The 121,896-nt window shown below is 38.3% G+C and overlaps 9 protein-coding genes and 1 pseudogene across 11 annotated transcripts; 6 read left to right on the top strand and 4 right to left on the bottom strand.

Moving 5' to 3' along the window:
• Positions 1-492: 492 nt before the first annotated feature.
• LOC134748059 (tubulin-specific chaperone cofactor E-like protein) lies at positions 493-37,774 on the top strand. Of its 2 annotated transcripts, none has more exons than XM_063682792.1 (8): positions 493-883; positions 15,308-15,561; positions 15,920-16,425; positions 17,168-17,267; positions 30,369-30,553; positions 33,126-33,257; positions 33,807-33,906; positions 34,630-37,774. In XM_063682792.1, the coding sequence occupies exons 2-8, from the start codon at positions 15,316-15,318 to the stop codon at positions 34,756-34,758; spliced, it is 1,398 nt and encodes a 465-aa protein (XP_063538862.1). In that variant the 5' UTR covers positions 493-883; positions 15,308-15,315; the 3' UTR covers positions 34,759-37,774. The 2 variants fall into 2 exon arrangements, with proteins under 2 accessions (XP_063538862.1, XP_063538863.1); XM_063682793.1 differs by having other exon boundaries at positions 495-883; positions 34,639-37,774.
• Positions 37,775-41,036, bottom strand: LOC134748058 (DNA repair protein Rev1). Its single transcript, XM_063682791.1, has one exon. The coding sequence runs from the start codon at positions 40,951-40,953 to the stop codon at positions 38,209-38,211; it is 2,745 nt and encodes a 914-aa protein (XP_063538861.1). The 5' UTR covers positions 40,954-41,036; the 3' UTR covers positions 37,775-38,208.
• Positions 41,037-41,674: 638 nt separating this feature from the next.
• LOC134747742 (uncharacterized) lies at positions 41,675-42,427 on the top strand. Its single transcript, XM_063682366.1, has one exon. The coding sequence runs from the start codon at positions 41,770-41,772 to the stop codon at positions 42,310-42,312; it is 543 nt and encodes a 180-aa protein (XP_063538436.1). The 5' UTR covers positions 41,675-41,769; the 3' UTR covers positions 42,313-42,427.
• Positions 42,428-47,187: 4,760 nt separating this feature from the next.
• LOC134747593 (transcriptional regulator ATRX homolog) lies at positions 47,188-80,044 on the bottom strand. Its single transcript, XM_063682188.1, has 29 exons — positions 77,139-80,044; positions 76,604-76,677; positions 71,019-71,185; positions 70,722-70,843; positions 70,367-70,401; positions 70,047-70,229; positions 69,146-69,248; positions 68,666-68,758; positions 67,336-67,476; positions 66,689-66,805; positions 65,654-65,820; positions 64,610-64,773; positions 63,972-64,109; positions 63,307-63,482; positions 62,707-62,828; positions 62,100-62,223; positions 61,280-61,348; positions 60,880-61,024; positions 60,390-60,564; positions 59,310-59,422; positions 59,005-59,113; positions 58,221-58,392; positions 54,990-55,202; positions 54,253-54,412; positions 53,278-53,414; positions 50,046-50,130; positions 48,316-48,422; positions 47,370-47,463; positions 47,188-47,270 (listed from the first exon to the last, which is right to left on the bottom strand). Exons 1-29 carry the CDS (start codon positions 79,869-79,871, stop codon positions 47,188-47,190), a joined length of 6,321 nt encoding a protein of 2,106 aa, XP_063538258.1. The 5' UTR covers positions 79,872-80,044.
• Positions 80,045-81,051: 1,007 nt separating this feature from the next.
• Positions 81,052-81,503, top strand: LOC134747741 (uncharacterized). The gene has a single exon (XM_063682365.1). It carries the CDS (start codon positions 81,129-81,131, stop codon positions 81,438-81,440), a length of 312 nt encoding a protein of 103 aa, XP_063538435.1. The 5' UTR covers positions 81,052-81,128; the 3' UTR covers positions 81,441-81,503.
• Positions 81,504-82,748: 1,245 nt separating this feature from the next.
• Positions 82,749-84,010, bottom strand: LOC134748057 (prohibitin-2). The gene has a single exon (XM_063682790.1). It carries the CDS (start codon positions 83,893-83,895, stop codon positions 82,996-82,998), a length of 900 nt encoding a protein of 299 aa, XP_063538860.1. The 5' UTR covers positions 83,896-84,010; the 3' UTR covers positions 82,749-82,995.
• An 8,837-nt stretch (positions 84,011-92,847) lies between these two features.
• On the top strand, positions 92,848-96,189 carry LOC134748055 (pheromone-binding protein Gp-9-like). Its single transcript, XM_063682788.1, has 4 exons — positions 92,848-93,011; positions 94,009-94,179; positions 94,391-94,502; positions 94,897-96,189. Exons 1-4 carry the CDS (start codon positions 92,949-92,951, stop codon positions 94,983-94,985), a joined length of 435 nt encoding a protein of 144 aa, XP_063538858.1. The 5' UTR covers positions 92,848-92,948; the 3' UTR covers positions 94,986-96,189.
• A 1,257-nt stretch (positions 96,190-97,446) lies between these two features.
• Positions 97,447-103,426, top strand: LOC134748054 (general odorant-binding protein 28a-like). 2 transcript variants are annotated; one of them, XM_063682786.1, is made up of 5 exons: positions 97,447-97,588; positions 98,177-98,353; positions 98,887-99,004; positions 102,345-102,427; positions 103,323-103,426. In XM_063682786.1, exons 1-5 carry the CDS (start codon positions 97,514-97,516, stop codon positions 103,344-103,346), a joined length of 477 nt encoding a protein of 158 aa, XP_063538856.1. In that variant the 5' UTR covers positions 97,447-97,513; the 3' UTR covers positions 103,347-103,426. The 2 variants fall into 2 exon arrangements, with proteins under 2 accessions (XP_063538856.1, XP_063538857.1); XM_063682787.1 differs by lacking the exon at positions 97,447-97,588 and adding an exon at positions 97,618-97,745.
• Positions 103,427-105,337: 1,911 nt separating this feature from the next.
• LOC134748056 (general odorant-binding protein 28a-like) lies at positions 105,338-109,077 on the bottom strand. Its single transcript, XM_063682789.1, has 5 exons — positions 108,862-109,077; positions 107,194-107,370; positions 106,633-106,747; positions 106,205-106,290; positions 105,338-105,506 (listed from the first exon to the last, which is right to left on the bottom strand). The coding sequence occupies exons 1-5, from the start codon at positions 108,922-108,924 to the stop codon at positions 105,489-105,491; spliced, it is 459 nt and encodes a 152-aa protein (XP_063538859.1). The 5' UTR covers positions 108,925-109,077; the 3' UTR covers positions 105,338-105,488.
• A 2,232-nt stretch (positions 109,078-111,309) lies between these two features.
• LOC134747943 (uncharacterized) overlaps positions 111,310-121,896 on the top strand; it is a 17,856-nt pseudogene continuing 7,269 nt past the window's right edge.

Genomic DNA, 121,896 nt, shown 5'->3' with positions numbered 1-121,896 from the left:
TCCTACCCCTGGAGGATATAACCAAATGGGGACGCCTGGTCTGTAATTTTCTGTACAAAACAGTACCGATTTTTGCAGGGGAGGGGCACGTCAAAGAAAATACCTTTATACAATACAACCTAACTTTTGTACTTACTTAAACCTACTTATGTAGGTAATCAATACTTCTTTGTTCAATTTTTATTTTTTTTATTTATTTTGACTGGAAGCAGACGTCAGAAAATTAATGCACTGAAAACAAGAAATGTGAAAACGAGAAAAAACTTCAAATGCAGAGTATAATAAATTTTAGGCAAACACTGAGAAAATCTGGGGTTGGAAATCTACACGTACGTAAACCTCTTAAAATTTTTCATTGTGTGCTTCATTTTGTTGTAGTCCTGTTTCATAACACACGTGTTTTTACATCGTGCCTGCTCGCTCTTGCTGCAGTGCTCAGCTGGTAGCGTCATTGACCCCCTTCATCCCCACTATAGCCAGTCGATACCTCGGCGTCGTACACACGACATGAGCTCGATTAGTGTGCGTGCGGGCTGCGCCGCGCTCGCTTGCTATTGATGTAAACATTGACTGTTGTCATTTTGTTTCAGTGCGTTTCCAAGATCGTATGGGATTCTTATTGGATGCATAAAAAAATGTGAACAGCTGTCACCCTACAATCATATAAGAATTACAGTGCTCATGTAACCCACACCCGCACAATTTTGACGAAGTGTTCATCTTTGTTTACATAACAGTGTTTTTTTGTTGTTCCTACACCAAAGGATTTCATAGGAACCAAGCTCAAACTATGTAGATTTTTGTTTTATTCAACAAATTGATGAGAACGTGATTGACAAATTTGATTCTGAATTTTATCTAAATTGCTGCTGCACTTCATAAGGTGAGTACTCATAAATTAGTTACAGTACTTCTCTAGTAACCTATAAAAGACCCATTTTAAAATCCTTGACGTGAGGTTTTTTTATTTTTTCTTTATCGTTACTGCATCGTAATGGCCAGTTAAAACCAGTTTTACGGCTATGGCTGGCAGTCAAGTGACGCTACAGTACCTATAAACTATAAGGCAACTTCCTTGTTCTAGGTAACTAGGTACGCCGTAACGCGCGATTAAAAATAAACAATGTGTGAAGGGCGAAACGTTGGTATTACCTAGTTCATTTGTTTGCTTTGCATGAACTAGGTTTTCCCATCACTAAAGATAATTTTCAAAATGTCGCAACTTTTAGTGGTGAAAAAAAAACTGTTCTTTGGTGCATGGGTTTCGTTTCGCGACTTAAGTAAATCACAATATAACATTACTAATACATTGTAGGCTGTGGCGTGGCTAAAATTGTATAGTTAGTCTAGTACCAGACCTACTAGGTAGGTATGTACAGTCACCCTGCAATAATAGGTATCACAGCTCTATCACACATAAAGGTAGGTAGGTAGGTAGGCAAAACTTATAGATAATGGGTATACTTATATTAAAAAAATATATTGAAATTATTTTATTGACCTTGTCTCGACGCATTTGTACTTAATTATTTCGCCAATGCTTTTTAATTAGGTAGTGTGTCTACCTATTAAACAGAATTACACAGGTTAATTTAATTGAATTGTTAACGATAGCCATAACGGATATACTTAGGTACATTATTATATCTATAATTACATCATAAATTGATAATTAAGCTAGGTACCTATTAGAATGAACACGACATGCCTAACGCATCTTATCAACAGTTCGCTTTGTTTTAACCGTGACCTAGTTTTGAAACCTTCGTCTGCTATTTCGGCGCTGGACGTAAATAAACAAAAAAAATAGACGAGAAGGAGGCGAAAACATTTGAACGTTTGTAGAGTTCCCGCGCAATTCGAAACTGCGTTCAGAAATAGTGTGCCCTTGCCGACGCAACCACGTGCGAAACTAACAACTATAGTGTGGCAAACACAACTTGTCAGTAAGTAAGAACAAAGAAAACTATACTCATCCGTTTCTTTTGGGTGCTAGACTGCTAGAGCTGCCTAAGACAAAGACAGTATGATTCTCTCTGTCGATGTTTGAAATGAGACAGTCCTTTGCCAAACTACGCTAACTAAATCTACTTACTAATTTATAAAAAAATTACTCAACCGGATTCCCTAGATCTGACTCCTGGCCTTTTGAAACCTTCATCTAAAAATAACTAGGAAGATGAGTTTTTTATATTAAAGTATTTATCCAGCCACATAATTTATTTAAAGTTCCCCTCTGTCCAGGATACCTATGTAATGTAAAGCTGCATTTCCATGTAGCCTTAAGCCGGGTGAGCTATATGCATGGAAATTACCCTCCAGAAATATTAGTAGATATTTCCATGACCCGCCGGTCATTAATACCCGCCTAATATTAGGATTTGGATGAGTCGGATGTGAAGTGGGCACTTTGTTATCTGAATTATAACATGCTTTAAAATAGGGACGAATAGCTAGGGGGCTCTCGGAAAGGGTTTCTCTGCTTAAGCGGCGTCCACCACATAACTGCCTAGAGTTTAGAAGAGGGGACTTCCAACTACGGCCCGCCAACAGCGTCCTATATGCGAGCCGAGCACCTTTAATCCGATCCGCAGAAAGGAAGCGGGAGAGTTAAAAACCTGGCCTACCCCAGCCAAAAAAAAACAGTTTTGGCTAATGGCTTGCTCAAATTTGACCAAGTTGCAGAGTGGCGCTCAGATCAAAAAGTTTGGAAACTCCTGAACCATACTCAACAGACTAAAGGATCCACCCTCCCAAACATGCAATTGTGAGGGATGCGAAGTGCAACCATCGATCCTAGGAGTTTGACAGTACTTCAGGATCTAGGAACCGTTTAAAAAAGAGACGGATACAAACTCTCATTTCATTCCCCTCTGTATAAAATGTTCATATCACAATAGGTACGCCGTCATCTAAATGCGTGTATTAAAAACATGTAAGCGCAATCCAAAGTAATGATCGTAAAAATTCCACTAAACACGACCTTGTGTGTTAAATAAGTTTTCGTAAACTAGACAAGTCAAAACTATACTTAACTACTGCGCACCAAAAACTACGCTGTAATCTTTACGATTTCGCGATAGGTATTGCGAACACGAACAGTTTTTTGCGAGTGTCGTGGATGTCCACCAAGGACACAGACACGGTCACACCTCAATAATCGCTGGCATTGCCTATCTTGCTAATGAATTTTTAGTTGTGAAATGTGTGAATTGTTCAGGACGTGATCGTGGGTAAAATCACAAAGCGCCACTTGCACCATCCCACTAACCCGGGGTTAACCGGTTTAACCTGGAGTTAAAATGGTTACTAGTACAATTTGACACAGGGTTAACGGTTTAACCGGTTAACCCCGGGATAGTGGGTTGGTGCAAGTGGCGCTAAGTATATGCAATTGTGGGTCCGCACATAGTAATTATACTGACTTTGCGATTCTGAAATAAGAAGGGTTCTTACGTCTGGCTTATTTGCGGATTCCCTTTAATTTTTTGTCCTTCAACAAAGCCTAGGATAGTGCAAATAGATATTGTAATAGGTATACAAGCTATCAGTAGACCACCAATGCAGGTGTTGGCAGATTGTAAAATGAATGTTTTCTTTAACGTCAAAATCAGGATTTAAGATTCAGAAGAACTATTCCAATTCGAACGTCAGTGTTTGAAGTCAGTGTTTTAGTCCTGAACTGTTCAGTCAACATTTGCTAACTAAGCAATTTTCCATTAAACTGTCATCATAAACCGCTCAAAGTCTCAAAACTACTTAATCTATTCATAAATTCTAATTCATTGTGATATTTGTGATGTCCACTCTGCATTTGATAGTTAATTCGAGTACCTATTCTCCACTGTTTAATGCTTATGAGGCTAGACTTTCAGTTCAGTACCCTCTAACAATTCCTCACCGTCGAGACGGGGTGTGTCTCCACCCTATAATAAATCATTTACCACTGCACGATGCATTTATCTTCGAAGCACTGTTGCTGTTAATGTTTCATGTTTTCCTGGTACCTATGTCTTCTACTGTTTATAAACAAGATTTTTGGATATTTAACGCTTCGTAAGTAATGAATTTATTTTAAAAGCATTGATACTTTTTATCCTTCATATTTTTCTAATACCTACCATACCATGTTTGGTAGTTTTAGTTGTGTTAGGATCTTTGCACCCGCGACCTTGAGACGACGAGGTGCTATCAAACGAGAAAATTTAGCGCAGTTCGCCGCCGGTCACAGCCAGAGTGACATTGAAAAAATGTGTTATTGGTTGATACACATGTTCTGCGAGTAGGTATGATATAACTTTACTAACCGATGGTTTTGACAGGAAAAACGAACTTATTTGGCCAGCTAGTTCGATCCCATATTGGTAACAAAAAAAATGCTCTCGCTGCAGCTTACGCTCAACTAAACTATAAGCCAGACGCACAACTTAGATTTCGTGTGAATTAAATAAATTGTGGCAGCATTGAAGCTCAGGCTCAGAATTGTTGTGGTAATGAGGTATTTACCATCTTACCCTCAGGCTCTAGCAATCTAATCTCCAGGCAGATCGATTTTGCAGACTGAAACGTTTGTTTTTGGTCCTAAAATAGATGTAATTTAGCGCAGCACGTGCGGTACAAGCAGTCTTGCCAGTCTAATCTAATCCTTCCAATACGAATTTGAAACCAGTACTTTTGGCACGAAAATATAGTTCCATTTGTAATATAAGTCCGTAACAAATATATGTAGGTATTTCTTTTTTTTTTTGCCACTTCTGTTTATCCCAGATTGCGGCATAGAGTCTAACCACGCGAAGTTTCATGCCCAGTGCTATTACGTCAAGTCAAGTATGAAGCTATTGAAGCTTATGGAGATATGTATGCGTTCTTACTGCCAAGTTTGTGCAAAGTTAGCGTGGTCAGTGTCTAGTGCTTTGTGACGACTCGATATGCTTGCGTCCGGCACCTCAAAGGCGTGAGTAGAGATATTACGTGCATCCCAGTTTTAAACTAGTTTTTCGAATACTTGAGACTTAGCTGAATTGGTTTTCCTTGACCGTGACTTTCATTCCAAATGCAGTATAAAAGTTCACTCTTACGTGAAAAATAAAATTAATTTTCTGAAGGACCTTACTTAACTGGCTCAATTAAATTAAAATATTGCTCGTATAAAGTAGGTATGAAATACTTTCCTTTATGTGAAACGGGACCGTGTCAATGATACAGCAACTTTATTAGCTCTACATAGAGATTTAAAGTGCTTTAGTAACAATGGTTTCTCGTGCAGCAGTTAATTTTATTAATTCCATTGTCTCGCAGATTTATCGCTTGAAGCATAAAAGCATACACAGTTAGAGGTTTATTAATTACTGTATCAGACAATACATGGACTCATGGAGTCACCACTAGCCGCATGGGTCATCCGTTTGTTCATTGTCTCAAAACTGAATTTAGGCTATTTAGCCAAAACAACCATACCTTTGGTTGCTTTCCTACGGTTTAAAGAAATTCAAGAACTCTTTACCTGAATAGTTTATATTTCGCTCAGACCACTCAAAGCTTAGTGCTTATATCAGGACAAGGACTTTAGAAGAAAATTGCGACCTCGTCCCTGGAATAAAAGCTTTTTCTATGAAAGTTTATGAGTATAACCTTCTTACTCGTATCATATTGTGTTTAGGACGACGTATTACTAAAAATAGAATAGCATACGTTTATTTGTGTAACACAGTTGATACACAAGGGTTAATGTACAATGAGAACTCTGCTTTGCCTGTCGGCGAAATATATTTGCTTTTAAAAAATTTCATCCCATCTCAGCCAAGTGTTTTTGGCCATCCAAATTATTTTTCTGGCAACCATTATTACGCTGTTCTAATCGTTCCCTCGTGTCTAAAGATCGTGACCCTTTGCAATTGCTCTTCATGCAGGGTTCCGTACCATTACGCAAAAAACAGCAAAAAAATCACGTTTGTTGTATGGGAGCCCCACTTAAATATTTATTTTATTCTGTTTTTAGTATTTGTTATTATAGCGGCTACAGAAATACATCTTCTGTGAAAATTTCAGTTGAAACCGTGTACGTATACAACCTGGTGACAGACGGACAGACAGACAGCGGAGTCTGTGTAATAGGGTCCCGTTTTTACCCTGTGTGTACGGAACCCTAAAAAGTGCTCATATCATGTTATCTAGCTTTTAGTTTTCATGCTCTATTAGTTTCATCCTTCACATTAAGGATGGCAAAAATTTCCGTAACTATGCTCCTTTAGCAACAAAATGGTAGCGCTTCAATACAGTTTGTGTTCGACCTTGCGAGCTCTCGCTTTCAACAGCCTCCTCACGGTTGTTAATCTTTAGTTCGTTTATTAGAACTTGCGGCGTTATTCAAGTACTAGTTAGCTATTATTAATGTATGCTTAGGGTTCCGTAGCCAAATGGCAAAAAACGGAACCCTTATAGATTCGTCATGTCTGTCTGTCTGTCTGTCCGTCCGTATGTCACAGCCACTTTTCTCTGAAACTATAAGAACTATACTGTTGAAACTTGGTAACTAGATGTATTCTGTGAACCGCATTAAGATTTTCACACAAAAATAGAAAAAAACAATATATTTTGGGGGTTCCCCATACTTGGAACTGAAACGCAAAAAAATTTTTTTCATCAAACCCATACGTGTGGGGTATCTATGGATAGGTCTTCAAAAATGATATTGAGGTTTCTAATATCATTTTTTTCTAAACTGAATAGTTTGCGCGACATACTTCCAAAGTGGTAAAATGTGTGTCGCCCCCCCCCCCTCCCTGTAACTTCTAAAATAAGAGAAAGATAAAACGAAAAAAAATATATGATGTTCATTACCATGCAAACTTCTACCGAAAATTGGTTTGAACGAGATCTAGTAAGTAGTTTTTTTTAATACGTCATAAATCGTAAACCGCAATTTACCTTAAAAGCACATAAAAAGTACATTGTTAAAATTATGTATTGTACGGAACCCTCGGTGCGCGAGTCCGACTCGCACTTGGCCGGTTTTTTTCCTTTAGCAATTATATCTAAATATTAATTAACAGTGTAAAACGGTCCCTGTTTAAAAAAAAAACAAGTAAATTCAAGAAATATTTTTCTAAACTTATAAAATGATTTTGTTTTGAGAAACAACGGGGGTTTAAACGGGGCCACTGACTATCAGTTCGCCGGACGATACAGGCCTGACAGTTCCGAACAACTGACAGGCCGAAGGCCGATATCGTCCGGCGGACTGATAGTCAGTGGGCCCCTTAATATACACTATTCCTGTTTGTTGTGATTGGAAGTGGACTGTCCACTCGATTTTTTTCTTTGTTTTAATAAGAGATTTTCGTTCGATGACAGCGGCTCCAATATGACGCACGAGTGGGACGTTCTTCAACCATCCACAGCATTTTTATTGAAGCCTTTGTTCTTATTTTTTTTATTCATTTTTATTGAAGGTTTTTATGAATGTTTTTCGCAGTTGATGAAGATTTGCACAACAGATGTAGGTACAGGCGTTGGTCAATAGCCGCAAATCGTGCAATGAAATTATACGCGCTATTTCAAATCTGGAACGGTCTTCGAATGTTGTATGACACATACAGATATGATGAATGTAAACCGTAACTTACAAAATGACGGGGCTCTGTAATTGAATAATCTGTGAAATAAGTACTACGTAACTGTAATTGCTGAGGAAAACCACACATAATCCTAAGAAGACATAAAATAAAGAAGACATAGAGGCGACAGATAATATTTGTGCCATTTTCAAATTTTCAAAAGGGTACTTATTGTCGCTTGTCAGTAAGGCGCTAATTCCATATAGCTTCAATTACAAATCAACCTAATCGACAACCGACCATGGGGTACCTTTTGGTTGAAAACGTCACATTTTAAGCTATTGCACCCCGCATGCCCATTTAGCAATTCGGTTTTTTAAGATGGTCAAATTTGTGCGTCATACGCGTCTCTTAGGTACTTATCAGCCCCAGAGCTGGTGCACTGCAAGGCACCGTAATAAACATCGTACCCAGAGTGTATTCGACTTGTGGGTCGCAACCCCCCGAAACTTCTATAAAGGGGTAACGAGAGTTCGCAAATCCACGAAGTAACAAACATCAGATAGTCAGATTGAACACACACTTCCATAGCGAGGCCACAGATTATATAATACTGGCGAGGCTAAAGCGTTCGGCCATTATCAAACGTTGCATTGGTTTTCGTTAACGACAACCTTCCTTTTTCCATCATTATCTATCTCATTATTTGTCAGAGCTCATCATAATTTCCACTCATAGACAATCCGTTCGATAAGTGCGCCAAAAAATCCACTTTGACAAAGACTTGTAATTGGATCCTATTGTGCGATGACCTTGGCCTTTATCGAAACCGAGGCGTAATAATCAATTTCCTTATTTAGTCGCTTAGCGACTTAGCGGAGAACGCGGGAGATGTGTTTCCACTGTGTTTCAATGAAGAATTTGGCTCTAGTTTTTTTTTAATGATAATTTCCTTTCTGTGTTCATTAGCAAACAGTTAAGTGCAACTACTTCTTTAGTATTCTGCTGTATAAAATGCCAGACTTCAGATCATTTTAGAATGCTAGACTTTAATCTTCCCGATAGGATAGGAACGCAATTTCTGGCCAGAGGGCCTAGCCAAGATGCCAATCTCTCTCTATCACTCTTACATATTAGTGCTACAGAGCGAACAATTGGTATCTTGGCTAGGCTACCAGTGGTTGTTAATGCGTCTAGGTCGTCCTGCCATTTCCTCTTAAGTGGACCATTCTTCCATTTCCGCTGTGGTTTTCGAACGTTTCCGAACTACCTATTCAAATAATTAGGTACTATATGTATTCTTATAAATGTTTACAAAAAACAACATAACTACACTAGACACGAATTTACAGGAAACGAAAAAAACTAAATGTCATCTTATATATTAGTTATTGGACATAAACATTGTATACGTGATTTTAGTAAGTGGCCAATAGTTCCGAAATATACGATTACACATTTCAAAGACCAGTATTTTTGGAAAAAAATTGAAAAATAAATTCGTCACTTATGCTGTTTTTGTAAAATTTTGTTAGCTATGTTCTTTTTGTAAGAAAATAAAACAATTTTCTATAGAAATTATGTTTTGTATTCTGTCAGAGAGGTACAGATCTATCTTACTTAACTAGTATAGGTATATTTTTGGGGACTGATTTTGGACAATTGGGGTCATTTTTGAACACTATCTTTTGCTCTACGAGTAGATCCTGCTTAGACGAATGCTATGATACCAAAAACTCAAATCCGCAAAAAAATGTTAGTTATGTTGTTTTTGTAAACATGCCTTCAAATGTTTAGCAAGTCAGGTTGTTTGAGTTATTCCCTTTCCATTTTACCTTTCTCAGCTACTGTTTGTAAAGTCGTCGCTCATAATTCATAAATCATCTAAATCATCTTCTAATGGCGCCGGTACAGTCATATAATTATGAATACGATATGCTTAACGGTATGACTTGGAAACTTCTTAATTTAAATATTGAACGTCAACCCTGACCTATTGATAGGACATAATAAAGGTCAGCCCAAGTCACGTGTAGATAATAGATAAATGTTATATTTTCACGACACCAAGGTTTGCAATGCGTGCACTTAATAACACTGATTACAATCAACAATCAAACAGTGGTTACTTATTGCACTTGCCGATGCCGATATAAGCATTAATTAGTGCCCAAATTACTAATTATTTGTTAGTCATTATTGTTGTCTAGGGTACAGAAAAAATAAATGCAAGCGGGTATAGAGCTTTTGAGTTTAACTTTAATTTAAGCTTCGTATAAAAAAAATGGTAGCTCTTAGATGACATCATTCGGAATTCGGGTACGTTAGATATTAAGACGATCTTTCCGGCAGTTTGAGCGTCCAGGTAGTATCTGGTGGTTTTGGGAAACCTGAAGTAATAAATATTAATTACGTCATCAGCTGAAAGCACACTAAATTGAACAGCATTAAAATCTTAACATTCATAAGCCACCGTCATGGATGCCCATCACGATATGACCTTCTCCCGATAGTTGAGAAACACCCCTTCTAAAGCCCCCTTTATTATTGAGCTCTGCCTGTTACTCTGTCAAATCAAATCCAATGTCGACTGTCAGGCGAGTAATAGCAGTCGATTCGATCGAAATGATTGTCTGTTTGAGATTCCTTAGTTAGACAGTCATTTAGTTCAATCTCATGATAGAAATGATTTGTCAATGCACTTACTTCAAGCGAGGACATGCGATGCAATTTTTTTTTGAGCTCTCATTGCAGCTACGGATTTCCATCAGATTTTTCTAGCATTTTATGGGCTGAACAGCAGACAGATCTCCGGCAGTCACACCTCTATGCCTACCTAATACTCGCCATACATACATTTTTGTCTGCGCACACCCATCTGCCACATTTGTGGGACACATAATATGTACGTATATCTCTAGCAATCCTGCTGTAAATCTAGATCCTCTGATGTAAATGGTGTTGCTGTTGATACATCGTCATAATCAGGATTTAAGCTGGTAGCCAGATTAATTTCATATTATTTTATTTCCATTTATCCGAGTGATGTATCTTAGACTTTCTAATTTTGAAAATGGTATTTTATATTATATTACTAAACAATATGTAAATATTATAGGCCTTTAGGTTCTTGTTTCTTATTTCTATGTATATACTTAGGCTATAAGTATAGAAACAAGAACCTAGAGGCCTACGAAAAGATTAGCTTTACTTTTTTTAATGCAGAGTTACCGTCATTGCAACTTTCTGACTGGCAACGAAAAGAAACTGTATAAAAAATGTGTTTCGAAATATTCTTGCAATAGTAATTATTGCAAATGATATGTACGACTGGAACTCAGTTTACTATCCATAGTTACCTTTATCGTATTGACATAAGGTCGACAAATAATTACAGTTGTCTATGCAGTTGGTAATACAGTTGACAGCAAATAAATGTGTGCACTTTTGCAAAAGGGTAAAAAGTGTGTACATATCTTTGACGTACACGAGTATGTTACATTGCTACTTCTGACACTTGGTGTCGTTTCGACACGCATCCGCTTGGCTGGGCAATAGTTTTCGATCGATTAATAAGTAGCTGGTTTTATCGATACATATCGATTTGGCTATGATAACCTGACGAAAGCTTGCAACTACAAAGGACGTTGGAAGGTTGTTGTACGTATGTTTGAACTACTAAAGCCCGGTTCACATTTGTCTGACGTGTCGTGACGCATATCGGGTTCATACATTTAATATGGTTGCGTGCACATTTGTCTGACGCAGCGTGCATCGGACAAATGTGAACGCAACCATATTAAATGTATGAACCCGATAAGCGTCACGAGACAACACAACAAGACACGATAGACAAATGTGAACCGGGCTTCTCGTAAGTACTTTTTGGAATTTATTTTTTACTTAATTTTTACTAAATGAAAAGTAAATTTTTGTTCTGTGTATTTTCGATGGTCCATCATTTTAGTGGGTGTTTCTTTTAGTGTGGAATTATTTATTTTGATCAGTGTCCGAGTATTTGTTGTCACCTGTATAGGTCACCTGTATTCGTCATACGTTCCTGAATCAATAAGTGGCCTACCTCTACCATTCCATTTGTGGACCTACTTATGTAAAATAGCTTAGTTCCTTCTTTCTTTTCTTAATATGTACAGCGCTACACCGTGGTTTATTAGTAGGTAGAAAATAGGTGTATGAATCATAATATAATTGGTCCCAAGGTAAGAATGAGGTAACGCACATTTTTGGAGACGCTCCAATAAACTGCATAAAGTGATCATTAGATTGCTCTTTTTGTCTGTCCGTTTGAAATTGTAAGTTTAAATCCGATTATATAAGACTTATATTAAGAGTAAAAAATGACGGCCAATGGCGCCATTTTTGATGTTAATGATACGTTTATACTAAACCTTTTGACATGTCTCAGTTATTTTTTAAATCAATATTGGTATCTGATCAGCGCTGACCTTCGGGTCAGCATTATGCTGAGGCGAGACTATTTCGTGGTAAACTTCAACTCCTACCTATTTTATAAATTCCTATAGCTTTAGTTATACTTTTGCATGTAATTTTAGTTTTAAGTTTATCACGAATAAAACATTAATCTGATTGATTAGCGATAGGCAAGTATGTAAAATTCTGAATTTTGTTTATTTCTTTTGCAAAATACAATTAACAATGGCAGTTTTTAATCCTATTCACAATAGTATAAATTCTACAGAAGTACAGAACCCATGGAAATCTCTCCCGGTTGAGACTTTGACTTAACCTATTGAATTTACAACGTCGAAATATAGGTCGTCGCCGGTCGATGCAAATATTCCATTATATACATATTTTGTGACAGCAGTTATCTTGGTTTATTTTCCTAGTGAAACGTGATGTTTGTTTACAAGATATAGTCTCCTATATTAATAAAGATATTTAAAATAGAGATGTTTATTCGTGTTAGAATCAGTTTGGCTACCATGTTCTATGAACTATGAACGACTCTTGGATTTATTTCAAATATTCCATATAAGCTGTTTTAAGTTAAGCGAACACTACATAACTTGACAGCCAAAACTATTACTTTTTGGATTTCCTTCTCCTTGGCTTAAAATTAAACTAATACAACGTATTAAACGAACAACTAGATTTAAGTGCGATCTACCAATATATAAAAAAAAACAGGAAGCCCCGGGATTAATACCTTTTTAAACTATCAACTCGTACCTAAAGGGTCGATGGCGCGTTGCGCGAGTACGCCGATCTGCCGCTAGATGTCAGGCCAAGTCCCGTAATACGAAGCCTTCTATAAATATTCGATATGAACAAAAAAATGAAATTTTGTTGTTACAGGTTTGATCTAAACATAAAGATGAGTAGATTCTAATACATAAGAAAAAGCTTAAACACTTACTGGCCAAAAGCCAAACCACTGGCTAGGCTCACTAAACTGGGTATCTAGTGTATCTACAAGTCTTCCTTGTTTAACTTTATATCATTAAGATATATCTGTTGTAATCTCCCTTTTGTGCGTAATACAGAACAGCTGTAGATCAAGCACGCAATCTGCAATACGACCCCTTTGATCCCCGACATGCGTCGTTTGACATCTTTGCCCTTTTGAAAGCAATTCCGGTTTATTGCGCTCTTTGAATCAATATAACATAAGATAAGTACCTCAGTAACAACGTTGAGATGCTGGTGTCTTCATATAAGATATAGCGAACATTATGTCTGATTGCCGATATTTATCTGATCCAAATATATTCGCTAGAAAGCCTATTAGCGTACCTTTCGTTTGACGAAATTGAGAATATCGGATGATGGAGTTGAACGTCTCAAACCTTATACGATTAGGGCCATGTACTTTAAGCATCATGCTAAGGCTCTTTTGTTTATCACGATATTTGTTTGTCACGAGTGTCACGACTCACTACTATAACAGAAAATTCAAATTCACGCAAGAACAGGGCAAGGATTTACGAGAAGCGCACAATAGTTATTTGTTTTACAAGGGGGCAAAGTTGTTGTTTAACCGCTCGAGCTAGTATTGATATGACACCCGAGCAAGCGAAAAATCCCAAAATTGAACCACGAGCACAGCGAGTGGTTCGATAACTGGCTCTTGAGCGTTGCGAGGGTTTCAAATCTCGAGGGTTAAACAAAATTTGCCCCCGAGTGAAACACAAAATTTTTCACCACACCAACCCAAAGAAGATATTAATTTTAAGATATCAAACAAAATCAAATCAAATCCATTAAAAATTTTTATTCAAAATCATCATTTAAAAGCCAATTCTACCAGCTAACATAAGGAAACAACTCAAAAATTCCATCTGATTACTTTGCCCCACATGTGGATAAAATGTAACTTTCTTATCAGTTCTTGAACAATCAAGAGAGCCTTTACCATTGGTGTGATGAAAAATTATTTTCATTCGACTCTTGTCAAGAGAATAAGGATTGTGAAGAAAATTTATAAACCTGTTTTGTATGGCTTCTAAGTTCTACCCATTACTGCAGGTCATATTTACTTGCACCTTACCTTATCATTATCATGTATATGTGAGTTTATCTTACACTACATGCACTGTACTGAAAACCCGCGACACGAATTATTTTGCTCTGTTGCCAAATGACTCAGTGCACTTCAGAAAATACGATGTGATCTTATTTTATTTCGTAACACCTACGTGTGTACTGTTACGAGTACAGTACACACGTAGGTATTACGAAATGAATGAATGGGATGAATTTATGTTTTAGTCCCGTGCAGACTATACATAATTAATAATAAATATACATAATTAGAATATCTACTTAATATACACTTTCGCTATTTAAATAATATTTTAGCTAGAAAAAGATGAATGATGTCTGAAGAGTTTCATATAAATGAAGGCTAATTCAATAAGGGCCTGTTTCACAATGTCCAAGTAAAGTCCTGAATAAGCTACATGCCACTTATCTGACGAATAAAGTCATCTTTGGCGTTTCACAATCTTCAAATAAGCTTATTTAATACCTTTACAACTGAATGTAATTTTATCTGGCAGTTAATTTATTTGTTAATTAACTATACTTGGACATTGTGAAACAGGCCCTAAGAAAGTTAAATTAAATAGATTTCAGGTTTTTCCTTCTATTAGCAACCCTAAAACTATCCAACCCTCTCCAGAATTTCGCGTAATGGTTGTATTTCTTTGTTACGTGCTGAAGTTTTGCCGTATTTTTCCCTATGCAAAGTTTGTATGTCCCCTAATTTTACCCCTTTTATTTTAGTACATCAATTTTTTTACCCTTTAAACGCTATAAACCTTTGAAGGCTTCACGAGTCGGTGTGTCCTTTCCATTAGCGTCAAGAACGCTTGTTAGTGTTATAACCTATACACTGTCAATGAGCTTCATGTCCCCAAATATTTATTTTATTATTTTATTTCAAATACCTACTTAGTCTTTAAAAGTTTTGGTTCGCGTGCCCTCATGATCTTGGGGTATGGTATATCACGATATTTTTGGATGCAGGGTGTTTATTTAGTCGAGACTTCGGGGTTGATCGCATAGTAAAAGTTGCTCAGTATGACCAATATGATCAACCCGTAAATTATTGCAGGTGATTAATAACCAGAATAACGGGAAGGGAATAACCGGGTATCTACCGTCCCAGTTGTCACGTCTCGTTGGTTGTCTTCCCGGAATCAGAAAAATCCATAATGCGACGTTTAAATTCGACGTACCTATTAATCTTCCCGTATCTGCCACAGGTACCAAAATGCCCTCGTTACTAGAAGCTCTTGAGCGCAAATACGGCGCCAAAGGCGAAGTGAACCCGTGCATAGACAACCTGCCGGTCGCCATCTTCGTTCCGAAGCGGTCACCGCGGCTCAGCGTGCCGACGCTGCTGGTGCTGAATGACTGCGACATCGACTGCGCGGGCGACGCCTGCGTGCTGGCTGACAAGTTCGCTGATGTCGTTGAGCTGGATATAGCTAATAATAAGCTTACGGAATGGTCGGAGGTATGTCAGAATTAATTCCAAGTGGGATTGAGCGTATATATGACGCGAAAGGCGATGTTAACGCAGAAAATAAAGAGGCGTATACCTTCGGTTAGGGTGTATTTGCAAAACATTTTGTAGAATTTTTAAATCTTATTCGCCCTGTCAAGTCCCGACTGACATTTATTTTAAATCGTTCATTTGCAAAAACCTCCCAGTCCATTTAATTAATTATATGTAGAAAACCTAGTCACAAGTGTCACAACATTACGTATCTAGTTATTCTTGTGTTTTGCAGTAAACATGTAGATAAGAGAAGCGGTATAAAGGTGAATATCCGATAAATGCACTTTAGCTTAGCTTATCGCATTGTCCCCAGGTCTTCGCAATATTAGAGCAGACACCGCGCGTGCGCTTCCTAAACCTGAGCTTCAACCGTCTCTCGGCACAAATCCAGGCCGCGCAAGCTCTCAACCCTCGCTGGGACAGCCTCAGCAACCTCGTCCTGAACTCCACATACGTCGGCTGGTCCAACGTGTACGCACTCCTCAAGGCTCTGCCAGCTCTCGAAGAACTGCACTTGAGCCTCAACGAGTACTCTTACGTGGATCTAAGCGGCAAGGACGTTGACGAGAAGGACAGATGCGATGCCTGCTCACGCCTCAAAGCGCCAGACTCCTTCGAACCCGTGCACGAGGGCTTGAAGAAACTCCACTTTTCCGGAAACCCTATTAACAGCTGGCGGGAAATTTCGAAATTGGGATACGCTTTCCCGAATTTGGAAACGCTGTTGGTCAATGACTGTCCTGTTAATACGTTGGAGCCGGATCCTTGTGCGAAATGCGGCGACGGCAATGGAAATAGAAAGAGTCATGATGCCTTCCCGTAAGTATAGTATTTTGTCTTCTTATAATAGCGCTTTCTCTATTGAATTCTAAAGCAATCAGGCCAGGGTATGTTAGGATTCATAATATTCATATACCAAATTACGCTGCACGAACTGAAACCCATAAAACATATTGAAAAATTCATAATATTATATATATCTGGTTTCTGGTATATAATATTATATGTATCTGGTCCTTTTACGTAAATAGATTAAACTTGCTTACTTTCGGGCTAAGCAAATCTATTATATAATCTTGTCCCCTAATATTTACTTATATTGTTATCAGCTTAACCCTGACTGTCTTAACATTGACCTAATGAACCTAGCGCCATAATTAGCGGGCTCGTAAAAGATGACCTTTAAAACAGTTTAATGTGGCGTGTCCATACGCCTGCGGTTTTTAATCTGAACAACGGGGAACAATCCTTTGGGGATGTGTAGGTATAGCATTATGTGATTTGCAAGTCTTAATAAGTAGGTATTTTAAATATGTAAATATTTGTATGCAAGTTCCCCCATAAGAATAGTTAATTAATCAACGGAGGTCCGAAAGGTATTTTGTAATATCTTACCTTAGATTTAAGTTCAATCAAACATTAGATTATTACGTTCGTAAAGATTTGGTTCGCTAATAAAAATAGCCAGGACTTACAGTCATATTTTGTCAAACTGTTAATCAATCGCTGTGCGCCAACTGTTAGCTCATAAAAAAATTATTAAACAGTAATTTGTTTACAGACGGCTCCGGTTCTTGAACCTGAACAACACGGGCCTCAGGACGTGGGATGAAGTGGACAGGCTCGCGCAGTTTCCCTCGTTGAAAAGTTTGCGAGTACAGGTAAGTGCGTTTGACATACTAAATTAGAAAATTTTGACAAGCGGGAGTGGCAATTTTATTATCTTTAATCGATTCGTCTTGTCATCAGAATTAATGTATTGTATGTTTTGACTATAAGAAACGTTAATACAAATAAGTTTTAAAGGAATAACGCCGATCTAGGTTATTTTAATTGGGGGTACCTACAGCATGGATGCAAAAACATCGATAATACGAACTTTGTAAAAATAATGTAATGTGATGGATGGATAGTGAATAGACTTCTTATACATAATTTTGCACATATATTTTTTCTTTATGCAAGTTCCCTATTTGAGAAGTTAATCAATCCCAGTTTAAAAGTTTACTCTAATTTGCATTACCTACATCAGAGTGTACCTAACCCATCAAAATCCGCGATAGCCCGCATCAGCATATTTTATTAGCGCCTCGAGGTGTCGTAATTTACGCGTGCGTCCCTCGGGAGTTATCGACAGTTCGGTACAATGCAGGTGAAGGTCTTCCGGATTTAGTCGTGGCCCACTTGAGTTGCGCAATTCTCGACTCCCGGGTTGTGGTGTAGCTCCAATAGCTATAGTGGCAGCAATACCTAGATCCTAATGCCATCTTTTTCGCTCTTGCCTGATCTTAGCAAGTGTAAAGGAGATAGCTTTAAAACCTCAGTCGCCAGTTGGTATTACGGCTACTATAACACGAGCCCAGTCGGACCAATAGTTTTTACAAATCAATATGTCATGTTATATTGGTTCTTAAGAATTAGACGTATGTGCGTTTACGCATCTAGTGGGAATATTACGGCCCCGGCACGCGTAATTTCGACACATTAGCTTTATCTGACGCATACGCTATAGATGATCAATTTAATACTCCTTCAATTTGTGATCAAAACTCAATCAATCATTTCTTCAATCGATCGGGGTATAATATTTACAGTCTGTGTTTTATAGATCGATTTGCATTGCTACGTGACGATTTAAATGTTATATATATCCATTGAATTTGAAAACAGTGTACTAACAACAAACACAATGACAACTATAGGTTTTTATCGATGAAATAAGAGCTTTACGATTACGAGCCTAGCCAGTCTAGGTAAATATTATTGAACCCGCAGTAAATAAATACGTCTAGCATATTCCGTTTCACTACAATTCCAATAACAGCCATTACGAAATAGGTAATAAATATAATCGAATAATTACCGAGAAAACCACATGTAAACACGTTGCGACGCATAAGTTGACCAATAAGTACGTGCACATGTATAAATGCAACACTCTTTACTGACCATTGGTTTGCCTTATTTATTGTTACATACACAGTTTGTACAACGTTACAAAAACTAATTAATGATAAAAGAAAAAGTATATACAAGAAATGACAAACAACAGTCACAGACATGTCCGACATATGTTTGCCCAGGAAGTTGCAAAAATATCACTTTCTGGTGCCCGTGACAGAAGCGGGAGAGTTTCTGTGCGCTACAGTGCATGTGGTTGGGACTGCCAAGAGATTATGATGTAAATCGCGGCCTCAGGAGAATTTTGGGCACAAATGGGATACACGGAGCTATCCCATTTGTGCCTTGTCTTTGTATTAAGGTTTATGGATTGTATGTTAACTGTGTGGCTGTGGATATGTGGATGATATAAAAGTCGATGTGCGCATCTACAAAGTTGTATTGTAGTCATACTTGTTATGGCCATTTTTTTATAATACTTGTTATTTATTTAGTAATATATACATGCATTAAACTATTCATGTTCCATACATTTTTTTTGAGAAATCAAGTAAAAACTATCCATCGAGAAAAAAAAAACTTAAGATGCCGTTTTTTGTCAAAAGTATTCAGTATATATTTTTTATATATTTTTTTAAATGTAATGTATATAATGAGCTTTCATTTGAGATATTAAATATTTAAATCGGTTCATTGGTTTAGTTTGTAGAATTTTTTGAAATATTTTTTAAATAAGTGGCGCCATCTCTGTTCCTAAGGGGTGAAACTGCCGCTGCTGCGGGTCAAATCGCTTAGTTTGGTCCCTACTATCACTGTGCAAAGCGGCTTGCTTTTATCATGAAGTGCAGCATTTTGTTCATAACAAGTATGACTATTGCGTCTGTTTGACTTATAGAAATAAATAAAAAATATTTTTAATGTAGAGTCAACTGCGCAACTGAAAACGAGTGTATGTAGCTGTCATTGTTATTATTATATTAGTCTATACCTATTTTTAAATCAACTCTATTGCTTTGCATTGTATCTACCTATTGCTTATGTTTAACTAACAGAAATAAATTAAAAATATTTTACTGCATAAATTATTATTAACGCAACGCAACTTAAGTCACAATAATTTAATCGAATCTATACAAATATCAGTGGAAGAAAGTCAGTTGTCAACGGACAGTAATTTTATGATATTGATTATAGTATTGACAATATTTTTTAATAAAGAAGTTGCTTATAGTAGTTTGTTTCCATTTGTACAGCAGCACATTATTATGTTCTTGTCATTATCCATAACAAATCCATAATCTAGCTAACAATCTAATAAAACCCAGTTAACTCATCCAGAATTTACTGTTTTTGTTTAATTGTCTACGCTCAATTTCCGCGCTTGTCTGTGTCAAGGCCAATCAATCAAACCACGGAATATAACCGGTAGTATATAAACATAAATTCAATTCATTACTACACTTATATCCAACGGATTGCTAAGCTAATTAGAACCTTGTTTGAACATGGGTAAAGACACTTTTTCTAGCATTTAGCGGTCGCTTTGTGACCGTCACGCGACGAAGAATGTGAAAGTATAGGCTTAACAAAGTGTTCCGCTGTAAAGGGTTGCCACTCGTATATTTTGTAAAGTTCTAATCAAATTCTTAATTACTGAACAATACCTGAGCAAACGACGCTAGTGTCGCGCGGTATTCAGATTCCAATCTAATTTTAGTGTGTCCCTCTCGCGATATTATACGAGTGTATTATTGAGATTAAAAATGTACTTAAGTATAGTTGGTCAAGCAAATCTTGTCAGTAGAAAAAGGCGGCAAATTAAAAAAAAAGTACGAGCGAAGGGTCATCCTCCCATAGAAAATTGGAATTTCGCGCCTTTTTCTACTGACAAGATTTGCTTGACCAACTATAGTATCATTATCATCTGATTTGGTAAGTTACCTATTAATATTGTCTTCGGTTACCGCGATAGTTACTCATGAAATAAAACTATGAAAACGGATTATATCGCGTATATTGAATTTATAATACATCCCGACCCCGGATGTATGTATTATAAATTCAATATACGCGATATAATCCGTTTTCATAGTTTTATTTCATAAGTTACCTATTACTCAAGTTTAATATTAGTGGTCCAATTACTAAAGCTACGTCTATTTTTTTAAACAAGGTTTTAAAGTCATTATTGTATCCCATCCCAGTAGCATTTTCCAAATACATCCAACCATATTCCATACTTGCTGATGTGTTGGACAATCGTAACGTCTGGTAACCCTAGCTTTGTATGGTTTTACGTTGAATTGCATCGTAGTATAAATGATGTCACAGCTATTGACGTAAAGTTATGAAACGAGCTCTTTGTTTCATGTGTAACGCGCAATTTGCTGCTACCTATTATTTATTGGTAAGTACCTATGTGTACTTTAAAATTGTCATCGTAGAAAAATAATTAGTAGTTTCTTTACCTTTAAAAAGGTAAAATATAATCCATAACAAAACAAGCAGAATAAATGTGCAATGTGTTGTGTCTTTGTCGACCGGCCTGGCCTGGTGGATTGTGACCCTGCCTGTGAAGCCGATGGCCCTGGGTTCGAATCCCGGTAAGAGCATTGATTTGTGTGATGAGCACAGATATTTGTTCCTGAGTCATGGGTGTTTTCTATGTATATACGTATGTATATACGTATGTATTTATCTATATAAGTATGTATATCGTCGCTTAACACCCATAGTACAAGCTTTGCTTAGTTTGAGGCTAGGTTGATCTGTGTAAGATGTCCCCTAATATTTATTTGTTAAATTATCTTTTATGTATTTTTTTAATAAACGCGCGTGTTATGTTATAGATACAGGTAAAGTCGACTCCACATTGGTAGACACTGATTTGTCCTGTCCCCTGTCCTGAGTCCTGTTTTAGTGAGTAGGTAATTACGGAAATTGTAAGTTTGAATATTAAATATTTTGTTTAACAATGACTGGGCGATTGTTTTATACTGTGCCTTAGCAACTTCCCGCAATTTCAGCCCCGTTGTAAACTGTCATCGCTATTTCACTTATCAAGGGGACGATTTCCCGGATGGAAAGCCGGTTAATGAGGCTATATCGCTCGAATATGCGACAGAGGCAAATGTAATTGACAAAACTTCGATTTTCGAAGTTCTAAACTTAGTCTAAATATATGCCCCATAAAAAATCGTCGTTTTTTTCACGATTGAATATAATGTTTTTATACAAAGGTATGGTTCCTACGTACAAGAAACAGCAAAGAAACCGCCAGGAAAAAGAACCATTGCTCATGCACACGCCAAATAGTTATTTGTTATACAAGGGTGCAAAGTTGTATTTTAACCGCGAGTGTGGAATTGAAACACGAGCAAGCGAAAGGATTCTATAGTTGAACCACGAGCGAAGCGAGTGGTTCTAAAATAGAATCCTGAGCGTAACGAGTGTTTCAACACACGAGAAGTAAAATATATTTGCACCCGTGTGTAACACAAAACTTTTCCCCTCACTATAGCGAGAAAAGTGCAACATCCACAGGCGTTAGATCATCTTCATCACTGGAATCACTAATTTTTTTACGAAAATACGATATTATAACAGAAAACTCTGGAAGTTGTGTATTGTATGTTCGACTCAACTTGTGCGTTCAGAATTACATTCAACATCATTAAAAAAACAAGTTTCTTATGTAATTCAAGGTTTATGACTTAAAATCATTAAATAAATCTAAATTTGGTATTTTTTATTAAATTCTCAAACCATTTATTCATGATAATTAAAATCGAACGAACCATTATTATGAGCGTTTTACGTTTTGTTATCTGTCAAAAGCTACTTAAACACGCTCTATCCAAGGTAAAATTACTTTCTCCACTAGTGGATAAAATGCGTTTTTCCCCGCTTGTATTAAAGGATAAAAGACAGCTTTCCGAGCTAGTGAGGGGAAAAATAATAATCGAGGTTAGTCTATCCAAGTATCCACGACCGCTCCATCAGTCAGCTTTAGCGCCATTTTTATCGCTGACCTTCCATTCCTCTCAAACTCTTCCGACCATAGACAAACTACGATTTCTTTCTTTCACAATTATATTGCTAGAGACAATCTTGTGATTAAAGCGACCGCAATGGTCATTTGTAAATTCAACAGATCTGCGTTAGGTAATGGCGGATTTGTTAACAGTTTAAACAGTTTAGTATAATGAGAGACTATAGTTTGTCAAGGGACTGTCTCATTTCGGGCGTAGACGGAGATAGTCATACTGTCTTTGTCTTGCACTGGTGCTGGCGCCCAGAAGAAGGGGGATGAGTGTAGTTTTTTTTGTTTCCATTTACTGATAAGATTTGCTTGACCAACTATATATAAGTATGTATGCAGTTACGTTTTGTAGATTTCATAGAGCAAAGAAAAATTAAATCGTGAGCTAGTTTAGCAACTATAATGCCGGGGCCACACTAACGGGACAAACGGCGGGAAACGCCGTTGATTATCGCGATAATCCCAGTGTGGCCGTATGAAAAACGTTAAATTAACGCGATAATTAACGCGTTTCCCGGCGTTTGCCGTTAGTGTGGCCCCAGCATAAATAACAGGCAAGAAACTGCTGGAATGATGATTAAAATTAACGAAAACTATATCTCATGTTTTATGTTTGTGATTATTTTCATTTACGTTAGTAAATATGGTTGACTATATGGTTATTCCCCAAGTAAGAACCTAAATAAAGACTTAAATAACCTAAAAAAATGTAGTGAATGCTACAAAATCCACGAGCTAGTTTCAGAATCAAATAAGCTACTCAGCGTTAGTCTTGATCTTTCCAATTAGAGTTTAAAAAGATAGTAGGCGTTAAAAAGAAATTGCAAGATACAAGGTTTCATGGAATGGGTCCCTAAAATCGGATCCGCTCTGAAGTCACTTTAGAGTAATAGATTCATAAAATGGTTGTCTATATTACTTATATAAATATTGAACGTTGACTCAGAAAAACATGTCAAAGAACGACCACTCTAATGTCACATTCACATTACTCACATTAAAACGCAAACTGCACACAAATACCTTACGGAAATATACACCTGAATAATATTTGGTCATTGTAGAATGAAATAATAACAGGAAAGATTTTTGTTTATATTGTGATGATTTTTTTTTTGGCCAGAAACAAGTTTCCTTATTTTGTTGTCATTTGACTTTTAAAAATTACCTACGTATCAGGTTCAACGTTCCTCTGAAGGGCAAATTGTAATTGTTTATTAGGGTTCCGTACCTGAAAAGGAAAAAACTGAACCCTTATAGGATCACTCGTGCGTCTGTCTGTCTATCTGTCCGTCTGTCACATCCCATTTGCTCCAAAACTATTGAACCAATTAAGTTGAAATTTGGTACACATATGTAAATTAGTGACCCAAAGACGGACATGTAATGTAACGTAACGTAAACAAATGAATTTTAAATATGGGGGCCACTTTTGGGGGGTAAATGAGAAATTAAAAAAAGTTTTTCAAACTATATCGTGTTACATATCAAATGAAAGACCTTATATTAAGAAACTCAAATATATATTTTTTGTAATTTTAAAATAAATAGTTAAGAAGTTCTTAAACCAAATAGACAAACAATGACCATTAACCCCCCCCCCCCCCCCCCCCTTTATCTCCAAAACTACTAGATAACAGGAAAACCTATTAGAAATGTGCAGCCAAGCGTGAGTCAGACTTAATTACTGAGTTTTTGATCCGACCCCTACGGGTTTTTAAAGACATTTCACTCACATTTCGTTAAATAAAACTATGAAAACGGATTATATCGCGTATATTGAATTTATAATACATCCCGACGTTTCGAACTCTTTACAGCGTTCGTGGTCAACGGGTGACTGAGGAAAAATTACAAAATGCAAAAATATATATTTTTTTATTTAATATATATATATTTTATTTATTTATAAGAGTTCGAAACGTCGGGATGTATTATAAATTCAATATACGCGATATAATCCGTTTTCATAGTTTTATTTCATGAGTAACTATCGCGGTAACCGAAGACAATATCACATTTCGTTGTTAAAAACTGTGTAATGTACGGAACCCTTGGAACGCGAGTCCGACTCGCACTTGGCCGGTTTTTTATCGGTCACAAAACGATCTGTTATTATAGCAATGATTCACTAAGGACGACGAGGTCGAGGAATAATGAATGTAATGATATTTATTTTAAAATTGAATGATGTTCGGTGACTGATACCTCTCACTAGACTTATTTTGACCAGGGTATGGACCGTCCATCGGCCACGGGCGCCACGGCCCATATTTCCCGGTCGATATAAGTCTAGTGAAACTAACCGTGAATCAATGAAAACTCTATATACCTCTCATCCCTAAAAAGGGTAAATAAACAAATTAGGCTAGTTGCTTTATCGTTTGATTTCCAAACCCCCTGATGGATGGATGGAAATGGCAACCGACTGAATCCCATGCGGATAGACCCACAGGCGCACCTAGTGTATTTTTAAAATTGGGAAAACACCGGTACCTAATACCTACCAGTCTTCATCGGCCAGTGAATCATAAAATCATGTCATACATAAGACGAACACAACGGTCGCTACACCTACGCCTTCTGCGCGGCTCTTTGTTTGATTGAAGTTTGTGTTGAGGTGTTGTTTGAGTTCATCTTGGTTCATCTAATGACTTGAGAAAATAAGTATAATACATTATACCTTACACTTTTTGGAGATATAGATTTTTTAAACAGTTACGTGTAGGATACCGTTGTTTTAAAAATACTAAGTTTTTCTAAACCATTATGAACTGCAAAACATTTTATTGGCAAATTAGTTTAAATTCACATGTCTTGAATACTGATGCGCCTATTGAGATTCAGTAAGGATTTTATTCTGATAAATTGAGGCGTAAAACTTTCAATTATATAAACATGCACATATTTATATTAATAAATTCGATGAAGTAAAATCGCATGCATACAAAATTAATGGTAGACATTGTGTAATTTATAGTAAAGTTGAGGTCATGATTTCTCTCATCCATTCTAACATTTTGACCGATTTATAGAACCAACTAATGAAGGTTGTACGTTCATTTGTAATTGCGTGATCGTAAAGAGGTAAATATGACAAAATGTTATCTAAAGCTCTTAGTTATCTTTCATTGCAAACAAACAAAAACTTAATTGCAACTTTTACTCGTATTTCTTGCAAAATAGACACATGGTTACAAAAGCTGCATCAGCATCATATAGAAAAACAACATATATTGTCGTGCTAACATGTTTGTATAATATTAGCATCAAATTCAAAGGGGAAAGGGGCACCGGGAACGTAAACCGACTAAGTAGGGTAATGCATTCTATTCTTACTTGCAATATTGCACTCCTTCTAGCCTCAGGTCGACATGGCTGCAATTTCTATTGTCGCGGAGAAAGGGCAATAATGTAGTCTCGTCCGTGACCCGTCAGGGAACGTCATAAAGTATGGAAACTTTTACGAACGTGTGCATATTCTATTGGGGAATCGTATAACTTAGAAGAGAAGGGAAAACAGGTCACGTTCGGTTTATATAACAAATAACAAAGAGAACAACACAATAAATAAATAAATAAACGATCCATACTGATTTTAGAATTTGTTAACATTTTGATGTTGTTATGATGCGACCTTAGCACAACTCGCAGTGCCTTTCGCGTGTGCCGAAAAGTGCAGGCGATCGTATCATATCAATCAATACAATATCAAAACTTTAATACATTTTTAAATGATCAGAATATCGCTCATGGGGTACGAAATAAAAGAAATTATGCCTCTTAGGTACTAAGGTGCCTATACTAATTTAGTTTATATTTTTATTTAATTTTAAGCATAAATCTGCATACTTACTTAGTTGTTTTTCTCTATGATAGCTGGTTTTTATCATTATTTTTTGACAAGTGAAGTAGGTACAAGAGTGACGCTTTCTTTTTTTTCGTTGCACAATGTATATCAAATGTTGATAATAAGTAGATTAGGTACAGGTACAACCAAGTATTGAAGGGCACCAGTCTTACTTCACTCGCACCTCGCACAACATGACGGTTTCCTTTGGCAAAAGTAGTTTTTGCTATCATTACGACAAGCCGCTTGCTCAACTAGTCATTTACTTTGCTGGTAAATTAACTTTGCCTTCATTCTACGTGTATTACCTACGTTTTGTAAAGTTATTATTTTATTCGCATATCGTAATTCATAATACCTATATATTCACTGTGACGTTATTATATATTTGAAGTCATTGCCTCTTACTCGGCTCTTACTTGAATAAAGAGTCTACGTACGTAGGTTTATCCTCGGCACTGTTCTCAACATATTTGTAGTCTAGAATTAGCACTTTGATACTCTTTCATATACAAGGTTTTGGTAGTTTCCATGAGAGTCTATATATCTAATTTCGCGTCGGAATACGATACGATCCCGAAAGAATTCCAGAAAGTAATACATAAGTAATATATTTTTACTGTTAAAACCAAATCGATTCCAACATATCATTGTTTCACATTTAGTATTGTCTTTAAAATGTCTGCCCGATTAAATCAAACGTACCTCGCCACGTGCATGACTATAGCTTCTACCTGTTTTCCTAGAACCTAGAACATAGGTTTCATCTTATCCTAAGATCTATCAAGGAAGTGGCGATGATCTAAGATGTTGTTGGTTACAATTATAATTAAATAATTGCATCAAGTATGTAGTAATTTCCATGGAGATACGATTATTACATTACGTTACTACACACAGTCCCCATCACATGTATATACGAGTATTATACGAGCACACAAGGCGCCGGTAGTTTTAATGCTGAATGTAAGTACCTACATGTGCCATCCGCTATTGCAGTTTTTCACTCATTAGGTAAGTATCTATAGAATTTCCGCTTTCGACATGGCAGCTTTATACATATACCATAATATATTTCATACCTTCTCTTCCTCAGTATGGTCTATAATTATTTAACCGATTATTATGGTACCAATGTTCATGGATTTTGCTGATACTCGATACAATACAATTAAATGTTATCAATGTAATCGATAGTAACTACGTTCAGATATTTCCACGTGTTATAATTTACAGTATCGCCTATTCCGTATCTGAAATGCATAATATTATAAAAAGCAAACTACATAACCATCGTCTACAGTGTAGACTACACAATTCACTGACCATTGGTATACTTTATTACAACTACATAAGGCCTACAAATGTGTTGTTGTTAGTATATCGCACCCTCCATCCGTTTAGTGCATTTCAATGGATTACGACATTGCGATTGCACCGGACCTCGGGACGAAATCAATATCCGCAATTAACGAGTTGGAACGGAACCGTTACCGGCTAGAACGGACGCCATTTTGTTTATTCCTATTTGAATTTTCCTATAATATAATGTATGCCCGATATCATTGGTTCCACAGAGCCTATATGTATAGTCCGAAAATAAATTGTAGAAAATTATTGAGGGCGCCACTTCCTACGTAACTGTCACATTTTTGACGTAAAATGCTTAAACATGGCAACAATTTTGTATGGAAATTTGTTAGTTCAATTTTATTTTATTTCTACTATTTTATGTCGCACTATACAGTATCAGTATGTATTACCTACAGTATCAAATATAGCTGGTCAAGCAAATGTTGTCAGTAGAAAAAGGCGCGAAATTCAAATTTTCTATGGGACGATAAGAATGCCTTCGCGCCTACATTTTTTTAAATTTGCCGCCTTTTTCTACTGACAAGATTTGCTTGACCAACTAATAAAGCGAATATCTTCCTACAGATTGTCATAAAAGTTTAATAGCGATAACTCGGCCTGTACTGTTGTGTTCCCTTTTACAGTTCATATTTTTATTGTTGTTTACTTTCTGGCTACCAATTAAGAACGTTTGATTTCGTTACCCGCCTTTTCATGCTTTAATTAAGCAACAAGCAATCAGTTGAACTTAGGTAAAATTTGGTACCATAAAGTTAAACTGTTCTCCAAAAATACTGATGTGGCGTGGTCGGGAAGTTTCCAAAATTTTAAAATTTCCACTTGGAAACTTCTCATAATTTTATAGAAATCAAAATTTCCAATATGAAAGTTTCCTTTATTTTCGGTGAAATTTCGCTAAAATTTCCGAGAACTTTTCCATGTTTTTGGGAAACTTTCCGCAACTCACACATTTGAACACAAAAATGAATGGAACCTGAAGCCTATAGGTACTCGAAGATAATACTTTTTTGACAATTGTGAATTGATAGAACTTGAAACTACTTTCACAATTCGAAGCGGAGACTAAAACACTGGCCTGCTTATCGCATGTGCAGTACTTGCATGAAAAATAACGTTTAAAACTTATTCAAAGAGAACAAGATAAACAATTGCATGTCTTTTCAACTGCGATTACTGCATATGTTGTTAGCACGGCAGAACACTGAACTCCAACAAGGGGTCATTTGGCCCGTCAATATGTATTGAGGGCATTACTTTATTTAAGGGACTAAGCATACTCAGGGCCTGTGTGTGACGCACGCAGGTTCCGTCTTCCGTTTTTAGTCAATACCGGCCGGCAAGGCTGATCACATTTAATCGTGCAAACAAAGAATCTGTACTGCGGATATTATTACCGGAATAGACTATTTCATTATACGCATATATTGCCTGGACTTAATTATGCGCGCGTAATTCCTAACAATTTGTTATATTGAGTGGAATTGAGACTTATTTCATTGATTTAAGTCATAAGATATGTAATGTGTAGTCTAAAATACTTAAATTCATGCTTCGAATTTGTCAGCTGATGTAGATGGCGCTGTACGGCTCTGTCCATCATGTGATAGCTCTGGTTGTCAAAAGCCGATTTTTGAAAATCCAGTTGACGACGTTCATAGCCTATTAATAAATACTACTTACCATCGATTTCATAGCAAAACGGTCTACGCTTGCGAAGTTCGAACGCCGAATAAGGAAGGTTGTCCTATCCTTGAGAGACCTTTTAAATATTCCACACTTTTTGTTTCTCCGAGGATCGCTTTGTTCGTCTGCTGAACTCGTGACTGTATAATAATGGGAACCCGGATATATTTATACTGGAGAGCATGCGTTCGTTTATAAATGTACCAATGTACTTACCTACCTATTGTAGTTTTATTTTCCCTCTATAGGCTAGGCTAAGATATATCTGATCTGGAGCTCTATTTCACTCGTGAAAGATGAGGTAGCTAGGGGTTCCCCTCATCTGGCAGAATATTATTTGTCATAAATACACTTCGCATAACACGTATCGCAGAAAACTTTTAGTCGAATGATACTTTCGCATATACTTGCCATAATAGTCATTTGGCAGAATTTTCTAAGTTGGTTAGGTTAGGATTTTCTGCCAAATAATATTATGCAAAAAGAAATTCTGCGAAGTAATAGTATGCGACAAGCAGTATGCGAAAGGTAATTCTGCCAAACGACATTTGTGCCAAGTAACATTATGCAATACAAAAATGTCAAAAAAAAATCTGCAACACTAGAGGGAACCATTACTTAGTGCGTCTAATGTCTGGTGAGCATCAGTGAAGTTAATAGATCTGCAGCTGTTGCTCTTACTTATTCGGCGCGTTTCGAGCACGCTGTTTCTATAACTAAGTATGACTGTCATTTCTGGATTTTATATTGCTTTGATGCAATTGATTATTGGTCACTCACTCCATATCCTCCCCAGAAATAAATACACTATAAAAATGTCTAATCATCATACGAATTGGCTTAGTCGACTTACCCAAAACACAAACAGACTACATCGATCCAGTCCATCTTATTATTATTTTATTTTTTCAGGGTTGGCCACTATGGGAGCGCCTGGAATCCACGGAGCACGAGCGGCGGCTGCTGCTGGTGGCGCGACTGCCTCGTGTCCGCACCCTGAACGGAGGAGGAGCGGTGCCCGAGGAGGAACGGGACTCCGCTGAGAGGGCCTTCATTCGGTACTACATGGAGAAGCCGGAAAGCGACCGCCCGGATAGGTAAATGGTTTTTAGTAAAAATAAACTGAAAAATTTCCATCTCATTCTCCTGCATAAGAATATCCGATTTTCTTTACCGCTGCCTGATGAAGCCTAGCCAGGTGGCCCAGGTGTAATTCTGTTTTATTCCCGGACTCCCGGTACCTAAGGGCATTTTTATTTGTGTGACGAGCAGTTGAGCACAGATCTGTTTCTGAGTCTTGGGTGTTTTGTATGTATTTATGTTTTTGTATATTATAAATGTATATATTTGTCTGAGTACCCACAACGCAAGCCTTCTTGAGCTTACTGTGGGACTTAGTCAATATGTGTAAGAATGTCATATAATATTGATTTATTAAATGTTTACTATAGATAGGTATAGTAAACATTTAATCTATCTATATATATATATAAACGTAAAAGTCCTAACTAACTGACTGACTGACTTACTTTAATCAACGCCCAGCCCAAACCGTTGGACCTAGAAAGCTGAATTTTTCACAATAGATAGCTTTTATGACGTTAGTATCCACTAAGGAGTTTTTCAAAATTCATCCCCTAAGGTGGTGGAAAAAGGGTTGAAAGTTTGTATGGAGCTCATAATTTTTGAGTGCGGGACTTGAAACTTTGTATAAAGGCATATTATTAAAATACTAGAAAGTAATTTCAGCGTTTTTGAATATTCATCCCTGGTGAAAAAGGGGTAGAAAGTTTGTATGGAGGTCAAACATTTTTTTAAGTGCGCGACTTGAATCTTTGCATAAAGGCATGTTATTAGAATACAAGAAAAGTGATTTCAGCGTGTTTAAAAATTCATCACCTAAAGTGGTTAAAAAGGGGTTGAAATTTTGTCGTGGTCCTAATTTTATTTTAAGCTAGGTACTTAAAACTTCATAGAAATATGTATAATTAAAAGAGAAAAAAACTTATTTCAGCATTATTGAAAATTCATCCCTTAAGGTAGTGAAAAAGGGGTAGAAAGTTTGTATGGAGGTCGAACATTTTTTTAAGTGCGCGACTAGAAAGGCATGTTATTAGAATACAAGAAAAGTGATTTCAGCGTTTTTAAATATTCATCCCCTAAAAGGGTTAAAAAGGGGTTGAAAGTGAATCTATTACAAATGCTTTGAAACTTCTTAGAAAGGCATTGTATAGGATTCCAAAAAAGTTATTTCAACGTTCTTAAAAATTCAACCCCTAAAGGGGTTAAAAAGAGGATGTAAGTTTATATGTGGTACAAATTTTCTTTTAAGCTAGGAACTTGTCACTGTTGTTGAAAAGTTTGTATTAATAGTTCCGGGAGCGAATATTTTTTTTTTTAATAGTGGACTTGTAAATCTTCTAAGAGGGTCGAGAGGGATTATATCGGGAACAATTTTTTTCAGTTAGGGTCTTGAAACTTCGTAGTTTGTGAAAGACAAATTTCATGTGTTGTATAATTATTAACAAATGATTAACCGTCCCTACTAATATCTTTTGCTGCATAATGTTCTATATTATGCTCATGTAGAATATATAACCACCAACATACAAATCCACGTGTACGAAGTCGCGGGCAACAGCTAGTAAATCAATATTATATGTATAGGTGTCCGATTGTAGTATAGATACAGTATTGAAAAATATTTCACCAGCGGAATCGCCTCTCGAGGGAACTTTTATTGATTTGCTAGCAGAAACCGAATTTTTAGGTCTTTATACCTGAGCCGTTTCTGAGCTAAGATGAACGGGACGGGGACGGACATGGCATAAATATAAGGATTTTCGTTAAGATAAAAATCGAAACCCAACAAAACGTGGTTATTTCTCCATTTCTATTACTCTCTTTGTTTACTTAAGAGATAATATATAGGTACATATTATAGTTATAGCGTACATATAATTATGTGCAGTTACATGGAAAATAACACTGGATTTGAAGGTCAATAATTATGATCAAGTGTGGGCAGAGAATTCGCACTGAAATTGCGACCTAAATGACTAAAGTTGCATGCAAATTTCAATGATACCTCGCGCCGCACATAGCTATACACTTTTAGACCTTATGCCATTGGAAATAAGGCGGAAATGTGTATAGCTATGAATATGTCTATGTAAGTCTATGAATTTAATATGATGCGTATTTGGTACAATGGCGAAACACATGAAGGTCGCGATAAACATTCCGCTATTATATTATTAGGAACTCTATTACCTAGTTAAAATGCCTATTATGTAATCTGAATACCATAAATGTATAACACAAGTATTTTAAACGGGCTAGGATTAGATAGGTATTGCGGATTAACAACTCCACGGGAAACTTACATTACTACTTTGAATGATGTTTATTAAATGCTTTGGTATGATAATGATAAAAGCCTCAATGGACCGGGCTTCCATACAATTTTTTACATGCTCCAACTACGAAAAAAAAACGCAGGGGTATAGTTTTGTGGTTACTTTAGCTACATAAAATTGTGTAATAATATTTTCTATAAAGTTAATAATATCCAGAGAGGATAAATGGGGACTACATTTGTATAGAAAGGCCTTCTCGCGCAGTCGTCCACTTACGTCATAATGAGACCTCTCAACTATTTTTTTCTAGGTACTGGGAGCTGGTGGGCGTGCACGGCAAGCTGGACCCGCTGGTGTCCGTGGACCTGAGACCCGAGAAGCGGGTGCAGATCACCTTTACCTGTGGAGAGAACAGCGAAGTTCGCACCGTTGACGTTTACAGGTACAGAACAACGAAAAAGGGTGCACCTATTGTACTATCCTACGCGTTATCTCATATTTAGTTGGTTCTGTTTCTAGAGGAACCTTGAAACAGGGAGCCACTTTTTATAACTAGGTGTGGTAAAAGTCGTACCTATAGGTATTCTCTTCAAGAACCCTTTTCCTGTTTCTTAATACACTACGCTATTCCTGGACGCAAGGCACGACAGAACGCGTAGAATACGTTGAAATAAAAGAGGTGATGATCATACCTCGCGGTTTTGATTTCGCATATCTGTCTATTACTTTGTTTATTGTAAAATAGTTACCAAACTATGAATTGAAAATAGGTACAGTAAGCTCTAAATGTGCTTAGAAATGTTTAGTTTATGATTTTATAGTTTTTCCCTATTTTTTGGCTACACCCAAATGGTGATGATTAATTTAATTACTTAGACAATTTGAATAAGAACTTCATTTTCATACATTGCTCCATCTGCTTGAGCACTATCACATTTGTGTTTTATTATTCCTTTTTTTTATTGTTAATCTTGGATTTTGTTTATTTCAGAACTGTCGCTGACCTGAAGACTAGGCTGGAGCGATTGGCCGGCTTTCCAGCGGCCAAAATGAGACTCTTCTACGTCGATCAAGAACTCAGAGATTCTCAGGTAGATACCTAAACCTCTATACTAAACTAAAGCCAACTTGTATGCCTTTCATATCTCCCTTCCCTAGCGACAGCCCTGTCTGATTAAAGTTCTATTTACATACGTTTTCTTCATGTCGTCTTACTCTTCTCTCACACAGTACCTACATCTATCCATCTTTTGTATCATATTTTAGGGTTCCATAGCCAAAATGGCAGAAACGGAGCCCTTGAATGTTTTCACCCAAAGGGTAAAAACGGGACCCTATTACTAAAACTCCTTTGTCCGTCTGTCTGTCACCAGGCTGTATCTCATGAACCGTGATAGCTGTTGATTTTATAGACAACTGATATAATAAGGCACTGGTTTTTTTGGAGAAACAAAATGTAAAATGTTATGTAATCAGTAAATGTGTATTATTACAGTCGGAATATAATATAATAATAAAATTTGAATACCTCAACGCTGGTCTTCCGTGGAAGCCCTTCCAAAAAAGGCAACGTAGCTATATAAATGAGATTAAGCAAGTTCGTATATCTAACTAATCCTAATAAGAGATAAAATAATCTGAGATCAGCCACTAAACATAAGTATTTTACCTTGACACCAAGCTGAGTGGAAACCTTTTCAGTGACGTTTTAAACGTTTTGTGACATGTTTTTTGTAATTTTTTTGTTGTTTAAGCGTCCTGAATAAATTTTATTCTATTCTGTTCTATAAATTTATAAATTAAATTTCCTCGAGTGCCATCAGGGCCCGGAAGAGATGAAGTACCCGACCAAGCAGCTCTACTCCTACAACATCCGGTCGGGCGACGAGATCATCATCGACTCGAAACTGAAGCACTCGATCTCCGCCAACTCGACCGCGTGAAACGCCGTCGAGAACCCATAGTTTACAGCGTTGACGTTAAGTAAATACCATAGACAAAATTACTGTATTAGAAGTCTATTTCACTTGGATTTATAGTTAGAATTTTGAAGATGTCTGATTTGTAGGTAAAGCTCTTGAGTAATATTCAGACACGTTAATCAATGCCAATTATTAAATATTATAAACAAAAAACCAGGACAGTCGTACGGCCAATAAGGTACCAGTTTTTGTGTCTAATGTCTATGGAATTATGTCATTGGCGGAACGACTAGTGACACATTTTTTTGCAGATCCATATGGAATAGACTATAAACCCAAGTACTCCTGGTCCTGCTTTCAGTCCTGTAAAAAGAAAAAGCAGCTATCTGCTAAAGTGAGAAAGAGATAGATATATCTACATAAACAGTCTAGCAGATAACCATCTCCCGCTCTTTTAGGGCTGCAAGCAGGTGGGTACAAGGTTTTACACAGTTGAAAAATATATCCTTAATCGATTTTGACAGCTAAATGATGGTGTTGACAGCAGATGGCGTTAGTGGTTTTCCTTTAATGGAAAGCGATAATCGCCTTCAACAATTTTTTGCGTTGAACCTTCGTGGACTGACATCTTCACACAATTTTAAAAATTAAAAATCTACATACACTGTGGCGCCGTGCAGCACCATCTAGTTTACCTGTCAAAACAATTGCTACTATAAATTGCTCTACTTGCTCCAGCTTTACATGCACCATTGCATAACTATATGTAAAAAGTTGATCAACGAAGGCAGTCTAACGGCAACCTAATACAGATTCGAAGTTCTTAGTATTTCAACACCAATAGCAAAGTAGCTTTAAGAGCTAAAGCATATTTTTATATGAAATGGAAGTAGCTTGTAAAAGGACCTAAGTTTCAAAAACCGGCCCTAACTTAAATGCCATGTGGTAATTGTTTTACTAGTGGAATTCAATGGCGTACGTGCCTACAGGGAGGCAGAGCGGACAAAACGCCACGGGCCCTAGTCTGAGAAGCCATAAGCGCAGAAGGATCCTAATAAAATCAGATGATTTGCTACAGACCTCTCAGTTGTTAAGCCACTGAGAATAAAGCATTATTTTTAAGTGTTCTTTAGACTAACAAATGTGTTGTGGAATTAGTTTTTTTTTTACTTTTCGTAGATTTTTTTGTCGGTACCTAATTGTTATTTACCATCACACAAATACTTAGCTGGACTTTATATATTTATCGTCACAAGTAGTTTTAGGTTTGAACTTATAAAGTAAAAAGTACATTATTATTAATTTAATTACAAATTTGATTTGTATACAACATATCGGGTTATAGCTACAAAAAGTATACATATATTCCAATATTTTATGGAAATATGACTGTATCGAAATTATAAATGAACTTATATTTCTTAAAAATTAAGTGAAGTTTAATGTTTTACCTTTATTGCGATTAGCAACTGTGATATAAATTATAAATTTATTAACTTTGAAAAAAATAATTTACTTCTTGTGTTATATTATTTTTATGAATTCTCGTAGGTATATCTCGACATCTAACATTTTTCAGTAACGCGTCTAAATAAGTGTTTAACGAAACGTGAAGTGATACTAACTGCCATTTTATGAGTGATACCGTATTGGTACATTTAAAAGTATATTACGATAATCAAGTTCTACTTAAGATAATGTTCTTACAAAATCATTAGTATTACACGATTCTACTGACTGTAACGGTGAAGCCACTGCGGCGCACGCTACGCATTATCAACTTCTCACAAAAAAGGCCTTTCATGAGGTCAAATCAAATCATCTCATTTTGAAAACCCCATCTACCCGAATAATCGGGCTAATCAATCAATCAATAATCATTTATTTCGAACAAAAGTCCATAATGTGTTAATAAACTCTCGCAATATTTTTTGCATTAGCAACCCCATCTTGTGAAACGTGCGTAGGTAATAGGTCGCTCCTGCAGTCCTGAGGCACAGAATAACTAATAGTACTACCGTACAGAAAATTCACTTCTTCACAAAAGCCAGATTTAGGTACAAAATTATACCTACACTCGCCGCCTGCAAGCAAAATTGAAACTTATAACCGCGCACGAACCGTGAATCTTCTTTGCGCGACGCAGTTTTATGACCGAGCTGCGAGTGTCGGCACGGGGTTGTCACTTGACAAGTTTTTGTACCTATACCTACTGATTTATTATTTTTAAGATAAATATGTAGGAATTACAAACGTAAACATAGAATTTTTAGCCGGAGATAGTATGTCTGATTCTGACGGAAGTAGGTATGCCACAGAAGTACTTATTCCTTTGAAAACATGTCGGACAATTTAGTCCGGAATTTAAAAAAAAAAATTTCTGCTACCTTGTTCTTCCGTTTATTCAGACATCCATAAACAGAACATTATCTTTTATACAGATTAGATCGCGATTTAGGTTTCGAAGCCATTGCGTATTTTCAATTTTGCGCGAGCGGCAGCCCACTGCCATACACCTGCCCGGGCGGTGCGCCGGCCAAATATACCTAAACTGCGCAGTGACACCCCCCTGCCTGAGGGTCTACCGCGAACAACGTTCGATGTGTTGCCTCCCTCTCACACTTACGTATGAATTTACAAGTGCTACAGAGAGGCAACACGTCGAACGTGGTTCGCGGTAGGCTCTCTGGTGTAGGAGGAACGATTCTCATTTTAAAATCAATTCAATTAAAAAACTTACGTAGCTTGCGCTGCAGTTGGCTGCACCTTGAATTTGCAATACATTGTATCTGCTATTGGTTCAAGCAAATATAAAAATTGTCATGTGATGTCTGGAGCTGCCAAAGACGTTAAATGGTTAGAATATCTTCAATGGATGTATACTAACTTGCATGCACGACTGAATCTTGCATGGCAGCCTTATTAAAGTGATACATGCAATAACTTCGCTAAATTCATGTATCTGATATCGTAAGAAGTATATTAAATGGTCGTCTTGTATAATAGAAACAATGGAAAATAAATAAAATAATTGTAACGATTGTTTGTTTTATTAACCTTTTCGATGCTGTGTCAAACACAAAAGCTGTCACTCGGACGCCACGTCATCTAAGTGTCAAAACTGAAATTGAATTTTATGCACATGCACGTAGGTCTATGTTGCTCTGTGGTCTGTGACGGATTAATCAGTTTTTAGCGTTGGACCTGCGGTGCCGGTGCAAACCGGTGGTTAACCGACTTCAAAAAAGGAGGAGGTTATTTTGTATAGTTTAAACATTTCAACGTTTAGCACATCACATGGGCACAACTCAATAACAATAATGATCATCATCATCATCATCATCAATTGTCAAGTCCACAGCGCCGAGAACGACTTTAGCTGTCGTAAGATAGGTAGCTACACCTTACAAGGGTAGGCATTATCTTGATACTGGCAGTCATCATTACAATGCTTGTCGTCGTATTAAACCGTTAATTACCAACCCACAGCTTTTTCCCATAAACAGCGACCATTGTGTTCTGGACTTGTTCCATTATATTCTCATAAACTTCCATCCAACTGCTGCTATTCATTTCTCGAATTCTTCTCCTCAGAAAGTTCAAAAGTATGTTTAACTTGTCTATGTTCTTGTTGATAACCATTTCTCGCATATATGTGACGATCAAATTAATATCGTAAGGTAAGGGAGTTTGGCCACTCTCTAGCCAAGCTCTTAGCAGTTCTCGTACTTTGTCCCATGGAAGATCTAGTAAACCCTGATTAGGAGTAGATTCTTTCTTTACTTCTTTAGTTTCTTTCTTAACTTCCCTTTTTTCTTGTTTAACTACAGGTTGTACAGGTATAGGTGGTTTGTATGGGGGGTTGTAGTTACTCTGCCCATATAAAAATTTACTCATAAGGTTTTTTGAAGTTGATACCTGTGCTCTTGAACATAGATTTTTGGGAGGCCTACCTCGCCTTTTCCCAGCGGCGACAGGAGAACTTTTATTGGAACCTATCAATGGAGATTTTTTTGGCGATTGTACTTTTGTTTTTTTGGGTGTTGTAGGCTTTGGAACCGGCTCAGATTTGACTTTATTCACGATTTCTGGAGGATTTGCCGTATTTCTACTTTCTTGTTTAATTGAATTCGTATTGACAAGGAATTTGCTCATAGCTCCTTTTGCTTGACCCTTATTTGCTAAAGATTCTAATTTTGTGACCTGTATCCCTATACCTCTCATTTCTTTAGGGTCTATCTTCTGTTTGTTACAAAGAGAGATTATTTCTCTAGTTATGATTTCCACATCGTTTGTAGCATTGAGTAAAGAAGTTGACTTGTTTATAACATTGCAAAACCCATGCCCCATAAATTTTGCAGTTTCTACTGGTGCTTTTTCATCTCTTACCATAAGTTTTAGAGTGATACATTTCCCCACAACTTTAAATTGTACCATTCTTGTGTGGACTTCAGCTGACAATTGTTTTAAAAATTCTATGCACTGCTCATTATTCTCGAATCTAATTCCATAGTTAACTTCAGCTGATACAGATTTTCTCACAGTATGGAATGTTAGGGGATTATTATCTCGACCCCTACACTGATCATACAACTGAAGGCCTGTTTTGATACCCAGGTGTTGTTGCAAAGATGCTAAACTGAGATTCTGTAAGGAGCCACATATCTGATGACCAAGAGATTCCAATTTTGAAGCAGTTTGCCTCCCCACTCCAGGTAGATCCCTCAGCTTAATGTCAAAAATGAAATCTTCAACAAGATCTGCAGACAGGAAGAACTGGCCATCTGGTTTTGCTCGCTTTGTTGCTAACCTAGCCTGCAAGCGGTTGCCTCCAAATCCAGTTGAACAAGGACACCCGGTTTTAGTCCTTATTTCTTTTCTCAATATAGTTGCAAAGTCTTGAACAGTAATATCTAAATCCTTTAATAGCTCACTACAATCAACGTACATTTCATCACAAGACACTGCCTCAATGTTAAGAGTGTATTGAGCAACAGTGTTGTATAATGTGTAAGCCACTTCTTTATATCCATCAAAATCATATGGAATGGTTTGTAAGTCTGGGCATAATCTTAAAGCTGCACCCATGAACATACCATTGCTAATGCCCTTTGCTCGAGCCTCATACGAACATGATGCTATTTCACTCATAGATCCATATTTCTCATCCTCATCTCCAATGGCATCAACTCTAGTCTCCAATTTGATATCTTCATTTATACCAGTGGCTTTTTCTAATTTTTTAGCCTGCTTTTCTCTGTATAAATTGAATTCAGTATCCCTGTCTACTCCTGCCCTTTTGGGTCTGCCTTGTCCTCCCTTGGAATGTGTGACAGCCACAGGCTTCCCTCGCAGCTCCGGTATCTTTCGTAACCCTACTGATACAAAGAAACAGTCCATATCTATATGCATGATTGTTTTTCCACCCTCAAACGTTACTTGTGATAGACAGCTGGCATTATTTAATGCAAGAACTTTCTCCTTTAACTGTGTTCGAGCAGGAAATTGATAATTGCTGGTCTCTCTTAGGTCATTTACATGTTGTTTAAAGCATGCTCCGAGTTGTGAAATATGGTGTAATCGAGAATTATTATAAAATTCTGAAATAAAATTAGGATCTGCTGCTGTTTTTGTTGAGTGGTCTGTCCTCTTGGGAAAATCTTCTGATACATTACTTATTATTGGCTTAGTGTTATCAACATTTGGAACATCATCTAACTTCTCATTACTTTTATTGACAGTGCTCTCAGGCATACTTGTTGATGGCTTTCTATCAACATCATAGTCACTTTTGACTTTAGCAAAGTTAAGTCGAGGTTGCAATCTGGAGTTCCCATACAGTAAGTAATCCCTATAATTCAGCAGCTTTGTGGCAGAGATACTGTCTGTAATCCATTCTGGCCTAACGACTTTAACTAAGGACATATTCTTTACTTTGGTGTCAGGTAAATTTGATGCTATAATAAAATCATCACTGCGCTGGTAAGTGTGATAAACACCGCCATGCTTTGCCATAAGTGTTTTCAGTTCGTCTGCAGAGGGGATTGTGTATCCATTAACAAATATGCTTACCCCACTGAATATATCAGATAATCTCTCATGTTCACTGCCCACTCTGGAGGAAAACTGCTCTTCCAATTTGGAAATTTTCGCGTTCATGTAACCGCCCCAGGCTTCGAAGCCATTATCAGGAAATTTATCATCGCGTCGCCTCATACTTTTCGAGCCGTATTAAATTAAAATAAATATAGTTTAGTTTTTGTTTTTGCGCAGTGCACCGTTCCCGCGTCGTGCTTAGCTTAGTAGTTACTAGTTAGTGCTGTCCTGTCAGTTCAGTTTGACATTTTATTTTAACTGTTAGTGTTGTCAGTTCACACAATGTTTAAAAACCCTTAATTTGGTGCAAAGAATATAATTTGGTGTAAAGGAAAGCGGCAATAAGAACCATCATTACCACACGCCATCATTTCTACGAATGAGTGAACACGATCTGTGCCATGTACCCGGTATTTCTTTTGAAATAATTGAAATTGAGGCATAGCAAAGCATAATGGAGCCACACTCGTGTGCGAATCGCGGCGCGAAGCCGCGAACGCGAGTGTGGAGTCTAGTTCGCTAATCAGCGAAATCGACTCCACACTCGCGTTCGTGACTTCGCGCCGCGTAGTCTGGAGTGAGCTTAAAGGTGATAACAGACCTACCGTACCGGACCGCATCCTTGGTCCGGTCCGAGACCTGTTCGATCGTGTGGAAGATAGTCCGCCGTACATCCGTAAAGGATAGCTATAAGTGAGAACGAAAAAGAGATATTTTGACCGCACTAAGGTCGCGGTCCGGTACGCCCGTCTGTCAGAGCTTTAAACCTGGCAACCTCTATGGTTATATATGGGCATAGTTGCTTGATACGATACGATTGACTTGACATTGACATTTGACAGCCGAAGCCGATTCAAACAAACGGCGGTTATTTTGTCTGTTTTTATTCGAGAAATAAATATGTTGTCTTCAAAAGAACAATAATCATATAGCAGAATGTCTGTGATTGAAGAAGCAACTGTAATTGCCCCATGGGTTGGACCTACAACAAGCAGTAACTTTTTAACCGTAGTTGTACTATCATCAAATGTTGACATCATCGAAAAGATATCCAAAGCTCTTACAGATATACATGCCCAGGGAAATTTCAGGTGGAAACTGACAATCTTACGGTCTTTCCATTTAGAAGAAGTCGTGGAACGCTCCGATTTAGTTGGAAAAGTTTCTATCGACTTTGTTATACTGGGCTTGGATACCAGTCGAGTATTCTGCCTTGAATGGGCTAAGAAAGTTTTGATGCAAGTTCACCCTGACCTGCGGAGTCGTCGAGTCATTCTTGTAAACTCTAGTGGATTACCACCAAATTCTATGGCAGTGAATGTTGGTGAGCTAGTGGCTTTCAAAAGTAATTTCAAACTTGACATGATGACAGCAGATGTGTTCAAGTCTGATGATGCAAGGTTCTTGGCGCGACGGCTGTTAAAATACATGGAAGTGTCTATTGGTGTTAAGACTGGAATACCTAATTTAAATGTTTAAAATGTGTTTATATATTGTTGCAAATATCCTAAGAAAATGACTGAATTATGAAATAATTACTTCAAAATAATTACTTTTAGTGATTGATTGGTAATTATCATTAAATGTTTACATGCCACAACAGTATTTTATGCTGCTTCTTTTAATCCTAGAATTAAACTGCCTGTTAATACTTGTTGACAAGCAGAAGTAAGTTTAACCTTTCGAGACCCGGACCCATAATCTAGTAAATATGGCTACCCAGGAAGCCGAAAGGTCTCGAAAGGTTAGGCAATAAGTGAATTAAAGATTTGTCCGAGCCACTTTACTATATAGATTTTTGTCATTTTAACTGAAATATGCAGTTTTGGACACCAACTTGGAGTGGTAGACATAAAATCAAATACAATAGGGAGTATTACTGCAATGTTCTGTTACCAGAATGCAGCACTAGTGCACATACTAAACCATAGAGTAACTGATACTACATACTAGGCCTTAAAAACAGTTTTTTGACAAGTTTTCACTATGATATTGATGCATCAAGGTGGCCTACTGCGAAACGTAAAAATCGAAATTTCATAATCTGCCTCTATCAATCAAATAAGCAAGAGTGATAGAGAGGCGGAAACCGAACTTTCGATTTTCATGTTTCGCGGTAGGCCTTGTGTTTGTGCTAGTGACGCCCTCTATACAGAGTTTTGCGTAATATTCCCTATTGTGGAACATTATTATCATTAGAAGTCATTACTGTGCCACAGATGCCACTTTCTGCTCTACCATGTAATAGCGAGTTCTAAGTTTGAATTGGTTTTCTCTTTGATTCCTGCCTCTTTATCGCTCAAATATGCAAGAGTAACAGAGATGTTAGATAACGAAATTTCGATTTTCTCGTTTCGCGATAGACCCTCAGTTTGTGGTAGTGGCGCCCCCTACGCAGTTTCGCGTAATATTGCCAATAGTTGATACCACGTTGATACCTACCAATAGTTAGTACCTATCTACCAATAGTCGACACCTACCAATAGTCTGCACCTACCAATTCTGAACTGATAACGACTGCTTGAATTTAACACAAAGCACAAGATGATTGTTCTATAGAAAATTCTCGGTTTGGTTTAAGTGTGTATTTCGATAAGAAAGTAATTGAGTAATTTAATTACCAATTAATGTAATTGTAATTACATAACTATATAGTAATTTCAATTGCAACACAGATTAATAAATAGTTAATTGCAATTAATTTAACTACATGTATTTCAATTACAAGTAATTTAATTACATGTATATCAATTAATCAGCCATCTGCCTTAACTATTTTCTTTACGTAATTAACCAATAATTCGCTACTCTAACATGGGCATTTATCAATCGGTAATATTTATTGATAGTTAGGAAGCCTGGGAGAAATGGCACAGAATAGTTGAACACAAACTGCATGTATTTTTAAAGAGCCAACTTGGTTGGAGTTTTAGGAAGTGCAAGGGTAAAAATAAGGGTATTTGCTTCCAACTAAAACACGTAATACATATTTCTGAATTCTTTATTATAGATTGTACTACAAAATAATAGGAAGTTTTCTACAGTTACAATTATATATTACATAAATAGTAAAACAATTACAGCAGTCCTCATTCAGCTCATCGTCCAGACAAGAACAATACAGTAACCATACAAATACAAAACAATATTCCCTACAGGATGCAAGAGATGGAAACTAATATAAATTATAAATTATTACTGAATACTGCTCATTTCCTATCATATTTGTGTAACTATAAATTATTATTGTAAGCATAAAATAATAATCTGTAAAAAATCTAAACCATATAAAAAACAACATTCAGAATGTTTCAAAAGTACCTATATTTTTAGCGGCTCTCAAATAAAACACTACTACACCTGTCACACTGTGAATAGTTACAGGTATTTAACCCTACATTAGATATATCTATAATTGCTGAACCTAACATTAAAGTCACGTTGGCGACTCATTAAAATAAACGTATACAAAAACATTATATTAGGCAATATCACAACTAAATCACCTGCTCGCTGCAGGTCAAATAAATTAACTACGAAATGTCATGTAGGACATGCTAGACATGTGGTGGGGCAGCATAATGTTGGGACATCAATATTTATTCTAGTAACTCAGTGGTCTTATTTTCCGCCAAACTTTATACTGCTACACCATTGTCACCAAGTACAAAATTATTACTCAAATCTTCACCAAAATCAAAAGACAATGCCAAAAAATTTCTGAAATTCAATTAATTACTATTAGGTATATTATGTCAATTTAAATTATCCATTTATAAATTTTGCTGCAATGTGCTGTTTTATTAAAGAAAGTACAAGTAATTATAATCAGTCAAACATATGATTGTTTAAAAGGTAGAAGTCACAGCAAAAAGTTTTCATTTAATACTGGGGCTGCTCGGATAAACTGTGGACTCGTATTCAAACTTATAGATCAACATACTGTATAAAACATCAAATCTACTCATAGTACATGTAGTAAACCAGCGCTAGATGTCAATTTATTTGCGACCACAAAAATGTTGGCAAGCTTTTGTCCTCCTATTCTAAAATAGAAAATAGTTCTTTCCTCAAATTGGTGTTTCCTGTTTCCCTTACTAATCAGTAGTTCATAAGACTAAGGGTTATGTGTGTATTTTAATTGTGCAGATATAAAGATTTGTCATATACCCTCTTTAGGATCGTGGTATGATGTTAAACACAGAAGAAATCTAACTACTGACATATAACACAACTTAATACTATTTTCCTGTACTGAGAGATATATTTTAAAGTATTAATGTCACACTCATTCCTTCGAGTGTCCTTTCAACATCGATGTTATTGAATAATTTAACGCGCAAAGGTCCGCCGGCATCGCGGCGTAATATTAAAAATACTATAACTAGTAATATCAACTATGTTTAATTAAAATTTCAGTTGATTCGCAAACTGTAAGTCAGCAAGATACACGTATCATATAAATGCTATTCGATGCAAGCGGCCCTTCTTAAGGCCGCAGTTCGCCTCAACGCAACCCAATGCGCTTAAATACGACAATGAGTATAAAAGCAGATCTACAAATCGTTCAGGAATGTTGCGTTTACACGAAAGATAACCTTATTAGTAATAATTTATATCCAGTCCCGGAAAAATCGTCACGTTTCAATTTGAGCACGACTTACATATCCAGTCTAAACAGTCAACGCCATAGGCTCTAGCTGCGAGAAAAAATAAAGTGGGAATGAGATATGCGACCGTAGCCCATAGGAGAGACGAAGTATATTAGTTAAGAGTCCCCGGCAAACTCGGCCGAATTTCACCTTCCCATACAAACAGTTTCGTTCTCATTTTAAAACTACGTGTTGGATTGTAATGAAACTTTGCACATACAATGACATGAGGTATATCTAGCTCTGTAATAAGTTTATATAGCTCCAGTTTATAAAACAACCGAAATAGAGCAAAAACATGTTTTGTATGAAAAACTTAAAAACGCTGTATTTTTTTAACTATAGTACCTGAAGTTACATAAACTAATTACAGACATAGATATACCTAATCCTATTAGTACAAAGATTCAGAGCAAACTAGCTACTCGTTTTAAAATGAGAGCGTTTGTATGGAGAACAGAGCTTGCCGGGGATCCTTAATATAGACAAATAACGCGCTAAATGTTGGAATATATTGTAGAAGCAATTTTAACACTTGAATTAAATTAAGCTGCAAATTTGCTGGAATTTAAAACAGACGATATATTGCGTCTTTCCGCCTTTTGTGTATGTTATACCAGTTAAAATAAGATTGAGGGTAGAAAATGAGATTCTTGATATGTAGTGGAGCGTAAAGCCTAAAGGCGGAATGTGGGTTGTGTCCGTAGAGGGCGGGGAAGCCGTGGTCCGGAGGCCGGGGCGGGGACCCGTGGCCGGGGTATGTACACGCGCGGTATGAACTCCACATGTGGCTCGCTCGATCCATACACCATAGCACCTATATATCGTTCACTGTACACATCTGTTCACTATACACTTCGGGGACTCTGAAACAAAAGAAATTATATTAAATATAGGTTACAAAAATAAATCAAAATAAAATATGGTCTAGTTAACCTTTTCCATGCTTAGTAGCAGATCTGCTCTATATATATTCAACTTAAACATGAAGTTGTAACAATTGCTATTTATATGGCAATTTTTTGACATGCGCATACGAAAGGTTAAGTGCAAGGTGGCTGAGGGTCGCGACCAAATGAGGTCGTTATTTTGTGCACCAAGGCTCTCCATTCTGCACTATTTCCCGCCGTCCTGATAATAGGCGCCTGTGTAGATCCCTGGCAGGTCTTTATAGCGGGTTAGGGGAAAATATTTAGATGTGGAAAAACATTTTCTTTTTTTGTATGGACGAGTAAGTAGTATACTTCCTTCTTAAGTAAGAGGCTATGCATACATAAATGGGGATTTTTTATTAAATGTGTACCATTTACTTTTTTTCGAAAATCCAATAACTTTTGGGTTATTTCTACTCAGAATCACGAGGACTATCAATTTAAAAAGAAAAAAAAATGTACCCAAAAAAATCTCAGTTTTGTAACGGATTTTCACATACATTTTGTATGGACGGTTACAAAACTGACACCCAAAATTTGTATGAAAAACTGGGAACACTTTTATTTGTCTCATTTCAATAGTACTCGTGATTCTGAGTCTAAATAACCCAAAAGTTGATGGTTTTTCGAAAAAAAGTAAATGGTACCATTTTTTCTGAAAACTCCCAAATAAGTCTTCAATGTCTCATTCAATGTCATAGTCTTGAGACTTGATAAAAAGTTTGAGAAAGCCTGGTTTAAATACTCCAGTCAGACATACCTCTTCGTGTCTAGTCGGAGTCGGCGAGGTTGACGACGTCGCCCTGCGTGGGGGCGCGCGGCTGCAGCGGCGGGCGGCCGCGCGGGCGTCCGGCTCCCGGCGCGGGCGCTCCCTGCGCGGGCGCCCCCGCCCCCGCGCCCGCCGCCCCCGCGACCGCCCCCGGCGCCGCCCCCGCCCCCGCCGCGCCCCCGCCGCCCAGCAGGAACTCGCGCGCGCGCTGCTGCTGCAGCGCCATGGCTACCGGGTCGCGGCTGCCGAGCCCGCCCGCGTAGTACTTCGCGCCCATCTGGAAGAAAACCCGCCGTTTGTAATCTAACGCTGAAACGCGAGATCCTCCCTACTATTTCAAAGCTCAGGGTCTCCATTTGACGCTGTATGCCATGAAACATAACGAATTCGCAGTTACCTCGAACTCGAGACCTAATAGGTAGGGACTTGCACCTATTCTATAAAAACCCACTGAAATAAACTATATGGCGCGATTAATTATCTTAATTCGTGACCAACTTATTTGGACGCACAGAAAAAAAAACATGTTTTTCGAATCATAACTGCTCCAAGTTCCAATTGCTCCATACACAAAATAATCTTATCATTCTTACATATATTTTTTCTTACATCCCAATTATGCTCAATTGTACTGATATTAATTTATAATATACATATTATATTATATTATATTATATTATATTATATAGCAACAGCATAATGACTGATAAAGAAATTAATATCGGTACAATTGAGCATAATTGGAATGTAAGAATGTAACTATAAGCAGCCTACTGGTGCGCATACCACCGGAACAAAATATACACTAATGGCACTTCACGAACCCCCATGGCTTCGCCATTTTGAAAAATGAATCTACAAAAAAAATGTTTAATTACCGTACCTTTTTACAAAATTTTACGAGAATCGATTGAAAAATGCGACCTACGGGCTCAGCATGGTTCTTAGAACGTGTACATACTTGTTAGAACGTGACAGGCGATAAAAATGCGACCGTGCTTAGCCCGCTGTAGAGGAAAGCATCCGGACATATAAAAGCATTTTGGCCCAAGATGGATGGATGGATGGATGGCTGGATGGATGGCTGAAATGGAGACCTTCGCTTCACTCGGACAATAAAATAACTTACACTTTGTTGCTGCATGAGCTGCTGCAACCGCATCTGCTGCTGTTGCTGCTGCTGGCGCTGCCACGGCGGCTCGTACTGCAGGCTGCTGCTCGCACTCATGCCACCGGCTAAACAAAGATACAAATACGTAAATAACGAAACATTCCTATTGAAAATACTCTACAATTTATCATTTTAAATTACAATGCCATTCTAAAAAACATTTTGATATTTTGTTTTTATGATAACAAACTTAAATGATAACAAATTTAGATTAAGTACTTTGATGTATAAATTGTGATAAAATAAAATGTGACATTTAAATTGAAAAAAAAAAAACGCCAGTACTCGATATACATTGTTAGGACGTCTTCAACGTCTTGCGGACCCCAAACTAGGCTGAGCCTGTATCTTGGGGGCCTGGGAAGCAAATATGTGAGGCACATTTCCTACAAGCAAGTATAAGATTAACAAAAAGAATCAGTATTAGTTATATTATGATTATTATGAGCGCCAGTGTCAGTAAGCCTCCTTTGCTATTTTGAATAAAGGGAGTTACAAAAAATTATAATGTAAAAAAATAACGTACAAAAGCACTAACGCAAAAATCGTTGGATAACGTGATCAACTTCTGAAGACCACTGCTAGCTTAATTCATAATTTGACTCATAGTTTCACATCAGTTAGATTAGGCTAGCATTCTGGTGACAATATAGGTAGAAGGTGTAAAAAAAGGTGCATAATTTGTTACCATAGTATTTTCTCGGAAACGTTCGTATTTGTCATGTTTCTTCAGTCAACCACAGTACTTATTGTACTAAGACTGACTGAAAAAGCATGATACGTTCGTACGTTTCCGTGAAAATACGATGGTAAAGGATTATGCACTAGATCTGTAATATCGTGCATACTGTGTATCTTAATTCACCAATTAGAATTCAGGTGTCGGCAACAGGCGGCCCGCGAACCTCTCACTTGCGGCCCGCGTGCCTCCCTGGCTTTTTTGTATGTAATATTGACAAACGAGAATGTCTGATAAAGTCAAAGTGGCGGCCCACTTCAACTTCGTTAACTACTCTGTGGCCCTTGGCTGCTAAAAGGTTGCCGATCGCTGAATTAAATTACCGATATTGTATTTTCTAAACAGCTAGATTTGTTATGTGTAATTAGAGTTTTGAATGATTCACGGTTAGTTTCACTAGACTTATATTGACCGGGATATAGACCGTGATTACCTTTTGTATTATTTGTGAGCTCCCGATATTTCGACGCAGTTACATGCATCATGTTCACGGGTGACTGAAGATAGCGGGTGGGTGTCAAAGTTGTGTAGACAGCGCTCTGTCTACCCTCATTCTTGCGCGTCGGCTGCGTTCACTTTCAACGTTACCAACGGTCGCATTCACACTTGTTGGTCCGGTCGCGTTCACACTCGTTGGTCTGTCCAAACACACTACACTCACGGTGTCACTACGCGTGTTTGATTCGGATATCACTGGTTTTTTACACAAACAAATCACAGGATTCCACACATTTGACAGTTTAAACCCATCTTCACGATTAAAATTTTTGTATTTGTGAATTTCAACGGCTTCTCTTACCAATCTTGGTATATAGTGGCGTTCTGTCGAAATGACCTTGGGACTATGCAACTCGATCCAGTGATTAATATCGGGAGCTCACAAATAATACAAAAGGTAATCACGGTCTATATCCCGGTCAATATAAGTCTAGTTGTTATGTGTACTCACCAGGATTCATGACGGGATTCATCATGGATGGGTTCATCATGCCGGGCGGCGCGTACTTGTAGATCTCGCTCATCTTCTGCATCAGCTGCGCAACAAACATAACTCCTCGTTATAGGAACCTCGCTCTATGCACTAACTACTATATGTATACTATAGCGGTGCGGGTAGTCCCTGCACTCTAACTACCCCCTACCATGAACTTTACAATGAAATTGGCCGGTCGAAGCTTTTTACATGGCGCCAGTATAGGTTTCCGTGTCAATATCTTGTTTTTTTTTTAAATAGTATGACCCGGATGCCCTTTAACCAAATCCCATAGAACAAAACTAAAAACAGGGGAAACCTGCTGCTAGTGCTATCTATAAAAACCTTTGAGAGTTACCAACCCGATTCAAAGTTTTTGTATCTACATCTATGTCACAAAAATAATACAAGAGTAGTAGAGACGGAGATACAGAATCTTTGGATTTCCAAGTTTGCGGTGGGTGGACCTATCAATGTTGCTATAAATGTGGTTAAAACTGCCAATGCTCACAACAAAGGGCGCTAAGGGCTAAACTTTATTTTTTTACGGCATTGCTCTCCGACTCGTCTTTGGTAAAATTAAGTTTTCTTCGCCTTGCCTTATGGGGGGCCTTATGGCATTCAATTATGCTTATTTTTTTATTATTATCGGTATGTGTCAAGAAAGACCACACATCTGGAAATCAATGGAATCAAATGTGTTTTTTTTTTTTTAATGAAATAGGAGGCAAACGAGCAGACGGATCACCTGATGGTAAGCGATTACCGCCGCCCATGGACACCCGCAACACCAGAGGGGTTGTAAGTGCGTTGCCGGCCTTTAAGATGGGAATACGCTCTTTTCTAACCAACTTATACTTATAGGTTAACTTATAGTTTTGAAGCTTAATAAGTAATTTATAGCATTATTGGACATCGCTTGCCCCTAAATAAGTGTCAGATTGCGGGGTATAGTGAAAATACAATAGTATTTGCTTACGACCGGTTGAGACTCTCATTAGATTATTTTGCTATGCTCTAAACACCCGGTTAAATTTTAGGGAAACTTATTTACTTTCAGTCCACGAGTTTAAAATGAGTATTGATTCTTTGCGTATGTTATGAAATGAAACAAGAGTCTCAACGCGACCGAAGCGAGTCTCACAACGGCATTTCAACAGTACAAATAGAAAACGCCGTCGTGAAAGAAAAAGGTCATGCTGAAACATAATCCCTACCGAGGCTATACTGAATAAACAAAACAAGAATAAGGACGCCAACTTACGCCATAATCATATCCACCGAACATCTGGACAAATAAATGTGATATGATTAATGTAATTTAATGTAAAACTGCCCAATAAGGCAATATAGTGAATTGTGTTTATCGTTTGGTATAGGGTAAGTTGTTACTCCTTAGTTTTATGTACACAATTTGTTATATTATTTACAAATTCATAATAACATCTATTGTACATATTGTGTATTAGTGTTTAGTACATAATTCTAGCTGGCTATAAATATAATCACTATTGACCATATATCTGAAAATAGCCTAAGCTATAATTCCCATTGCAAGTATGCTAGCATAATTGATCATCAAAGTATTATTAAACGTTTGATTTATGAAGTGCCTATAATTTCAAACTTTCAGAGTAAGGATCGATATATTATTTCATGAAATAAATTTAGATGTCACAAGTTTAAAACGTATTTTGTGCACACTAAAATTTGTTCAAGATAATTGCTACTAGATACCAAGAACGGAAATTAAACAATACAACTTGAATTAATAGCCAGTCATGGCCTAAGTAAATTTGCCGGTCGTTATGTTAGGTTATCCCATACTTTAAAATACTCCCGAGAACGAATTTGTAAAGCAAAAACCGGGTTTTCCCGGTTCCAGTATTATGTATAAACAGGCGCGGCTTCCTCTAAGGAGCGCTTGTGCAGTGCACTCCCATAAATAATCATAATGAAATTATAGTGCCTAATTAATATATTACTCTTTAAGATCTATCGTACAAAAGTAAAATACCAATTAAATAATTACCTTTATTCATTATAAGTTTATAGACGGCCTATACTACTCGGCCTACTCCTATAATTTCATAGGAATCATAGGTAACGCGCGAAGCGGAGCGCTTTGGATTGCGCTCCTATGAAAAAGATTTAGTACATAAAATCAATAGGAAATTCAATGAGAGCGAAAGAGAAGTTTCGCTACAGTTCCGCACGTGAAACAGAAGATTTTCTATGAAGAAAGAGGTAAAATTGGAGCGGCGCTCCGTAGCCCGTTTGACCTTGCGCCCTCTCGTCGAATGCGCGCGCATTGTGCGCCCCATATTGTCACTTGTTTGTAAACAGACCTTAGTTAGTATAGTCAATTTTAAAGTACGCGCGTGAATGGAATTTTGGCATTTTTTTATTATAAATAATTAACCAAGAGTTTAAGCAGTAAGTGCACATAATTTGTTTGTTGTGAGGTATTTAAAATGAATGAATTTAACGGGAGAATGTGAAAAAAGTTTACAAAATCGACTCGAGTTCAATATAAAAGGAAAACCTTGAACTTTCGTAACAATGTTCGTCAAAAACAAAAACTTATATGTCATTAAATAAGATCAATATGCAAAAACACCGTGGTTGTGTTATGTCGCTGTGATAAAAGTAACTAGGTGTTTTAGTTTATCGTGTTACCTACCTAAGTACATATGTCTTGTTTGGAGCGGGCGCGGGCGGGCGACGGCTGTGCGGTGAGTTTGCTTGGACCGAAACCGATGTGTTAACAATTTAGCACATATTTCCATAAAATTTTAAAACAACATTCACAACCTAGAATCCATTTGTAAAATGAACTGCAGTTAGCGTCTATCGGTCGTCAAGATATTCGTAATAGCGAAATTCTATAAGAGAGTTCAATGACCGTATTTTGTGTCGGTTAATTGAATGTGTAGTTTTTTACTGTGATAGTGAACACCCATAATATAGAATCACCAGCCGCCGCTGTGTATAAAACTAGTACTGGGAGCATACCCTATCCGGTATTTGTTATCAATCCTTGCATCTGAATTAAGAAGGAAGTCAAGGAAGTTTTGTTGAGCAGTATGTTCTCAGTTCTATCCCCGGGGTCGCGGATCTGGTTGTTGTTGATGTCGGGCATGTCCTTGCGGATAGGAGCCTGCTGGGGACATGATGTGTTCAGCAGTGCCTGTGGGCAGTAACTCACCCCCGGGTTGGCGTTGCAGATGATGGGCAGCATGTCGCGGATCTGGTTGTCGTTGATGTTGGGCATGTCCTTGCGGATCATGGCGGCCAGCGCGGCGTACGCTAGCTGCTGTTGTTGTTGCTGCAGGAGGCTGGCTGCTGGGGATCAAATATAATCATAAGCGGTACTATTTAGGGACCATTTATTACTTTCCTTAACAAATATTTGGTCCTTATTATAAAATTTTCCATATTTCGAAATAAGGAAAATAACGCCTTGGCTTTTCCTCTTCGCTGAATCACAATTGCATTCGTCCGTGTAATAATCATCTTTCGTATTATAAATATCGTCAATTTGGTATATAGCAAACACACCAATGAGGATAGCATATGAAGGGTACACGGAAAGAACATGTCTAGTCACTTTGACAACATTTTGAGTTATCGCGGTTTGAAAGGAACGATGTGGGTAATTAACCATATTATTTTAGTGTATAGGTGTTTTTAAAATGAGACAAAAACGAGTTATATTTATAATTGCAGCGGTAACAGAAGTTGTAACTAATAGTTCATTAAGGGCTCTACATTTTAAGATTAAAATCTCATTTTTCAAAAAAGTGACTAGACATGTTCTTTCCGTGTACCCTTCATATACCTATCATATCTCGTATTTCATATTTCATGTACCTATGCGGTGCACTGCACCTAATTAATGATTTATGTTTCCAATGCATTCGACTCACCGTCATTAATAGCTCTCATGGTTTAGTCGGTAAAACAGCTGGAAATATATTTGCTCAAACCCCAATATTTGAACAGACCTGATCAAACGCCTTTGACGTATCTAAAATGCAGGTTCCTTTTGACTATGACTGAAGACAATTGATCTGAGATGTAAAGCTAGAGAGGTGACCAATACAAATGAAGAAAGATCACTAAAGCAGGAATTTGTGAACCGATTTCCGGTTGAGAGATGAGAGATAAGGAGATAACATACCCATTCCGTTGTGCATGGACCAGGTGTTGGGGAAGGGCGAGGGAGGTGGAGCTTTCTTCTCGTTCTCGAACTCCTCCCACGCCTTCTTGCGCTCCTCCTCGCTGAGGGTCTCCTCCTCTTTGTTCTCTAGCAGCGAGTCATGTTCGTGGAACCTAAAGACCTGTAACAACATTGTTTTTTTAGTTTTATTCAACAATCTTGACTCAATAAGGTTCAATATCAAAATTAAGTTTTCGATTTGGGTCACACTGTGGTTAAACCCTGATTGGTGCACGGTCCCCATAAACGGGTGCCGTGCAATTTTACTTCAAACAAAATTCATAATTACAAGTAGCACATGGTCGTTTGAGAATAATAATAAACGTTTTGCATGTAAAACAAACACATAATTTCATAGGTTATGTCCAAATATTTAACGTAAAATAAACCTCAGGGATTCAATTATACACCCGTAAACCGGCAATATTGATGCGATTGACACTTGCCTTGATGATGAGCGGCTAATTGGCCGGCATAAACTTATAAAATTGTAACTACTTATAGTTTTATAAACTTCTTGTTGCACTTACCCGATTCTCGCGGTCCTTCAGCATCTCCGCGAAGAGCCGATCTAGGCAGCTTGGGTACGGGCCGTGGCTTGACGGGGACAGGTTCGAACTTGTATAGTTTAGCGAGATCGTTGGCTGCATACTGCCAATCTATTTGCTGTCAAAACACATTTATAGACAGTCAGTTACCCGATTCTCGTGGTCCTTCAGCATCTCAGCGAAGAGCCGATCCTTAGGCAGCTTGGGCACGGGCCGGGGCTCGACGGGGACAGGTTCGAACTTGTACAGTTCAGCGAGATCGTTGGCGGCGTAGTGCCGGTCTATCTGCTGCTCGTCTATGACGCGCTTGGAGATCGCTTGCTTGGTTACTTGTCGCTCGTAGATTTTCTCTTCCATCGTGCCCTGTGTGAATTTATATTTATAGTTTTATAATAACACTGTAAAATATGCGGTAATAGATTTTTGGGAATTTTATATCTTTAATCTAGCCAGCTTGCAATAATTACATGCCGTGATAAAATACATTAATACACCATAGATCCCTAGGTCTTATAAAAACCCTAGGCGGTAAATCGTGTGGTTGAAGACTATTGTGAAGCCTCGTTAACGTCAGCTGCCGCACCATTGGTGTATTGAGAAACAACAGTTCTTCAACTACTTTGGGAAGAACTTAATCATAAAAATCTGTTTGCCATTCTACATGGGAACGCCCAACTAATAGTACTCTGCTGCTGGCTGTTTATACAATTTAGGGTCGGTTGCACCAAACTGTTCCATCGTCATCGTTAAAGTTTTCACTAAACTTTACTGTATGCTGTATGGAAAGTTTTATAGTAAACCGCCGCGGCGGGTCGGGTGACGTTGATGAGTCTGTCAAGTGCGGATGGTGCAACTGGCACTAAAGTACCTATAGTTACCATGGTTAAAAAGACGTACAGAGCATCTACCGCTCTGTACGTCGTGGGAAGAGTTCAACGACACATCGAAATTCTCAAGTCAAGATTAATAATATTCCAGAAGGTTTACCATGGCCAGGAAGCGGTAGATGTAGCACGGTTTCTTCTGTCCGAAGCGGTAGACTCTGAAGATGCTCTGTACGTCGTGGGAAGAGTTCAACGACACATCGAAATTCACAAGTCAAGATTAATAATATTCCAGAAGGTTTACCATGGCCAGGAAGCGGTAGATGTAGCACGGTTTCTTCTGCCCGAAGCGGTAGACTCTGAAGATGCTCTGTACGTCGTGGGAAGAGTTCAACGACACATCGAAATTCACAAGTCAAGATTAATAATATTCCAGAAGGTTTACCATGGCCAGGAAGCGGTAGATGTAGCACGGTTTCTTCTGTCCGAAGCGGTAGACTCTGAAGATGCTCTGTACGTCGTGGGAAGAGTTCAACGACACATCGAAATCCACAAGTCAAGATTAATAATATTCCAGAAGGTTTACCATGGCCAGGAAGCGGTAGATGTAGCACGGTTTCTTCTGCCGGAAGCGGTAGACTCTAAAGATGCTCTGTACGTCGTGGGAAGAGTTCAACGACACATCGAAATTCTCAAGTCAAGATTAATAATATTCCAGGTTTACCATGGCCAGGAAGCGGTAGATGTAGCACGGTTTCTTCTGTCCGAAGCGGTAGGCTCTAAAGATGCTCTGTACGTCGTGGGAAGAGTTCAACGACACATCGAAATTCACAAGTCAAGATTAATAATATTCCAGAAGGTTTACCATGGCCAGGAAGCGGTAGATGTAGCACGGTTTCTTCTGTCCGAAGCGGTAGACTCTGAAGATGCTCTGTACGTCGTGGGAAGAGTTCAACGACACATCGAAATTCTCAAGTCAAGATTAATAATATTCCAGAAGGTTTACCATGGCCAGGAAGCGGTAGATGTAGCACGGTTTCTTCTGCCCGAAGCGGTAGACTCTGAAGATGCTCTGTACGTCGTGGGAAGAGTTCAACGACACATCGAAATTCACAAGTCAAGATTAATAATATTCCAGAAGGTTTACCATGGCCAGGAAGCGGTAGATGTAGCACGGTTTCTTCTGTCCGAAGCGGTAGACTCTGAAGATGCTCTGTACGTCGTGGGAAGAGTTCAACGACACATCGAAATTCACAAGTCAAGATTAATAATATTCCAGAAGGTTTACCATGGCCAGGAAGCGGTAGATGTAGCACGGTTTCTTCTGTCCGAAGCGGTAGACTCTGAAGATGCTCTGTACGTCGTGGGAAGAGTTCAACGACACATCGAAATTCTCAAGTCAAGATTAATAATATTCCAGAAGGTTTACCATGGCCAGGAAGCGGTAGATGTAGCACGGTTTCTTCTGCCCGAAGCGGTAGACTCTGAAGATGCTCTGTACGTCGTGGGAAGAGTTCAACGACACATCGAAATTCACAAGTCAAGATTAATAATATTCCAGAAGGTTTACCATGGCCAGGAAGCGGTAGATGTAGCACGGTTTCTTCTGTCCGAAGCGGTAGACTCTGAAGATGCTCTGTACGTCGTGGGAAGAGTTCAACGACACATCGAAATTCTCAAGTCAAGATTAATAATATTCCAGAAGGTTTACCATGGCCAGGAAGCGGTAGATGTAGCACGGTTTCTTCTGCCCGAAGCGATAGACTCTGAAGATGCTCTGTACGTCGTGGGAAGAGTTCAACGACACATCGAAATTCACAAGTCAAGATTAATAATATTCCAGAAGGTTTACCATGGCCAGGAAGCGGTAGATGTAGCACGGTTTCTTCTGTCCGAAGCGGTAGACTCTGAAGATGCTCTGTACGTCGTGGGAAGAGTTCAACGACACATCGAAATTCACAAGTCAAGATTAATAATATTCCAGAAGGTTTACCATGGCCAGGAAGCGGTAGATGTAGCACGGTTTCTTCTGTCCGAAGCGGTAGACTCTAAAGATGCTCTGTACGTCGTGGGAAGAGTTCAACGACACATCGAAATTCACAAGTCAAGATTAATAATATTCCAGAAGGTTTACCATGGCCAGGAAGCGGTAGATGTAGCACGGTTTCTTCTGTCCGAAGCGGTAGACTCTGAAGATGCTCTGTACGTCGTGGGAAGAGTTCAACGACACATCGAAATTCACAAGTCAAGATTAATAATATTCCAGAAGGTTTACCATGGCCAGAAAGCGGTAGATGTAGCACGGTTTCTTCTGTCCGAAGCGGTAGACTCTGAAGATGCTCTGTACGTCGTGGGAAGAGTTCAACGACACATCGAAATTCACAAGTCAAGATTAATAATATTCCAGAAGGTTTACCATGGCCAGGAAGCGGTAGATGTAGCACGGTTTCTTCTGTCCGAAGCGGTAGACTCTGAAGATGCTCTGTACGTCGTGGGAAGAGTTCAACGACACATCGAAATTCACAAGTCAAGATTAATAATATTCCAGAAGGTTTACCATGGCCAGGAAGCGGTAGATGTAGCACGGTTTCTTCTGTCCGAAGCGGTAGACTCTGAAGATGCTCTGTACGTCGTGGGAAGGGTTCCAGGACACGTCGAAGATGACGACGCGGTTGGCGGCGACGAGGTTGATGCCGAGACCGCCGGCGCGGGTCGAGATTAGGAACAGTCTATGAGAAATCAAAACAGTTTAAAACCTCGTAATTAGACAAAATCTACGCACTGCTGTCTGATTGACGAATAATATTCGTTGCTGAGCTACTATTTTCACGATGGTTTTCCCGCTGACTTCTATTTTAGACACGGTCAATATGACGCAATCATACCTTTCATACCTTGTCGCAGTGACAATCAATATGAAAGTCGCTATTATGGACCTAATAAATACTATGGTCACTGTGACAAGGTACGAAACGGTACTGAAATTAAATTTCCTGACTAGCTAATCTTGTACATATTATGTAGCGTTGTTAGGGTTTTGAATTCGAACATTTTTCAAAAGAAACTCGATTTGAATTAACCCTTATTCATGAAACTTTACGAGCCTGATTTAGTTAAATTATGTTTTATCCCTTTCTTACAAATACATAAGTCAAAATGACAGATAAAGACAAACAATTCATAAGCTATCAGGGCAGTAACGCGTTTATGAATAACGCCATAAATCTGTACAAGAACGCGAGGACTTAGAAATCCTGTTTTCAAAATGTTGATAAAGTAAATTAGGTACAGAATGTACAGAACAGGAGACATTAATGATTTAAAATATTTCAATACATTACCTAGCTCTAGGATTATCCTCCCGGTTGAAGTTCTTGCACCAAATTGATCGGTTCTCGCAGGACGTAGATCCGTCCAGACGGAAATAGTCCACGCCGGGCGACCACGAGCCTAAAACAAACTTGAATTGTGAAATATTTGGGAGGGGATTTAAATCCTTTGGGAGATTATCAAATAAAATGAACTTAAACCTTTTTTTTTATCATTTGCATTTCGTCCAAGTGGTATAAAATAAAAGGTTATTTTATCTTTGTCACGCAATAAATGCGATTACCGACCCGTAATTTAAAGGCGAGTTGTGACTCACCAACATGTCCCGCGAGTTTCTCATCAATGCGCCCCTCCTGAGTTGCCTCGTCGACTTTACCCAGGAAATATTCGATCAAATCCAGGGAATAAAGAGACTGGGAGAAAACAAGCCTGAAAAAAAAGAAGAAAAAAAGACGTTCAGTCGTTTATTATAGTTGTGTTTATAGATGCTTAAGCGCCACTTGCACCATCCGACTCAAGGGGTTAACCAGTTAAACCGTTAACCCAGTGTCAAATTGTACTAATAACCATGGTAACTCCGGGTTAGTGAATGGTGCAAGTGGCCTTTATAGTAGTAAAGGTACACATTGTATGTTTGGGCAAAGTTTCGGCCGTAATACTACAAAAAAAAACTAATAAATACTATTGAATAAGGGGTATTTAGCATGTGTATGTTACTCCATGAAGATGGCATGTGCAACTGTGCCGGAATCGCGGGTACTCATAAAAACTAATACATGGTAAATACTGAATACCCCATATTCAATTGAATTTATAGTGTAAATGACAAAAAAAAATTACTATCATTTTCTCCTTTTTTTTTCACTCCCGCTAAGCTAAGGGTCCTCAGACAATCATCGAAAACAAGCAATGATGAGCGGGTTATTTTTTCAAGAGCGAGTGTTTTCTCTTAGGAAGCGCTGGTGGCCTAGCTGTAAGAGCGTGCGACTTTCAATCCGGAGGTCGCGGGTTCAAACCCCGGCTCGTACCAATGTGTTTTTCGGAACTTATGTACGAAATATCATTTGATATTTACCAGTTGCTTTTCGGTGAAGGAAAACAGCGTGAGGAAACCGGACTAATCCCAATAAGGCCTAGTTTTCCCTCTGGGTTGGAAGGTCAGATGGCAGTCGCTTTCGTAAAAACTAACCTATGTCAATTCTTGGGATTAGTTGTCAAGCAAACCCCAGGCTCCCATGAGCCGTGGCAAAATGCCGGGATAACGCGAGGAAGAAGAAGAGTGTTTTCTCTTAGAAAAAGTTTTCGTGGGAAAAGGAGTGGCTTGTAACAAGTAAACATCTCTTACACAATTTATTAATCACACAGGGTCTGCATGTACACCACTATGTATACTCACAGCTTGTCTCCTATCGCCTCGCACTGTCGGAGTATATCGAACAGCAGCAGCAACTTGTGTGAGTGCCGGATGTCTTCCAGCTCCTCCTCCATCACCAGCTTCATCCACCACTCCGTTGGGTTCTCGTATTTTATTTCCTCTATGTCGGAATTGGGCTTTTCTTCTTCTAGTTCCACTGAAAGAAGAATGATTTGAGTGTTTGTTTAGGATCAGCTTATAAGACTTATTTGACTTAGAGAACCAGTAGCGGTAGTGGGAGGGATGAACAACATTGTTTTTAGTGATTCTGAGCTGAAGGTTGTACCTATTATAGTTATGAGAGGTATCTGCTATGTTCTTGAATATGGACTTCCATGTGATTTTGTCTTCAGCCTTATACAAAGCAGTGGAAACAAAGGGCACATGTGATCATTTAATTTAACTGAACCAACAAAAGCCAATAAAAAATCAGACTAAAAGTTTTTAGAATTAATAAAAGTAGCCGCGTTACCTGGATTAGCTCTTGTGTTGCGGCGACCTGACGCCTTAGCATCTTTGCCTTTCCCTTTCTTGACTTTAGTTTTCTTTTTGCTCTTTTTTCGACTGTCATCACTCAAATCTGACAAATCGTCTGAAGATTCTTCTGTTGAGGATTCCTGTTAATACCGTTTTCATATCATTAATAAATATATATAGTAGACTGCTCAATGATTGACATTGAAAAGCCATCGGCAATTATTATTGTGGGAAAGTCACCACTTCTGCTTTAAAAGAAGGTTGAGGCGCCAACCATTGGTGGAGGTCGAAATAAAAGTAGTTTATAAGTAAATAAGGTAGGCTAGTTACATTTATTTTGTACATTAAATAAATTTCACTTAATCATTTCTGTAATTCAACGACAAAAGACTCACCTCCGGCGTAGAATCGTCATCGATGAAATCGGCAAGCGATCCTTCCGAATCTTCTTCCTCTTTATCTCTCTGAAAATAAAATAAACTAGATATTAGAAAAGGTTATTTTAATGGTTCATAATTCATATTGATCAAGAGCAGTCAGTGCCGGAGTAAGACCATTTTGATGTCCCAAGCAACAGGCATGTTCTCCATTATGGTTCTCTCTAGGTTCATCCATCAGATTCGATTTACTTCTGACATTTTGGTGCTCCCCTAAACGATCCCTCACTAATATTAAGTTATCAACTAATATAATTATATGTTAATATATTCGTTAATATATTCCGACAGGTATGTGTGGCGCCGGCTTCGGCCGCGACTACTGGCCGAGCCGCGCGGGCGCACCAACTTGCTCGGTCTGGCGCCGTTGACGCGCGCTGTGCGGACCCTCAACATAACGGCGGAAAATATTGACATATTCTCATGTTCTCTGAATGAATTCACAAAATCAGCATTGTATATATTATGTTATAGACGTGATGCCATACTCTAGATATGTGTTATTAATAGTTACACTATTGTCTTAGGTTTACCTGTAAAAATAGTTGTAAGTGTGGAAAATAAATAAATAAATAAAAATAAATATTTTCCTTTTTTATTGTGGGACGTACCACATTATTACAGTCTATAACTTGTATATACAGATGTCAATCACAATTTATAGAATATAATTATAACTAAATACGATCGAGATGCGCAGGCGTGTGCTGTTAAAAAGAGACCAAGAGCATGAACAATAAACATGTTTAAAAAATATATAACATCGTTTAAAAAGTACCTTCTTCTGCTGCATGATCTCGTATCGTTCCGAATTGTACTTGAGGACCATCGGGTGCGTCCATATCCTTTGCAAGGACTGGAAGTCGGGGAACAGGAAGCCGGATGACTTTCCTGGTAGTGGTCTGAAAAAAAAAAATTTTTTAGTTGCAGGTTAGGAAATATTACTATATAAATTTGAGTTACTGGCCGTTCCCCAGTTCAATCCCGTATGTCCATTGTCCATATGGGTTTTATAATGCATTTATACACTAGCATTAATTAAATAAATAAATACATATTTGGGGACAATCTTACACAGATCGATCTAGCCCCAAACTAATCAAAGCTTGTACTGTGGCACAGAATAACTAATAGTACTACCGTACTACTACTACTGGGTACTACTGGGTACTAGGCGACGATTTACATACTTAAATAGATAAATACATACTTATATACATAGAAAAGACCCACGACTCAGGAACAAATATCCGTGTTCATCACACAAATAAATGCCCTCACCGGGATTCGAACCCGGGACCATCGGCTTCGAAGGCAGGGTCCCACTAGGCCAGACAGGTTGTCTGCTTAATTAGCTATAATAATAGTAAAAGAATATATCTTACCTTCTAGAATAGTTGTCCAAATAGTGTTGGTAGAGTTTGACCTGGATGTCGGTGAGCGTGATAAAGAGCACATACTCGTGTTTCGGAGGCAGGAAGGGTGCCAGCACCCCGTAATCTCTCCTCTGAAAATATAAACAAAATTAATTTCATAATCTAGAACCATCTTGTTATAATGGTCAAAAGTGTCTCATTCTACAAATGAGAAAAAGATTTGAACAATTAATACAGAATAGGGTACTTTCCTACTAGTCAAATCAGTTTCGAATCGTCAAATCGATTAGCCACTATGAAAGTTGTTTTATGCATTATGATTTTTATTATTTTCTTTCTAAACGCTAATTACAGTTCAGTTCCTAACTGACACCACTTCAAAATGTCAAAACCTAGCTGCCAGGCGTTTTTGAGTATACTAAAAAACAATGTTTGCGAGGCCATAACTAAACTTGAACAGCGCCATCCACCTTACGCAACACATGGGACCGTCGCTTTATAAGGCCGATGTCCCGTTCAGTTGAATCCGTGTACCCGTTGGTGAACAGGCCAACGTGACATCGATAAGGGGCTAGTATGTACTATAATCCAATGGCATAAGGTCCTTACTTGAACAGCTCCGTCCAACATAGTATGCAGCACGTGCGACCGTCGCTTCATAAGGCAGATGTCCCGTTCAGTTGAATCTGTGTACTGCCCGTTAGTGATGGGGTTCACGAAGCGATTCAGGTACTCGTTGTACTTGCCGAGGAGGTTGGGCTTCACGAATTGTACCATGCAGTAATCTGTAGATACGTAGTTAAATATTTTTAATTTCGATAAATACGCGTTTTTGTTAAACATGATGTTTACTGTGACAAAAAATTTCATCATAGTGATTGAGAATATGTTAAAGACTGTCGCAATCTAGCTATTATTAGAAATATTTCTTAACGACATCAATAGTTGCGTAATAGAAGAAAAAAAAGGTCCACCAAATAAATAAATAAAATCATATATTTTTTTACGTAAGGTTTGTATAAAATAATATAGAAAAAAAATGCTATTTCTTCTACGAAATCCACGTCAGTGTACATAGCAGCACATGACATTTTATTTGGTTTGTGAAAGTGATAGGAGTAGATAATCATAAATTTCTCAACATTCTCTGGTAGTAAACAGTTTCGTTTATCACTATAAAGCCATTGAAATCGGGGAAAATACATTAAAAAAAAAACAACTTCGCAATTACCTTCTACTTCGAAATCATAGTCAGTTAAAAAGAGAGTACTTACACTCTTTGAGATTATTTTGCAGCGGTGTGCCGGTGAGCACGATACGTCGTAATGTTCTCACGCGGTTCATGGATTGCGACAAGCTCGTCTTTTCGTTCTTTAGGAGATGGCCTTCGTCGCACACCACAAGGTCCGGGCCTAGTCACAAAAAGATCAATGTATTACTGAAAAATAGAACAGCAGCCGACTCGAGTAAAATGTAAAGTCAAAAATTCAAAATATTCTTTATTCAAATAGGTAGCAACAAGCACTTTCAATATAGACACAGGTAATAGTATTATCATACAGAACGGCCACGCACCGCCCCGCTCCAACTCGAATTACCTCGCCCCGCGACAGAAATCTGGCGTACTTCTGACGTACTCTCAGTACTATTTTTAAGCAACTTACTCACACAATGACGCATGACGCGTATACAGACGTGCCGTTCACACATAGAAACGCAAGTGATTTTTGATGTATAGCATATCCGCCCTGTGATATAGACTTGAACGAATGTTTGAGTTAAGCGGCGGCGGCCGAGAGGCGCTGACGCCGACCGCCCTATATTTATTTTAACAATAACAATGTATGGCGGTTGGCATTAGCGTCGTCCTCGGACCGTGCGTTTTAGTGCGTTAGACGGTCTGTAGGCTTACCAGGATCCACGAGAGCCTCCTGGAACGTCTTGAGCATCTTCTTCTTGAACTTCTTGTTGTTGTCGGCGGAGAGGTTGCGGAACATCTCGTAGCCGAGCACGCACACGCCGCCACACTCCACCCATTGTTGGAGCTGCCACGAGCGTTCCGAGTTTTGCTTGTGCCTATAACATGTGCTACTGTTAACAAAAAATGTTATGTCTCATAAGTGAGAGTGACCTGTGCCCTGTACTATGTTTTTAAGCCCAAAAGTTGCTGCGCAGCACTCCTCGTATATTCTTTAGCTTACTGCAGTGTAATCTGAAATTCTAGGATAGTTATCTTTTCTTAACTATAAAATAGTTGCTCTACTAGAAAAGATACTGCAGAACAACTATTTGAAGTAGATGATAGTTCTATATACCTCATAAAAATATATCATTTTTTTTTTTTAATTTATTTAGGAAACAAACAGTCACATATAGATAAGTTTAAACTTGCAGATATACAATAAGACCTATAGTTCCATTAATTATAACATACTGATATTGATAACAAGTAGAAACAGGGCTTGTTCGGCACTGCCTATAAATAGGAAGGTACACAGAAGTAACAATTGGATACACAACTAATAAAGTACCTAAGTATCAAACATGCTTACAAACATACATACGTTACAAAAGACTATAGAACAATTACAATTTTTTTTTTTTTTTTAAAGCAAAGTTACACTGCTATGGAAAAAGTAAGCTCCGCAGACCACTACTATATTTACCGAAAGACAATGAGAAGATATCTAGATTTATGAAATTAACATTGTAATCATGACAGGCTCGTCTAAAAAAAGTATTTTTGGCGAAATTAGATCTACAAAAATCGATATGGAATGTTTGGAATATCATACCGAGATATATTGTTACCTAGCGCTATATATTGTAGATCTAGTAATCTGTGGACGATGTTGTTGGTCTCACACTATAGTATTCTTTGTACTCTATTTCTGTGCCTAAACCCTGTGTGTTACTGTTTTTTGTCCCAAATAAAATGAAAAAAAAAAAGACTGACCTCGACAACTCGAACACGTCCACCTCGTGATCTGTCTCGGCATGTTTGAGCCACATGTTGAACTCGTTGACCCAGTTCAACACGGTGGATAACGGACACACCACTAGTACTCGTTTCACGCCGGTCAGTTTTCTATGCGCGAGCAGTGTGTGGGTTAGGGAGACCACCTGCGGAAGAAATAAAGAACTAAAGTAATAAGACGGGTATTGTTTTCTGTATTGAGGTGTGCAATAAAGAGTATTTGTATTGTATTGTAAAGATATCTAACAAACGATGCAGCTCCAATCGGGTGCGGCACGTGCTCGCACGGGCCCGGCACTAGTTTTTATTTACGGACTACTGAGAGTAGGTACTGAGCGTATTAAGGGGCGGTTGCACGAAACAGTTGAAGATTTCCCATACATTTATATTTAGCGAACTCTTTAAAACGGTGACAAACGTTTGGTGCAACAGACTTGAACAGACCCTTAGTAAGGATATCGGAAAAAAAGGGAACTAAAACAAACTTTTTTGTCAACTGTACTTGAAGTCAAAGTCAGTGACATACAATTTATCTTGTATGGTACTTAGATACCTTTCCCAGTCAAACTACTATTAACCTTTTGAACGCCAAGAACACCTAAAGTCGTCGTCACTAGTCGTGCCCACCGCGGCATGGACAACTATAGATGTTATGACTTATGACATACAGTCGCCATCAGATATATCGGAGCGGCCGAGGTGCTCAAAAATATCTGAACACGCACTTGACGCCTTGACAATAGAGACGAGTTCAGATATTTGTGAGCACCTCGGACGCTCCGATATATCTGATGGCGACTGTACACTGTCAAAGTAACCTTCACACTTTCCAGTAAGGTTTACATTAGCTAACTTGCACCTGGGACCTTGGCGTGTCAGTGACATTTTTGTTTATAGCGTTTAAAATCGTTAAAGGTTACAGCGGAGCTTAAAATTAGCACTTTCCCTACATGACGACTAAATCAGACACTGGAAGCTATAAAATTTCAACCTGAATAACATGCAATAACTGACCTGCAGAGTTTTCCCAAGACCCATGCAGTGGGCGAGGATACAGCCGGATCCGTGGTCTTTCTTGATGCGTTTCACGCTTTCGAAGCACGCGTTCCACATGAACTTTATACCGTTGGCCTGTAAAAAAAGATAGTCTTTAATAATAAAAATAAAATGTAATAGGAGAGCATCGGGCTGCCAAGAGGGCAGTAAGTCGGCCCAGATACCGCTGGGGAGACAGTGTGGAAGCGGATCTGCGTCAGCTTCAAGCCGATTATTGGCAGGAAACGGCGCAGGATCGGGAAAAGTAGCGTGCTCTCGTTTCGGAGGCCTAGACCCACTTTGGGTCTCTGAGTAGGGTTGAAAATTCTCGAAAAAATGTAATCGTTTTTTTCAGGACGTTTTGAAATTTTTGTTTTTTCCCGTATTTTTCAGTTTTTATGGGTAAAACATAGACACTAAGTGCCATTGTTTTTTTCCGAATAGAACTTTAAAAAAAAGGCTTAGAAAAAAAACGGGAATTTTTCCGGGTTTTTTTCAACCCTATCTCTGAGCCACATTAGTTAGTTAAATATAAATATGGCAAAAGCTGTTGCGAAGCCAAGAAATTTTGTTTGAAAGTTAAAACCTTTCGTAATTAGCATATGTTTTAGAATATGAATACGAACCTGATGCGGCTTAAGTTTCTTGACGAGCCCGCGGTCCACCTCGATGATGGGCTCCTTGGTTTCGGGGTCGAAGTCCAACACCACCTTGTCCAGCACCACCTCGTCAGGCTTGCCGGACTCGTCGAATTCCAAATTGTTGTACTAGAATAAGAGATTTAAGTTTACACTGAATGTGAATATCAACAAAATTAAATGTAGGATAAGGAAACAATATTTTTCAGTAGCGGCACAGGGCGAACACGCTATACATCAAAAATCACTTGCGTTTCTATGTGTGAACGGCACGTCTGTACACGCACACGCGTCATGCGTCATTGTGTGAGCGAGTTGCATAAAAATAGTACTGAGCGGCCGGCAAACGGCCGTCAATCTGATGTCGCGGAGCGAGGTAATTCGAGTCGGGGCGGGGCGGTGCGTGGCCGTTCTGTATGATAATACTATTACTTATTCTGTGGTAGCGGCAAAAAAAGCGCTGGTGGCCTAGCGGTAAGAGCGTGCGACTTGCAATCCGGAGGTCGCGGGTTCAAACCCTGGCTCGTACCAATGAGTTTTTCGCAACTTATGTACGAAATATCATTTGATATTTACCAGTCGCTTTTCGGTGAAGGAAAACATCGTGAGGAAACCGGACTAATCCCAACAAGGCCTAGTTTCCCCTCTGGGTTGGACGGTCAGATGGCAGTCGCTTTCGTAACAACTAGTGCCTACGCCAATTCTTGGGATTAGTTGCCAAGCGGACCCCAGGCTCCCATGGAGCCGTGGCAAAAATGCCGGGACAACGCGAGGAAGATGATGATTCTGTGGTAGCGGCGAGTAAAAAATATGTATTCGTATGCAAGCCGAATTGATTTAACATTTCTTCGTGATCAGTGCTTGACTGTATGAAAATCAGGCAAGGCGTTGGAAATCGTGTTCTATGGACGCCCCGCCACTGCTGGTTTTGCATCATATTTAAAAGAAATTTATTGCGATTGAGACTTGGGACTCCCATGGTTAGGTATTTAAGTTTAGTCAGGACAAGCGCACCAATAGTGGCACTTGAGGTAACTGCGTCTACCTAGATAGTTAATAGAAGTTCTTCTACCGTGCCCGCACTTTTCTCAGTATGGAAAGAGAAGGGTTAATCATGTCAGTCTGACCTTACTACTACTTTAGTATAACGTCGATCTTTAAATAAATTGAACTAGGAAAACTGAAATTAGAAATGTCTAAGTAAACTTTTTTTTTCTCTGTTGACTGTAAATAAATCGAGTCACGGTAATTTTATTCAGATCCAAAAAGAACATAGAACTTTGGCAAAAACACGAAAAATAAAACAATGTGCGCTTACCAGTTTCTGGCGTTCGGAAATACGAGCAATCCTCTCCTTTTCCCGTCGCGCAGCTCTCTTGGTAGCCTCTTCTAGCTGGTCCTTGCTCATCACCTGGTTCACAAATAAGGAATACAATACATTTAATATTAATTTTGATTTATTTAAATTTTCAGAAAACAAGGTAATTTATCAGCCCAAGACGGAACCTGTACCGGTAGACGCAGCGTGGGAAGGCCAATAGAAAAATTCACTCACTTTCAAAAAATTATAACAATTTATGCACAAAAGCTAAAAATATGAAAATGGCTTCTAAATATGCGCAATTTTATTCTTGAGGGAACTCGTTTTTTTTTTTGATAAAACTTATAACAAATTAAAACTCAAAAACATGATATCCGTGGTCGCAAGCACTCACATCCATCTCTCGCTCACGCTAACGCTTAGTGAGAGTGAGAGAAGTACACGAACCTACGGGGCCTTAATCTCATTGAGTCTTACCTTGCGAATATTCTTTCTTCCATGTTTGTTCCTGCCTTCATTCTCCGTGTCGGATCCGGACCCGTCGCTATCCACTTGTTTGATACGACGACGCTTCTTTTTACTGGAAAAACAAATTTTATTAATGGAATCCGGGTCTTTTTTCACCTTAGAGGAGAAACCAGGTCTTTTAGAATTACTATGTTTGCTCAAGGTGTTTTCCATCACGATAGAGCAACCTTGTAGGAGCCAGACACGCTAGACTGACTCAGCTACTGGCACTTACGGTCCACGATACATTGCATTCGATGACAAATTGTTAAAGAGAATTTTCACCTCAGCAGCTCGAACAAGCCTACTTTCGTCACTCCCTGGAGTGAGGAAAGTGCGACTTTCCTCACTTAAAAATTAGTTTTTTTTTTTGTTTCTTTGTATTACTCTGTGTAGTTCGAAATACATTTTAACCTTTAGTATGTTCTCACTACTGAGGTGAAAAATTATATGTGCAACACGAGAGCAAAGTTATTTTACATCTTGTGTTTTTGAGTCCCTCGCTACGCTCAAGATTCTAACTCGCTTCAGCTCAGTGATGATAAAACCGAAGGCCGAATTATATAAGGCCCGGGAAAATTGACTCCAACCGTCCGCTTTGAAAGCCGCACGCTTTACCGCTGGCTTTTTAATGCATGTATCTCTATCACATATATCGGAGCAGCCGAGGTGCTTAAAAACACCTGAACACGCACCCTAACGCCTTGACAATAGAGGCGTGTTCAGATATTTGTGAGCACCTCGGCTGCTCCGATATATCTGATGGCGACTGTGTAAGTTAGGGGTACACTAGTTGGGCGGAGGTGTGCGGTGTGCCGCGTAGAAGCGCACGCGCGAAGAGTGTGACGAAGCCTAGGCCCCAGACACTTACCCTCCGTCGCTTGAAGAGAACGACCCGTCGCTGTCAGTAACCTTCTTCTTTCGCTTGCTCTTTTTCCTGGGCTCGCTGCTCTCGTCCTCAGACTCCTCGAAGTCGCTCATTCTGTTCGCCTTCCTCGCTTCGACCTCGGAATCGGACGCTATGGCGTTTGCTTTGCGTCTCGTGGACTTCACACTGTGTAATAGAGACACCAAAAATGTTAAAACCCGACGAACATTTGGATGAATCAAACCCTTTTTTGTCATTCAGGTTAAACCAAAATAATGGTAGGTATGCATTATTAATAAGTATATTTATTAATGAAAACTCACGTGTCTTCTTCGCTGTCTGATTCTTTTTTGTCGTCCTGTGAAACAAAAATATTATCAGCCGAGGAGTTTTTTCTCCCTTCCAATTGTGTTGATTTTCGGGCTGATGTATTAAGCCGTTATACTCTAAGCGCCACTTGCACCATCCCACTAACCCGTTAACCCAGTGTCAAATTGTACTGGTAACCATGGTAACTCCAGGTTTAAAAGGTTAACCCCGGGTTAGTAGGACGATGCAAGTGGCCCTAAGGAAATATTCATATTAAGTCCAAGATTTACGGGCCCGGTAAGATGGCATTCACACTTCGGCAGATAGTTCGAAGTTACTGGCACCAACTATAATAAAATATCGTCTTACCTCAGAATCATTAGCTTTTTCATTTTCCGAGCTGGATGGGTCACTCTGAGCTAGGAGGTCTTCCTTGGCGATGTGGTTGATGCTGTCCCCGTTCAACTTTGGCATCGACATTGGGGGAAGCTCTGGAAACCATTTCCAACAATTATTTACTAAATTATTACTTAGAATAAAAGGCTGTCGTGCTTAGCACATAATATGTGCCAGTGCCATGTTTAAGATGATTGAAGGAAGATGTATCAGCCGGAACGAGCAACGCCTAATCTTTCTTGCAAAGGCGGGACTGTACAACCTCATTACCTTCCATCTCTTCCGCATCATGTTCGCTCTCAGACCCAGAGCCCGAGCTGGCAAGGGCCAACACTTCGTCTTTAATCGGCGGCGCCTTCGGCATTCTTCGAGTGCTTCTAGTCGACCTCTCGACAGATCCCCGCCGACGGCGGTTCAGCGTCTTGAGGTTTGACAATCTGGAAAGATATGCTTCATGTAGTTTTTTTTCGAGATTATATGAAATTTAGAGGGGACCTCTATCGTACCCATTGGGATGACGCCGGGGTGGCCCGAAGGGACATCGAGGGAAGACGTAATTTAGATGTCTTACACCAAAAACACAACCCTTAACTTATTTATACAAACATTCGTGCTGCTTTTTGTAAATGGTATGCGAAAGTTTCACAGCCTACAGCGATAATGCCGATAATAAATCACGAATTTGGTTTTATTGACTGGCATGACAAGTTTTGAAATGAGCACAGACATTTTCTTAAGATTATCGTATATATTTGATAAACAACACAAATTACTCATTAAACAGACTCGTCATTACAAAATATGACGGCACATTGGGCTCCGATTCAAAGCCAGACTTCAAAACATCTGTCGAAGGTTAATGTTAGTATTTTTTTTAAATAGAGAAGTGATAATCTCATCCCTTCGCAATTTACCAACAATTTTTATAAGCTTTAATAAGCCTGTCAGGTTGGGTGTTGGGTTGGTTGGGTTGCTAATATTTTAGAAACCTTCACCGCCTTTTACAGCCAACAAAACCTCAGCCCCATCTAGAACTTTACGCAGAATGACCGGGATTGATAGAAAAGCTAGTGACCGAAGAACATACAACACGTGTTTTCTGTCCACCTGTAGATAACTAAAACAAAGTAGATTTTATTAGGTATTTGTCTTTTAGCATTTCTGACACACACCTCTTTGAATTAGTTTTGAACTCTCATAACAGAGAGTTACCAGGTGTACCTACTAGAGGCAGTGGGCGGGATACATTGCTCACCGCCTGAGGCAGTAAGATTCTGAGTCAGGACCATAAACCGGAATACATAGCGAACCAAAAAACCCTCAACTACCCTCTTAATTTCTTTAGAATCGGACCAAGCTAACTCTGCATGGCATTTACAATGACAAGTGACAGTGTTGCAATGTTAAATTTCTATGAAAATATGACGTTATGTAAAGACAATCCGTCACTTTTTCTATTCAAGGCGGTGCAAAGTTAGCTTAGACGGATATCCATATGGATATTCTTGTTCTTTTGTCCGACTTTCTTTTCTATATATAACCCTAACTTTTTACAGTTGAGCTTTTTCTACGAGTTCCTTCTTAAGCACTGCACTTTTGCTTCGTGCCTCGTGAGATCTCGCCTCTCTGCCACTCTCTGGTCAGTTTATTACTATAGAACTTATTTATGACCAGGGATGTTGCGAATATTCGCATCCGCATCCGCAACCGCGGAACTTCCGCATTATTTTCAACATCCGCACCCGCATAAAATCGATGCAGAGCTTAATGCGGATGCGGATGTGGAACAGGTAGGTACAGGAACGTCTTAGCGGCGGCGTAATTGCTAGGTAATTTCGTCATTAGCCAATAGGAATCTCGTTTCGTTTTTGTGATTCGTCGATCGAGCACTTTAGCCTATGACGGACAGCGACAAGTGAAAAGTTTGTTTTATTTGGACTTTAGTATAGTAATGCGATTGTGGGGCACCTATATTCTTGTTCAAATACCGTTTCATTTTTTTTAAATATAAGTTACTAAAGTGTAATATTTGATGTTTTTAGGTGCCTAATCTCGACATCCGCGTCCGCGGATGTGAGCCTTTAAAAATCCGATCCGCATCCGCGGATGTCAAAAAATCGGCATCCGCAACATCCCTGTTTATGACTCACGATTTTTACACATGTTCGTTTTACAAGTGGACGTTACTACTGTTATTAGTCGTGCCTACAGCGCCAAGGACCACTATATGGGTTATGGCGGACGCTACATTCGCTCGCTTGCGCCCGTTACCTTGGCGTGACAGTGACGTTCAAAGAGTATAATAGTAGTATATGTATAGTAATGGTGACGTTTTTGTTGTTCAAAAGGTTAATAAGTTACTTACTTCGGTTACCTTTCCGTCCTTACTTACTCGATACACATTAAAATTAAATTAAAACGTGGGTTACAGGCGTTGTGTCAACGTATATATGTTGTTGTTAGACGCCATGGACATCAATTTTCCGAACACATCCATTCTCGACCTAAGGAAGCGGGAGGATGCAATGCACGTGGGGCTATTCTACAATTCCTAGGAGCTCGTGTGCAGTGTGTAGTTTTTACTACTAGCATGTGGGAAAAGCATCGATAATTGAGTTTATCGATATAGGAATTGCTTAACTATCATTTAGTTTTTCCTCTAAATATCGATGTCCGGGTATAAGTTAGTGTCCAGGCGGCCCTAGGTACCGCTGGAGAGACGAAGTGCAGAAAGACCTCAACGAACTCGGCGCCGTCGACTGGACAGAAACGGCTTTGGACTGAGTAGCATGGTGGACTTTGATGTCGGAGGCCAAGATCCACTTCGGGTCTTCGCGCCACAGCAGTAAGTAAGGGTATAAGTTAGGTATTACGATAGTCAGTAACTACGATTCTTAGTCACTTTCACTGTTGCTTACGGTTTAGTATACGTTTTCTTGAAACATTGAGGTTGGCGCCAAACATACTGCATGGTTTATAGGTATTACAACCGTTATCCTGTTCCACCAATCGTAACAACCATATATTATTATACCGTAAAATCAGATTAAACGTAGAATTTATTATTAAAGAAAACGGTAAACATTGAAAGGGTTTTCGAATGTCACATACCTACTACGATTGTTATGATAGTGCTTATAAATTCGAAATTTATCAAATAAATTATCTATAAGGTGTACTTGATAGGTACTTAAAATTTTGGCACAATTACATATATTTAATGTAGAGGACTTAAAACTTTTTTTTATATTTATGATATATCATTGAAAATTGATTTGCTTATTGTAATAAGCAAATCAATTTTCACCTCAGCAGCTCGAACAAGCCTACTGTCGTCACGAAAGTGCGACTTTCCTCACTTCAGGGAGTGAAACAAAGTAGCTTTTTAATTTAGTGAAGGCCATGAACTGCCACTTCATACTTTTATTACATTTTTTTTCTTCTCTGTATTATTCTGTGTAATTCGAAATACATTTTAACCTTTAATATGTTCTCACTACTGAGGTGAAAAATTATGTGTGTAACACGAGAACAAAATTATTTTACATCTCGTGTTTTTGAGTCCCTCGCTACGCTCAACATTCTAACTTAGAATCACTCGCTTCGCTCGTGATTCAATTGTAGAATCTTTCGCTTTCTCGGGACTCAAAATAAACACTCGCAAGAAAAACCAACTTTCCTCTCTTGTTGCACAAATAACTATTGAACACTTCATTTACTTTGGGTACTTAGGTACTTACGCTGCGCGCTGCCTAAAACATTCAAGGAATTGATTTGTACAAAATACGGTCTGTAGTCTATACAGGACCAATTCGAGATTTAGTTATTCGATGTTTCCAATATGATACTGATCTGACAGTGTCAAAAGAGACATTTCTTCAACCAAAAACGTCATTTTTGACACTGACAGATCAGATCGGAAACAGATCGAATAACTAAACTCGAATTGTCCAATCCTAAATTGGTCGAATTGTGAGATGGTCGAGCAATAGATCGAGATAATAAGTATGCCAGCATTACGTATCTAATGCCCAAATACTGCGTCATAAATTTAAAGCCTTTGGCGAGACAGTGCAGGAGGCCTAGCCTAGCGAGCGCAAACTTCGTAAAACGAAATTGGTGTTAATGGGGTTGGCAACTGTCAAAGGTTTGCAGAGATGGCGCCATCATAGCCTTCCCCTTTTTTCTATATTTGGCTTAAAGGGCCAGCCCACCCACCATCCAGCCACCCAGGTCATTAAAAAAAACAAAAATTTGACACAATTCTAGGGATTGACAGAGCAGTGCTAATTATTTTGACCGGCCAACCCCATTTTATAACTCCATTTAAATAAGAGCGGGCCAAGGGAATATAATAAGATAAACGAATTTCGAAATTCGATTTAATGCGGTAGCCCCAGAAAGCCGAACAAATAGAAATTTCGTAATATTTAAAGGAAAATAAAAGGTCCAAAAAAGGGTGTGCGGTGTGCAAATTGCATGCAATGTGCCAGGCCTGTTTTGCTAAAATGAATATAGTAGATAATAAAAACTTTATTTTGGTTAAAAATATCAATTCCTTAGCAACATTAAGGTTGTTAAGTACTTTTTTTGATTCTGCACATAATTTTGAAAATAATCGCCCCGAAAGCCATTGAGCGTTGAGCCATAAGCTTTTTTTAAAACTGATCTTATTAAATCGCCTAAGTGCCGATGCCGCGAAGATAATTATGTTCTTTTGCTTGTGCTTGTATGGCTTTTTACCCGACAACGGTAAATCAAAAGGAGGGTTTACGATGTACGGGAGGTACTGAACCCTCCATTATTCGTGGTCCGACACGCACTTGGCCGGTTTTTGTTATTTATATTAAACTATGATTTGGTTGGTATGAGTATGAATGGTGACCACAAACAGAAGACATTCATTTTAGAGTGAGAAATGTATAAAAGGGTTGTAGGTATATTTCAAGAGGAGCTGTCAAAGCGCCTTATAGAGGCTTCTGCTGACCAGAGGGCTGGCCAATATTTTGCTCAGCGGATCAGCATTGCCATCCAGCGGGGCAATGCACCCTACCGAGCGACTACGACCCAATTTTTATATTTATAAGTTTTTAATTTAAGTGTTTTTATTCTGTTTTACATAGTTGTTTTTGTTATGTCAATAAAGAAATACCTTTGGCAGTTTCAATTTACTAAATTTCATTTTGCGTAAGGTACCTTCTAAAGTTAAAATAAGGACTTTCTATGGATCGCTATATTTGTTATAGTTTTATGCATATTATTAAATGAAAAAAAAAAAGTTATAAATAATCGCATATTTTTAATGAAAATTTTGATGAACATGATGCTATCAGAGGGCCTTCCGCGAACCACATTCGACGTGTTGCCTCTGTCGCATAAGTGTGACACGGAGGCAACACGTCGAACGTGGTTCGCGGTAGGCCCTCTGGCTTTAAAAATAAGCATACCCAGAGCCAATTTGATAGTAAATAAATGGAAACACAAAACAACGTAGTACACACAAAACCATGAACCCAAATACATGTATCAAATAATAATAACCCATCTTAACAGGAATGAAAATTATAGGCAGGCATTAAGTGGTATCATATAATGCATTTTTTTAAGAAAATGAACCTCATTTTATATAACATTCGACAGTCCCATTCCCATTAATATTACCTAGTGCAATACTTATCCTTGAGGCCGCGGACTGGACGCCGAGCGGCAAATCAAGGCCATTCATACATTTGTTAGAGCGCAATGTATGAATAGCCTTGATTTGCCGCTCGCCGCTTGTGTCCAGTGCGCGGCCTTAGACTGCCAAGTAGTAACACTTAGGACCTTTTTCAGTCTTGGTGTTATTTAATATTTACCTATTAATTTCTGAGTCAACTGAGTCCACATTCTCAGAGCTGCTACTGGCAGGTTTTGTTTTAGAGCGGCCCATCTGGAAATTTTAGTTCTTTATAAGTCTCTCGTTTTTTTTTCCAAACTGTAAGTCATGCAGTGCTAGTTTTGTGCAGACCTATATGTAAAACGAAAAAAAAGAATATACCGAACAGAAACATATTCCATATCATAAACAATAATAAATAAACATATTTCATTGTTAAATAAATCCATCCTATGATAAATTCTCACTCAAAGTAAAACACTGCTATTACTTAATAGGCTTTAATTCTTATATGTCATACTGGAGCTTATGTCCATAACAAGCTATTCTTAGTTTCTAAGTTGTACATGTACAAACAATTTAGAAATCCTAAACTAGATAAATGGGCAATAACTGCAAAGAATTGAAAAGATGTACTACAATTAACTTAATCAAACTTGGGACATAGGAATGTTATGTACATGGAAAATTGAAAGTAGGCAATGTATTAATGAATGGGTTATCTATTTCCTAACCTGGCTACAACTTGAATTAGACAATTCATCATTGGTTCCATCCACTTGGCTAATACTGCTATCTTCCTGCTCCTTCCCTTTAGCAAGCTCTTTGTCTTTCTTTTTCTTCTTTATATTTAAGCTATCATCAGAATCCGAGGGAGTAACCAACTTTCTCCTGTTCATTTGAACCATCTTTGTCACATCTAGTTCATCATCTGAACTTGATCCCTTTAAAAGAGAGTTTTTAATATCTTTCAATGCATTTTTCAGCTGATCATCATCAGTATCAGAGCTTGAGGAATAAGTCAATAGCATCTTTTTTGCATGCATTGACTCCCTAATTAATTTCCTTCTGGACTGTGGTGTAGTTTCCTCCGTTTTTCTTTCTGGCGTCTTTGGAGTAGCTGCAGAATCCAGGGGTATTATGTTTTCTGGGTCACTGTTTCTAGCCAATTTTTCTTTACATTCACTAGTCATTTTCCCATTTTTATCTACGTCTTTTGGTGATTTACTTCTAGTTTTGTTCCTCTCACTTGGTGAACAGGATTTTGAATTTTTTGTCTCACTACCCTCATCTTTTTCGGAGTCTGATTGTATAACCTTAGATTTCCTTCTAGATTTTTTACAATTCTTTGGCTTGTTGGTATCCACATCATCAGAATCAGAATGGAGTAGTGCATTTTTGCTTGCTTCATTTCCTTCATCCAATTTACTCTTTTCAGCATTACTGTGACCAATATTATCACAGGATTTTCCTTTACTTTCTGATATAGAACTATTTTGATCAGTCTTCAGGCTTGGTTTTTCTTTTTCCTTGTTTATTAATGATGTTAAACTATAAATCTCAGATCCATTCTGAGTTATTTTCTTCAACCCATATTCACACAAAAATACATCCGTAAACTTGGGTAGCCTAGTAACAACAACATCAAATTTTTTGGGTTTGAAGGCACTAATTGCTTTTTTCTTTTCATCTTCTTGAGTGTGACTCTTTTCTTTGCGGTTCTTGTATGTCTTTGAAACTGGAGGGATTTTAGTATTCATATGATACATTTCTTTTTGTAGTACATCAGGTTTGAGTAACTTATTAAGACTTACTAACTTGATCATAGGTTTTTTGTCTGACATAGAAGAGTCACTATCATCTTTGCTCTCCTTGCTTTTTAAATTCTCTTTTGGTTTCATTGGTGAATCTTCAATCAAATGAACTATTTCAGATTCATCAGCCTTATTATTTTTATTGTGACTATCCTTATCAAGTTTCCTTTTTTTTCTCGCATTTCCAGTGACACTGTCACTATTTTGGTCAGAATCACTGTCTATGAATCTAATGGTTTTGCTCATAGGTTTTTTGTTTGAAGTAGAAGAGTCACTATCTTCTTTGCTCTCCTTGCTTTTTAAATTCTCTTTTGGCTTCATTGGTGAATCTTCAATTAAATGAACTATTTCAGATTCATCAATCTTATTTTTTTTATTGTGACTTTCCTTATCCAGTTTCTTTTTTTTTCTCTCATTTCCAGTAACACTGTTACTTTTTTGGTCAGAGTCACTGTCTATGGATCTAGCTGATTTTGACGTTTTAGATTTTTCACCACTTAATTTATTTTCTTCGCTGTCAGTTAGTTTAGACTTCTCATCATCACTATCAACACTGGTGTTATCTAGTTTAACTTTTCTGTCTTCTAGGTTTTTTTCATCAATGGAATCTTCTTGACGACTGTCAGAAACCATTTTTTTTGTACTTTTTTTAGACTTGTTGCAAATTTCTTCTTCATCACTGGTGTTAATACTTTTGCTTTCTTTTTTGTTGGACATTTCCTCATGCTCCATTTGTTTTGAGTCTAGAGGACTACCATCACTTTCAGTGCTTTTTGACTCAATTTCTGCTTCAACCGTGGGTCCTTTTTGGCTGTCTTCGCTTTCTTTTTCACTATCTTTACTTTCTTTCCTTCTATCTTCACAGCCGCCATCACTTTGTATAGCTGCAGTTGTTTTATCTTCAGATTCCTTTGTCTTCTTTTCCTTGGACCTGTATTTACGCTGCTTATTCTTGTCTTTTTCTTCTGCTTCCTTCTCTTTGGTACTATTATCACTATCTTCTGAATTTAAATTGTCATTTAGTTTTTTCTCCTTATTAATTTTATCTTTAATTTGGTTGTCACTAGATGTGGCATCTGAATCAGATTTTTCACTTTCTTTAACCCTCTCAACAGATTTAGAAGATCTATCCTCCTTTTTACTAGTTTTCTGGCGGTTTTCATTGCCACTGTCTTTCAAAGATTGTTTTCGTTTCTTATACAGATTACAGTGGTAATACACAGGATACTTGTCCACCATCGACTCGGGCATACTTTTAGCATGAACTTTGACCGACGTATAATGGGCTAGTAAAATCTTCTCTGAAATTCTTAACTTACAAGAGTCATATTCGAAGTAGAAATAGTTTTTCTTATTCCTAGAGCGATTTTCATCTTTGGCGCCAACTGTCACAGGCGAGCGCCGCGAGGCGTCTACAAGCGTCAACACCCTTTTCACGCCGTTTTCGACGTTCTCCAGCGATTTTCGTGATAATTCGCATATTAATAATACCTTAGAAGCCGCTTTACGCACCGCGTGGGTATTGCGTAACTTGTCTTTGCTAATTCTCTTGTCCTTTAGGTTCTGTGAGCGCGTTCTCAAATTCGATCCGAGCTTGCACAAATATTCCATAGCTTCACAAAGAACATCGCTAACAGGTACTTCTTCTGCCATTTTATTACACGGTCTACTCACACGAATCACTTTGAACTGAATATAGGAGACTTTGAAGTATTTGATGAATTACGGATAAACAGTTCATCAATAATTCCGATCTGAATTCACTAGATACGTACAAGCGACAACGCAACGCAGAAGAAATAAAATGCTACTAAATTCGAAAGAAAATAAAAAACCATAGAGTAAAAAAATCTGCTCGTAATCACTCGGTTTCGGATACACATGTTTGACTACTTACTAATGGTAATATAAGATATTGGAATACAAAACAGCGCCCGAATCGCACGACAGAAATTACAGCACTTCATATTTTAATTTTGTGCGTAAAGGCAGCCATCTTTTATCGAATGTTCAATATAGGCCTACTGAAAGATACTGTAGAAGTACGTTCTGCAATTCAATATTACATAGATTTACTTGGAACGGAACGCAGTTTCCACCTGCTGCTCGACCATCTCAATTTGGTAGGATTATACCATCTATACATAAATATAAATACAAAATAGCGGCAAATAGACATATACAAATGACTATTATATACAGTAACTATCATGTATGCATCAATTCTTATATTCTGTTAACAGAAACTAGCAGGTGTATTCATATGATTCATTACTACAGTCAATTTTGCTACGATATCAACGCAGAAACTTATGCTCCACTTCAAAATAAAAAAAATCTTATGGTATCGTTTTTTGTACTCACCTTTCATGTAAATGGCTGAACTAGCTCTTTAGGGAATTCCTTATAAGAAAAAAGACTTAACTTTGATAGCAACACATTATTACACGCAATAGTTATGGATTATGCTTTAAATGATGCACATATTACACTCCGAGACTCGATAATCGGCGAAATAAGCAAAGGTAGATAACTACAAAACAGTCGTGAAAAAGCACCATAGACGCACGCAGTGTATAGACGAACATTTTGTAAAGCTAGCTTAGCTAGCTAATATCGTTTGGTAACGATCCGATTTTTTTTTACGGAGTTAATATTTTCTAAATTTATTTTGAAGTAATGTTAACAGCTAAAGATTTCCAGTAAAGGATTTCAATGAGAAATTGACTTTAGTAAAAAATATTAAATCTGATGTGATAATCTTCTTTCTTATGGCAAGCCACATTACAAAATAAAACATTAAAAATCAATGTGACAGTGAAGTTTGTCTTTGAATTGTGTTTTTTCGTGACGGATTCTGGAACGATTTGATTGATTGTATAATAAAAAAATCGAGCGCAGTTCTCAAAAATGTTTGCCAGAACCGCTAGAAACAGTAACGCAATGAGACTTATTCCTAGATATTTTAGTGAAGGATCTAGTCAAAGTTCCTCGTCATCTCCTGCATCGGCATCAGCTCGCGAAGTAAACGCAAATGTTGCAGGCCTCAGTCAAAACTGCATTGCTCCAGCATCACAACCAGTAGGACCTGGAGTCGATCCGAAAAAGTCAGGACCGTACAAGGTCCCCGAATACTACTTGTACAACAACATGAGCTACTTCGAGGCTGAAATCGAGATGTCGAAGTACCGCTGCCCCCAACCATCTGCTCTCAGAAAGTGAAACTCCGCAACCATAATATGTAAAATCTCTAGTTTCTTGTTAATAAATTATTGTTGTAGATAATTATTTCATTGTTTTTTTTATAATATCACCAAGATTTCACCAATCAGTTCCAATAGGACCTTAACTGAGTCAAGAAGCAGAGCAATGTACTATTAGTTATTCTGTGCAATAGCCACTGCAGAAGAGGTTGCCAGTAGGCTTGAGTAGGTCATGAACTAAGAACGGTAAAGAAAGAAATCCTGTGAAGGACCAAAGGAACAAAATCTTTTTGCACGCTCTTAATCGGTCTTTAGTTCAGTGGGATTGGAGTGAAATTGTAAATGGATGGACCAAAACAGTTGACAATGTCGCTGGCATGAGTGTGAATGAGATGAAAGAACGATGTGTCACTCCTAAACCCGTAAAATATGAACGAAGATCAAATATTTTTCTACATATTGTGTTAAGGTTTTTTAATGTTTAATATCGACACATCATATCGTACAAGTTGAATTATATTCAGTTACCAAAGATTGGAAACAATCCAATGAATTGACGGAGCAGGCACAAGCATAGTTGCCAGGCCCTAAACACTCAATACAGACAAACCATACACAGACATTTTGGACAGACAGGATCATAAAAACATAGAGACCCCTAACCTAACCCTTAAATTTGGCATACCAAATCATCATAATACAGAAAAATCTTTGTAAGGATTTTTGTGATGAAATTAAATATTTGGAGAAACATGTCAGCTTGCACTAAAACTAGATTACATTTTGTATACAAAATGGAAGTTTGGTATTGAAAGTGACAACAATAGTATATCAATAGGTATGTAATATACTATTGTTGTCACTAAAGTAAGACGTCTCTTAGATCTCGGCTTCACTTGGCCGACAGTTACATGTGATCTGAGGCTTTCTTATTCACTGGCCGAGGTGTGATACCATTTTCCATTTCAACTTCTAGGAAACTTCATTTAGCGCAGCATGCCAAAAGATGTCACTTGCGGCATGGAGAATAAAAAAAAAATTTAATGCCAGGATATTTGCTCAGTATTCTCAGTAGTGGGACACCCAAATAGCCTATACTAGTTCCTTCTAGCCGTAAAGTACCTATTTATAATTTTATTATTAACACATTCACTGCCAGCAGCTCACTGTTCCTATGCACTTTTAATTACATACCGTTTTTACCGATGCTATTGGTTAAGCACATAGTGCTGGCAGTGAATGTGTTCAGTACTATTGATACTTTATCTGGAAATTGAATATATTTGGTAATAAATTTACTTTTAGGTTCAATAAAAAAGCCAATAAGTTTGTAAGATATTGTATTGTTATCTTTGATTCTCATACATACTATAGGCCTACAACTAATTAACATAAAATGCAACATTTTTGAAATCCATTTGTATTGTAAACCTTCAACTTAGAAATGCTCAAAATAGGAAGTTATTGCACTATACAGCAACTGAAGCAGCGCCACTGATCAGTACAGCAGCTTCAACATCGGTGAGAGGTGGCGCAGGCTCCAGAGCTTCAGCGCACTCCACCAAATCCGTATGTTACTTCTTCTTCGTCAGCTTCTCTGAGAGGTCATCAAAGGTTGGGTCCTGCAGGTTAATCATCAAGCTATTGCCAGGAAGAAAGACTCTGTTCTGCGATTGAGCAATCATTCTAGAAATGCTCTGAGCAGCTCGGATTTTGCGCAACTTCAAGTAACCGGGGTTCATGCCCATGGCTTTACCCAACATCTCAGCTGCTTCAGCTTCACCTTCAGCTTGGACAATCTTTTGCTGGCGCTCCTGCTTAGCTCTTTCCACTACGAAAGCAGCTCGCTGAGCTTCTTGTTGTGCCACTTGTTTGGCTTCAACAGCAGCAGTATATTCCTTACCGAAACTCAGCTCAGTGACTGAGACATCATCCAGAATGATGTTGAAATCCGCCGCGCGCTCTACAAGCTCTCTTCGGATGAGCAAGGAGACCTGTTGACGTTGTGTGATCAGTTGCGACGCGTTAAATTTAGCTACCACGGACTTTAGAACCTCGTTGCAGATAGAGGGTAAGACTTTCTCATCATAATCGGTTCCTAGCTGTCTGTACATGGTTGGGAGGCTGCCGGAGTCAGGTCGCGAGAGTACTCTCAACGAAATGTTCACCATTTGCAAGTCTTTGGAGCCGGTGGGGGAAGATATCTTGCGGGGTCGCGACCTGATGTCATAGATGATCGGATACTGGAACCACGGGATGCGGAAGTGCAAGCCTTCACTCATGACGTGCTGTTGAATACCTCCAACCCTGTTGAACATGATTGCACGGTGGCCACCATCGACGGTAAACAACGACTGTGAGACACCATAGGCCGCCGCACCGACGACAGCCAGAGCTTTCAAGCCGATGCCCAGACCGGGAGGTCCACCTTTAGCAAATTTGCCCGCCATGTCGTTGAGCTTACTTTGCGCCATTATGAAATAGTTACAAAAATTACACTACAAACCAATTTTTATCAGAATCTAAAACTGAACATAACCTGTATTAAAGAACGAGACAAATTGTGCAATACGCATAGACAAGAAAGACTCGGTAGGGTTGGCAGTAGGTGCATAATGAATCCCCATGCTGTAACAGACGGGAGTACCGGAACGCGACTTTGGTCCGGTTCGAGGCGATGGATCGCTGGAATGTGGTCCGCTGTAGCTGTACGTCTGTTAAGACCAGTCTAGAAGGTTCAATTTTTCGCCATTCTGATTAAACTGTCTGATCAAATTAGGCAGTGTGGAAGCAAACGTCAATTTGGCTCGCCGTTTTGGACTGCCGATTATGACCCATATTACCAATAAAATGAAGGTGCGGACGCAAGAATACCAATTTGTGACGCTAGTATTCGCGTTTGGGGGCATTTTTTTAAATTTAGAGCGCTCAAGTATCACCATAATCTAAAATTGGTGGTTAAATTAGAGATTGACGCCAATTTCTTTTCCGATCAAATCAATCGATTTGATCATCCCGTCTGGAGACTGGCATTTAAGGACGCAGCTCAAGTGAAGAGAGGCTAGTTAGAGCGAAAACGAGATATGCATACCGGAGCATAGAATAAATAATAGTTATGGATGGCATAGAGTATATCTATCTTTGTGGATGGTATAGAAAGGATCGCAATCTCTTATGGCAGAATTGTTGTAAAAGTGACCTCGTTAAGCTTTAAATAATAGTTCCTAATCTCTCCGGTGGCGCTAGTTAGGCTCTGGGACATGAGTATAACATGAACCATATAAGGCAACAAATAACCCGACCAAATTACGTAGGTTGTTTTTGGTAGTATTTCGGTGTATGGTGGCGCCGCCTAATTACTGCTTTTTGATGGACACTTTTCATACATAGAGATTTGGCTCCTTTATACAGTCTCCATGATAATAGTACTTCCTACAAAACCGAAGATTGACAGCGATTCAGGGACGAATCACGCTTTCCCTTTCTAATGTATGGCACTATCCCTTTCGGCTATTTAGGGCTGTCAAAATTCCAGTCATTACCTTATCTGTAATCTGTGGTCGTGCACGCAAAGCATAGAAGGTAGTATACTATAGAAGTGGCCTACCGCGTGCGCCCATGAGGGACAGAACCATGAATCTAGTATAACTGGATCGGTCATGAGGGGTGGGGGAAAATGACCGAACGGGATAGTCTTATGTATCTTTCAGTAGGAGTAGCAGAGAAAGCGCTGTTATTGTTTGTCCTTGTCATAGTTTCACTTTTCCACCGCTGCCACAACTGAAGTTGTGGCAAACAAATAAGTACGTGACATGTCATGTTTGTTCGTTGCTTGTTTAATTATTGTTGTTTTGTATGAAATTGTGCTTTCTCTTATGAAATATAGTGATGACAGGCATATTTTTTTTTGTTGGAAAGACCGTCATGGGGCAAAAACTGGTATTTTTATGCGTACGTCGCTCAGAAGTCAGAAAGGAAGAGCTTCGCTCCTTTTGCTCTATGCTATGCAAACGTAAGAGCGACGAAAGAGCTTGTAGACGGTATTACCTTTTATAGTGTCTATTGAGGTAAGACCGCCTATAATATAGAATAGACGGTATTCTCCACAATTACTTGAGGTAGGTTGATCACTAATAGTTAAATACTGTAAACGCAATTATTAAATTATCCGATAAAATGAATGAACCTTGACCACATTAACATGCATATTATACTTCTAGTAATTATCGTATTAATAATTAATCCAATGTCCTTACCTGTATCTCAACAAATAATCTCATACAATACCTACCATAACAACGAGAATGATACAGCTCAGTTAATTCAACCAGTGGTTCAGCGGTATGTACAGTATTGGTAATTAACATCAGGCATCGTAAACTGCGAGCGAAATCCATTGAAATGACGTACTTCGACTTGACAACAACCCTAGTACTTCAATGGATTTCGCTCGCAGTTTACGATGCCTGATTATCAATATTATTTATTTTCATTAATAATCAGAATATCGTTAACAGAAGAACGGGAAGAACCTACAGACATTGCCTTGGTTACAGGGTTCCATGTCAAGCAAAAAAGTCATGACATGAGTGTAAGTCCGATCTACATATGAAAATGATTAATCGAGCTCTAAAGGGGAAAAGTTAGTAGGTGCCTAATTACATAATCTAGTCGCACGGTGTGTGTGTGTTTTCCGATTTTTTTTCGGAGTTTAGGTTTGTTAAATTATTTAATTACAGTATTATCGTTCATCTTCCTGAAGTCCTAGTTTTTTGTCACGGCGCACTAGGGAATCTTGGAGTCTGGTCGGCAGCCATTTGACCTGCCAAACCTAAAGGGGAATTAGGGATTGGTCTAGAACTCTATTAGATACTTCGTAGGGTAGGGGGTCACTGCTGTTTTCTGGTTCTTACTTCCATCGCCTGAAACAGTAAATTCAACACAGAAGAGACAGTATATGGTGATATGAATCTGTGTACATAAATTCCACAAATTCCAAGAGATTCATTGAAGCTAGCCGGGTGCCTTAGATAGCCTTACCGCTTGGTGCCGATGCCGCTATTAGGCTTCCAAAGCTTGATTCTAATAGCGGAAGCCGCTGGACCCCAATTACAAAGAAATACCGCAAATTTTGGTACAGGTTATAAGAATATTAATGTTGCTTATTTTTTATATATAGTTTCCAGACCATATACTAAACCTAAAAATAATGTTTTGTGTCATCCTAGGTATTTGCTTAGGTAGAAATTTAGGTATTTCTTTTTTCAATCAGCATTCTGTAAAAAAAATATTCGAGACGAAATTCTTTGTTTCCCTGTAAAGGCAAAGTGGCTTCCGACGTACACACGCATTTTGTGTCATTTTCATCCACGGGTATAATGGCATTTAATAAATACCTAATATTGATCCTAAAACGCCTAAAAAAATATTAGAGTCGGTAAGTGAAGTGTTGTACTTTACAGAACATTGTTATATGTTATTCAAACAAATCTGTGTCAAATTCATCCACCGCTTTTATTTAAAAAAAAATTTTTTTCTAATTAACACCCTGTATCTGCCACAAAAAAAAATTCATATTATTAAGTTTACGTCTACAATATTATAATACCACATTGAGACATCATTCATAATTTGGGTCATTTTGATCCACGGTTTTTTTGCTATCTGGCAAAATAAAACTCAATTGAGCAAGAAGGGCGTGCGCGGGGAAGGGTACCTACGCGGGTGGGGTGCTTATTATACTTGCCGCAATATCAGCTGGCGACTGAGATCTTAATACTATCTCCTTTACTCTTGTTAAGACCAACCAAGAGATGGCATTATGAGCTGTCTCGCCACTTAGTTTTGCGATACAGTGTATAGGTATTTATTTCATTCGGAGGCATAATTACATTGTCTTATCAATCTTACCGTAGTAGGTATATAAATATAATTAAAAATAAACTGTAGGCTGCACTCCTCATACTGACCAACATTTGTGACGTTCCTAATCAAAAGGTACCACTTTCTCTGACAGGTTATTTGTATAGATATAACCAAATTTCGTCTTTATGGTAAACGACAAAGTGGTACCTACCTTTTGATTGAGAATGTCACATCAGCGACTTAAAAATTACTTTTGTTTCGATTTTTAGTAGACTTTTTAAGTTTATTTTAAGACGCAATTTATTGTGATTTTTGTTATGTTTAAGCGTGGCAAGCAACATTAATTACATTGATGATGATGTTCATTAAATACAATATTTTTTCATACTATACTGAACTGTCACCCTATACATGAGAATGAACAGCGCCCTCTTGACAATGATCATATATTACTGGTCAGGCTTTAATATGTGTCATAATTTAGTAAAGTCCCCTTTGTGGATTCTAAGTTTCCGAGTTACAGCAGTTTAGTGAAAGCGTTTTTTTTAAATATAAATTAAGGGTTGAATAAAGAGGAAAGAAAATTTGATTATTTTTGCGCTACGACGCACGGTTTAGGAGATACAGCCCTATAAAGTTTTTTTTATTGTTTTTTTCTTTTTTACATTGTGTTTTTTGTATATTACTTTGGGGTTTCATAAAGGGGAACGAAAATTTAATTATTTTTGCGCTACGACGCACGGTTTAGGAGATACAGCCGTATATAGATTTTTTTCTTTTTCTTTTTACGTTTTTAAATCTTAATTAAGGGCTTCTTAAGGGGAACGAAAATTTGATTATTTTTCGCTACCATGCACGGTTTAGGAGATACATCCCTAAAGTTTTTTTTGTTGTTTTTTTTTTTCTTTTTTTTGTCATTGCGTTTTTTGTTATTACTTTGGGGTTTCATAAAAGGGAACGAAAATTTTATTATTTTTGCGCTACGACGCACGGTTTAGGAGATACAGCCCTAAAATGATTTTTTTCTCTTTTTCTTTTTTGCGTTTTTAAATCTTAATTAGGGGCTTCTTAAAGGGGAACGGATATTGATTATTTTTGCGCTACGATGCACGGTTTAGGAGATACTATAAAGTTTTTTTGTTATTATTTTTTTCTTTCTTTTTCTTGTGTTTTTGTATATTATTTTGGAGCTTCATAAAGGGGAACGAAAATTTTATTATTTTTGCGCTACGACGCATGGTTTAGGAGATACAGCCCTATAAAGATTTTTTTTTTAAATTTTGCGTTTTTTTAAATATAAATTATGGGTTGCATAAAGGGGAACGAAAATTTTATTATTTTTGCGCTACGACACATGGTTTAGGAGATACAGCCCTATAAAGTTTTTTTTCCTGGTTTTAAATTATTTTTGCGCTACGACGCATGGTTTAAGAGATACAGCCCTATAATGTTTTTTTTTAAATTTTGCGGTTTTTTTTTAATATAAATTATGGGTTGCATAAAGGGGAACGAAAGTTTTATTATTTTTGCGCTACGACGCATGGTTTAGGAGATACAGCCCTATAAATTTTTTTTTTAAATTTTGCGTTTTTTTTTTCAATATAAATTATGGGTTGCATACAGGGGAACGAAAATTTTATTGTTTTTGCGGTACCACGCACGGTTTAGGAGATACAGCTCTATAAAGTTTTTTTTCCTGGTTTTTTTTTTGTTTTTTTTTAGTATTAATTATTATTATTATTACGGGTTTCTTAAAGGTTTTTTTTTAATTATTTTTGCGCTACGACGCATAGTTTAGGAGATACAGCCCTATAATGATTTTTTTTTAAATTTTGCGTTTTTTTTTTAAATATAAATTATGGGTAAAGGGGAACGAAAATTTTATTATTTTTGCGCCACCACGCACGGTTTAGGAGATATTATATCTATATATATATATATATATATATATATATATATATATTAATAAAGTTTTTTTTCCTGGTTTTTTTTTTAAGTTTTAATTAAGGGTTTCTTAAAGGGGAACGAAAATTTGATTATTTTTGTGCTACGATGCACGGTTTAGGAGATGCAGCCCTATAAAGATTTTTTTTGTTGTTTTTTTTTTTTCATTGTGTTTTTTGTATATTATTTTGGGGTTCCGTAAAGGGGAACGAAAATTTTGTTCTTTTTGCGCTACCACGCACGGTTTAGGAGATATAGCTCTATAAAGATTTTTTCCTGTTTTTTTTTGTATTTTTTTAAGTATTAATTAAGGGATCCTTAAAGGGGAACGAAAAATTGATTATTTTTGCGCTACGATGCACGATTTAGGAGATGCAGCCCTATAAAGATTTTTTTTTGTTTTTTTTTCATTGTGTTTTTTGTATATTAGTTTGGGGTTCCACAAAGGGGAACAAAAATTTGATTATTTTTGCGCTACGACGGTTTAGGAGATACAGCCCTATAAAGTTTTTTTTGTTTTTTTTTTCATTGTGTTTTTTGTATATTACTTTGGGGTTCCGTAAGGGGGAACGAAAATTTTATTATTTTTGCGCTACGACGCACGGTTTAGGAGATACAGCCCTAAAATGATTTTTTTTCCTCTTTTTCTTTTTTGCTTTTTTCAATCTTAATTAGGGGTTTCTTAAAGGGATTTTTTTAATTATTTTTGCGCTACGATGCACGGTGTAGGAGATACAGCCCAGATAAAGGTTTTTTGTTATTTTTTTTCTTTTTTTTTCATTGTGTTTTTAGTATATTACTTTGGGGCTTCATAAAGGGGAACGAAATTTTTATTATTTTTGCGCCACCACGCACGGTTTAGGAGATATTATATCTATATATATAGCTATAATAGCTCTATAAAGTTTTTTTCCTGGTTTTTTTTAAAGTTTTAATTAAGGGTTTCTTAAGGGGAACGAAAATTTGATTATTTTTGTGCTACGATGCACGGTTTAGGAGATGCAGCCCTATAAAGATTTTTTCCTCTTTTTTTTTTTTTTTGCGTTTTTAAATCTTAATTAGGGGCTTCTTAAAGGGAAGCGAAAATTTGATTATTTTTGCGCTACGATGCACGATATAGGAGATACAGCTAATACAGCCCTATAAAGATTTTGTTTCTTTTTTTTTTCATTGTATTTTTCATGTATTACTTTTGGGTTACATAAAGGGGAACGAAAATTTTATTATAATTGCGCTACGACGCATGGTTTAGGAGATACAGTCCTATATATTTTTTTACAATGCATGTGCTCGAAAAGTGCGTTTCCTACGGAGCCATATCGTGCGGAAAGTACTGCTTTTCCGCACTAGTGCTTTTTGTTTTCAATTTTTTTTTTACCGTACATATGGTGCTACTTTCTCGCACTAGTGCGGAAAAGAGCACTTACCGTGCATATGTCGAAAGTTTAAAGGGCCATAATTATGTACTGTAAAACGTACGATACACGTGCGAATAGGTAATTCGCAACTCATGTCGATTTAAAACACTCCTTTTAATAATTAAACTTATTTGCCATGACATGTTTTTTTATTTACTCGCACAATGCATAGTAAAACATTGTATGATACACGTGCGTAAAGATGATTTCCGCACTTGTTGCATAAATAGCAATTTTTTTATCAAAGAATGAAAGAAAGTCACGGTATTAATAACCAAATTTTACTTTAGTGGTACCTTTTCCCTATCACTGTCACAAATGTATGTGGCGTTCACGTAAACGCGATATTTTTAAGATTTCCCTGCGCAATGTTGCCAGCTCGCTCGCAAATCAAACATGTACTTACAGTTCTTTTGCATAATGGTGACACTGTACAATATCTATGAGTTTTAAATATGTAAAAGATAATTCGACGCATTCTTTGCTTGCTTGTTGCTTGTTGTTGTGTTGTTTGCGTAACTTCTTTGAATAAGTTGCGTTAATTTGGCGCACAGGCGAAGTAAACATGCGTTGCGTACGGCAAGGTCACGCCGCGGCCCCACCCTGCACGGGCTCCGTTGCCCATTCAGACCGCCCGCTAGCTTCGTTTGAACGCAAATAATATTTTTGTAATATTTGTTTATGCAGTGGATGCAAGTGACACAAATTCATACATCTTATTTATCCCGCATTTCAAATTAATAAGATGTAAACTCTAATATCTTTAATATTCTTTTGTAACGGTGACAGCCTGTTACAACAAAATCATCAAATATCTTATGAAGCTATGCCTTAATAAGACACAAAATCATTTAATGGACCTATTTAAACGATTAAATTCGACCTAAGTAATTTTTTTTAACTCTAATTTTTTTTTGTGTCATTTAGAATATTATGACATAGTATCAGATTGCAGTGGACGTAATTGACACAAACTATGTTTTCACACTAAAAACACTATCCTAAATGCAACACAGTTACATGTTTTCTCTCGAATATTTTTTTCTCCAAGATAATTCAAAATACAAAATAAATACCACAAAATAACAAATTACTAGAAAAGCAAATTATATATATGACACAAAACAAAATGTAAGATTTACATCTGAACAAAGTATTCAAAAGCGAAAACAGAATTGACTTTAATATTTTTATAACCTAGGGGTCAAAATATAGCCAGCGGTACAGGTCTATTAGCCGTTTGGCACACGCATACTAGAGGTCAAAACAAAATTTTTGACCCGCAGTTCCTAAAAAAAATTCCCCGGGGATTTCATCTGATGGATACAATCTTGATATTTTGTGTCAAAAACAAAACAAACTATACCAACCGATGAAAAGGCGCAGTTAAAGGGTTAAAGATGTATTTCCCGTTCGATATATGGATATTACGTATCATTTTATGATTAATATGTACCATATCTGCAGTACAGTTCCATAAGTCTCGTAAAATAGGTATTGAAGTAGAACTGTGTCAGTATGTAAAATTAAAAAATTAAAAAAAAAAGTTACTGATATTATTTTTAAAATTGCTTTCTTGGGGTTGGATATGAGGATATCACGTATCATTTGTGGTATATTGTACAAAAAAAAATCAGCCATATCGTATCTGGAGGAGCCCAAACTTGGTATGTTTCGAAAATTCATTTTGTTTTAATTAAAAAAAAAATGGTCGAAATGTAATGATGTGATATATTTTTAGAATCGTCTCAAAAAGCCCTTTCGTATGATACCACACACGATAGGTTTTGGAGATTATTTTTTTCCATGCAAAAAAAAAAAGTTTTACCACTACCCCCCCGGGAATTTTTTTTAGGAACTGCGGGTCAAAAATTTTGTTTTGACCTCTAGTATGCGTGTGCCAAACGGCTAACCTGTACAATTGTACATCTATTTGCGGTTTTTTAATTCGAACGGGTTACACTATAATAAATATTGGCTCATTTCTAATGAATTAAAATTGGACCGTTTTTATGGATACGAGATTTCTGCCACTAGTTTGTCATGATCAGTCACCAACAGGATGCGCACGGCGTTAACAAGGTGGAATAATAAAAACCTAACAAGCATCAAAATTACCCGCTTCTTCATAATGACGCCGTGAGCATTATACCTATAACCTAGGAAGCCCGCGCCATAAGGCGAAATAATTGCCATACAAATGACTTAATAATAACCCTAGTATATAAAATGTGGCGAGAACAAATGATTCGCAGAAGTCTTGGAAGGGTGATACAAGTGATACAAGTTTGTAGCGAAAAATGTTGAGGATATCGCTTTTGCTGTTGGTGGCTGTGTGTTCGGTGGCTTTGAGGAAAGTTCACGTGAGTTCTTAGAATTTTAGAAAATTCCAGTTTTCACCGATATTAGGTTTTGGGGGCTAAATTTAAAGAAAGGTATGGAGTCCTATATCTGATATCTTCTATCGATTACTCAACTATCGATACTTTTGCTAAATTCGCAAAAATAGTGTTCGCCCCCAACTTTGTAAGGCATATTTTTTATAATTATTAATTTAGGAGACTGTTTTATTATATAACTGGCCTAACGAGGTTTGGTAGAGATAATTCTAACAATCAGCTCTGCCAAACCTCACGATCATAGATTAAGCTTATAACTAGGTGACATTTTTAGGTGATACAAGATATATATAGTTGGTCAAACCAAATTGTCAGTAAATAAAAACAAAAAAAATTATACTCGTCCTATTCCTTTGGGTGCTAGTACTAGTGTAAGACAAAGATATTATGATTCTCTCTGTCTATGTTTGAAATGTAACAGTCCTTTGACAAACTATATGTATACGTACGCGATTATATTTATTTCTATGACCAACTTTTACTAATGCAGAAACTCTAAAATAAATAAACTTTTAGTGACTTAGTGAGTGTATTAGATACAGTTATGTATGGCACTATCCCTTTTGGCTATTTAGGGTTGTCAAAATTCAAGTCATTATCGACACAAAGGGACGTCAAGTTGTGCCAACCCTAATAATTGCTCGGAGCAATGATGAGCCGAACGGAGCCGAGAATCTCTATCTAACTACCGACCCTGCTCAGAATCGGTTGAGAAATGCTACCTCCAGAGGAGAAGACGAAAGCATTTTGCCCTAGTTAAAATTAAAACATAGACCTTCGCTAATGCTTCGGTCAAAAAACCTTAATCTCCATGCAATTGTCGGATGGAACTTTAGTATGAAATAACCTGATTTTTTTGGTGATTTTAAGGGTCCGTCGCTTTCATAACAAGAGTTGCTTAGTAATGTGCAGTTGCGTACATGTCTTGTAACACCTAAAAAAAACCATCCTGTATTTCAAGGCCGAGTCAGATGAAGATAAGGAGATCCACGAAGCGCTGATTCCCGTCATCGCGGAGTGCAGCAAGGAGCATGGAGCTAATGTGGCGGAAGTTATGGCCACCAAGAAGAACAAGGATTACGAGGCCATCGACGGGTGCCTTATCGAGTGCATGTACAAGAAGATGGGCATGGTTAGTGTGACGCCTCGGCCACGAAACAGACGCTCGGCGCCACCTCGGCGCCAACCGCCATATACCTACTTACTCGTAATTAGTTGAAATGAAACAAATGTACGCTCGGTGCGTGCGTTCCGTGGATCTCGGTTTAGGTTTAGTATAGTAATTGTAAGAAGAGGCAAATAAAGATGTAGATGAGAGAAGATTTAATTCAATTTATTTTCAGATGGATGACGACGGATCGTTTGTCGTGGACAAATTGGTAGAGACCGCTAAAAAATTCATGAAGGAAGCTGAAACTGAAAAAATTGAGGAAGTCATTAAACATTGTTCTGAAGGTAAAAACTTAAAAATATCAATCGACGTTAAAAAAATGTACTTATCTTAAAAAAATAAATAGTTATTAATTACTACTACTTTCAGTAGTGCACTTTAAAAATAATAAACTTGATAAAGTAATTTAGTTTCGAGGTCTTCGTCACGGCATTTAATAGTGTAAATATACTTACTCAGGCTGTAATATAAATAAATATCATAGGCCAAGTTACTGAAGAGCCAGAATTTGTATGGAGATCTAAATTTACCATTTCCAAAACGGAAGATTTTTTTATTTCTTTACAAACTTTCTTGAAATTTTCCAAGAATTTTTCCAACTTTTTGTAGATTTTTCGCAAATTGCATCTCTTAATGTAAGTGCTAAATAAAGTAGGTTAACAGATGATTTTTTTTCAGAGAGTGAGAAAAACCCCGAAGATAAGTGTGGGAAATCCAAAATGCTGCTAGCTTGTATGATAGAGCAAAAAGAAGCGGTAATTCTATGAGAATATTTAGACAATTAAAATATATATTGGTAGATTTTATAGTACATACGAATAAACGTCGGACATAATGCCGAAGGCAAACTATTAGTCAACTCCATCAAGCTTTGCAAAATCGTCATCTTCTTTCCGCTTGTCTTGGCTTTTTGCCACGGCTCGGCACGGCGGCTCGCTCAAGCTGTCTGAAGGTAACCAGGGAATGCTATCAGGTTTTTAATTGTATGAAAAAACCGATTAATAACCGGTTATTAACCGAAATTTCATACAAATAAAAACCGGTTTGCATTCCCTAGCGTTAACCAAATCCGGTAAATACCTATAATAATCGGTGCAGATGCGCATGTGTTTTTTTAGTATACCGGCTAACTTGTTTACACACCGTGGGCTCGAATAACCCGACAGATTTTAAAGGTGTATTCTTGACTGCATTTAGAGACTACCTATAATGTCATACAAAGTTTTTTTGAGATCGGTTTTGTTTTAGAGATCTAGTTAATTACTACACAACTTAACTACAAATTTTTTTTTTTTGCCAAATAGACCGACGCGTAATAAATTTTTTGCTCCTTATGAAGTTATGACTTCAGGAACGCGTTGTTAAAATCTGTCGGGTTACCCGAGCCCACGGTGTATCTGTATATTAAGGGGCATTCCACGAGAATATCGCTTACGAAATAATGCTTTTACCTTTTAAGGCAGCTACCTCAATGACATGCATAAAGCTCTAGAATATACTTGCCAATTTGTTAGTCAAGGCATGACATATAATCAGACCAATTATCGCGTTTTAGCATTTTCAGAAGTATTAGAAAATGCCATTTCGTAAGCGACATTTCAATGAATGCTTTTACAATACATGACCAAAAAGCTGAAATCTGAGATAAGTAGGTAATAATTTCAACCGAGGCACTATAATTTTAAACCACTTTGCCTTATTATTTGCCGGAATACTATTATCACTATCAGTTATGGACTAATATGATTTAGTTAGTTTATCTCATTAATCTCATAATTCTTATTCACTGAATTTTATATTTTCAGTTACACTTGTAATGTTGTCCCAGCGACCCGTCAAACAAGAAGAATAAACTAACAATGACCTAACCCGCTCTGTTAAAAGTTATATTTTAAGTTACATTTTATTATTTTTATGAAAAACTAATATATTATAAAATAATAACAATAATAAATATATTTTTATTGCAAATGTTGTTTTAATTAACTAAGTTGTAAGTTATAACGAATTAACTTTGTGCTAGAACTCTTTGTGTTTCTATTTTGTTTCTGTTTTTATAAAAACCAACATTACGTTCAAGATCAGTTTATACCAAAAAATATGGCCACGTTATTTAGAACATATAATGCTTACTATCTAATCACCAAATCATAGGGAGAGTTCGGGAAATTTGCCCAGGTGGGAGACTTGAACCATTTCATAGAAAAGTGCTGATATCAAAATACCTATATGTAGTTTTTGGCATGCAGACATGCACATATAGGTATCGATACCATATGATATTGGAGTACTGATAAAATAAATATCAAAATGATTTTAACTCACCCATCTAGGCAAGTCTCCCGGATTCCCCCTAATCATTTATATAGGTACCAGGTGGTACTAGTTTGTTTTGACTCAGGCATAACGGGTCTTGAGAAAAGTCTATGTTCCTACAAGGACAATGGAGAGGGAGTTGTGTTAAGTGTTCCCTTCCCTGTGACAACGAATTAAGAACTGTTTGTATCTGCAGCTACATAAACTAATTACAGGGATAGATCAACCTTATCCTTTTTCAGTACAAAACTACAGTTTAAAAGCAATCAATCTAGCTAGTCGTTTTAAAATGAGAGCGTAACTACGTTTGTATGGAGAACCGAGCTTGCTGCGGACTCTTAATCTCATGAAATACGCGCCCTCAACAGTCAGTTAACAACTTATCATACTCTTTCTAATTCTGCAGTATATGTAGCAGCAAACGACTCATACGTCACCAAGTTATTTAGTTAGGTACTCGTTTAACTGATGACGTGAAGTGACGAAGCCATATTGTTGAGCATTCCGTGCCGCCACCGAAACGAATCAACAGCCCAACGAACGTAGCCATTGTGGATTTAGGCCGAATGCCGAATTTTGTTGCTACACGCTAAAATGAAGGGTTCAGTAATGTAGTAAGTATTATAGTCTTCATTCAAGTTAGTATAATGGCCCTAAGCAGTGAAAATGTAGGTAAAACTATAGTAGCATTATACAACTAAAAAATGTGAAAAAAAAACGAAAACAAATCTTGGACTTTTCTCTCGGCTAGGTTTTCCACCACTGAAAGAGCAAACAAAATTAATCGAACTATCCTGAAGCTTTGTTGTTATTCAAAACTGACACTCACGACCAAGCGACCAAAAACGACTTTACGCAAAAGGGCCATTTAATTAATTACCACTTACTTATACAACGGTAATAGAATGATAGATAAAATCTTAATAGGACCTCTACACAAACAAACAGTAGAGTTATATATCTATTACAATAGTTGAGGATGTTTTACACATACCGTACTTCCTGGCGCATTACCAAAATCATGGTTACAAAGTCATCCTATTCATCAGACAAGGTAAACGGGCTTGTCTTTTAGTATATATTGACTTAGCACGTATTGATGTGATCAATACAGGTTTAATTGTCATTGCAAAGGTGTCGTTTAGAAATAAATCATGGCTCGATTAGCTTTTGTTTTGATTGCTGTTGTCACTATTGCCAATAATGTATGGGTGAGTACATAATTAAGTTGTGAAATATGTTTAGCGGCTCCTTTCATTTGTATTCAATAATTACGAGTAGTGTTGCTAAAAATAAAGGTTTTTTTCACTGATCTTTTATATCAGGTCAACAGAAATGGCGATGTCTATATTGTGTGGAGAGTTTAATGATTCTAGCTACCGCGGACTTTTAGCTTCACTCTAGCAGGAGTAAGAAAAAATGGGGCCGCAACATTCTGGACTAACCACGAAACGCGGAGTGACTATCGCTAGGTCTTGCTTAAGGTGGACCGATGATCTGTGATTGCCTATGGATAACGGCAAGGAACTATATTGCATGGAAAGATTTATTAGAGAAATAGTGGCCTACTGAGTCTATAAAAGAGACCATCACTACAAAAAGGTAAATCCAAAATAGTAAAATATGTAATTAATAATTTCAGGCGATATCAGGAATCCAAAAGACCGTAATCCAAGCTGAGTTCGTAACGCGGGGGTTGTCCTGCTTAAAGAGCAATCCTCTAACCGTGGAAGACATTAACTCTCTCAGAATGCTGAAATCGCCCGAAAGCAGCGGCGCTAAGTGCTTCACAGCTTGTCTCTTCAAGAATATTGGTATTGTAAGTGCATTTATATTTTCCTTGCTGACCTAACCACGGCCTGACAATGACGGTGAGCTTCGCTTTGAGGCCATTTGTGAAGGCCAAAGGCTGAGCAGAACTCCAGAAGGTTCGAGATCGGACGACTTAGTTGTCTGCCTAAAATGTGGTATAAAGCGGGGATGAAAGTCCCGCAAAGACCGAACCCTTCTTAGGGTAGAAGTCATGGAAAATCAGGGCGCAGTGGGCAGGGGCGTAGCTAGAGGATATGGCGCCCGGGGCAGTCACCAAATTTGCGCCCCCTGACGACTGACAAAAGTTTCCCTGAATGAATGAATGTTTATCTTGCTGCTGTCTTTTGCCCATTTTGGCGCCCCCCCCCCCCCCTTGGAGGGCACCTGCCCCTCTGCCCCCCCTAATTACGCCACTGGCAGTGGGTAACCATGCGAGACCGAGGACCGAGAGCGGAGCGGGCTAAAAATGTTTCAAACGCTACTGGGGCTGTACCCGTATTTTTTTCATTATTTAATTCTTGCTATTGTTTTTCACTGCAGTTGGACAACTCAGGAGCAGTATCAGCGTCGAATGTCCGGCAGAATGCGAAGCAAGTCTTCGCTAATGATGAAACCAGTCTCAACAACGTTGAGGAGCTTGTCAAGGAGTGTGAGAAAGGTATTCTTAAACATATTGCTAGGAATGTTGCTTATTAGGTTACATCCATCAAATCAGTTGAGGTCAAGGTCTCCAGGAGTTCCAGGACACATAGTATATATGCAGTGCCGGCCCGAGTCCTTGATCAGGGTAGAGCGAAATGGGGTTTTGGCGCCCTTCGTTAAAGCTTTTAACCCTTTTTTTCATTTACCATTTTGGCGCCCCCCTTGACATCCGGCGCCAAGAGCGTCCGCTCCACTCGCTCTACCCTAGATCCGCCCCTGTATATATGCACGTCACATAATAAACATAATACCTACGTGATGACTGACGAATATTCAGAAGATGTGTTTTTACGAATTGCGACTTTTCTACTCAACTGACAAAAAATAGAGGGTAAAGTTACCCCGGCCACACACTCGACGAGTGGTATGGAAAGTACTGAGGGAAGTATGCAGGAAAGAATAGTGGCCGATGACGAGTAACGTGGCCGCACTACGTCTCTGCCTACTTCCCATACCACTATACGGATTTAATAATAATGACATTCAAACTTTTTTTTAACTCTTATACATAACCGGGAATCGAACCTGGTCAATATTCTTTATGTAATCGCGTGTAGTAAGTATTTGTTTGTATAATTGATCCTGAAAGTATAAGGGCCAAATTTTTGTTGAAGTTAAGTTGAAAGGATTTTATGTTTCACAATGGAGTCCGCCTAAGCTAATTCTGCACCTACTTTAATACAACAAAGAGTGGGAATGCCATTATAAACATCATAGTTTCATAAAAATTTATGGTGAAGTTGTCCCATATTTTGTCATTACAAATGCCATACAGAATTAGCTTCATCCGACCATTTTTTTTTATACTACGTCGGTGGCAAACAATCATACGGCCCGCCTGATGTTACGCAGTCTCCGTAGCCTATGTACGCCAGCAACTCCAGAGGAGCTACATGCGCGTTGCCGACCCTAACACTCCGCACCCTCGTTGAGCTCTGGCAACCTTTTTTTTTTTTTTGTCGGAGTGGGAATGCACTTACGCACGGTGTGTGGGACTCGCCGCTCCTTTTCCCTCTCTTGGCGAGAGGGGGGAGAACTGGCCCTACCCACTAAACCCACTCCGGCGTTTCAACCTCCTGGCCGTTCGTGAGGGCGCACTGGGATCGATAACATTCCACCACGGCGCCCTCCGGCATCCCCGGCTTGTCGCCAGAGTACCCTCACAATGGAGGGGGGATCAGAAACGCTTGGTCCCCCCCAGACGTACAATGCGGGTTCGACACCCGCTGGCCCTCCTAGGGCTCGAGGCGAGCATATGCTCTCAGCCTTCGACCCTGCCGCCTGCGTCGGAGAGGAAGCGCGTCAGCAGCCGCTTCTCGCTCCCTCTCCGCCTCCTCCTTCTGTGACATGACCTCCTCGCAGAAGGAGGCCACCGCTTCCCATTTCCTCTCGCTACACAGCATCGCCGCTATTATGATGTGTAGCGAGAGGTCCGCCACCCCCGTCGCTGCCCTGAGGGCAGCTCTTTCCACGGCCCAGCGACTGCACACCTCCAGAGTGTGCTGGGCCGTGTCGTCCACCGCGCCACATTCATGGCACTGAGGCCCCGGCTCTCTCTGTATCTTGTGCAGGTAGTGTCCGAAACAGCCGTGTCCGGACACCACCTGCGTCACCCTAAATGTCAGGGCCCCCTTCCTTCTCCCTACCCACTCATCCATTACTGGGAGGATAGCCTCTATGGTTCGGGTTCCATAACGGCCGTCCTCCAAGGCATCCCTCCACATTTCTTTCAGGCGCTCTGCGGCTGCTCGGGCCAACCTCTCCTCCTCCTCCGCATCCATGGGCGCCACGCGCCTCCTGGCCTCAGCCCTCTGCCAGTATCTTTCGGCCAGCACCCCCGCGTCCAGCTCCCAAGGCGGGGTGCCGGCAAGGAGGCATGTCGCTGCGTGAGAGGTGGTGCGGTAGGCCCTCACCATCCTCTGGGCCACCACCCTCTGCGGCCGGCGGAGCAGCGCCTTCGTGGCCTCCGTGAGTCGTCCGGCCCAGATTGGGGCTCCGTAGAGCGCCATACTCCGGACGACCCCCGCATACAGCCGTCTGCATGGGGCATTCGGCCCCCCTAGGTTGGGTAGTAGGCGGCCCAGAGCCGAGGCAGCACCCACGAGACGAGGAGCCATTCTCGTGAAGTGCTCCTTAAAGGACCATCTTCTGTCCAGGACAAGTCCCAAGTACTTGATGTGGGGCTTGACCTGGACATCTTCGCCCCCCACCCTCACTGCAGTGCCCACCGGCAGCTGCCCCCATGCCCTCGTTCGCCCGAAGACAACGGCCTCGGTCTTGGGCAGTGCGACCCGAAGCCCCAGGAGTCCTATGCGGTGCACCGTGAGCTCGGTCGCCACCGCTGCCCTCCTGAGCACCTCTTCCAGCTCCTTTCCTCGCACGGCCACCAGTGTGTCGTCCGCATAACACACGGTGACCGTGCGTGGAAGTTGCACCCCCCGGATCACCCAGTCGTAACCGAGGTTCCACAGAACCAGGACAGCCCTGCGGGACCCCGCACGCCATGGCCCTCGCGCCCCGGACACCCCTCCGCTCATAGAGCACTACCCGCCCCGTCAGGTAATGCTCTACAACGCGCCTCAGGTAATGAGGCACTCCATGGTAACGGAGTGCCTCCCCAATGACCGTATAGGGGAGGGACCCGAACGCGTTGGCGATGTCCAGTGACACTGCCACCACTCCCTCCCCCTGGCCTGCCGCAAGCACCCCGAAATCCCTCAGCGCGCCCACCGCGTCTATAGTAGACCGCCCCCTACGGAACCCGAACTGTCTGTCATGCAAGTTCGGGCCCGTTTCCACTAGGTGCCGCTGTATACGGGAGGCCAGGATTCTCTCGAAGAGCTTCCCGACCTCATCCAGCAGCACGAACCTCACCGGCAGGAACACAACACTATTAGTACAGTAGGGTGTTATTTGGCTGCGGTTTTCTGTAAGGTGGATGTACTTCCCCAGTTGGGCTCTGCTCTAGATCTGGAATTACATCCGCTGTCCTGTGCCCACCCACACAAATCGAGATGACATTCACATGTGCCCATATAGATACGACTCTAGTATTAAGGTGCCCACTGATTATCAGTCCGCCGGACGATATCAACCTGTTAGTTAGAACAAAAATTTGACAGTTCCGAACAACTGACAGGCCGATATCGTCCGGCGGACTGGTAATCAGTCGGCCCCTTTAAACAAGACAGTTCCGAAATATTTTCTGACATTTTATAATACCATACCCTAATGCGTTTAAAAGCTAAGGTTGCAAGTTTTTTCTGATAAAAATAATAATATCATTTATTTTACAGTGAATGCTGAAAATGTAGCCGATGACAAGGGCTGCGATCGGGCCGCTTTGGCTTTTTCCTGTTTAACTGAAAATGGAGCCAAGGTGAGCATTTAACACTATACGGTCATCTTCAGATATTATTATTCACAACTGGATTATTATTATTCAGACTGGTGACCAGTCTTCTCCGAGACCACGGGGACAGCGCCGTTCTCGAAACGTCGGAGATAAATTTAAAACGTATTTTACGCGATTAAGTCCCGTCGTTGTGAATAATAATGAGTAAAAATCGTGAAAGTTTAAATCTTCAGATTTATTGGATCGCTAAAGTTCTCTATAATATCTGCACCATAGCACAGAATATAATAATAGAACTAGGTACAGAAGATTCACTCCCTAACAAAACGCGACTATTACGCGCAAGGCGGCGCAAGCGCGTTCTGGCGTCCGTTCCATAGCGGTGCGCGGCAATTACCACGGAGTTTATTAATTCGTGGCAATTACTATGGCAAAAAATTTTACGATGTGCAAAAAGTAAAAAAAAATTCACACTAAAACGTGACGTAATAGAACGGTAATTTTTAGGGTTCCGTACCTAAAGGGTAAAAACGGGACCCTATTACTAAGACTCCGCTGTCCGTCTGTCACCAGGCTGTATCTCATGAACCGTGATAGCTAGACAGTTGAAATTTTCACAGATGATGTATTTCTGTTGCCGCTATAACAACAAATACTAAAAAGTATGGAACCCTCGGTGCGCGAGTCCGACTCGCACTTGGCCGGTTTTTGGGACATCTTTTTTTATAGGTGGGATGGAGAATGCCGACGATTCTGAGAATGAGCCCAAGAATGTCCAGATTTGAAATATATTTATTTTAGAAAACGCCCAGGTGTCAATTGTCAGCGTGGTGAAATAGGCACCTTAGCAGCTGTATATAATCTAAACTTGAAATATGTTGGATGTTCATTTACTTATTTAATCTTTTTTGTTTTCCAGTATGGCCTCGATCTCAAGTTTTAGGAAAAAAAAGGAAAACTGACCACCCAAAAAGTACAAACATGACAAGGATTTAAGGATTATAACGAATAAATGTTGCATGCCCTATTCTATTAAAGAGTTTTATTGTTTCTAATTTAAAATACTTACCCTTGTAGAAAATTTACAATTGAACGATTTATTGTATAGGTACCGTACCGACATATAAAAATATACCACATCCTCTTATTCTTAAGGGGCCCACTGATTATCAGTCCGCCAGACGATATCGGCCTGTCAGTGGTTCGGAACTGTCAAATTTTTGTTCTATCTAACAGGTTGATATCGTCCGGCGGACTGATAATCAGTGGGCACCTTAATACTAGAGTCGTATCTTACTTTTCAATTTGTTATTATCCCATTAAAAAAAACTTTAAATTGGCGGCCAAAATTTTACTGTAATCGTCAATTCGTCAGTCTTCGCCCCCCGGCTGATACTTTGTCAGATGATAGTTTAGGTGCTATCATGAATTTAAAAAAAAGACAGCCGGTTGTATCGCGGTGGAAAGACCGCCAGTCGATGACATGAACATGTAAAATAGTTATTTGTTATACAAGGGTGCAAAGTTGTATTTTACCCGCGAGTGTGGAATTGAAACACGAGCAAGCGAAAGGATTCTATAGTTGAACCACGAGCCAAGCGAGTGGTTCTAAAATAGAATCCTGAGCGTAGCGAGTGTTTTAACACACGAGAAGTAAAATACATTTGCACCCGTGTGTAACACAAAACTTTTCCCCTCACTATAGCGAGGAAAGTGCCACAGACGTTAGATCATTTTTTTACGATATTATAACAAAAAACTCTGGAAATTCTGTACTTTTACGTGAGAAGTTTTTAAGTAAAATTTTTGTTGACAATGTTGACATTTCTGACGTATGAAATGTCAATGATGCGTTTTGAAATTGCATCGACTTAACTTGTGCGTTCAGAATTATATTTAACATAATTATTAAAAAACAAACGTTTATTATGGAATTTTAAGGTTTATGACTTAAAATCATTAAATAAAGCTAAATCTGGTATTTTTTATTAGATTCTCAAACCATTTATTTAATGATAATTAATATCGAACGAACCATTATTATGAGCGTTTTACGTTTTGTTATCTGTCAAGCTACTTAAACACGCTCCATCCAAGGTCAAATTACTTTCCCCACTAGTGGATAAAATGCGTTTTTCCCCGCTTGTTTTAAAGGATAAAAGACGGCTTTCCGAGCTAGTGAGGGGAAAAAAAATTTTTTTATGCATTGCCTTCCGATTTATATTGTGTCAGTGTTAGATACTATGTTAAATAAACAAAAACCGTCAGTCGGTTGTATCTTGTATCGCGGTGGAAAAATCGTCAGCTGTCCACATGAACATGTAAAAAATACGCACCCTACCATTTTATATCCACAAAGTATGCGTAATGCGTCATCCGTTTACTGAAACCCTGAAATGCTACAAGCAAAGTTTCATGAATGTAGTATTACTATTATAAAAATGTAAAACGCTTATTTTTTACATGTTCAGGCCACTAGCTGACGTTCTTTCCACCGCGATACAACCGGCTGACGATTTTTTATTCACAATAACATCTAAACTATCATCTGACGAAGTATCAAACGGGAAGCGATGACAACATTTTTTTTACGTGTTTCGGTGGCTGCCATTCCTAAACCCACCAACGGAGCGGCAGCTGACGTCCACGAGGGTTCATCATACATAGCCGTTAGACATACGAGTTATCGCCCGGGAGGCAATTGGTCATGGAAATCTGATCCTGGCTCGCGTTATTACTTTTAACTTGCCTCAAAATATTACCTAATTGATTATGCGCCAGTGGCGAGGTGGCCTAGGGGTTCATGGCGTTAGCCGCGATAGCCAAAGACGCCGGTTCGAATCCGGTCTTCACCAGTTTCACCCACTGGAGGGCTTCGTCACTATTTCAGTTTATAATAAAATTGAAGAACGGTGGTTAATTTAGTAGGGCTTCTAAAAATAAGACACTTTGTCAACAGCATAGGTACCTATATTAATTTAAAAGTGTATAATGAAATTTGTTAACAGTGACAGATAAATCTGTGATCAATGAGCCATTTGACGATTATAGCGGTCGTTACGGGTGAATCCTTCTTCCGTGGTTTTTACACGTCGAATCCAAACTGTAAACAAGGATATTATATAATTTAAAAAAATTATCAATTGGTTGGCAAAGATGTGCCATTATCATTGCAAGATATTTCCAAATCGACTTCGCATTCTTTCGCATTGTGCCGTTAAGGGGTCCACTGATTACCAGTCCGACGGACGATATCGGCCTGTCAGTTTTTCGGAACTGTCAAATTTTTGTTCTAACTTACAAGCTGATATCGTCCGGCGGACTGATAATCATTGGGCCCCTTTACGCTGAGTAGAAAATTTGAAAATGGAACTGGCTATGTGCGAAGTGCGTGATGGGTGAAATTCAAGCGACGACAATATAAAAATGTAAATTTTATTGGGACTGTACAACATGTTCTGTTGTACGTCAACAATTAGGTACCTAAGTATCGTCCCTGGCAATTCGCCCTAGGGCCGCCTCTGAGATAATTATTGTGTACTAATAACCATGCACCCAGTAGGCCTAGCAAAGGACGGGCGCGACCTAGTATCTCGCCTGCGAGGTAGGGCAGGGCAGAGGCTATAAAAGTCCTCTAAATAATACAGTAGGAATAATACCTACTGGTAGTCTATCTCACGGGCGAGATACTGACGGACCCTCCGCCCTGTAGGCCTAGCATGTCCTATGCTAGGCCTACAGGGCGGAGATGCAGCTAGAGACAGAGTGAATAGGATAAAGATTCATAACGTAAAATAATACCTGAGCAGCGTTTGCCACCATGCATTTGTGCGCGAGCATAGCGCGCTCACATCCCTTGTCTCCGTCGCTCACTACCTCGCCATTTACTGAAAAATAATAGTAGATTGTTAACCAAGGAATGAAATGGTGCCTTTCAACCGAGTTAAACACTACTTTTCATTTCCAATACGAGGAAAGTAAAATACATGTCCATTTAAAAAAAAACGGATAAGTTTTAACTTTTGTACCTAGTACTTTTTGAGGATACTTTCAATTAACAATTTAGGTAAACATATCGTTATATCAGAATGGATACAACAAATTCATTTAAAACCAAAATTTTAATTGCTAATCGTAAAAGAAGAGAAAAAGGTACATAGAAATACTGCACTATAACAAATAAGTGAGTGACACGAGCCTCAAAAGAAGGTAAACATGAATATACTGACTGTGCGAGCAGGAATGCAGGTAATCCTCGATCAACTTCAATTCCTCAGGATCGTTGAACACCTTCTTTGCCAATTCAAGCATTGTTTCTTTCTGCAGCATACCGTTGCTATCCATCTGACGATATAACGGTAAACATTTGGTTATTGAAGTCAAAGTTAAGGTTTAAGGCAGATAGATTATCATGGAGCGCTCTCATGGTTAGCTTCGTCTCAACCCACCGAACGATCCACACTCCAATTTCTTTTTATGATATAGAAGGCAAACCAGCAGACTAATCTAAACGACGAATCGCCCATGGACACCCGCAACACCAGAGGCGCAACACAACGCGATTGGATAGCAACGTTAGACTTTGGATCATTTGGTAGAACATAGTTATTAAATAAAAGAGAAGAATAGAACAAACGAACGAACTTGAGTAGGTAAAACGCACATAACAGAAGCAGAAAATGGGGAGTTGAAGTTAAAGAAAATACTTCTACAGGGTGGGCCGGAATAATCCGACTAGACAGAAAAGAATAGAGATGAAGAGACTGACGTAATACGTAATATACACTCACCATGCCGGTTAATTTGAGCACGCACGATAAGAAACAAGGCGAGTTAGGCCCAGTAGGCACTTGCCTAGATTTCAGTGCGGTGATGTCCTCTGCAGTTATAGGGTTGTCGTTCATACACTTCATACCCATTTCGCGAAAATGCTGCCTTATTATGTTCCTCTGGTCTTCTGTCATAGCCTGAAAGTAGGAAGTAGTCATGATATTGATAATGTTGGTCTATGATAAAAAGCATGCATCGTTTTCAATTTTTTTTTCTTAGCATGTTTGAGTATCCCACTGCGGGGCAAACGCCTCTCCCCTGGTTCTCCATAACTCCCGATTTTGTGCTTCCTCCGGGCAGTTGTAAGAAGGTGTCAAAGTCGTCTCGCCAACTTCTCCTGGGCCTACCCCGCCCACGCTTCTTTACCGGCATCCACTTGGTGGCTATATAAGCCCACCTATTCGGATGTATGCGAATGCGATAGACGTGGCCGGCCCAGTCCCATTTGAGCCTGGCGGTTTTTTTGCCAACATCAGCAATGCGGGTTTTGGAGCGCAGCGTAGTGTTCCGAAAGCGGTCGGTCGTTTTAACACCTAAAATGCTGCGCTCCATTGCGCGTTGGCAGCCTTCGGTTTGGACTTCTGATTTTCTGTGAGTGACCAAGTTTGAGCACCATAGGTTAGGACAGGCAGTATACACATGTAACTCAAATAATGTATGAAAAAAATCACGTGACTTTTCGTAGCCTCTGTCATCCCCGTCGCCCCAGTATATTTTTTATTTTCATTTGGCGTTTGTCGACGTACGATTTTCATCTTTGCTATAGTCTATTTTTTATTCCGTCTAGTTTTTTACGTCTTATATTTATATTTATAAGACGTAAAAAACTAGCAACACATGAAATGTCATTTTAGTCTACGGTATAAAAAAATAGACTGAACAGCTATCGCAGTGGGTTAGATAAACATAATTGGCTTATAAGAGTTTGTCATTCGGACTCGTATGTAATCAAATGTAGTATATATTGAAATAAAATTTGAACGTTTCAAACTTCACTAACTAATATCTACGTACACTGACTAGTGACCATGGGTTCCCATATTGACGTAATAATTATACACTCATTCGAGCACGCAAGCTAAGACGCGAGAGAGAATAGAGGCAGTATTCAAAGTGCCGAAATGTAAAGGAGTTGCCACACTAGATGCGTTCTGCGGTCAGCGGTCAGGTCAAACCCGCATTATGTATGAACAACATTGACAGCAACCTTTGAAGTTGAAGTTTGACCTGACCGCTGCCCGCAGAACGCATCCAGTGTGGGAAATCCTTGAGTACCGTAGATATGGACCTTGATTACCTTTTGTATTGTTTTCGAGCTCCCGATATTTCGACGTAGTCTAGTGAAACTATTTTAGCGTCCAATGTTTTTTGTCTGTATGTTTCCTTTTTTTCATATATGTAATCTGTTGTGGCGTTAAATAAATGTATTTTCTTTCTTTCTTTCTTTCAAACTAACCGTGAATAATTCAAAACTGTAAGACTATCACTTGTATGGAATCCTCATACTGTTAGTCTTGCCCCGAGCAAAATTAACTATGTTAGTCTTACCCCACCTTACCTTATGGCATTTTTCTTTAAGCCTTTACTTTTAGGTAGTTACAAGTATAACTAACAAAATGTTCACTTACCATAGAGTACGACGTCAACACGAGAACGTACAGAGAGCAAAATAACACCGATACTTTAGCCATTTTATTCAAATTAGTAAACTTAATAAACAGTCGAGCACACAAGATACTACAACAGATTGCCAAAATTCGGCAACTCGTATCATTTTATACTGTTGACAAGTATGAACTAATTATTAGTCTCGTAGTAAATTAGGTAGTTGACTCTATTATCAATTTTTTTAAAGGAAATTCGGGAGGTCAAACTGCCCAGTTAATGATAGCTAACGCCAAACATTCTTCCTTTAACCATTGTTGGCAACTCCAACAGTAATATTATAAGTCATTCATTCATTCTAAACCGGTTACCATGTGTATGGATGGTATAGAAAGGATCGCAATCTCTTATGGCAGAATTGTTGTATAAGTGACCGCGTTAAGCTTTAAATAATAGTTCCTAATCTCTCCGGTGGCGCTAGTTAGACTCTGGGACATGAATATAACATGAACCATATAAGGCAACAAATAACCCGACCAAATTACGTAGGTTGTTTTTGGTAGTATTTCGGTGTATGGTGGCGCCGCCTAATTACTGTTTTTTGATGGACACTTTTCATACATAGAGATTTGGCTCCTTTATATAGTCTCCATGACCATGTGAACCGCTTAACCAGAGTAAAGTAAGTATAACAGGTAAAAAGAGCCCTCTTGAAGCATTTTACAGAAACTCATGTGAAAGCACCATCTCTGATTTGCTCCCGAACTAACTATGTATGTGTGCGTGCACATCTACATATGCATCCGTACGTGTACTTTCGTCCTACATAATATTAGGGCTACTTGGGCGGTTTACAAGTCAATTTTTTGTTTGATTTCTTGTAACTTACAAAAGATTTTTGATTACGATATCAAGCCGCCGTATGCTTGATTGCCACCGACGTGGTATAAAAAAAAGCAAAAAAAATGACTCGTAAACCGTCCAAGTAGACCTAATCTTATGTAGAAAAGGTTTTAAAGCGTGGAATTAATTTAACAAAAACAGTATTTTTACAGTATTTTTATTGCTTTCAATTTGGCATACAAAGATAGTACCTAATAAGAGCAGGTGGCGGTACCAAAGTTGGTACCAAGTAGGTTTAATCCATCGCTTGCAGCTTCTGACTCTACATATATCCATTTTCTTTGCAATAATTGTCAGGTGATTTCTCCCAAGATAGAATTTCGGGTAATACCTACGCCACGCCACGCTCTGTAGCTCCGTACACAGTTTGCTCCAGATTGCTCCAGATATTGTTTAAAATTAACACGTGAGTAATGATGACATATTTCGGATCCATCTTGTAAAACTAGAGAATTTCAGGCATAGGCTTAGAGGATACTATTATAACGTCTACCAAACGGAGGCGTTCCCCTCTGTCGAACATAATCGGCAAATGGCCATACATAATGTATGGACTGACGTTTATCTGACATGGCTATTTTTACGTTACGTAATTACGTATACATTTGACGTTCCCCTCCCCCGCAAGAATCGGCAGACTTTTTTGTACAGAAAATTACAGACAAGGCGTCGTTTACAGGTTACAGGCAAAGCTTGTTTATTATGTTTATTTGGGGTCGCCGTCATCGAAAACGATGAGGAGGACTATATACAGGCAAAGCGTTTGGTTATATCCTCTAAGAATAAGTTTAAGCAGGTACCTACATAGGTGCGCTCTAGTTCCTTCCACACCACGTGTCATGTCTTTTTCATAGCTAGTATTTTCATTGCTAGCTGCCGAGATAGCATCCAAACATATAGTTGAGCCATAGCTAAACTATGTTTGGATGACACATATATATATTACTCGTATAATTGTTAGTCTTTGGAAATGGCGCGTTTTTCTACCATAATTTATTTTGCTATATGCATATATATTTATTTCGATATATTATGCTTATTATTATACGGTATGTATATATATGTGTCTGTGCAACATTTTTAAAAGCGCGTTGATAAATTACAAATTCCTGGAAGAAGATTGATAGTTACTCGTAGTTCAATTGTTAAGCTATAATGTTTGCCCTAATGGCTAGGTACCTATAGGTTTTACAAAGTACTACCGTGACACACATAATATTAGTTATTATATTAATACTAAAATTAGTACAACATTACAGGTTTGCTTTTGAATCCTTCATTGTGTAAGTGCAGATTTCTATCACATTGATAACTGTAATAACTTCTCTTGCAACACGTGGAAATTTATAAAGGGTTTCGGACTTTTGCGCCATTTTCATGGTAAAAGGGACTCTAATGCATCAGCTGTTATGTAAACAACGGCAGTATTTGTATAGGAATACTGTCAAAAACGACGTTAACGCCAACTGTATGCTGCTGCCAAGTACCTAAAGTTTTCCATGAAAGTGACACAGTTCACAAATAGGGCTTAATAATAAACACATTTTGCAATAACTCCTCAATTATGTGAGGTGTAAATAGTCCTCTTTGTGTAGCGGCATGGTTATTATCATTAAAAGTATAAAATGGTTTATTTGGAATACTTTACACATTCGCAGGTTGGGTTTATAGAGTGACAGTTTGAATCGAGTGGTTGCGTCAGTGACGATGAGCTTCAGCAAGTTTGTTGTTTTTGTTACGATGTGCGTTAGTTATTCGATGGTATGTGACGTAATGACATTAGTCTTAAAATTTAGTCATTGATTAAATATAATATTTAGGCTGCCTAAGTAAATAATTAATTCCTTACTGCCTAATCTACCTTCTTCATTGATTTCTTTATATATATATGAACCGTGATAGCTTGACAGTTGAAATTTTTACAGATGATGATGTATTTCTGTTACCGCTATAAAAACAAATTCTAAAAAGTACGGAACCCTCGGTGGGCGAGTCCGACTCGCACTTGTCCGGTTTTTTTTTGTACAATGAAGTGTTTTACTACTATAAGATATCGTAGATGTCAGTACTTTGGTTTAATGAAGAAGAATATAATTTCTACGATTTTTTATTACTTTCTAGTTATTGAGTTATAGATGAGTTTATCAAAAAGTACCCAAAAACCTAGTGAATGAACAAAAAAACTAATGAATGAACACAGTAAAACCCAGTGAATGAACATTATTCAAATCTTTTAATCAGCATTGAAAAACACTTAACACAAAAACCATTTCTAGCTCTATTTTAGTATTAGGTATAGCGAAAGCGTTCATATTGTTTTATCCCCTCCATATTGATTTCAAATAGATTAGAATGTAATAAAATAACGGTTATTCGCCAATAACACAGAAACCTGTTACATATTAATAAGAAAAAGGGAATCAATCTTTAAAACAAGAAACAACGTGTATACTTTGATGAAAAAAGGTCAAGCTCAGCAAATAATGCTTAAAATAATAAACTTTTAATTGCATTGTTCGTGGATACAGTGTTATGAACACTCATACATAGAATTAATAAAAATCTAATAAATGAACAAGCCAAATTTTGTATTGTTCATACATAGGCATGAACAATCTAGTAGATGAACTATAGAAATTTGGTTTGTTCCAATACTGGCTGAATGAATCAGAATCGTTTTCTATGCAGAATCACAAAAAACAAGCTCAATTTTTAGGTAAACAATGCCTTTTATGCCAATATTGCCATTGCCCATCCGCATGTTACCTAATTATGTTTTTTGTAGAATAAAGGCTAATTAAATAAATCAATATTTTACAGGCATCAAACGTCACGGACATAAAGCTGAAGTACCTCCAGTATGTGTTGGAGTGTGCTACTGAGCACTCCGTGTCCAGGGACGACATAAGGGATTTGGCTATAAATAGGGTGGTGAAGGGCGACAACATCAAGTGTATGCTAGCTTGCGCTTATAAAAAGACCGGGATGGTAAGTTTTTACTGACACACTGATGTGCCGTCAGAAAGTTTCCAGAATTGCGAAATTGCCACATTGAAAAATTTCGGGAACTTAACCTATTTTTGTATGGAGATTTTTTTCTTAATTTCCTATTATTTTTTCCGATAATTGCGAGAACTTTTCCGACTTTTTTGAAACTCCGCAACTTGTACATCTGTATAGTACATTTACTGCTCGAAACGTCTAAGCGTTTCACTATGTAACACATTGGTGGCCGAAATTTTGGGGTTCAATATTTGCCTACTTGCCTTAAGCTTGTTACTTATTCTGTGGCCTAGGCATTATAAGTTGTGTTTCTTGCTCTGGTTGGGCATACATAACTTTAAAAAATCTGTTTTCCTGATGGTGTATATACATGCCTCGGCATGTTCAATTAAAACCTTCTAATACTACTACTTATCTTAAAATTTGTATCATTAAAATTTTAGAAAAATGTATCAAATCGTTAATTTTTGTAGTCCACAGAAAAAACGCCGGTTTTTCCGAAAGTTTCAGACCCAAAAGTTTTATCTTAGTACTGCGATAAAAAATCGCATTTTCACTCTTGTTTTTATCTCAACACAATACATAAAACCGGCAAGTTGTTGCAATTATAACATGTTTCAATATTATCTTATTCGCGCATCAGAAGCTAGAAAATCACTATAGGTATTACTTAGGAAGGTATACCAGGTCCACTAGGTAAAATAGTCCTTATTGTTTCATATCAGAGTCCAAAGTTCGAACTCATTATTTATTTACAAGGTCGCCGATGGCAAAGCAATTACACGGTGGTGAACACTAGACAATACAAACAGCCATGCATTATACCTCATTAGCTTAATTTTGCTAAAATATTATCCTATTGGATTCAAAATAATGGGTACATGAGTGTGTGTAAATAGTTGGTCGCCAAATAGATGGAACTGTCCCCAGTCAGTTGGGGATTGGGTTATTTTGCTTCGCTCTTGATTCAACAATCCTCTCTAGATGAAATATTGCATTTGGTTCCGTTGCAATACAATCTACTACTATTGCACACACGAGTATACAGTAATATACACTTTTACAGCTACATATACTTTTGATGAAAATAAAAACGGTTCAGAGTCAAATTATATTTGTGTTAGTATTCCTATTTTCTAATCCTATACATAATAGTTATTTGTTTTACAATGGGGCAAAGTTGTTGTTTAACCCCTCGTGCTAATATTGATACCCGAGCAAGCGAGTGGTTCTAAAATGAAATCTTGAGCGTTACGAGGGTTTCAAGGCACAAGGGTTAAACAAACTTTGCCACCGAGTGAAACACAAAATTTTCACCACACCAACGGAAGGAAACCGAATGAAAATACTAATTGTAAAATATTAAACAAAATCAAATCCAAATGAACGTTATTAGGTTATTACATAATGTAATTCCAAATAATTATTTAAAAGTCAATTAATTCCACCAACCAAGAAAAGAAAACAATTCAAAATTTGAATCAGATTACTTTGCCACACATGTGGATAAAATGCAAATTTCTCATCAGTTCTTGAACAATCAAGAGAGCCTTTACCAGCTGGTGTGGTGAAAATATAATATCCCTATGTTTATCATAGCATACTATAGCATATTTTCTGCATATCGGTGAAACTACTAGGTATTCTAGTATGTAGATTTAATTTTTACTTCTCTATATAGCTTATTTACGTTCCTTTTAACAAGCTTTTGTTTGAGTTTCACCTGTCCCGTTGTGAGTATATGTAATCAAATCATGCAAGCTAAATTAGACCCATTTGCCATTTTTCTATTAAGCTAAAACTTCACATACTTATGGTACCATCGAGCTGATTTGATGATGGAGACAGGTGGTCATAGGAACGATAATGCAATATTATGGTACCATCGAGCTGATCTGATGATGGAGACCATTGCAGAGGTAGTCATATTAGGAACTCTGAAAAAACAACGCACCTCATTGTATCAGGGTTCATTGTATTAGGGTTCTGCTGTTGAAATTGCCTCGATGAGTATGAGTATATTACTCGACTGTTGAAAGAAAAGTACAGCCAGCAATAAAAGCTTGCATCAAGTGAAATTTTTGACAAAAAAATTGTTAGGTAGGTACTTTATATTTATTCGTTTTTTCTACATGCAACAGTATACCTTTAATTTTTTAAATTTACCTCAACAACTCTTAATTTGCAGACTGATGAAGCTGGAAAACTATCGGCTGAAGGAATGAAAGAGATTGCGGAGACAGCGTACTCTGACGATGAGGAAAAAAAGAAGAAGAGTGAGGACTTCACCAAAACTTGTTTACGTGGTAACCTTCGTTTATTCTTCGTAATTGGGTACTTTTCATGTATGGGCTCCCAACTCAACTATAATATTCATTTCGAAACGGTTTAGTCAACTATAATGAATTTGACCAATCACGTGGCGCCGCGGTTCAGTGGAAAAGACACCAACGTGCGACAATTTCATGAGTAATATATAATGCATGCGTTGATGTAATTTGTACTACTGAGATACCTAATTTTCTTTCATTATTTAGGTTTTATAGTAGAAAAAGTATTATTTTAGATGACTCGTAGAAAAAGTATTGTATACAATAGTGATATAGTCAAGCTTTTCAATCTCATACCTTCATTAGGCCACTCAGCAAGCTTCGTGGCCTAAACACGGTACTCGACTGAAAAGCTCTCTATTATATCACGATTGTACAAAATACTATTTTATTGCACAAGAAAAAAGGATTTCGAAATCCCTACAGTGTGGTAACAAGACCAAACCAAATAAAGGATTTCGAAATCCCTACAGTGTGTGTTATAGGCTACGTTTTCTATGGAAAGCATCATGTGATCACCGGGTCATCTGCCATAGAAAAGTAAGCGCCGGAAGCTCCGGCCCGGTATAACGTGAGTCATCCTTTGATTGACAGCATTTGAATAATAATAAAAAATATAACTTTAATTTATAAAATTCTAAGATTAAAACTATAGATACTGCAATACTTGACGTTAGTTTTTTCTCACTAGATACTATTGTAAATGTAAATCTATTTACTTTCTTTTATATACTAATATATTCTGTATAAACATACATCATTGCAGTAAACGAAGAAGAAATCAGTGGAGATAGGAGGGAATGTGAAAGAGCAGCAAAAATCTTCAAATGCGCTATCGACAATTTCGATTCGTAAGTCGAAATTTGTACTTTTGTAATTCATCGGCATAAACCTCGCCCATCAAGTCAGATTTAATGAGTTTTAGATACTTAAGAATAGCAAGGGAGTCCCTATATCTTTCTTCAGGACTCGAAACAATTTCCATTCAGGCAAATGGTTTCGGGTTTTGAGTAAGGTTTGCAATCCGAATATTCGAATATTCAAAATATTCGAATATCCGCCAATAATAAATATTGTGCCAGTTTCAACCAAAGGGGTACTTATTGTCGCTTGTCAGTAAGGCGCCATTTCCACATAGCTTCAATTAGAAATCAACCTTATCAACAAGCGACAATGTGGTACCTTTTGGTTGAAAACGTCACCATTATAATAATATAATAACTAGATTTTTTTTACATAATTTTATTTTAATTTTTCATGCGTGTGAAAACAGCTTTGGACTGTATTTGGAAGATTTTATTACCTAGTTACTGAATCAGGCACCTGAAAATCAAAAACGTAGACAGGTACAAAAATATATGCCTGATTTTTTCAAGTTGCTAGAATTTGTACAGTACCTGTGCCTATCACTATTAGTAGTAGCAGTAGTAAATCACTTTACTATTAAATTAAATATTGTCGTGTTCTCGTTTCAGCGCTGCTGTATGATTCGGCTGCGGCAAAAATACGAAAAAAAAGTTAATGAAATTACTTACCTAGTTAGAAAAATAAAACTGTAGATTTCGAGTACTCAGATTAGTTTTATTATTTTTTACGACAATAATCTCTTTGTTAAATTGTAAAACGGGACTTAATCGCGTATTTCCACATGGAATCCAATCATTAGTAAATGTATATAAGCGGAAACGAATATCGACAGTCGATAAATCGAATATCGTTAGTGTTGTGTCGACAGAGTAATATCCCTAGTGCGCAAAACGTTCCAGTGCGGGTAGTTCGAAAAATTTGCGCGACTAGAAGAAGTTGATGTCAACATTAGTCAGTCTTCTCCGAGACCACGGGGACAACGCCGTCCTCGAAACGTCGGAGGTAAATCTTCAAACTAAGTCCCGTTTTACAATTTAATTATGTTTAGAAATCGTGAAAGTTGAAATTACGTCCAGATTACCAACATCTACCTTCAAGGATAAATTGGGCACAGAGCCTCCTGCCAACCTCCACCATCAGCTCACAACTACTGAAGTCCCTTGACGCTGCCCGACAAAATAAGTGGAAGTCAACCGTCGAAGGTATGGATTTCAAGCACTGACTGATAGTCTGACAGGAAAACAACAACGGACGCAAGCGGGCAGCGTAAAACCGGATGCCATTGCCGACCGCATGGTGGAAGTGACTAGAGCTAAACGCGATAAAGTCTTCACCAAGAAAATTAAGAATGACCTCAAGGCACTTAAGCAAAGCTCGCCAAGGAATCAGCATTTATCCCTAACCCTAATAATAACCCTTCGAAATCACTGAGATAATGAAAGCCGCTAAACTCTAAAGAAAAGCAACTGGCCCTGATAATATATACAACGAATTTATCTTGCACATGGGTCCTGTTGCTATCAGCTAGATAACTGCTTTGGTCACGTATATACCTATATCCCGTCAGCACAATAGGCTTCAACCGGACAGCTAATACCGACCAATTGCCCTTCTCAGCTGCATATTTAAGCTCTTAGAACGAGTTCTAATGGCCAGAATTAACCCAACGTAGACGCCATCACCCCACAGGCTGCAGCGGTATCATGGTCGCATTTTTATCACCTGTCATGCCATGCGTCACTTTCGCACTTACATATTTGTTAGAACGTGACAGGTATCGTGACAAATGATAGACAGCCGTCCATCTTAGCCCCGCTGGTTTCCGAACTGGAAGAAGCTGTACTTACAGGTAGGTACTCATTTTCGGGTAATGTATGGTACCCAGTAAATGCATGAAATGAAAAAAGATGGATATCAGTATTTAAAATAATAGTTTAATCATTTCTCTTCCGATATTTAACAAAATTATTTTAGGTTTTTGGATATTTCAGTGACACCGGTGTCACCGGCAAGGTCAATACATTATGCAGATTGTTATCAAAATAAGCTGATTTTAAATAACATACCTCCCGAAATATTGTAATTATACTTTTTTTTATACTTTGAAATAGTGTTATTATAATTATGCCTATAATAATCGCGATAACATCTATTTTTGAGGTATTATAAACTGCATGAGCGCTGATGTTTTTATATCATTACGGGCTTGTTTTGTGTGTCTGCAGTAATCTAAAAGAATAAAATAAAATAAAAATGTTCTTCAACATGCTGCTTGCGCTGGCACTTTGGAGCAGTCATGCTTACGTAAGTTTTTTTGTCTTTTATTGATTTATGTATATATATCTTTCAGCAGTGGAGACCTGTATACTGTATATCTGCAGTATAGAGCCTTTTTCTGACAAATATGTTGTGTATTCACTTATTTTACATGTTCCTACAGTCAGCATCAAAAGGATATTGACTGCCAAAGTGGCCAAATATATCTTATTATTATTATTTCTATGTCTTTTCCATATCTCGGGACCATAGGCTCCCGGACCTTTGGGAGGCGTGCGTGGGGCCGAAGCCAACAGCGCAGAGACCCTTTAAGACAATCTAATCTAAAAGCAAGGGATACGTGGTGTACGTGGCGGATACCATCCCCGAGCGCACAATATGATATTGTGCGCTCGATGACATCCAGAAATGGTCCCCGCCACCGGGTGCAAAGACTATTGAAGTGAAGGACTTTTGTGCTGCGATGGGAACTTGATTGTCACGGCAGGTGCCCACTAGTCTCCTCTCATAGCCCATTATCTAGTCCAGTCGAGTTCGCAGCACCAGTTCGCAGGTGGTATGATGGCGGCCGTTGTAGGGCCCACTAAATGAGTTGGCGAGCCACCACCTGTCTTTCACAATTTTGAGACTGATCGTCACGGCAGGTGTCCGCTAGTCTCCTCCCATAGCCCCCATTATCTAGTCCATCCAACTTGCATATCAATAGCCTATGTATGACGACCTTGTCTCAAAATTGTGAAAGACAGGTGATGGCTCGCCAACTCATTTAGTGGTCCCTACAACAGCCGCACGCACAGTGCGCCAATAGAGCAACACTTCAGAGCGGCTGTGAGGTTGTCGAGAGGTGAGTCTGCGGTAGCCAGTTCCCGGTAATCCGTTGAGCAGGCCGCCGGCGTTGAGACATTTTACACTTCCAACCTGGAGCATATGTCCCGCTCTTGGGACTCCACTCTGGCCAGCCAGTCAAGGCAAGCACAGAGGCGAGAGCCAGATGAAAGAGCCCTCTGGAATAGGGGTCCGCGGTGTCGCCACTCACCGTCAGCTGCCCCCGCGGGGTTATTATTATTATTTGTATCTCCGTGTAAACTCTCGAGTCTTTCGAGCCCTGTCATTTAAAAGGCGTGCGTGGGGATATAGATCCAATACGTAGAGGCCGTTTCGAGAAATTTGATGTCATGTAGAACGCCTGCTCTGCTGGAACCCATTCACAGGTACATCAATAGATACCCCGTGAACCGATTTCAGCAGGCATTAGAAGCTATTGTAGAGAATATGGACAGAGTACTGGTCTATGGTTTAAGTTTGGATGGAAAATAAGACTGGGCTACTTATTGCAAAGAAGTCCGGGCACCTGCCATAACATTGCTTGCACAAGTTATCGAGGCAGGTGGTGACTCGCCACACGTTAGATGGGCACCTGATGTGCCGTCGTAGAGACAGCCAGGCGCAACACCGGAGTGAGCGACTCAGGGGTGTCGAGAGGTGTGCTGCGCTTTCTCCGTAGTTACTAGCGGCGTTATGCCCTTCAACAATTCCACTCCTGGACAATTACAATTACATTGTAAATATTTTTGATAAAAAGCATCGTTTAAAAACCAAGGTGTGTAATATATTTGCCCACTTCCGCCGTTACTGTCTATTTGGTGCTGACTGTAGAATTTGAAACAATTTTAATTCTGGGCGACATCGTACCTATCTAGACACAGTGGCATCTTAAATACTGTTAGGCACTGTCACTGTACTAAGCCTACAAATCAAACAAATTGGTTGACTGTAATGTACTTTTTTTAAAGTAGTTATTGACTGAGTGATTGGCTGTATTGAGATTGAAGATGGTGGGTCTATGCCCTGAGAACATCTCCATTTTATATTTTTAGGCCGCCGTGACAGACGAGGAGGTAAAAGTTAAATTCACGAAGTATATAATGAAGTGTCAGAAGGACCATCCAGTGGAGATGACCGAGTTGGTGGCTCTGCAGAGTATGAAAACTCCGACTAATAAGGAGACTAAGTGCCTTTTGGCATGCGCTTATAGAGCTGAGGGTTCCGTAAGTTGGGTTTTACAGTTTTTAATAACTAATAAGTCTAATGGCTCCTCTACACGATGACCCAGCGTAGGCCAATGTAATGCACCTTAAGACAGACATTCTGACCTTAAGAAGATCTATATTATGCCTTCACGTCATTTCTTTTCCAGATGACTGATAGAGGAATGTACGATTTGGAGCATGCCTACAAAGTTGCTGAGGAGACGCAGAAAGGCGATGACAAAAGAATTGCTAATGCGAAAAAATTGGCCGATACGTGTTCTAAGGGTAATTTGATTAAACAAATCCTGAGTTTTCAGGAACTAAGGTTGTAGTAACTGTATGAAAACCGCACTTAACTTTTGTGGAGCAACACTAGCTGTTGTGTAACGTTAAATAAGTTGGTAACTTATTACCTATAAGTAGTTACTTATTGTTGCACAATGTTGTTCTATGTAAGTTGCTCCAAAAAAGTTAGCTGCAGTGTGGACGCACCTTTAACGGGCAACGGGTGTGTTTAATTAACTACAAAAATTGCTAACAGCCACATTGGTATGTTAGGTATAGGTATTATGAAGATTTTACTGCTGAATAAAGGATTTCCACAACAAATAACCAAATAATTCATAACCAGTAACTCCTCATTGCCAATTAATCGGCTCCAAGCCGGTATACTATAGGTGTATACCTAAATACTGATTATTTTTATTTTAACTACTTAATGGGTAAATATGCAGGTCATAAAATCTGTTTCATACGTTTCGGTGAATCATATTGTGTACATGTATTTTTTTGTGATTTTGTGACCATTGCTCGATAGTATAAATAAATCATGTTGTGTATGTTATATCGTTCACCCCTCAGAGTGGTCACACATATATAATCATCATATCCGGTATGTTGCTGGTATAGTAAAAAAACCGTAACCCTGTAACGTAAAACCAATATATACAGTGTGTAAATCAGTGGAGAGTCAGATGCAAAGTGAATTTGATACCTTATGTAAATGGGCACATGATGCAGGATTATCCTTAAACTATAACAAAACCAAGATAATGTATATTCACTCACCCTATATTAGAACAACATATGCCCCTAGAATTGTAGCCCATGAACATGTATGCATGCACACTGGGCCAACATGCTGTAACTGTGAACATCTAGAAGTAGTTGATAAACATACCTACCTAGGATTAAAAATAGACACCAAATTTAACTGGGGTCCACATGTCGACCATGTGTGCAACAAACTTAGGGCAATATTAAGCAACCTTAGTATACTAAAACATAAAATGCCATACTCCATACTACGCTTATTATTATACATGGCACTTACAGACTGTAATTACCTATGGTATCTCTAGTTACGGGAGAACATATAATACATACTTACAAAAAATATACTATATTCAAATAAGATTACTAAAAACCATTGTTCCTTTAAAAATAAAACTTCAATATAAAAATAATTATCATAAATTGTTTAAATACTGTAGAATATTTAGTGTATATGATAAAGCAAAACTTGCTGTGATATTAGAATATAAACACTTGTTGGGGCACCTGGACAGGTATAAGAGACCATCCCACCTCCGGACCTTAACCAATGAACCATACTTTAAAATACCTAAAAAAATACCAATGAATATGG

The sequence above is a fragment of the Cydia strobilella genome, chromosome 15 (genome assembly GCF_947568885.1).
Source record: "Cydia strobilella chromosome 15, ilCydStro3.1, whole genome shotgun sequence".
Lineage (NCBI taxonomy): Eukaryota > Metazoa > Arthropoda > Insecta > Lepidoptera > Tortricidae > Cydia > Cydia strobilella.
Note: the sequence above shows the minus strand (reverse complement) of the source record. Positions and strands in the feature narration are given on the sequence as shown.

Coding starts and splice junctions, on each gene's coding strand:
- LOC134748059 (XM_063682792.1), top strand. CDS start 15,316: ATGCCCTCGTTACTAGAAGCTCTTGAGCGCAAATACGGCGCCAAAGGC. Junction 15,562..15,919: donor AGCTTACGGAATGGTCGGAG/GTATGTCAGAAT, acceptor CATTGTCCCCAG/GTCTTCGCAATATTAGAGCA. Junction 17,268..30,368: donor TGAAAAGTTTGCGAGTACAG/GTAAGTGCGTTT, acceptor TTATTTTTTCAG/GGTTGGCCACTATGGGAGCG.
- LOC134748058 (XM_063682791.1), bottom strand. CDS start 40,953: ATGAGGCGACGCGATGATAAATTTCCTGATAATGGCTTCGAAGCCTGG.
- LOC134747742 (XM_063682366.1), top strand. CDS start 41,770: ATGTCTGTGATTGAAGAAGCAACTGTAATTGCCCCATGGGTTGGACCT.
- LOC134747593 (XM_063682188.1), bottom strand. CDS start 79,871: ATGGCAGAAGAAGTACCTGTTAGCGATGTTCTTTGTGAAGCTATGGAA. Junction 70,402..70,721: donor AAAAAGCTAATGATTCTGAG/GTAAGACGATAT, acceptor TTTGTTTCACAG/GACGACAAAAAAGAATCAGA. Junction 68,759..69,145: donor GAAGAAAGAATATTCGCAAG/GTAAGACTCAAT, acceptor TTTGTGAACCAG/GTGATGAGCAAGGACCAGCT.
- LOC134747741 (XM_063682365.1), top strand. CDS start 81,129: ATGTTTGCCAGAACCGCTAGAAACAGTAACGCAATGAGACTTATTCCT.
- LOC134748057 (XM_063682790.1), bottom strand. CDS start 83,895: ATGGCGCAAAGTAAGCTCAACGACATGGCGGGCAAATTTGCTAAAGGT.
- LOC134748055 (XM_063682788.1), top strand. CDS start 92,949: ATGTTGAGGATATCGCTTTTGCTGTTGGTGGCTGTGTGTTCGGTGGCT. Junction 93,012..94,008: donor TGGCTTTGAGGAAAGTTCAC/GTGAGTTCTTAG, acceptor CTGTATTTCAAG/GCCGAGTCAGATGAAGATAA. Junction 94,503..94,896: donor CATTAAACATTGTTCTGAAG/GTAAAAACTTAA, acceptor ATTTTTTTTCAG/AGAGTGAGAAAAACCCCGAA.
- LOC134748054 (XM_063682786.1), top strand. CDS start 97,514: ATGTTTTACACATACCGTACTTCCTGGCGCATTACCAAAATCATGGTT. Junction 97,589..98,176: donor CATCCTATTCATCAGACAAG/GTAAACGGGCTT, acceptor TAATAATTTCAG/GCGATATCAGGAATCCAAAA. Junction 99,005..102,344: donor TGTCAAGGAGTGTGAGAAAG/GTATTCTTAAAC, acceptor TTTATTTTACAG/TGAATGCTGAAAATGTAGCC.
- LOC134748056 (XM_063682789.1), bottom strand. CDS start 108,924: ATGGCTAAAGTATCGGTGTTATTTTGCTCTCTGTACGTTCTCGTGTTG. Junction 107,371..108,861: donor TGTTGACGTCGTACTCTATG/GTAAGTGAACAT, acceptor TCCTACTTTCAG/GCTATGACAGAAGACCAGAG. Junction 106,748..107,193: donor TGCTCAAATTAACCGGCATG/GTGAGTGTATAT, acceptor TTATATCGTCAG/ATGGATAGCAACGGTATGCT.